At 35.1% G+C, this 144,179-nt stretch overlaps 2 protein-coding genes across 2 annotated transcripts; one reads left to right on the top strand and one right to left on the bottom strand.

Annotated features, from left to right (window-relative positions):
• Positions 1 to 33,105: 33,105 nt before the first annotated feature.
• On the top strand, positions 33,106 to 55,539 carry grin3a (glutamate receptor, ionotropic, N-methyl-D-aspartate 3A). Its single transcript, XM_088911723.1, has 9 exons — positions 33,106 to 33,837; positions 39,500 to 40,101; positions 44,787 to 45,837; positions 49,312 to 49,457; positions 50,532 to 50,647; positions 51,161 to 51,312; positions 52,352 to 52,516; positions 53,739 to 53,809; positions 55,206 to 55,539. The coding sequence occupies exons 1-9, from the start codon at positions 33,106 to 33,108 to the stop codon at positions 55,537 to 55,539; spliced, it is 3,369 nt and encodes a 1,122-aa protein (XP_088767849.1).
• Positions 55,540 to 63,855: 8,316 nt separating this feature from the next.
• plppr1 (phospholipid phosphatase related 1) lies at positions 63,856 to 137,017 on the bottom strand. The gene is made up of 8 exons (XM_088910418.1): positions 136,875 to 137,017; positions 105,842 to 105,938; positions 86,224 to 86,412; positions 78,834 to 78,966; positions 70,364 to 70,614; positions 67,678 to 67,854; positions 64,645 to 64,776; positions 63,856 to 64,528 (listed from the first exon to the last, which is right to left on the bottom strand). Exons 2-8 carry the CDS (start codon positions 105,899 to 105,901, stop codon positions 64,496 to 64,498), a joined length of 975 nt encoding a protein of 324 aa, XP_088766544.1. The 5' UTR covers positions 105,902 to 105,938; positions 136,875 to 137,017; the 3' UTR covers positions 63,856 to 64,495.
• Between the last annotated feature and the right edge of the window lie 7,162 nt (positions 137,018 to 144,179).

Genomic DNA, 144,179 nt, shown 5'->3' with positions numbered 1-144,179 from the left:
TGGAGCAAAGTGTTAAATTCAAGACTTTTTGAAACAGCTTTTGATTTTTTAAATTATTTAACAAAAAAGGCTATTAGACTGAACTCATCACTATTGATATATATTTAAAAGACACCGAGAATCAGACATCAACATTTTTCAGTATGAAATACTCTAAGTACATCATGGATCAACAGCTTGGAAGTTATAAATGTTCCTGGGGTGGGGAATACATCAGACAAAATTCACTGAAATGAAAAAAGAGTCCACATGAGATGACTAAAAATTGGGTCAGTGATAAAGCTTTCTAAGTTATTTTGTTTCTACTTTACTGAAGTTGTGGACTTATTCAGTCTTTTGAAAATGTTGTTTGTGCTTTGAGCACGGTATTCAGTCTTGTATAATGCTTTATATCTATTGATGTTAGTCAATATAAATGAGAAAACATCTAAATGTATACCTAACGTTAACTATGCAACTGACTTTAAAAGGTTTCTTAGAAACAGGCACAGATGGCTTAAAAATATACTGTTAAAGATGCAAAAATATTAATCAGTTTGGAAAACTAATAATAATAAGTATTGACTGTGACAGAGGTATCACAGTCATGTACCATATGAGGAAACTTGTAAACTGTCAGAGACCAATTACAGAACAAAACTTACAAATCTTTACTTATCTCTTATAAATTAATGTCATCATGCAGAAACAATAGAGTAATCATTTGGTATCTCTTTTCACAAGAGATAGATAGAATAATGAAAAGGGTCTTTCTAACTTGGAATGGCATAAAGTCAGAAACCAACAGTACCAAAGTCACAAATCCTCTATCATAATTTGCTAAAGCAAAATGTAGAGTGCATTTTTTTTCAATTCTGACTATGTGACAAAATAAAAAATACCACAATTCACTAGAGCAACAAAAGAAACTGTCAAAGAAAATCACTGAAGCAGAACATCAGGTCTCTCCTGCCAAACATCCAGTGAAGTTTGGAAACAATGATTAAAGTGTACTTGACAACAGTCAAGTTTAATTCAGTATGGGTCACATCACAGACTTAATACAACCAGTTAGTCAATATTGCTGCTGTTTCTACTATAGTACTTATAGATTGTTTTTATACTTTTGGTAAAATGTGTTATAAATATCAGAAAAGTAATGCAAAGTTTTTTAGTCTCTCAAAATGACCTAATTCCTTTAGTGTAATAATGTATAAAGAAACGTCTTAGATTTGCTTGACATCTCAACTGTGGAAAGAATATTAACCATGAAATTGTTATAAATCGATATATGACAGCAGCTATATAGAGTATATTTCTGTTCTTTAGTAACAACTTTTTTGATTTGTTATATTCTTTTCAGAGACAGATATGATGTCATGCATTGGCTGTGTATAACTAACCCAGTTTCTTATGTAGGAGTGTCTTGAATTGACTATTCAAGTATTTCATACTAGAGGCAAACTACAACCAGTTTTAACTGATTTCATTGGTACAAAACCAATTACCTAAAGAAGGTATTTATGGTAGTGCATTACCTGGATATATTTTACTGTGATTAATAATTATAATTTTTATCTTGAGAGGCTTATGTAATCAAATATAGACAGGAGACCAAGAAGGAAGGGACACAGGTGAAAAATCAAAAATATATTTATTAATTCTTGTACATATTTTTCCTGAAGCCATAAGTAGAGGAGGATGCATTTTTCAAGAATGAGAAATGCCAGATCTAACTACACAGCAATGTAAAATAACTAGATTACTTTTTTAATCACACACTGTTATGACCCCGAGTGTCTAGGGGAAAAGGGGTGTAACATTTAGGATAATTCTTTTGGAAGCAGGGGGGTTTTGGTGAGGGACTAGGAAATATGATAACAAGGGTAAGGAACTAGAGTGGTGCCAAAGGAAAGAAAATAAACAAAAATGGAGCTGGCTAGGACAGTGAGGGAAACATAATCTGACTACAAAAGAAAACCCGAAACACACGGTCTTCGGCGTCTTCAACACCCTAGCTAACCTGCACTGACTACCCAAAACCATACAAGACAAATGGCACTCACCCGTACTAAACTAGTGTACTAATACAAAATCAACTAAGTGTGTAAGTGTACCCAACAACCTAAACTAACCTTATATACAAAAGTTCACACAAAAACACAAGTGAACCAGGAATACAAATAAGGGAAAACAAGAGTAATCAACAGGAGCAGGGTACAAAAGAACACAAAAGTTGAACATGTAACACTGGGGCAAGGTAATGGCAAAACAAGGATGAACACATAAACAAACGAAAGTACAAAGAAACTAACAAAAAACCAACAAAACAACAAAGCCGAAGCTATACGTAAATACACACACACAAAGCAAAACAAACCAACAAACGAAGCCGAAGCAATAACCAGAAGCGAAGCGAAGCGAAGCGAAGCAATAACCAAAACCAAACAGGACCGAAGTCAAACGAAAGGCCTCTCCTTGCTGAAAACCTCCATGTTATATGCTGAATAAGATGTGTTCTGATTGGCTGAGGGCTGATTGATGATGACATCATATTGAAACAGTGGTGTGATGGTTGGCCAATGGGGAAGGGAGAACAATCAAGGGTCAGCAGTGTGGACATAACAGAAAAAACACACACAGAACACACACTGGGACGTAACACACACCATCCTGAAGTAAAACATTGGGATGGGTGATGGGGGCACTGCTATTCCTGATGACACTACTTATCACAAATACTAGGGTGATTATGATATACTGCATGTATATATTTATTATTTGTATTCCAAATCTTCAAAGGACAGTAAACATCTTCAGAAAGACCAATAAAACATGAACTGGAGGACACAAATGGAACCTATGTCAAAGTGCTGTTGAAATCTAGAACAATAGGTGCTTTTTTCTCCAAGTGATTGTGGAAGTATGGAACATAAAGATGCAGCCATTCAAAATGCACGGTACAACCCCGTACCGCACGCAGTTACCCACAGTTCACTGCATTGTACCACGGTACCTGATTTGGCTGGCCAAAATTACCGACAAGGGCACTCGTGGTGCATTGGTTGTTAGTGAAACGATTTAATCATTTAATCTCTTTACTGTGCATTTTTTAATCCGCTTAGTATTGAATATTTATATTGTATTTTACAACTAAAGGGAAATTGTAGTAGATAAGCGTAAAAAGAAGAGGAGCACGACGCGTCTGAAGGTCATAAACGATATTAATTTAGGAACACTAACATTATGTGAACTGTATATTGCCGGTATTGGAAGTTTAAATAAAAAATACACACAAGTATTCCACTTTCTTCCTAAACATTTTAAACATCAAAGTCTTGCATTAAGTTACATACTGTGGTTAGGTTGGAAAAGTGTTTACGTGCTCCTTCTGACTGTATTAAGTTTATATACTTTGTAAAAAGTTATCATGTTTTAACCTTTTCTGTGAATATGCTCGATATCGCAGTAAACAAAAGCATACTTCTTAGAATTTGATTAATATGGAATATTATATGGAATTGCGGTAACTAAAGAAATGAATAATGATATAATTATATTCATATAATGTAGCTCAAATCCTGCAAAAACTAAAAATTAGACACAAGAAAAGTATTATTTGACAATGTTTTGAGGCTCTGGTGGAATTTCTCTGTAAATTGAAGAGTTATAGAGGAGACATGTTATGCATCGCCTTTTGATTACACTTGTAAAAAAGAACATTCCAATGTTAATGTGACAATGCCCCTTATTTGATACAATCTAATTCCCTTTATATGATCATATGATCTATTAGGATCTTATTTCCATATATACTGATGGTAAAAAAGAAATGCAACACCTCCTCCACACTCTGGCCCTCCTGTCTGCGTGGAACAGGCTGAAGAGTGACTCATTCGTTGAAGAGGACCTGATGGCACTGCTGACGAGTCCATCGCAGCCTCTGTCTGGCCCAAGCCAGTCGGGTGTGATGTCTAGGAGGTGTGAGCAGAGGGCCTCTGACAGGTTACCTTGCTCTAAGGCCAGCAGCATGGAGCCTCACTGTCCTGTCACTGATGTGGGCATTGTGTCTGCCAGCAGTTTCAGCAGCAGTAAGGGTGGAAGATCTAAAACCATCTCTCAGATGCACCAGTCTGATGTGTTGATCCTGCTCTGGTATGGTCACTAGAGCATGACTGGATCTTTGACAGTCATCTGTCCTGACGGTCTGCTGAAACCTCCTCTGCAGTCAGGACACAGTGGAGTGGCTTACTCCATAGTGTCTGGCAACGCTGGCACATGACATGCCTGCCTGCAGCATGCCAGTGGCCCTCTCCCTTGCTTCTGGTGAGATTCGAGGCATTATGGAATGCACAGAAAACTGACTTAAGTGTGGCCTTTATCTTGCAGTGACCTAAGCTTTGAATTAAGGCCTTTTTAAAGGTGACCTGATCAGGCATTGCTCCACTTACCTTGTTGGGTAAAAGTGCATCTAACGAGCTTTCCTGTGATTGGCAAGCTGCAATGCCTCACTGCACAAGCTGTATTGCTGGTCAGAGGGCTTAAAACAAATGACAACGTTTTGTGAAAGCACATAAGCTATAACTATAGTATTCTCATTCCAGAAAATGTTGTTTCTTTTTTCCATCACTACAGGTAGTTTTCGCAGACTTACACGTACAGTATTAGTACTTGACTCAGTTTTATCGCCATTTTTATGGATGGTCATTACATAACGAATACGTCAACTAATTGGTGCTACCCCTGTTTTAAGCAACTGTTGGAAGAGTTATGTCACTGGTTTATGAATAACACCACTTGTTTACTTAAGTGCTTCTATTAAGAAAATACTATGCTAATCTTAATAAATTCAGAATAGAACACACCTGAGTACACCACTTATTTATTAAATCACCTTGTAATAGAGAACCTTTCATTATTTGATTTAGCCAACATTGCAGTATTGTTTTGTATCTACAGTATCTCTTGATCTTTACCTTAGCATAATTTTTCATTAACTAAATCCTGTTCTTTTTAACCATTTTATCTAAAGTACACTTGTACTTTATATATATTTTTTTTCTAATTACAGTATGTGTTAAATTATTTGGGATACAGCTTTTAAACCTTTGATTTACTTACTCTATAGAGATGTATATTCTGTTTCTGTGCTTTGAACAGTATTTTTTAAATGTTGCATTGACTGATTTAATTACTGTGTCTCATTCTAATTCTCAAGCTACAGTATGTCTTATTACTTCAAAGTCAATTTTCTTGACATTGAAAACTTCTGATCGAGTTTCAAAATATACTTCAAAGTGCACTGTATTTTAATCACAGGCCCCTAAAGGTCCTTTCAACTGTTTGTTTTTACTCCATCTTGAATGTTTGAAAAGACAAGATCAATACAAGTATTTATTCCTTAGTATTTCAGAGGTACTGAGTTAGAAACCAGTTATTAACAGTTATTTTGATTTCTAATGCTGCCCATTCTGCGTTTTTTCTTCAAACTATTTGGAGAAAATTGAAGTCTCCCATTAAAAAAACTTTTTTGCACAAAGCTATTCAATAAAGATTCAAAGATTTTTAATTTCATTTTGTAATGTTGAATTTGAATCAATATCCACTAATATCTACCATAATTCAATTTGAAATTAATATGTATTTCATATCTAATTAAGTTTTAGATAATATGATAATTATATATTTCTTGGTCTGTAGCATACTTCTAACATTAAACCTTTAGAATGTTTACAACAAAACTATATTTCTAACTAGAGCCTGACCTGTATAGTTTCTGATACCCTTGATTCTCTATGCTAATTTCCTGAGCCTGAATACTTTTTTTTGATATATTGTGCTACACCTACTCCTCATCTATGTTTCCTGTCTCACTGGAATACTGTATATACTGTAAACTAATCTTGTATTCAAAACCATTGCTTTCATTTATCTATATTTCTATTATTCCAACATCATTATCACCTGCTCATGTGGTAGTTTCTGTGTCATGCATTTTGTTTCTAAAACTCCTTATGTTTAAGCACATACAGTAATTACGAACATAATTACCTTGTCATTTGTCCGCTTCTCCCTTGGACGGCCTTCTTTCTTTACTCCCCCATGTATTTTAATACTAGATTTTCTTTCTCCATTATTCCATTTAAATTTGAATGCTTCTGAATTTCTTTGTGCAGTCTTAGTACGTGTTCTGTAGCTGAGTATTATCGCAGAATTGTCTAGTTTACAAGCAAAACATAATTATGTCTATAATGTTCCAAACCATTACAGGCATTGTTTTGATTAGAAGCTCTAAATCTGGACCATTACAAATTGCTAATACATATTATTGTTTGATGAACTCTGTAATTAAATTTGTTATGAAAGAACATATGTAGGTACTTCACAAAAAAGTGGCATGTAGTTTCAACATAGAGCACAATGGTAGAGAACAGAAGGGATTTTATTGAGTGGAGTAGGCAATCGGTTTGCCTTTTTTTGAAAAAATATCACTGCACCCCAAAGGAATGAATAGCATGAACATTCTTTCATATGGTCATTGCTATACAGTACATGGATATACATTCTCTATACTATTCATTCTCTTTTAGTATATTTTATCTGTAGAAATATGACTACTTTCTTTATATTACAATTATTGTGACTATCGATGTGTATTAAAGAATATAGATACAATACAATTGGTAACACCTCTCTTGTGTCAACATTTCAATTCCTTAGGAGCTTCAAAGCAAGGAGATGTTTGCTGAGAGGTAGGGTACAGAGATGCAGTGATCAGAGCAATCATAAGGTTTACCTTGGTTTATGTAATTAAATTCTTGGTAATTCATCCAGATTTGGAGCACACAGTAAAAACAAGTAAGCGCAGAAAGAGAAACAGTGACAACAGAAACACAGAGGAGGACAGGAGTGGAGGTCAAATGTGGAAAGCTACTTGTCCATATCATCCAGAGAGACCTGTTTTGAGTTAAGTATTTAATCTTGTAAAGAGCGCTTGCCTTTCATTTGTTTTCAGGAAATTTTCCTGCAGATTTCCTGTGTAAAGAATTCCTTGGTTAAACTTTTTTAGATTTTTTAGAATAGGAAGATAGGTTTCCATTCATTTTGTAACATTCAGGTTGGCACAGAGAGAGAGATTTAACTGTAGGTCATATTCTATTTAGGTTAGAATTGGGATTTATCTTTGTTTGGTCTTTATACACATTAAATAAGAGTTAAATAATTGTTAGCAGACTGGGGTTTTCCTGGGTGGTCAGGATGTAGGCCTGTGAAATGCATCTTTAGTACATTTGTACAAAGTGTAATTTGTAAAGTGTATGTTTAGGGTTGTGTATTATTTTGTGTGTCATTATTCCCTACTGTATTGTGCTTGAATTATTACGCTTTTCACCAAAGCTGTGCCTGTGAACAAAATAACCCACGTGCTTCTATTTATACCAACCGCTTGGGTATTCCACAATACAATTCCACATTATATTGTAACAAATAGAGTTATAAAACTAGACAAATGTTAGAAAATGAACAAGTGGATTAATCAAACAGATTAAATAATTATTAGCCCCTATTTTTAACAATATCATGTGGAATATGTAGTGCTAGTGTTGCACTTATATAAAGTATTGTTAATTTTACTTGCTCAGATTAAAAATTCAGATTCTAATAAAATAATTTTCTCTACTTACCATAGGGACACAACTCCATACAATAAGCATGTCAACAAAAACACTGACCAACAGGTGGTTCTGAATATGTTTAGCATTTCAACAAAGGATGAACGAAGGTGTCACAGTCTCCTCCTTGAAGAGTTTAGAGGTGTAGATAGAATATAACAATAACGATGGCACAGCCACAACTGCAAAGACGTGCAATGGTGTTTATTACGAGGAACTGTGTTCCCAAAGTCCACACCCAAAAAAACAAAGTGAAAACCACAAACTAACCAGGAAAAAATAAAACAACACAAAGCTATAGTACAATAATATATACATGAATTGCCATTAAAAAAAAAATAGATTGTTGTGGGCAGCTCCTATCCTACCCCAAAACCCACTTTCTCCTATCTCTCCCCTCCTATCTTGAAGAGCTCCTTTTCTAGGTTAAGCTCCTCCCCCTAGAATATTCCACTATAAAGCAAAAAATAATTTTACCAAATAATAATCAGAATTCTGATATACACATTTCTTCATTAAGTACACAATTAAACAATGAACATATTACCTAAATTAAAATATCTTACTCCTTTTATGTACATAACTGTTGAAAATACTACCCCCTTTTAATGGTATCTTCGTACAAATCAATCCACGCATGCGCAATCCTAAAACAGGCACTACTAAGTCAGCCCCTGTTGTCATGCCAAAGTTTGGGTCCTACAGGTTTGCGGCAGGAAATATTTTGCTGGTGAGATTTATTTGAAACACGTGAGTTGATCACCAATTTGGTTCATTTCACTTCTAAAACAAAAGAAAACAGGTGTTTGGTTTGAGTTAATGTTTGATTTTGATAGTACTGGAGCAACCTTACTTTCCTCTGTGTGTGCACCCACAGAGCAAGCATAGCTATCCCCTGAATTCCAGACTAGTTTACGTTGGAAACCAGCGTTATCGCCTTTGTTTAAATAGTGAAATGTTTAGGTATGCGTGTATGTGTTCGTGTGGATACCTCACGAGTGCCAGGTGATCTGGGAACAGAGTCTCCAGTCACAGAAGGAATAAGATATAAGAATAAGGAATAAGAAATAAGATAACACATTTAAACATTTTCATATTGAGTTGTCCATTATCTTTTCCTGTTTTTAAATCCCACATGCTCTGTAGCTGTGTTAAATAACCAAAAAATAAAATAAATAATGAGGGGGATCAATTGAATGGGCTTCCAGCAGAAATAAGAGAAATGTTTTCTTTTTTTATGATGGATGTTCAGTCTTTAACTTGTAGAACATCACCAAAACTTTAATAAGTAGAATTTTGGTTCATTAGAGCTTTTTCTTATTTATATATATAAAGAAAAAAAGCGCATCCCACAATGCACATAAACATTGCAATTTTTTTTTCTAAAGCGTCATAGGCAGCACTAAGACATATACTGTATGTGATTAGAAAGGGTAGGGGTGATACATATAAAAAATAATAAGCAAGGTCCAGAACTGTGGCAGCACATAATGTTTAGAATAAACAGCATGGATTAAAATGACAAATAAAAATCTAAGGGCTTAAAGTTGATGAACACTACACACAAATTTTCTTCGACCAGCTCCCCAATTATTTCATTAGAAATTAACTGGATCAATATACAGTAGCAATTAAGATGCTGGTTGGATACTGTATGTTGTAAGTATTGGAGCTGAGCTGACTTGAAGAGCCACATCTGTAGACCCTGTAATGCAGACAGGGGTGCAAATTGCTTCATATATAATGAGGTAGATGTATGGAATTTATGCAACAAGAGTTCATTTTTTCCACACATAGATTTTGGAAATTGCATTAGAAGCAGAAGCAGAAATTGGTTGGTTGATTCCAATATAAGATTTACAATATAGCTTATTATAGAATCACAATTATTAGCTGAGCTTCATTAAATTAATTGTTGAAAGTCTGCTGGTGACAGTAATATTGGATATTTTGTACAATCTGACTGTTAATTTAGTATCTGCTCTGCTGACCTACTTACTCCATCTTTGTTTTAAAATAGCTAATGTCCTATCTGATGGGACGTTCTGGGCATAGATATGTTACGTCTTGCAGTCTTAAAAATCCTCTTCAATATCATAAGGACTCTTGACAAGAATCAGACTTGTGGAATCATCTTTATAGATTTACCAAAGCTTCTGACTGTGTGGAACTTTCAGTTCTTTAGTCCAATTTGCATTGTATTGGTTTTGATGTGAACTTTTTTTGCAAGATTGTAGAATTACTAACAAAAACATATACAGCAGAGTGTGTAAAATAAGATAGACTATATTGTTTCACAACCTCCTCCAGTTACTAATCATTTTCCTTAAAAATCTATCGTGGACCTTATTCTTTTCTTCATATATATAAAACGTTGCTCAGGCAATATACAACTTTCATAACACTATCTTATACTGAATAAGACACACTTTATAATCAATAATAACTAATTTGTAGCTCAGCTTTAATAAAATTCAGCAGAGTTTCTGTCTACATTTTTTGCTAAACTCAGATAAAATTAAAGTTATTCTATTCAATAAAAAAATAATTTGAATTGCTCTTTTAGTAACAATAACAAGATGTACTACCTTTAGCAGTACTGGAAATCCCAAGAACAACTAACCGGTCTGGATGCAGCTTATTTCAATTTGCCACTGCCAATGACTGGCACAGTCTGCCGAAATATCTGCATGACTGGAATATCTGCAAAAAACAACTGAAAATATCTGAAGGCATTTTCAGCTGATTGAGTAAATTACTGTATGTTCTGCCAGACGCTTTCACTTGTTAACACTTTCACGTCCTCTTATGCCTAATGTCATTTACATTTTATTGATTGTTCACTGCTTATTTTCTGGGCAGCAATGGTCTAAGGCTTTTGCCTTGGCCATCATTGTGAATGTGAATTTGTTCCCCACTGATTTATCTGATTAAATAAATGTTTATTATTAATGTACCGCTAAGGGAAATTTTCAACCACAGAGGAATTGTGGACAGAGTACTAAACATCCCTTAAACATATCAGTCTAAGAAAATATGGCCTAGATGATTTCATCAGAAGTTGAGTAAAACAAAGAAAGAGAGGACTCTGTGAAACCTATGACTGATAAAGGAACTCAAGATGAAGATAGTATAATCTGCAAGAGAGGCAAAAATAACAGAAGCAATACCTCAGTACAGCAACTGTAAATTTTCAAATAATTTAAGAGACTAGGGAGTAACAGATTAAAAACCTATTGAAAATATTCTAAATATTTATTTATTTTTTCTTAGTTCCCCGTGTTATAGAAAAAGATGCTATTTTACAGATATACTGTACCAATTGCTCCAGTTTGGAAACAAGAAAAGTTCTTCATATTGTTAGACCTATGAATGAAATTGCTAAAATCAGTTTTAATACTGGTCATTGCTGCTGAAAATTGCTTAGAACCAAACAGCCTAACTTCTTTTTTAAATATAACATTACAACTTGATGGCTGACATGATGTTAAAATTACATTTAAACGGGAGTTACTAATATATTACCGAGTCCCAGTCACATTTGAGAATATTTCTTCATACTCTAAAATGCATTATACATAGTAGAAATTAACTATATTTGTATTAGATTTAGGACATCATCATCATTGCTATTATTATCATCAAAACACATATATAAAATGTGACCCAGTAATAGTATATATTTATCAAAAAAAACTTTGCAAAGAAATAAGAAATTAAATTGCATAGTCTCATGGTATAGCAATATAGTGGTTATATATAATGAAATCTGGAACATCTGTGTAAAGTAAGAATTTTTTATTGTGAACATTTTAACATTCTTCCCCTAGAGTTGGAAAGACCATCGCGGATGTCAGTTGCTGAAATTGAAATGATGGATGTACTGCAGCTAATGTCTGCTTTCTTACTCAGTTTGTCAAATTGTCTACCTAATGGATCCCCTGTATTTATCTAGGGTTTTCAAACAATCAAAGACAAAGTGAGGAAACCAGAGGTAAGATGATTATTAGGCAACTGTGATCATAATATTTTATGTATTTCTGAAAAGCAGACCATAAAGACATGTAACAAAATGTACAATTACAACAGTTTAAAGAGGTTCTGCTTGAACTGTATGACTGATTCATCTCAAGAGTAAATCAAAGGCTAGAAAGAACTTTCCCAAATTACTTCATAAATCAATATGGAAAAATAGGAGAAAGAAAGTATTATATTAAATTATTACAGAAGGACATGGTACAGTTTATAAAATAGAGTTTAATGACCTGCATGCACAAATAACAAAGCGTATTCGAAGGTTTGAGAGTATTAGAAAAGATTATAAGTACAATTAAAATCTATGTTATTACAACACATGGACAGTAAATGAGGAATTAAAGTGTCTCAGAAATAATAGTGGAAAAAATCTAGATGATGAAAAACAAATGACTAATACGGTGAGTGAGTATTTCACTTTGGTGTTTACCAGGGAATATGGTACATTGACAATATGGGCACAGTTCTGTAGCAGTCATTAGCTACAGTACATCCATCATTTAAATTTTTAGCTGCTGACATTCCTGATGGTCTTTCTAACTCTTTATGAAGAATGTTAAAATTGTTCACAATAACACATTCTTACTTTACACAGAAGTTCTTAATTTCATAATATCTGTTTAGAAGAGGCAGAACTGTTGCATGTGCTTAAGGCACTTAAGATAAACACCTCTTCAGGGGCTGAAGGTACTCTATTCCAGCCCCAGTCCAGTTCTCCTCACCAGTGATTACAGCAGAATTACTATGTTATTCTAAATGGTAGTCTTTTAACACTGCACACTAAAACACTGTGCTGGCCAACTTGCTTCAGTCTTTGAAGATATTTTCAATCAATCATTGTCCCAGTGCACAGTGCCAGACTGCTTCAAATCTTCTGTTATTGTTCCTGTTCCAAAAAAGGACAAAATAACCTGCCTTAATGACTATAGACCCATCACACTAATGTCAGTGATAATGAAAACATTTGAACATCTGATTCTCAACTACCTGAAGACTGTTACAGCTACACACCGTGATACCCCGCAGTTTGCATAGAAGGCCTATAGGTCAGTGGACAACGCTGTGAATATGGGTCTACACCTTGTCCTACAACATCTGGACCTTAGGGCCACGAATGCTAGAATCCTGTTTGTGGATGGATTTTAGCTCAGCATTTAGCACAATTATTCCTTATTTACTACTGAGCAAACTCCAAGATATGAATGTTCATCAGTCCATTTTTTAAAAGGATTCTCAATTTTTTTTCTAATCAGAAGCAGAATGTTTGAGTGGGCCCTGATCTTTCAGCCTGCCGAACTATTAGCACAGGCACACCCCGAGGTTGTGTGCTCTCTCCTCTACGTTATTCCTTGTACACCAATGACTGCACTTCTGCCGACTCCTCGGTTAAATTACTTAAGTTTGCAGACGATACCACTCTTATAGGCCTCATCACAAATGGCGATGAGAGTTGGTACAGAAAGGAAGTGGATTGACTTACAACATGGTGTACCACCAACAACTTGGTTCTCAACACCACTAAAACTGTAGAAATGATAATTGACCTCAGAAAGCATCCTCCAGCACCTTCCCCCTGGTAATCAAGGACACTGCTGTCAGTGTGGTGGAATCCTGCAAATTCTTGGGCACTATCATTTCAAACACTCCCTGGGATGGAAACATCGCTTCCATTATAAAGAAAGCACAGCAGTGCATGTACGTTTTGAGACATCTCAAGAAGCTTGGCTTTGCACAATGTGTTCTCATACGGTTCATACAGAGCCATTATTGAAAGTGTGATTACTTCTTCTATCATCGTCTAGTTTGGCTCCACTACTGCACAATCCAAAAACCAATTGCAGCCCATTACCAAGAGTGCTGAGAAAGTGATTGGCTGCAATCTTCCATCCCTCGTCGTGCTTTACTAAGTTAGAGCAGTGAATCGGGCCACCAAGATTGTTGCAGATCCCTCCGACCTTGGTCATCATTTATTTCAAAAGTTTCCCTCCGGAAAAGCAAATTTTAAAGCAATCAAAGCCAAAACCAACAGACACCTGGACAGTTTCTTTCCCAATGCCATATCCTTGCTTAACCAGCATCCTCCCCCAACAACTCCCCATTTCAGCTGAAAAAAAACATTGAACTATTATGTTCAGGTGGGTAGCTGTGTCAGCATGCGTAGGCTGCAAAGGAACAAGTAATAGGTTTATTCCATGCTGAAAAAAAGAAGAAAGAGAACACAACGTTTCGGCCGTGGAGCCTTCTTCAGGTGTGAAGGCTACACCTACACCTGAAGAAGGCTCCACGGCCGAAACGTTGTGTTCTCTTTCTTCTTTTTTTCAGCATGGAATAAACCTATTACTTGTTCCATTGAACTATTATTACTGCTTAGTTCATACATCTTGTATATCTTGCGCGTCTTCCCAACATGTTTTCATAGTTGCACGTAGACCATACTTTCACACATGGTCTGAACTTGCCTATAATGTCTGTTGTTCATATATTTGCACTGTACTGTAAAATGTAAATGTGCCTGCGTCTTATACTGTAAATACTGCAATGTCTACATGTTCCATACCGTGAGCACATATTGTAACTATGTTGTGACTCCCTCATCTTTTGTATATTGTCCAATGTAACTATGTCATTAATGCTCCTTTTGCACCTGTGTGGGTTTTGTGTTGAGCAGGTTCCAAATGTACCAAGGCAAATTCCTGTACCTGACACGTACTGGCAATTCTGATTCTGATATTATCTGATACAGTCCCAGCATCCCACCATCGGAGGGCACCCCAACCTCTAGTGCCTACTTCATCTGTGAAGCAGAGGCGCAGATCAAGCAGACAGCATTAGCCAATTCCTGCTTGCCCAGTGTCCATACATCACCATGCCTCCCCTCCCCAAACCTATTTAAACCCTACTGTTTGTTCAACCTGTGCTCAGTATTGTTTTCAACACCTTGAGCCTTTGCTGAATCCTCCCTGGACTCCTTGCCTGACTCCTAGATTTTGGTCTGTTTCCTGACCATGGTTTTTGGATCCTGTCTCTGTCGCTTGATACTGAATTTGTCTTCTGGCTTTGGACTTTCGCTTGCCTCTTCACCCTGGCCTTGGACTTCCCTAATTTACTGGTTTAGGATTTTTGTTTGATCTTGAAACCCACATAGGGTCCTTTCCTTGTTTTCTGAGCTGTGGACCAGCTTAACAAATAAGTTAGTTGGTATTAAACTTCTCCAATTCTGCACTTAAGATTACATCCTGAACCACTTGTCTCACATCCCATGATAAATACAGTATATGTACTTTTCTTCTTTGTAGGGTTGTCACCATAAAACCTACAGTTGAAAGTGCTATATTAAGCTTTTTGTGCACTCCCATCTTGAGGAACTAAATGATAATTTCCCCACAGTCTTTAGAGGGCTCTCTAACCTTAACCATGATGATGTATGTTAATGTCTTCTGTGTTACCAAATTTTTACCCCAGTGAAACTGAAACCTTCAGTTACCTCTGTGGTTCTATTCTGTTGCAATTCCAAAGAGAAGAATGTTACTATAGATGTTTTTTTTAGGATTTTGAACTTTTATCGTTAAGCATGAGACATTCTAATCTATAATTACTCTTAAATAATGTATTCTTTGTATTTTTTGGGGCCTTTGAATAGACACTGGTAGGCACTGTATTTATACTGGAAGTATATTGCTGTCAGCACCTACAACTAAAATTTAAAATTTCTTAAATATCATATTTAACAAGTTAATTATCTGATTAGATTTTTTTGGCATTTGAGATATAGCTGTCAACCAAAGTAAAATTGTTTTGTTGTTTTATCTTACTTTATCAAAACACCAAAGTGAGACATTTAACAAAGAACAAAGATCTCTGATGAGTCTATTCATGGCTGGGTTAAATAAAGCTTAGCCACTTTTTGAATTTGATTAAACCAGATTACCATATGTAAACAGTGTCCTAACTGATACTGTAAAATCATTTTAATTGATAAAATGTACTCAAGAATCGATTGTAATGCTACAACAGAACCACTTCAAGGTAAGTTGTGTTTGATGTTAAAGGTTATTATTAAATATTATTCAGAAATCACCTAAAACACAATAATAATTGATTTCCCATTTCAGGAATACCTGGGGTTTTAACTTGATTGACAAATTAGTCAATAAAGTAAATGCATAGAGAGATGAGACTGTTATACTGAACATCCTTTACTTTCCCCTCTGAATCCAATGTGAAATGATCATGCATGTATTTATGAATTTTCATGATTTATTTCTAGGGATCTTATCATTTTAATTAATGTAAATTATAGTCTTCTTTTCTCATATTTGCATCTCTCTTGTATACAACAGCTGCTCTACAGTATATGGGAAAGTAGATACATGGTGTATGTCAATACTCCTTTCTATTTTATGGCACTGGACCACAAAATTTCATACATTAGACATAACAAGCCAAATCTCTTAATACTGAATTGACTATTGACGTGGCTATCAATTATAAAGGTTGGCTTTAGAATGCAAACAATAACCCGATGCAGAAGGTCAAAGACCATAGATGATTAGCATTGCATTTTGCTAGTATAATTTGCATAATGATCAATATTGCTGAGTGACTGACAGTGCATTGAAACCCTGCTGCATGAAAAGCAGAAAGTGCAAACATTAGCTTTTCATTCTGTAAACTGCCTGTTAAAAGTGTTTAAGGAAAAATTAGTTTGTGCTGAGGCAACATAAACTACCCCTTCTTTGGTACATTTTAATTATTTTTGGAAAGTCTGTTGTATATTACAAATTTCTGAGACCACTGTAATGTTTCATAGCCGTTCAGGGACGCCAAATATGTAACGTTGTGGCTCTCTGAAGGCACCAGTTCTGTAGGGTTTGGGCATTTACTGAGACAATTATTAATTGTAGCAGTAAATCACAAAGTTGATTCTTTTGATGGCTTTAGAATCCAACCATGCGACATAACTCAAACAACGCACACACACAGGTACTAATACACGAGGATACATTTATTAATACATAGAATATGCATGTAAACCTAACAGATCTTATCGTGAGGGTTATCAGAATACAAAAGGTATATATTCAATCAGTTACGAAGTGTTACACATCAAGAGGACATACGTTCAGTATATCATTCATTAAGACCGTTTCGTAAAGTGAACTTGGTTACAACTTCTACATCAGATACTCAAAACAAGTACATAACTCTTAGGAATTAAATTGATATCAACTGGTTTGGATAACAATTGAATTCTCGAGCTGTAATGCAGTGAAGTTGAATACTCATCCAATCTCTGGGGATTCAGATCTCCTGCGGGCACAAAGAAACAGTTGCAGGCTGTTGCTGTCCAATCCGCGCTCTCTGGCTCGGTGCCAGGTTGTGCTGTGCGGCTTGCGACGGTGCGCTGCTGATGCTCACTGACCGGCTAGTTAGTGTTGGCTTTAACTAGCAAAGTTTGTGCACAGGAGAAAAGATGACTGTGGGTCCCAGCAAGTCAGGAAGAGGACCGGTTCGTTCCTGATGAAGAGATAGTTCTGAATAGTGATTCAGCTGTCCACAGTCCCGACCTGTTCACGAGGCTTGCTGCTGGTGCTAACCTCGGGTGGATCCTCTGGTTATTCTCTGGCAACCTCCACTCTAGACTCTTAGAACAAAGGAAAGTTCTGGCACTCAGACACACTGGCCGTTCCGTGGTTGTCCGGGCTGAGTCTCGGGATGGTCAGGAGGCACGCTGCGAGAATGTCCTGCCCTTGGGAGCCTTCTGCTCCTGGGCCGTCCTGCCCTGGAATTCTCCTTTGAATTCCCTTTAGAACAGTCCACAGAATCCTCTCCAGAATCTTACTGAATCTCCCGAATCTGAATCTCACTGAATCTCCCCTTCTCTGTGTTGCCTGTTTTTACCTGGAGGAACTTCAGCTCATTGATTGGCTGAAAGTTCCATGGGCATCAGAGTCCCACGTGGGTTACTCGGCCCTACCAGTCCCTGATTGGTTGATCACAGTGAGATATGAGTCACTTAGTCCTGACACTTAGTAATGCAGTCCAGATGTCCATCCGGCACTCCCTAGACTGATAGGCGCCAGTGGATGACCATTGATCATGATAGCCAGACTTAGCTAAGTGCATCCCCCTTTGGGAGCTGTCCTAGGAAACCTTAAATCACCCTGCACTAATGGTCTCTCTGTGGCTGCGCCACAGAGATGAACAGAGAAATGGGGCCTCATTTGGGAAGCTCAGAAACACTTAATTCTGCCTTATTATTAAGCCTCGCCGCTACACCACACATCTTTTCTGATATACTGTGTTAATACTATGAAGCACTTAAAATTTGAAATGTATATGCCTATAGTAACTGCAGCTGAATGACATTTTGTGCCTGATACTGGTAAGAAGAAATGAGTTACTTCTAAAATGTATACCACTGTATTATTATTTGTAAAACAAACACATGAGGAACATTCCTATTCACAATATCCTCCTGTGTTTAGTTTCTTTGTGAAATCTTTTGTCACCCAGAAATCTGGAAACTGGTGTGGCTGCTGTTCTCATTGCCTTCCACTCTACTGGGAACAGAAAATACACAATTATGTGGTTAGGGGTTACCACTTTCTAGACTGATCTTTTACTTGGGCCCAACAGGTGGAACTACTCCTTCAGGACCAGAATTTCCAAGCTAATTCTGACAAAGCAGGTTTCACCCCGCACTCAGCCCCATCTTACAAAAACCAGAACATTACAAAAAGATAGAAACATACTGTATATACAACTAAAAAATAAGTTGCATAATAAGTGCTTTGTGCCTGTATTGCATTGTGGGTACACATAGGAGAAGTATAAGACACTAGTTAAAATAGAACAGAGGTTCTAATGGTCTTTGTAGATATTAAAAACACATATAAAATAACTAATAACATTAATACCTCCTGCTTGAAGGAACCCAAAAAACAAAAACAATGCCTGATACTGTACTATACAGTAGGTCTCTTTATTGTGCTGGAAGGAAAACATTTTCAAAAACTGGGATAGACCAACTCATTCTAGGCAAGGTAAAGTATGGATACAATCCACATTGTTTAAAGTACTGTATAAATATAGTATATTAGGAATACAAATTATTATTTTTTTAAACATACAGTATTGTGAAATACTGTACACCACCCTGAATGATACCTAGTTTATGTAGGTGTGTTTTTGTTTTGTTTTTTTTCTGGTTTACAGTATATGTAGCACAAAAATAAATATTTTTACACTGAAGTGCTACTGCACACTTGCCTCCATTAGACCAATGTTCTTTTTTTTGCTGGAGGATTTTGGTCTATGATACCCTCACCAAAAAAGGGTGTGTCACAAGTATAGTATCTGCAGATATTATATTGTAGGAGGTGCCATCCTTCAGATGAGACATCTAACCAAAGTTCTCGCTACATAGTCATTACAGGTTCCAAGGCAGTGTTCAAAAGAAACTGGAGTATTAACCTCAGTGTTCTTTCTAAATTTCTGTCTGGGAATGCATTATCTAATGCAAATTATGCTGGTAAATAATGGCTGGTGTACATCACCCTGGTCAATACTTCACTTCAGTAGTGTTAGATAAATGCAATTAACTATTCTTAACCCCACGTAGAGGATAAGCCTTACAATTTGTTACACATCATGAGGACAAAAAAACAACTTGAATTTAAAATTTACAACGGCACATCCTTACATTTCTTAAAAGAATAAGAAATTTAAATTATCTGGAGCTACAGAAGATTGTGTGGGTACAATGTCTTGAAGATAAAAAAATAATTTACCCAAACCAACAAATATAAATCAGGGAGTGGTCATGTAAACTTCAAATACAGAGACGTTAACATTTTTCAGATTTTACTCAGAATATCTCCAGAAACTGGCCAGATGCTAATAAAATGATCATTTTTAAAATAACAAATACAACAATCAAAAAATTTTGTACAGTTTGAACCATTATTGAATGGTATTACAAAATATGACAGATCACGTACAAGGGTTTCTATCAGTGAAAACAAGATTAAGTACACAGTGCTTCTCCAGCAGGATTTACAAGTCATCCATCTTATTTAACGTTGCATTACTCTTCTGCAGAAAAAATGTCTATAAGAATTTAAAATCGTACAATCTTTACAATCGGAAAAACAAGAAATGTAAATACCATTTTATAGAAGAAGACATGTAAATAAAGGTTTAAATAAATCAGCTGTTTTAATGAGAACTAGAGTAAGACAAAATCCAGAAGACACAAGGACCACCAAGGAATTAAGTATAGTTTGGTACTGTATACTCCCAAAATGTGTTATCTCACCTACAGTACTGTAAAACATGGAAATGTCAGTACTAATACAAAATCATATTAGAATTTGGATAAGGATTTATGGTCAACAGTATGCAACTCTGGAGGGCTAAAGGTCTCTGATCAGTTAATTTATAACATTTGATAAGTTAATTAAGATTTAGGAACAAGATAATTGTAACGGAGAACTTTTACATATCTTAAGATGTTACACATACTGTGCAGTACTTTATACAGTATACTGTATGTTACATATACCTTTAGAAAACTTAAAAGCAGATAAATTCAAAAGTGTTTTGATTGTCTAACAATAATTTCTTTAACTAAGGATTGATTTTATGATGATGATAAAATCCTGGACAATTCACTCAATGCACTTTACAGATAATGGGGACTCCCCTCTATCACCACCAAAATGTAGCCCTACCTGGATGCAGGTACAGCAGCCATAGTACACCAGAACACTCACCACACATCAGCTATCAGTGGGGAGGAGAACAGAGTGATGAAGCCAATTCAAAGACAGGGATTATTAGGAGGCCGTGAATTGTAAAGGCCAATATGAAATCTAGGTGGGTAAAATCTAGGTAGGAAATTAGGTCACACCTGAAGAAGGCTCCACGGCTGAAACGTTGTGTTTTCTTTCCTCTCTTCTCAGCATGGAATTAAACCTATTACTTGTTCCAATATGAAATCTGCCCAGGATGCCAGGGTCTTTATGGTCCACTAAGGCTGTGCTGACATTCAACATTATGAAATCTACAATATACTGTTGATTTTTTAAGTTTTGATCCTTGTATGACCATAATTAAGTCAGTACAATTCAGTAAAGATTTTAGGGGCAGTTTTGGCATCCAGGAAACATCTGTATTTGGGAAAGTCCATATATACTGTATATAGTGTTTAATGCAGAATCATGAAAATTGTAGAAGAAAAGTAAAATTAATGATTGGTGCATTGACCATTGATTTGGAAAAATGTTCACTTTTAATGTACTGATAGAACATTTGAATAGGTTATATTTATTCATCTTTGACCATTAGGCACCAATCCGGATAGCACACACCACTTCTGATTTTGATAAAAGGCATCTTTGCCATTTGACATGGATGTACTGTATATAAATATTTTAGACAGAATATTTGTAACAGGAATGCCACACTTTCAAAAACTCAGTTTCTGCCAAGGTCACTGTGTAAAATAAACATTTGACAACTTTTTAACACTAGGCTGGAAAATACAAGAATTTGTGAATTTTAAATTGAGTCAACTGCCTTAAGCATTTCTGAAATTATTTTCCCACAAGTGTCCAATACATATTTAAAATATAGATTTTTTTGCCTTCATCTTGAAATATTTATTACCGGCTAATGACAGAACCTCCACACATTGGTGAAGAAGATTTTCTCTTGTGCCAGTGTTTGGATTCTTGGACAGGTATAGTAAAAATAACTGTACTTATTCCAGCTTGGGGTCTTTGAATGTCATTAACAAGGAATCTTTACAGCAACATAATTCTATTTTTTTTCTAACAATCTTTCTAAAAATCTGAAAAATGTCATATCTTTAAAGGGTCAAGTTTTATATAATTGCACTGCCTTAAAAATATGGTCAAGTTTAAAATCCACAGTAGGATGTTTTTCATTGTGTGTTTATTCCCACCATCATAAATTTATGATTCTTTTAAGAGTTTACATTTTGTTTTCTTTATATTTTTTTAATATATACAGTAAGAAAATCTTTCACCATTCTGTGTATACTGTTTTAATGCTGTTTTAGGTCAGCTGCTGTATTTCATTCTGTGATGATTATCAAGATTATTTTGTCTATTCATTAAATACTTTGATGCATGTTGAGGGATTTTGTGCTATTTAATCCATATTCCATATTCGTAGTTGTTTTTTTTCTTACCCTCCTAATGGATATATTCTTCTGGTTATATCTGCTTGTTGCATGTGTGGGATCCATCAGTACCCTCTGGGAGATTGCATGCATTCTGTACTGTGTATGTGGGTTGCCTGCCCTTCATTAGTGTGTGCAGCTCTTCCTATTCCATTGTTTCACAAAGAAAGCAGTTTCAACTTCAACTGAATATAGGACATAATTATAGCTTGCTAAACAGAGTCAATAGATTATTTCTAATAGATTAGTTGAGACATGGTGAATTCACTTCAAAATATTGTATTTTTCTCATTATTTATAAATGTATTTGCCACATACTATGGCACATACAGTACATTACACCTACTGTACATGTATCGCTATACTGTATATTACTCCTAGTCTGATGCAAGAAGCAAATGCATGCTTTTGTTTTTTTCCATTGTTGATTACCAAACAGTTTCTTAACATGTACAGAACTCAGATTCCACAGTAAGGAAACTTTGGATTTTAACTAAATTTATGTATGAGCATATACTGTATCACCACTTCTATTTTCCTTACACTGTGTGTTTCTGAGTAAGAATACTGCTGCTCATCAGCTTGAACAGTTTTGCCACTCAATTAGATCAATTGACTGTGAACTTAACTTAAATTAACTGTGAACTGTTAACCCCCATGATGTCTTGGATCGCATCTAATTATTTGTGTAAACAAAAATGATTTATTAATTCCATCAATGGATGGACAGCAGTAAATGTATAGTTAACTTTATAGTAGACCCGTTTCACTTTCACTTAACACAGAACTATTATATCCAGCATCATGAATGGATATCAGTAAGACTTTAGTGTAGAAGACTGTTAATGAGGTTTTAGACTAGATAACAAGCCAGGGAGAGTAGTACTGTAGTTTCAAGACACCTTAGTACAATGAATCTGATATTATAGAGTTGGGTTTTAAATGTAATTTTAAATACTTGCTCAACTGTTGTATACAGCTCATACCAAATGCATTTAGTGACCTCTGAGAGAGTCACACACTTTTTCTGCTGAAACTGCAATATTTTATGAGGTGGGCATGCCAAATGAGTTTGAACTGGATTGGAAGATGGCTAGACACAAGGACTACTATGTAATTCTATGTTGTGTTACATAAGAACACGTGCTATGAACCTAAGTAACCAGTTGTGTTAAAAGAAGTTATCTTAGGCAAACAGGGAAGAGGAAGATCTGTGTGATTTTGGAACGCGGTCAATCTGATAAGCACAGGCGAGCATGATAGATAACAGAAAAAAATATTTAAGGACTGTTGTGGTTTAATAACTTTGAGAAAAATGCACCAAGCATCTTGTGTGTTTTTCTGCCATGCGCATGTAATAAAAATGTATTTTAACTTCTGAGACGAACTCCTGACTTTTTTAAGGGGAAGCGGAAAAATTTCTCCATTAGACTCTTTAAATAAATCTGTATATTATGAGTAATGCCATATCACAGTAGAATTCTTAATTGTATTATATAAAATAACATGGATCCATGCATACGGTTTGGAAAATCTTAATCATTATATTAAAACTTGAAATATAGTAACTAGATATTGTGTCCATCCTGCAATTTCTACATTACAGACAGATCTCCACATTTTTAAAAAAAAATGTACAGCTCCATATTCCACCTAGTGGTACCCCTTCTCTATCACAAGTTTTAAAGTTTTTTTTAATGACATCTTCTTTCTATGAGCATTTAAATATTAAAAACCTATTTAAAATTATTTAGCTTCTCACCATCTTGTGATACACAAAAGCTCATTTAAAACAGAAATTGCAGAAAATCAGGGAAAAACATGAACATGAATAGTTTAGATTTTAAATAGTGTTGCAGACTTGATCTGAGAATTGAGTGGATGGATGAATCCTTGTTCATTTGAAGGGTACATTCTATGAAATCAATAAAATCAATAAAAGGTTTTAAAGAAAATTAGAGTATTTGTCAAAATGTATTTTTTGTGAAGAGAAAAGTCATTATAAATCTATTCAGTTTAGAGAGTAAATAGTAGTTTAGCAAATTTTACATTTTAATGTGAATTGGATTAATTTATTATTAAAATTTACACTGCAGTGGAAGATAGTATTTTTAAACAATAAAGCCATTACACTTAGGAAAACTGAATTTATTAAGAAATTTGTCAATGTTTAAAATCTTCCATGGCATCCCAAAGCGCTTCAATCTTAGAAATAGAAAACACCACACAGACAAACAAATGGATGCCCCAATTGAAAAGCAGGGATTCAAACCTAGCAAGCAGTCCATCAATACAAAAAGAAGAGCTAAACTAAGCATGAGGAAATAAGATGAAATGCTGGAGACTGCAAAAAAGACAGTCAGGTCATTGAACAGCGCTTCTATATCCTTGTGAGGAATAATGCCTTAAAAAAGGATGGTGCCAGCAGTGATATGGGATTTCATGGTTGAGTAATTCCAGGGATACACTCCTCTCTACTTTAGCTTTTTAGCTCTTACTGCTCTGCACAGCATCTTTTTAAAGACACTGCTCACATTGTTTTCAATGCACTCATAAGTGCCTTTGAAATGAAGTTTTGCAATATGTTACTCCTCTTTTGCTACCTCTGGGCATTAGTTAAAAAGCACAATGATTTTTTAAGAAAAAAATGATTCAATTGACTTCACCAATTGCACCCAAGCGTAATACAACCTACACCACAATTTCACATTTATTATTAAGTAATAACTTGATGCTTATTTTTATATTTTACTTTATTTTCTTGGAAACAGAATAAATAATACACGAGACAAGCACAAAAAAATCATCTGACAAATTAAAAAAAAAACAATATCAAAACTTTTTATAAAGACTATAACTTACACCTGTAATAAATGCCCAGCTCATCTCACAGATTTTCATTGGTGCTCAATCTGGCAAGTAGAGCATCCACAGCATAACTGTTACATGCTCATCGATGGAGACATCTAAGCGACATACCAGATCATTACATTGATCATTACATTGGAAACTATCCTTTAATCTTTGTGAGCACCTGTGATTTGGGGTTATACTGCTCTTGGCCTATCAGTGATGTACAGTATGCCATGTGGCTGAAATGTCTTGTGAAGATGTAAAACCGCATGTCGTTTAGTTAAAACTAACATTGACATACAGTACATATCTAATTGACATACAGATTCCATCATACCAATGCTCTCTTTATAGGTGGAAGAAAGATATTCCTTTAGATGGTTTCATTGTGGAGAGCAGGGGGAAACCTCTTTACAATTTCCCTCTCATATAAAACCAGAACTGGTGGATAGAATAATGATTAAATGCGATTAAAACCTACAGTACCTAAATGAAGGAAGATCCTGACTCCCACACTGTTTTAAGAAAGTCACAAATATTAATGGGAATCTGATCCAAGCTCGGTCAAAATTGGAAACCTAACAACACATGACTTTCTAAATCTATCATGAACGCCAAATAAATAAATGAGAAGAAGCAGCTCACTATTGCGTGTGTCCATGGGGACTGAAGGGACAATCCTACAACAAAATAAACGCTCAGCTTACTGTACATCATCAAAATTACAGTATACAGTTCAGGTGGAACTATTACTGCCTAAAATGCTCTGATTCTGATTGTCAGTTAACATGCCCCAGACAAAAGCTGTGTGCTCCCCTTCAGCCACGCCCAATCATTCAGTAATCCTTATGGGGTGGACATAATGGGAAAAATTCCAAAATCCTTCCATGGACACAAATATATCCTTATGAGTTTAGATTGGACCACTCGGTCCTTAGAAGGTGTAGTGGTCTAGAATAATTGTAGTAAAACTTTCTCAAAAGAACGTTTTTACTTTTCTTCAAGAGTTGGAATCAAGGTACTCCTTTTAAGTCATGACTAATGAAGGGTTTGGTGGAAATCATACAGATCAAATTGATCAACCTAAGAACTTCAATCTATCATCCCTCAACAATTAGTCTTGTAGAAAGATTCAACCATACCCTCAAACAGATATTATTGCAAACAGTAGAAAAAGAAAGCAGAGATTTGGACATGAGCCTTTCTCTGTTAATGTTTGCTAACCTGGAGTTACAGTACCACAGGCCTCTGTGAGCTTCTCCCTATTTGAATTTTTATATGTGAAATGCCCACGAGGCACTCTTGATATCACTAAGGAAATATGGAGAATGAAGACATTAGTGATGTATGCACCTCCTTACATGATTGTACTGTAAACCACTTAACAAACAGCTAAACCTATCCTATAAGTTACTGAATGCTTGAAGAAGGCTCAGTAGGGACAGAATCTCAAAATGATATGCAGGTTCAGACCTGACAGTTTCAACCCAGGGAGTCACATATCTTCGTCCAACACCAAATAGCAAATTGCTCAATGTCATAGTCACAACGAGGCAATAAAATTTCCTAGTTTTAGAAAATCGGCTTTGCAACCTGCATTATACTGTAGGTCTATGGCATATATATAATGACAAGCCTTTCAATTTTGCTTCAGGTACAGGTACTGTAATTTTACATATCAGACATAACCTGATTATATAACTTATTATTATAATCCTATAGGTTGTTTTTGATACATACTGTAGCCGTAACACCACATCTTCTGTCTTGGAGAAACAAGTAAAGGTTTATTCCATGCTGAAAAGAAACGTGACAATGTTTCAGTTGTAGAGCCTTCGTCAGGTGAAGATCAAATAGGTATCTGCATCAGCATGGAACTTTACTTGTTCCTTTGCTGCCTGCGCATGCTGATGCATCTACCTACTTGATCTTCTGTCTTGCCTGTCCTTCCATATGTGAACCTGTTCATTTTATGTTCAGTCTAACACATATTACTTGATACATCAAAGTGTAAGTGCAAACTTTAGAGCATCAAAATGCGAAAACTGTGTAAGAGTCTGAATACTTTTACAAGGCACTGTATGTGTCCACAAACCAATGTAATTTTAATCCTTTGCTTAAGTCAGTTGAGAGCAACCTCTCAATTAAAATGATGACCTGACCAAAGGGCTTATACTTTCTTACACAGAAGACAATGCAATGAAAGAAACAAAAGAACAATCAATAAAATGTAAATAAGGGAACATGAAGTGGCAGTATTAAGAAGTGCATGTGTCAGGCACAAATTATTGAATCATAACTGAAAATACCCTCAGGTACAAAGATAGATAGTTTCTGCTCACTCCACAGATTGTTTAAGTCATGGCAGGGGTAAATTTAAACACCTTTCACCGGCAATCTGTAGTTGCTCTAAGGAAGTCCTACATCTTAAACTGTAGGGTGGTACCGAGAATTGCTAAATTATTAATATACTGTAGGAAAGTATTTTCCAAATTAAACACCTGTCATTAAAGCCAGTGAAAAAGATTTGCCTAGTATGCATAGAAAACCAATGAATTAAAGAGTGTAGTAGGTCTTGTGATGACAGAATGGTTTAAGACGGTAATATTCACCTGTTATAATTAGTTATAATCCTCAGTGAATAAAGACCCAGAAACAGTGGTAATATAAATAGCATTAATACATACTAATTAAGTGAATAATTCTTTCAAATGAAGTCATTAAGTATCCAGAATGGAATAGAAATCAGAAGACACTGCAGTCTTCCAACAACAGAAGTAAATATTAGTGTTAAAGGCTGATTGCTTTAGAAACCATTCTATAAATAACATCACCATAGTCCAAAATACATAATACAGTTATTTGAATTGGTACAGAATATAACTAGAGAAAAGTGCAAAACAAAGTGTGGCAGACCAGGTTACTGAAAGGAACAGTTAAAGGCTTATTCCTAGTGTGGGTGATTGCTGTGGGCGGTCAGGGGAGCTGTGAAAAAGAAGGTACTGTAGGTCACGCAGATTAGGTGGTCGGAGATATGAGATGATGGGGCGGTCAGAAAAGAGGGTACCAGTGGAAGGATTTTTCAAAATAACTGAATGATGCACAGTATCAAAATATTCACCTACACTATATATAGAATGATACACACATGTGATTTTTATTGTAAAATGTGAGTTTTATTATAAAATTGAAAAGCTTTAAGGCTGCTATCATAAATCCATGCAAAGAACAAAAAATAGACTCCATATTAGATAAAATAATTGCTGTCGAGAAAGGGTCTAGCTGCTTGAAAGTATTTTTTTGATGATTTTAGAAAGGCAAGGCAAAATTGATATGGGTCTACAGCAATTAGGGTCTGACTTATTACAACTTTTGAAAAGACACAGATCGTAAGCTCACATACTGTAAGCTAGTAATTCTGATTAAGGGACTCCGGAACTTGACCACATCAAAATCAGCAAACAACATTTTTATTATGTGTCAACCTATCAAACACATATCCAGCATTAATGTTGAAATGTTCATTTAATACAGGAACCTTTTGTTTTTATCTGTCAGAACAGTATTTCATAAGTGAATGGAACTGGTAATTGGAACGATAATTATATGTTCTCTATAAATCTAATCGACTTCAGTATTTCCTAGTATTGTTTAAGAGGTTTGAGAATTGATGTTTCTAATAGCTCGTTTTAGAGCTTCTAATGGCCTGTGTGCATTTATTTCTAATTTTGTTTGAAGGAAAGCCAATTAGTGGGATTCTAAGAAGCCCTAGCAGTTTGCCAAGTTAGATTCTTTTACTTAATTAAAGTTGACAGCTCAGGGCTGAACTGAGAAATTGTGATTTTGAACTCTAAACCTTATAATTGGAATAAACTTATTGACAATATTGGTAAAACAATTGTAAAGATTTTACATTTTCAGACAATTGGCTTAGAGAATTTAGTTTATTGCAGTTAGATCATGTACAAAATCCTGTTCATTATAATTTTTTACATTTCTTTTAAGTAAAATGAGAGGAAGAAGATCTTTCAAGCTACCTCTAACATGTGATATGAAAGATCGCAAAGATCCTTACAAAACACAACTGACTGGTACTTGAAAGGACATTCTGTGAGTGTGATGGCAAGGTTTACTTACTTACTGACTTACAGTCAATCCTAATACGTTCAAGTGAAATCTGAAATAGGTTTAGTGAATTGAATTGGATTTTAACAATATCAGTAGGTTTTGATGTTTCCCAGTTTATTTCTAACAAACTCAGACCTGAAGGAGAAAGAGATTTACTAAATAGATGTAAGGAACAAAGCATGATCTATCTCTTATTTTGTAAAAGAGATTTTTAAAAGGACATATTTTATTATAAGTGTCTAGGCAAAACAATGGAGCATTGTAAATTATTGAATTTATATAGCTATTCCAAGCCTTTTAGAAGATTTGTTGACACAAAACACATACATGTTTAAGAGTAAAATGAACTCATATATGTACAATTCAATTGAAGAAAGATACTTCTTTAATGAGGTGGCATGGTTGCACAATTGTCCTGGGTCCAATTCTTGGGGTGATGTTCCTGGAGTGATACTTGGGATTTGCATGTTCCCTCTGTATTTGCATGGGTTTCCTCTGGGTGGTCCAGTTTCCTCCCACAGCCCAACTGGTACTGGCACTGTATGTTGGCCTCTGTGCGCCCTGCAATATCCTAGCTTGCACCCAATGCATAGTGGGATAGGCTCTAGGTCACTGTGTCCCTGAACTGGAGCGGTTATTGAAACGTATTTAACAAAGTCTCTCAAACAACTAACACATCTGGAAGAGAACTACAAGATCATACATTCAGATAATCAATTCTAGGAAGCATTCTGCATGTGATAGCCCAGAGAATCCAAATTAAAATGACTATTACCAGAGCATATCAAGAATTGCAAGTGTCTTACTGAAACAGCTAGTATGTTTTGTAGTGTCAATAAAAGCTTTTGAAAAATTGAGGTAATTTAACAGTGGCTTGGAAATGTTTCAACAGGAAAAATGAAGACAAAGTTGTGAAATCTTTCTTTCTGAACAGTAGATTGTTAAAGTAATCTACTTAAGTAGATTAAGCAAGAGCCTAAAATGAAGTAAGATTCAGTGCTACTTACAGTATCATTCAGATGACGTTGGTGGAAATAATATCAGAAGTATAACACTAGGAAATATGGTCTTTCTATTAAACCCAACACAGTGTGGAAAATAGATCAATGTATAGTACAGTATACTTCTGTGTATCAATGTTTCAGTATGTATCAGGTGGCCATGAAACAGCCAGACTCTTAGCAAAAATGAACATCTGTCTGATAATAGATGGTGTGAAGCCATTTGAGAGAATGGGAAAGAGAACTGTAAAATTAAAACAGCATGACAGTGAAAATGGTGCAAACCTTGTTACAAAACTCACCTGGCTGATATTTGTTCTTTTGAGCAAATTCTAATCTATTTTTTCTGTTCTTGGTTATGATCAGAGATTTTAACCTTGTAGTGAAGGCTTTGAAATGCTGTTGTTTTATGGGAAATTGTGGATTATCTTCAACCCTGCACTCAGGACGTTGTTGGTGATTTCACTGACATTACACAAAAAAGAAACTTCCTCTCCTAGAGGGAAGGCTTGTCAAACGATCATCGGTGCGAGAGGAATTGAGACCGATTGTAGAGTGATATTGTCTATCTTGATATCAAATGGTATGATATAAGGCCAATGTTGCTCATGACTCTGGAACAGCTCAACAAGGTGATACAGGACTTTACTACTCATGACCAGGCTATAATTACAATTTAAATAAAGATTTATACAGTGTAATGATTTTCATCCCAGAGGATCCTCTAATACTTTACTTACAGAAGGGGAACCAACTCATTCACCACTAAAGCATCCCTCCAAGACTGCAAACACTCACTATCTCCATCAGTGCTGGCTAGGGCTCTGTCAAATAATAAAGATTACAAACCACCACCCTCATCTTGTCAATAATTTCTAATATAACCTGAATTACCCAGAGGATAGGTAATGTCACTACAATATTTGTAAAGTCAACTTAATTGAAGGCACAGGGGTGCATTTTGATACCTTCAGGTATGCTTTCTATGCTCTCCACAAGTGAGTATCCAGGTCCAAAAACATAAGTTACATAAGTTAGCAAAATCAAGAATCCCTGAATCTAACTGAAAACATTCTAGAGGTAATTTAAAACTATTAATTTAAAACTATATAAGGAAATTAAGAATGTATGTGCTAAGGAAGAGGTCGTTTTTATAGGGGACTTTAGCCGTAACAACATAGACTGGGAAAAGCCTATAGGAATGGCAGCAACAGAAAGTATAATGGGGGACATTGTTAATGGTAGATTTCTCACCCAATTTGACAAAGCACCTACAAGGAAATGCTTGTATACTGTAGATCATGTCTTTTCAAATGAAAAGTTAGGGATGCAAACAGGTGAGAGAACAATTAGGGAACTATCATAATAAAATGCTGCTTTGAAGTATATTTTAAAATCGTTCAGGTTGATTTCATTCAGGTTCATTTCTATTAATTTTATCATCACAAATTCAATTTGCTTGACAGTAAAACAAAGATATGTTTTGAATTTTCTGCCCCGGTGCATTTACGCCACTTTATTTAATTGAATATACTGCCAAAATGACTAATGGTTTATTTTTTAGCATTAATTTTAAATATACTCCTCTTTGTTGTGTTTTTCATTGACATCACATACAGTATTTTATGTTTAAATATCCCATTTATTTGTGTTTTTCAGTGCAAACCATCTCTTGAATTCATTAATGACACTGTATATGTTTAATTCTTGTTATATTTAACATGTTGTCGTGTTTTTTTATTTCCTGGGTACTTGCTATGTGAGTGAGGATTAAGGCTTTAACATTTTTGTTATTTTTTTTAATGCTTTCCATTTTATGTGGTCTTGATCTATATCTACATCTTTATTTTCACTGTACATCTTAACAGTGTTACTGAATCTCTATACATCTACTGTATATTACATCTAAATGCTCATTAGTCTTATCTTTAGGAATTGCTCCAGGGGCAGATCTTTGCACAAGTAAATGTTAAGCCCTACTGTACCTGAATATGTCGTTACTTTTGTTTTCATATTTTAACAGAACACCAGAGCTTCTATGGTACAGTGTAAAAAGTCACCCTTTGTAATGGGGAACTCTTAAAAGTGTTTTTAAAAAAATCTTCAATGTTTTGCCATTTTGTATTGTCTTGCAACCACCTAATAAAATAATAAGTACGAGTTTTCGCTTTGTTATGATTACCGATGTCAGCTACTGTAATTAATGCAATTACAGCTATGCAAATGTTTTTTTTGTATGTGGGTGTATGCGTATTTGCTGTGATGGAATACTAAAAATACTTTCTAATTTTATTATTTTAATTGATTTTTATTAATGTGCCTTTCCAATTCCTCTTAGCTACATTGAGAGCATAGTGTGGTTATTTAACCTTTGTGTGTTTCTTGCGGTGTTTCACGGTGTCATTTTTACATAACGAGGGTGTCATTTTCCTCCTTCCATCCATACTGTAGATGTTATTCTGTGCAAATGAAAAGCAATGTATGTAACAACGAGGGTGATGTGGCGATGATGTGGTTAACGGCAAACTCCTTGGTACACAGATAGCGGTCCTCACAGTGCACCGTCAGGGATTTCCTCAGCGCGCACTTCTTAGTGGGAGTGGAGCGCAACCAAGCGACTGTATGAAGTTTCCTGATGTCAGACTGAAGGGAAAGCACGTTTTTGCTGTTTGCTGTTTGTTTTTCTTTTTAATACATAAGCTTATTTTTTATAGAAATGCAAATATAATCGTCGTTTGTAGCGGACGAAGATCAACACGACGTTAACAGAAATGGATCTACCTGGGTGTTGTACGTGCCTTTCTATTTACAGAATAATACAAAAAAGAAAAAAAAGATCAATAATGAAAAATAATAAAGCTTCTCTTCTTTGCACTTTGCCTCTGGATATTGCGTTGAAAGGGAAGCCAGAACTTTATTTATTTTGAGGATGCACGTTGCAGCGCTTAATTTCTACCTCATATTCCTGGGGAATTTTTATTTTTAACGTGTATTTTGAGCCAACGTGGAAGCAGAGACGGTAGTTTGAGATAAATATAAAATGATTAATTTCCCAGATGTTTTTTGCCGTTATTGTGCACCCCGAGGAGAGAGAAGTGCATAACTTTAGTGGATCTCAAATATTTAGAAAAGATCACGACGCTGCTCTGCAGGGGCCACGGAGAGTGGAGGGGGAAGAGGAAACCTACGTTTTTCATGTGAATCTGGATTTTTTTTGTTGTTGACAGTAATGAGGGGGTTATGTTTTGGGGGTGCGTTCGGCAGGTTTTGGCTGCTCCTTGTACTTGCTCCCAGCATCTTACTGTTCTTCTGGTTTCCCGGGTTTCGGTCACATCCACAACCGTGCCAGATTTTAAAGAGTATTGGGCACACGGTGCGGGTCGGGGCCGTGCACCTTCGGCCCCGTGTCTTTAACCTGAACGACATTGGGGTGGACGACGACACCGGGGAAAGATATCTTGAAGAGGGGACGCTGAGCGCAAAGGAGAAAGAGTTTGAAATGAACTGTAAAAGTGAGAACGTGTATGAGTCACGGAGCATGAAGACTAAAAGCCCACTAAACAACCAGCACAAGGGATCGAAAAGTCGATTTGGGAATAAAAGTGTTGACAGTGAAACCATCTTTTTTGAGCCCAAAGAATCTCTTTTAAATGCGGTTGAGAAACTCAGTCGAATGGTGGGTCTTTTACCATATAACTTGTCTTTGGAGGTGGTGATGGCCGTGGAAGCGGGTCTTGGGGAGTTACCCGCTTTTTCTTTCTCTTCCCCGTCTTCTTCAGTTTGTGCTGATCCGGTGTCTTTCCTGCAAAGTGTGTGCCACACTGTCGTAGTTCAAGGTGTATCTGCTATGCTTGCCTTTCCACAAAATAAGGGGGAGCTTTTGGAGTTGGAATTTATGTCATCCGCTCTAGAGATCCCCGTAATCAGCATTGTTAAAAGGATATATACAAGAAAAAGTGAGGTAAGGAAAGGTTTGTACGATGTTTGTTTCATACGTTAACTCATTTCCCAACAACCGTGTCCTAGTACAGTTATTTTGTCATTCCATGCATTTCTGCAGTCCAGTACTCAAGTTCAGCACCACGGACAGCGATCCAACAGGCTCTGCAGTTGCTGTTGGAGCCTTCAGAAACACGACTAAAGAAAACAAACATTTCCGCGAAGTCGAGTTTCTTGTTTCTTAGCGAACAATTTGTGATGTTCATGGTGCAAATAATTGTTCTAAAATATATTCGTTTAATACATGCTGTATGCGTATCTTGCCAATCACCAATGCTCTTTGTCTGATGCTTTATAGGTACGATGGTCTGTGTAACCTAGTGTAGTAGCAGCGTTTATATTGATTACCTTTGATCTCAAATAAAAATAAGAAATTTAAGACATTTTAAAATGCAATGCATATTGTTATACGTTGTCTATGGTAATACTGACAATAATTTGGAATCATTGTCTATCTTCTCTGGATGCATAAACTGTAATACTAATTAATACGTCATGTTTACTCTCAATTGGTTTTAAGGCGTCTTTTCTTATTTTGTAGAACGTTTATGGTTCCTTTGTAATGCAGAAAGATGGTTTCCGTCATCACAGACATCTGTCTCCGAGGGAACAGTGTTTTTTTTTTTATACACCGCAGCAGCAATCGCACACATCGAATGATTAAAACTCAGGTTCGCCCTCATTGTTATTTCCCCGGCTGAAATAATTTATGGCCACCACGTACTAGCAATCTATATTTTCTGTTATTTGAACTTTCAACAATTGAGTTCTAGCTTTTCTTTGTGATCAACAGGTGCATTTTTGTTGTACTTATTTGTTAATTTAATGCCATTACTGTATAATACATTCATACTGTATGTCGCTGTTATATGACTTTTGGCATTCACATTAATAACAAATTCAATTTAGAATTACATTTATGTTTATAAATATTATTTAAATATATGCTTGGTGCCATTAAAAAGCAAATAAGATCATAACAAGAGCCAATCATTTTTGCATTGTATGGCCATCAGTGAAAAATACACAAACAAGCGTTTAATGCTTACACTTACACAACCAAGCAACTGTATACAGACATTCTATATAAAAAATGATAAACTGTGATATATGTTACATTACATTTTATCCAAAGTACTTTATTATATTTATTCTTCAAGAAAATAAAATCTGTGAAAACATTTTTTTTTCTTTAGCACTGTTAACATCTTAAAACATATGATGCATAATGTTATTTTGTTATTTGGTTTAAGTGATCAACCATCTGGGAAATTATTTACAGGGAGCTATGATATGCCTAGTTCAAATTAAATGTAGAGGCAAAACACCACCAATTGCTTGTGCCTGTATGTAAATGTTGCATAACATGTACAAATACAGGAAAAAAATAGAACCCTTGCACATATTCCACAACCCTTTTTCAATAATGAATTAAATCTTAACATTTTGCAGTTATTGCTTCATACTTATTTTTCACAACTCAGTTTAAGACTTCCAATGACTCTTAATTGAAGACACTGAGGTGACTGTGGGTACATACAGTAGGCTATTGTTGTGATTTTCACAATTATCCCAGGAGTCACTTTAGATGGTAATGAATAATTCATGTATTACAGGATATTCACAACCACTCTTTGATAATTAATTGTGTGTTTTCATCCAGTTCTAGATGCTACACCACTCTTCTATTGAGATCCTGCATTATTTTACCTCTGAGGTTCAAAGACCTTTTATTTCTAAAATATTTCTGCTCAGCATTTATTAGAATATCTATATAATTATAATAAACCTATAGTAAAGTTCCTTACTAAGGACACAGCTACCCATTTTGACATCAAATTATGGTCTTTCTTAAGCTTTTCATTTTTCTTAGCTAAAGAAAATCTTGCTTTCAGGTGGATCCAATGCACAAGATGAAAAACGCATAATGGGTAGACAGCACATCAAATGCAGGAAATCGCAAGTAGCATAAAAGAACTGCTCTATGACTTCCCCGTGGCTAGAACTATTTTTAGTTAATATTTCCAAATTAACAAAAAAAATGCAGACGATTTCTTGCCATAGTGAATGTATGTTTTCTTTAGTTAATTGCTCTGTTAAAGAAAAGTTTATTTTTAATCAGGTTATTCTTTGACTCAGGTCATTCATTAATGAATTGTCAAAATACACCTAAGCCCTGTATGCAAAACACTTAGTTCCCTACTCCTTCATCGGAAGCAATTAGTAAATAAGCATCCGAATAGTCTGAAGGAAGGACCACTAAAGTTTTATTCTTTAGAATAATTCTATGGGCTACAAAGAAGAAAACAAATTGATTGAGCAACTTAAATCTCAATACTATGTCACATTTCTTTAAATCTTAGAGGTGAAGCAATGTTTTATCATAATAGCTACTGTGATTATAATAGAGTTGCCATGCAGGAAGAAAAACAAGGCAAAAAAAGAACAGGTGTATGGCGCCATCTTCTGGTCAGTCCATAAATGCGACTTCTGCATCTTTGTAATACTGTAGATGGATTTACGAATACTACTGAAAATCTAAATAGATTACACAAATAAATATTTTTTTTAATATTTAATGGAAAATAATGTCTCATATATTCCCATGTTTTGAACCAGTACTAATACTGATTTGTTTTAGATCGTTCAGCAACTTTTGTTTTTCTGTTGCCTGTGAAACAGAAAAGGTACAAAAACATAACACAGAAAAAAGAGAAAATAAAGACTATGCTTCAGATGAACAAATACTGTAGCAGTAATAAGATATACAATAGTCGATCTATACCCTGTTAATTGATATGTCATATGTACAAAAATGTTTAATTTACACTTACAGAGAACTTTAAATTTTACCATATCTATAGAATGTAAGCCTCTGGGCCACAACCTCGATACTTCATATCAAGACCTGGGCCAATAAAGGAGATCCTTTCAGAGATCCTGCGTCTGCACTGATGTAATCTTATTGCTGTACCCAGATGGATTGTCATTATATTTCCGTTTATCTGATTCTTTTTTTTGTGTAGAGAATAAAGCTTTTTCTACATGGGTGAAATGCAATATGGTCATATTGGGCATATTTATAAAAGCACTACTGACAAACCCTCCACAATTTTTTTTTCTTCTTCAAAGAGCTCAGAAACTAATCCCATATTTTACAATATTAATTGTGGCTCCATTGTGGTCCAAAGTAAAATTTAGACCGGAAAAGGAGTAGTACTGATGATACGCATAGTGTTACTATCATAAGACCTTGTCTTTTATGCAGTATAAATTTAGCATCTGCAGCCTGCTGTTACAGTCTGTTTCAAAATGTTGAACAAGAAGACAATTCTGTCTATTGCAGTGTTGTGATTGGATAAAGAGTTAATTACTATCCATACTGTACCCGTAATTTATATTTATCTATGTATTTAAACACCTGCTGAATAAAACACACAGTGGTGTTGTTTAGTTAGGATTATGTGCAACAGAGTGCTTGTAAATAGCATAAGTGTATAAAAAGATGAAGAAAGCCAGTTACTCTGTGTCCAAAACCACATGCAAAAACAATGGTTGTACACATAAATACTGTATACAATTTGTAGTTCCATACCATCAAAAAACAAAATACCTCCCTGAAACCTTATCTCCTCTGTTTGAACACAGAAACAAAGGAATGATTAGCGTAATTAATATTATGTTGTTTCTTTTACGAGAAAGCAGCAAGTTATTTAGGTTCACCGGCAAATATTAACTATCGGACTAGCTTTGTTTGAGCTATGCTTTTCTATTCAGAAGGAGACCTACATCAATATGATAACCTACAATTCTTTGAATACTCTTAATGAACTGTAACCAAATTTTTATTTAGCTTGAAAATCAAGTTACAAAAAGTAAAATCTTGTATAATATAATATATATATAAAAAATGTACCAACAAAATCTATGTACTTTATGTTTTTAAATGCACAATGTTCAAATATATTCATTCACTGAGATAATTAGATTAGGCAAACAGATTTTGTTTAATCATCCTTTGACTTTAATGACTGGTCACTTATATTATATATATATTATTGTTGTTATTAGTTTCATGTTTAACAGGGCAAGAAGGAAGCAGAGCACAAAGAATTATTTAGAACCAAACTCGCATTTGACTTTATATAGGTTATCCTCAACTTCTCATGAGATTTTAAAAACATCAGTTCTACACTCCTCTACATAGAACCAGTCCAACTCCTATGGACAGGATGGTGCGAACTTGTTATATACCTTTTCAGCTTATACCATAAATATTCTGCTTCAGACCATGGTCATCAATCATGGTGATCAATCAGATTTTTATGGTCTACTCCTACACTACTGTCCATTTTTTAAAAAGCTTGAGATTTTCTGACAGCAGGCACCAGTATTTAGCCAAAACAGTACATCTGTTCCTCATTTCTAACTAGGAGAGCAGGGACAGCAGGACCGGAGGATTCAAAATATTGCTAAAGCAGAGAACATGTCCTTTTTCACAGAAGGGAAAACAGTGTATGTTTAATTAAAGGTTTAATGCATACATCCAGTATTTGTCACTCATTTTAGTCTTCTTTCATTCCCCATGACATCCATTTGCATCAAAACTCTCATTTTTGCTATGTTTTTATTATATTTTTTTTCTAGACATACAGTAGTGACTAATACAGCTTGGCTACTGTTTAGTATGTAGTTCCTCAAGTATACGTTCTGACTTTTTATGATCGTTTATGCATTTGATTTCTTCTTATTCTTTTCTAAATTCTACTGTATGTAATCAAAAGTAAAAAATGTCAGTAAGCTGCACACAACCAAGCAGATTAGATGGGCCAAATAGCATCCTCCCATTTGTAAGCTTTCTTATATTCATGAAGGCTTGTTCTACTAGGGAACTATACGGCTAATGTACAGTACATTACAAAGCGTATTCATTAATAGTTCAATGAAGTAATAGTTAAGGGAAAAGAGTAGATGATTGTAATGAATTACTGGTTTGGTTATCACTGCTAAATCCACAATATTATTCCAATTGTAAACACCTGTAATGCATGCAAAATGAGATAATCTAATTTTAAGCATGTTATTTGATTTAACTTTTGATTCCTATGCTATGCCTCATATAAAGCCCTTGAGTTTCAGATCCACATTCCGACATGCACTGTAAATAAATATGGAGCATTGTACTATATGACTTTCTGTTGTAACCAGAGCAAGAATTCCGTACGTCTACAAGCATTAAATGTTTGTGGACTGATCAACAGGTGCAGTTTGTTTGTTCTCAAAGATTTTTTGTTTATGCCACTGCCATTTATGGGATATACATTCATGTACTGTTACATCAATGTGGCAAAGGCTGTCTTCTAGATGTTTCTTTAGATCCCTCAGGTGAAATACTGACTTCCCTTTTTTATTAGAGTGCATTATGACTTTTTGCAAATAATACAGGATATGTTTTGGTAGTTATAGATTCCCATCTGTTACTGGTAATTTATTTTAGGACAGTTTTGGTGTCTGATCTTTATCACTCTTTTATTTTAACCACAAACAGATTAATTGAAATATGACACAAGTACTTACTGAATATACAGTACTAGTTTCATTTTTTTATCTTTCTCTTCCCTTAGAATCCTCTTCATCTTCAGATGGCTTTGCAGAATCCTCCTGTTCCCCAGGCAGATATAGTTTTTTCCCTTCTTTCCATGAACAACTGGTATGATGTCAGCTTGGTTTTGTGCAAAGAGTGGAATATCTCTGACTTTATTTTCTTATTGCAAAACCATACCAAATTTCACATGGGATCTATAATCAATATCTCGTCAAATGGCACTTCGAAAAGTGATGTTCAGGCTTCTTTGCAGGGATACCTGGAGTCCCTCAAGGAATCAGCATCAACAGTGGTTACATTTGGATGTGATATCAGGGATATCAAGAGGATCTTTAATACTGTTACAAAATATGGGCTGGCACTTCCAGAATATCACTGGATTTTAGGGGACACACAGAATGTTGAAGAGCTCAGAACTGAGGGACTACCAATGGGTCTATTGGCACATGGCAAAACTACAGAGCCTGCTCTTGACCACTATGTGCAAGATGCTTTAGAGCTGGTAGCAAGAGCTGTGGGAACAGCTACTTACATAAAGCCAGAACTTGCTTTGATCCCCAGCACTACAAACTGCATGGATCTAGAGAGAAGAAACTTAACCTCAGGGAAATATCTCTCCAGGTAATACTTCAATTTTTCTTTGTTCTTTTAATCCTTGAAGAGGTGGGTGAGGATGAATTTTAAAAAGGTGCATTTTATGGAAATATTTTCATATAAAAACTTAACATCATCGAATTTAAATTTTTTGTAGAAGCCTTAAAATTCGGACACTGTACAGAATATACTTTAAACGACCTATTTCATGCAGTTATTAATGAGATTCCTTAAAAATGCAAGCCTTAAAGGCTTTTCACATTTATTATGTGAGATAAATGCAGAAAGGACATCTTTGAAGCCCCCAAAGCTATAGTTCTCGCTGTAAATCATTTGGAGTTTGCAATCTCTTATTTGAAATCCAGGTATGCCTTGAGGAGAATGACTGATTAGAGTTATGAAATACTTTTTGCAATCAAGATAAACACAAATGGAAGCTCTAGCCTTCTGCTTTACTGCATTCTAGAAGATTTTGTTTTGTGTTTTAATTTGGAATTTATGATGTCTTCTTGCTATATATTTTAGATTTTTTTTTTGTTCAGATTATTCAGTCTATTAATTAAGATAACATATTAAGAACATAATGTCAGAATTTATGAAGAATGGGTGTTACAAAAAAGGAACACTGAAACAGTCCATTTGAGCAGTCAACTGTTGTGGAAATTCTATACAGTATATACTGTGTATTGAGCTTTTGGGGGATTTAACAAAACCCTTGGTTAAATACTTTCCACATCTATGCAGTCTCTAGCATCCACTTACATCCATACATATTTTAGCAAATTAAGTTACGTTCCCAGTATTTATAAATTATTTTGTAATAAAAATAACATGGAAAAATAAAATTCACATTATTCATAATAATAAACATTATTTTCCATAATACAGTGTGGTTGACAGTAGTAATAGAAAAGTGCAACTTTTGAGCCTGCAATTACCTTCATCAGTTCCATACCTTTTCCATCATTGGCTTAAGCAACATTGACATTTTGACATTATTCATTTTGACTCCAACACTGAGGGTATGTCATACTGTACTTTGCAATAACATATAACAAGTGAAGCTCTTTTAAAGCTTTTTTACATCTATTTGATGTGTGATATTTGGAAATGACAATTTTTGAAGTGATTTTTTTTCACTTAATAATTGTCTGCCTCTCATCTAATGGATTATAGATAAAACCCACATAAATACAATATGAATGGATTGAGGTGCGGATGATGAAGCCAGACAATAAAAATATTTTTAACGTGGGTACAAATGTTTTTTTTAAATATATCTGACCTTTAAATATAAGCAACTATCGAGGCATATGATGCATATTAGTGGTTATGTATATTGTACACTGCATATGTTTGTTTTCAGGCAAAAGATCTTAGTAGAATTCCTGTAAACAGTTTGCTTTTTTTGTAGTAATGCCAAACTGTGAACTTATCATATTCCCCACCACGGGAACTTGTAAGAATGTTTAGTAAGATCTTGTAGAATGTGGAGGTTCTGGAATAGAATTATGTACAAGATTACAGTATGTTTAAACGTCCCAATCAGGAACTGAATAATCAATTACAGAATACTGTAACATCTCTAGAAAGTACTGTACCTCAATAATTAAAATTTTGCAGTATTTACAGTAGCTGGTTTCAGACTGTAGCAGAATTAACTGGTTTTATATTTGCATACTCTTTTACTGTACATATTACCCCTAGACTTTGAAATACCATAAACAATATAATGTGATAAACAATATAATATAATTGTATAAAGTGTACAAAAATACTGGGAGATTTATTGCAAGATCCTATTAAATTGGTATTTAATAATATTATTTGGAGGATCACAGCTTTATGTATCTTTATTAAATTTCACTGAATAGTTACCATCTAAGTGACTACAAAGACAGTCCTAGTGAAATGATTTGACATCTTAGGAAGCATTACTTGAAAGCTGTATAAATTCTAGAGCTGATAGACACCATATACAGTAGTTAGTAGAGCATGTGATTGAAGATATTTGCTGTGTGCAATTTTGAGAAATCAATACATTTTGGTAGAACATAAACATGAAAAAATGTGTTATCAGCAAAAGAAAGATCAAAGTTTTCAAGAAACTCAGTATGTATCAATATAAAGGGATTAGAATAATTTCCAGGGATATTAGCCTGACTTTGATTTAGAATGTGCTTTCTCCATGCCAGTTGCCACAAAACAACTCTTGACAGCTCAAATCTTATTTTAGCTGGATTAGATCTCCACCTCTGTATCATTTACTGGATTTTTTCAGAGAAATATGTAAATATATAATATGCATGACTTAAAGACTGTTAACCCTGGGACTGTGATGTATGTCCACATGATGTATGGGGACAAAGCACAAAGAGCATTACTTAAATAAGCATCAATAAGCAATGTATCTAACATATTTCTTAGTGAGATTTTAAATATGTGCTGGCTGAGCAGTTAAGACCCCAGTTCAGAATGAAAGTTGAAATCTAGAGTATGAACCAAGCTTTAAACCTGGGTTTTGTCTTTATCCTGGTGTATCCAGAATTCACCTAGAAACAGAATCCAATTGACAGAGCACTGCTTGTATTCTTGAGCAGGCTTCAGCTGAAACGAGTGTTTTTGGCAACATGTTACATGCAACAGTAACCAAAAAGATTTGCAAGGTGGCGTACTGTTTTTTACAAGTTTGTCAGTGATTGCAGCCTCCAGTTATTTTTTGTAAGAGAGAAGGAGGAAAGCTCATGGAAATGCATGCTACACTAACTTGCAAAGATTGTTGAAATATAGGTTATGTACAGTACTATATACATTGTTACAGTGAATATTTTTTAGTCAAAACTTGAGTTTTTAACAAAGCTTTTGCTTTAGTGCTTTTTGCTGACCTTTAACTTCTTCATAAAACTGTTCAATTTCAGCATCCATTAAAATATTCAATTAAATTTTTATTCACAAATTTGGAATTACATCAGTTGTAGTTCAACAAAATTGGACGTCACTGGAAGGGCATAAATACTTTTGCAAAACTCTCTAATGGAGATCACTGCATTTTCGTGAAAACAAAGGGATGCACAGTAAAAAAGTGTAAGATGGTATAGATTTATTTCCCTTTTACATCCATATCAAAACATAGCGACAACCCCCAATAATGCCATAAAGCAAAAGGATTCTACTTCAGCACTGCAGATGTTGATTAGGTTTAAATGCACTGATTTCTGCTAAATACATTTTAGTTTTTATATGCTGAATTAGTTGCAATGGGGTTTTTTCCCCCCATTGTTTATAAAATTGTTTACAAAATAGCTTTGGAAAACATTAAGCAACATTTTCTAATACAGCAATTAGAACTTAACAAAATGCGTACTGTAATACTATTTTCTTTTTAATTTCTTAAATATACAGTAGGAAGAAATGGAAATCTTTTCTCTGCATCTGAACTGGAATGTCATTCTCGACATGCAGTGCAAATCTCTTATTAGTATTTCTTATGACTTCCCTGATCATTAGCAGGCAGCATTTGTGCACAGACATAAAAATCAGCCTCTGGACAGGCTTTTAGCCACCCTTCCTGCACAGTTGCAGTCAGCTGGTGATGGAGGGCTAGTTTCAGTTGTCTCCTGTTGATGATATCAAAGAATCTGTCAGCCATTTTATTGTACATAAAATCCTGGTTATAGTATTCAGAGTATTCAGCAATTCTTTCTAGAACTCATGCCTTTGTAATCCTAGCACTGTGTGAACTTGCATTGTCATGCTCTGAAAACCAAATACTCTTGAAAGAAAGATAGTTGTCTCAAGCGCTTTATCAATGTTATCAATGTATCACTTAGAAGTAGATTGATGTGTTAAAGGAGATTATTGTATAAAAGTGTAAAATTATATCAGTATTATAGAGTAAATTTACCATTCAATATATAAATATTTGTCATGTAATCCCTAGCTACAGAAATTGCATCAACAACCTTCTCATAAAAGATGTATCAAAAATACACAGCCCTCAATTTAGAAAACACCTCCTAACATTCCATTCTGTTATAACTTTTGAAGATTATTCAGCATCCTGTCAAGACTATTTGTTTTAGCACTGCTGCAAAATATACTGTAGTTATTACAGTAATACAATTGCCATTAAATGTTTTTAAAGATGTGTAATATTTCTCAATCTATCATATAGCAATTTTAAAAATATACAGTAAATGGCAAGTAGTCCTACACAGTGAATTTAAGCAGAAGGAATACAAAGCATCTCTGTAAACAATGTCATGTCTGTAAGATCTCTTCATCTACAGTGATACAGTATGTAACAAAAAACAGGATTTTCAAACTTGACAATTAAAAGATTAAATTCTGAAATGTTCTACTTTTTCTAGTACACTTAATATCAACTTAATTTATAACTTATCATATCAACGTCCCATATGATAAGAAACTGTCTTATGATATTTTTATAATTGTATTTCTGGAACAACCATTACCTTAATGGTTTCATGATTTACAATACAGCAAGTGCACTCACTCTTAAGCCATCTGAGCCTGAATTCATATACAGCACAGTATATGCACATTACGATAACGTTTATTTTGCTGAAACCATTTTAACTGTGTACATACAGTATACAGTATAGACAGAAAATACTTATTACAGTATGTACTGTAAGTATATTTTTGTGTATCTGTTCATTTCAAGTGTACTTTATGCTTTCCTCCTCCAGATTTTTGACAAACACCACTTTTGATGGTCTAAGTGGCTACATCAAATTGCAGGAGGATTCAGTGATTATCTCTGAGAGCCACTACTTCATTTGGAACCTGCAGCATGATCCCATAGGAAACCCAATGTGGACACGACTGGGGAGCTGGAAGGATGGGAAAGTAGTGATGGACTATGGGATATGGCCAAATAAAAAGCATTTCCAACGAGGAGGGGAATGGAGGCACTCTTCCCGTCTTCACTTCAGGGTGGTTACACTCGTGGAGCACCCTTTCGTGTTCACCCGGGAAGTGGATGAAGATGGGAAGTGCCCAGCAGGACAACTGTGCCTGGATCCCCTCACCAATGATACAGCTGTACTGGAGAACCTTTTTGAGAGCCTTCAGGGTGCAAATGACACTGTTCCCATTGAGTTCAAAAAATGCTGCTACGGTTACTGTATTGATCTCCTTGAGAAGCTAGCAGAAGATGTGGGTTTTCATTTTGACCTCTACATTGTTGGTGATGGGAAATATGGTGCATATAAGAATGGCCGTTGGACGGGACTAGTGGGGGACCTGATTAGTGGGGCTGCAAATATGGCTGTCACTTCTTTTAGTATCAACTCTGCCCGTAGCCAAATAATAGATTTTACCAGCCCTTTCTTTTCCACCAGCTTGGGTATTCTGGTGAGGACAAGAGATACAGCAGCACCCATAGGGGCTTTTATGTGGCCTTTGCACTGGAGCATGTGGTTGGGGATATTTGTATCCCTGCATGTCACTGCCATATTTCTCACTCTTTATGAATGGAAGAGCCCCTTTGGCATGACGCCTAAAGGCCGGAACAGAAAGAAGGTATTTTCCTTCTCATCGGCACTTAATGTCTGTTATGCCATCTTGTTTGGAAGGACAGCTGCCATCAAGCCACCAAAGTGTTGGACGGGTAGATTCCTAATGAACCTCTGGGCGATATTTTGCTTGTTTTGTTTATCCACATACACAGCTAATCTAGCTGCTGTGATGGTGGGCGAGAAAACATATGAGGAACTCTCAGGAATACATGATCCCAAGGTGAGAAGAAATAAGTAAAGTATTTTTTGGTCGTATGGCTGATTTGCAATACCTACACCTACAAAATTAACTTAAAATACAATAATTTTTGCACAACTGCAGGAACTCCTGTTGTGTCTTTAGGCCCAGTTTCTCTTCCTTCCTCTGAATCCATTTCCTTCATAGATACATTTTCATCAATCTTTCAGTCTTCCATTTCTGCAACCCCTCTCAGCTCTCATGTCATCAGCTCAAGTTGTGAGCCTTTTCTGTGTCTGGCTTGTATCCTTACCTGCAGCTATTTCAATTCCAGTTAGTCATCTAGCAGTAATGTCTAGAAAGGTAGAGGGAATATGGTGTGAGGATTAAAAATCAGGTTGTCACCAAGAGAAGGAAATAGAAGTAGTCTTTTGCTGACATGTTTGATTTAACTTATTCCTTGGCACTTCCTGCTTACTGGGTTCCCATATATAATGTGCACATTATCATTAAAATATAGGTAAACTCTGATGAGTTTACCTACTATAACTCACTTCTTCACTGTGGAGTTTCTTCTCACTTTCACGGGCGAGGGCATGATCAGTGACTCTTTTCCCCAGCCACTACCATGAGTTGGATTACTATTGTTCTTGGTTCTCCAGCCCTTTACTTTGGGGATCCACAATTTAATAATACCATTTTGTTTCACTGAAGCAGCAGTTTTTAACAATGTAACCCGAATGCTGGGGTTTCTTTTTGTGACATCAAATTGCACTGCTATTCTTTTCATAATCTCTGAGGTCTCTTCCTCTTTCATCCATTGGCTGCCCCCAAGCTTCCTCTTCTTTCCAGTCCAATTTTCTATTCTTGTGACGCATTTTAGTTTTCCCCAAGAACTGCATCACATTACACAATATCTACAGATGCTCGCAGCTCCTACATTTTATGAGTTATGTGTTGGCAAGTCCAGAAATGTTTTTTGAAAAGGTACTTGCACACTTGTGTATTCTGTAGGGATTTTTTTCTGCACACCATGCTCTTCTTCATAAAGCTTTGCTGTGTGTATGGCAATTATACAGTAGTTCAAATTCTGTAAATGATTATGGAATCAGAGAAAAGTGGGCAGGCAAGCCATCAGAACATTGCTTACTGCCAAAAGGTCTATGTAAGTTTCCTCCTTTTTGTTTTCTGTTTTCTGTTTTCAGGATTGGTTCATGAGGAGCTACATGATATTGTGTGCAATCACACTTATTATCACCTGTGTTTCCAGAAAACATATTAGTAATATAATTTCCAGATTATCATCTGTTGCATACTGCACATAAAACTGAGTTGACAGTTACTGCATTGTCTGTTTTACACCCTTTTAATTAGGAATAACCATTTCCTCTTAAACTCAAACTATTATTACAAAACCTGTGCTACACATAGAAAATGTAAACACAGCCAACTGATGCCACAAATTGTCAGTTGTTTCCCACTTGAGATTCTGAGAGCTCTACTAAATATTATAAATTAGGCACCAAATGAATGAATCCTTTACATTTTTACAAATTCCCTGGTGCCCTGCAAGCCCCATGAGTTGTTGTTCCTTCGTAGTGCCTCAACTGAAATTGCCATTTCTAATATATGCAGCACTCTTTTCATATGGATTGTTGCCACCTAACCCCACTTTTCTCCATTGCTTGCCCCTTATTCAAATGTCCACATGACTGATATTTTCCAGTCTTCCTCCTTTACATTTAAGTAACCCTTTCATCTTCCTTTCTCCCAAAAGCTATGGATCAGCTGATCACTAAATTTATTATATTACATCGTATTCATCTCATTTCATTTTAGCTTCGTTCTTGTTTAAAAAATGTACACCAATGTTGTAAAGGTTGTGGCAAAAATGCAGCCAGTACTGACAGAAATAAACACAATACTGTTAGGTAGTCATCACTGGATCTTTAATCTGTAACTCTCAGCAACTGTGATTAAGAAAACAACGCCCAATTAGTGGCGGTAATTGAACTTGCCACAAAAGATACATAAAATATTTGCACACTGTCACATAAATATATACAATTTTTGTATATCAATATAAAATTGCCAATAATTCACCTCTGATTACATTAAAACCATGCCAAAAGATTTCTTATATTTTTTCTTATGCATACATAGAATTATTGCTATATCATGTTGCATATCTTCAAAATTCATAAAAAACAGACAGTCTTGATCTTATCTCATGTTATCATGTTCAAATTCTAAACATCCTGCAAATACCCTACCTAGTCAATGAAAACTATTGTATGAGCAAACATATACTGTAAGTCCCATATCAAGCAATCAACTAAACAATGCTGATTGTTGATTTGTTTTATTTTCAATATCATCCTGCTTTTTTAATGTGCATGTGTTTTGCATAAATATTTTTTGCTGAAAATATACAACAGTTTGGATGTCTTTTGATTTGTGAGAAACACTGAATTTACAATGCCTTTTGTCATTTTGGCCTTATTACTTATCATGGCGTGACATGACTGTGGCTTCATTGACACACAGATCAATATGCTTCAGATATTTATTTTATTCTCCTTTCATCTGTAATCCTTTAAGAATTGCTGTCTTCATTTTTGTGGTTGGGGATCTGTTTGAGTATCCCAACCAACTATCATTTTTTGGCTGATACCAGCACAGTGGTCACAGGTCAATGGTTATTAACCAATTGTGACACTTTTTAAAAAGACTAAATCTCCCCTACTAAAAATTACTCCAATCAGTGGAATAGAAAAGGTGCAGAAAACACAGTCTATTGTGTTACCATTTCTCATCACGTCATCAAACAACCTCACTGATGGTCTTCTCATACAGTACCTTCTTATTTTATGATCACTTTGGTATTCTATGTCTAAAGCGTTCCTTCTTTCTGCTTTATAAATAACTCCACTAACATGGAAAAATATTAAACAGCATGGAGTTCAAGAACCTTATCCTAAGAGCCAAAGAGTATTACACTTCTTAACAAATATAAGTATTTCATTGCACTTGTGCATCTAACAAATAAACTGAACTGAGATGAAATCTTGAGAAATCTACTCTATGTTGCTAATGTGATATTTCAGTCCTTAGACATAAATGTAGGTGTTCATAATCTTCTACTATATGATTCCTTCCTTATGTAGGAAGTGATAAAAAATAAATTAATATTTTCCACACTGAAATGATGTTTCTGTTTGGAAATCAGCTTATATTTCACCTTTTGTACTTCAGATACATACAGTATGAGATAAACCTGTACTATATCCCTCATTTAGGTACTGGATTTCAACAAGTAGCTTTATTTCAAGCTTTTCTTTTTCTTCCAAATGTGTTTGTGTATCACCACACATTTGAAAGTGCCAACTAAGTAAAAATTCTTCTAATTTCACATGGAATTCTCATAAACACATCTAAAATAATATTTTTAGACACATGAAATACTCCACCTGTGTAAAGTCTATTCAAAATAATTGGTTCTAATTTGTTTTCAAGCTTCACCATCCTTCCCAGGGCTTTCGTTTTGGAACTGTTCGCGAAAGCAGTGCTGAGGATTATGTTAAAAAAAGCTTTCCAGAGATGCATGAATACATGAGAAGATACAATGTACCAGCAACACCTGATGGAGTGGATCATTTAAAGTGAGTAGTAATGATCAATATGAAAAAGTATTCCTTTCACATTTTTCTATTGAAAGAAGAATTTTGAAAGGCTAATACTCATTGTAGTTTGTCCTTAAAAAGTATGAATGAAAAATTGCATACCCAATCTACATTCAATCATAGATTTATTTAGAATATTTAATCTAAATATGTTGAATGTCAATATGATCAATAAAAGCAAAGAAAGTAAAACACAGAAAGGAACCAATAGGCCCACTTATGAAGATAATGATTTTGGAGACTTTTCCAATTTGATGTGTAGACATCCAGAATAATATGTGAATTATTGTGTATAACAGAACAATTGTGATGGTTAGGGTAGTAGTATCTACTGCAACCTGAATGCAAGGTGCTTCTTTACTAAAGTCCCAGGGCTTTGCTTGCCGTTAAAAGAGGCTCAGGTTATCATGATAACATTCAGCAGGTCATGTACACACACTCGGCTATCTTGTATGTGAAATGAGAGTGTGTAATGCCTTGCGAAGTATTCATCCCTTTCCTCTGATATCACATTTTATTGAATTACAAAAGATCACATTTTTTTTATTGAGTATTTTAAAATCTAACTTGAATGCTATAAAGGACCACCTTTATGGGTAGAAGAAGTAAACTGTCATCAAGCACTGCGAAGAAACAATTAAAGCTTAACAATAAATGCATAAGCATTCACCCGTTCTTTGCTATGACAAATGGGCGCAAGGCAGGATACACACCGGACAAGACACAAATCTGTTAAAGACACAATCATTTGTTTACACTAAGGCCAAAGTTACAGAAGCCTGTAACCTACCAGCATATCTTCAGACAATGGGAGGAAACCAGAGCACCCAGCAGAAACCCACAAGTACACACAGATAACATTCAAACCCTTTGCAAATAGCACCCCAGAAATTCAACCCAGGACCCCAGCACTGCGAGGCAGCAATTCTAACCACTGCGCTGCCATGCTGCCTAAAAGATAAACATATTGCTCTATCAGTTAAATGTTGTTGATTTTATCTTCCTTCACAGTATTCCTTTGAAATTTTATGCTAAAGAATTATTTTTTTAAAGGAACGATCCACAAAAACTTGATGCTTTTATTATGGACAAAGCACTCTTAGATTATGAAGTTTCAATAGATGCGGACTGCAAGCTTCTTACAGTTGGAAAACCATTTGCCATTGAAGGTAAATTCTTGGATTCCTGGGTTAAATATTTTGTTTTTGTGTTTAAGATTACTTTGTGTAAACTACTGAAATCCCATGTTAAGGTTAATTATTTGAAAATTAGGAAACATTAAAAGGGAGTCTCAAACTTTCTTAAGAAAAACAGTAGACTTTAACAATAGTTGTATGCTCTTTATATCCTATTTTTATGTGTGTGATAAGATTCTATCTGAATTTGATTGTTGATTATTGATAATATGTGAAATAGAAGAGATGGTGTAAATAAATCTGTCAGAGAAAGTAGCAGTCCTCAATAACTTTTGTTGAAATAGTAAATTTAGTAGTTATACTGTAGTTTAATGTAAAACTATGCTTTTCCTGAAATTTTATCCTGTACATTTTTAAATTGATTGTCTGGTAAACAGAATATGTGGAGTATTATACTGTTTTTAGCTGTGTACTCTGCTTTTCTGGATTTGTCATACTAAAACTTTTTTTTTTGACCTTCAACTAACTGAGCAACTGTACCCTTAGGGTATGGAATTGGCCTACCGCAAAATTCGCCACTCACCTCAAATATTTCAGAATTGATCAGTCAGTACAAATCAGATGGCTTTATGGACATGCTACATGACAAATGGTACAAAGTTGTGCCTTGTGGCAAAAGAAGTTTCGCTGTCACAGAGGTAAGAAAAGTTAAATTTTGCTATCCTTATCACTGTTGTAATGTTAAAAATTTCTAACCTTAGTCCTGGCAATTTCTAATTCAGTGTATTTTATAAACCACTCTAAAGTCCATGTTTCTAAAGATTAGAAGTACTTGCAAGCTAATGATCAATTAAGAAAGCAATATACTCCATTAAAGGACACATTTTCAAATTATTTCTAATTTACTTAGAAAATCACCTGCAATTTATCACAATTAAATTGTTCCAAATTGTATTTAGAAATTGATGTGCTTTAATGGTTGTAATATAAAACCCTGCTGGATTGAGGTTTTTCAGTAATAGGATTAGAGAAACCTGCACTAAACTAACAATAAAGCTTCAGCATCATTTATGCAAAGCATAAATTAAAATTACTAAATTTTCCATTCACTCACTCCTTCAGTTTTGAAAAATGTATGCACACTGATGACACTTTTTTTATTTAAAAGGATAATGTAGAGGCCAGCTATGTAGCCAGGTGAACCACACTTTCTGTAAAAACATCTAATTACGGGCCTGGATGGGCAGATAGTCTGCAGATTTCCATTCTAACTCAACACTTTTTAAGCTAAATTAGATATATTTAACAGGGCGCATTTAACAACTTTTCCCAGAATTTCAGGTGCTGCTAGCATAAAGAGACCCAGAACAACACTACTCTAGGATCAATATTGGTCACTCTCACTGTAAATAGGTTTTTCAATTTCTTGGAACTATTATTAGATTTCTTTACCAATATCATAATCTCTTCTTTATGTTTTATTCTCTCTGTGTCCTTTTTTTCTTGTAACACAGCATTTGGATACATATATTATTATTATTATTATTATATTCTTTTAGGACTTTGGACTTGGAGAATGTTCTTAACTTCATATTGTTTACATAGAAAGGCTCTTTTTATTTATGAAAGTTCACCATAATTTCTGTTCTTTACTGTGGCTGATAGAAGGTTTTCTTTGCATGTGGGATATACAGTATATGGCAGGTGTAAAATGTTGTATATGTCTGTTTTCTCAAGACTTTACAGATGGGAATCAAGCACTTCTCAGGTTTATTTGTCATGCTATGTGTTGGAGTTGCTTTGTCTCTTCTAACAACAGTAGCTGAGCACATAGTCTACCGGCTGGCGATTCCAAGAATTAAAAAAACGTCAAAGTTGAAGTACTGGCTCCACACTAGTCAGGTATGTACTATAATATAATATGGATGTACAATATTCTATACATGGTATAGTAAATTATATAGGGGGAAATTGTTAGATTTTTTTTGTCATTTGTGTTCATATTTTGGAATTCTGTTGTATACAATAAGTATAAATTGAATCCAAATATTTATTTCAGGGTGATACATATAAAGTCTTACAAAACTATTCAGACCCTTGCACAGCTTTCACATGTTATTGCTTTGAGGCTTGCACTTAAAATGATTTGAAGAAGCAAGTAATTTGTGTTATTAATACAACAAACCATTGTTTGCACTCAAAGCAAAAAAACAAACAAAATGAAAGGTGTGAATAGATTGTTCGTATTGTATAAAAGAAAAAATTATGAAATTATGAAAAAACATTACAGAAGTATTGTAACCCTTTGCTGTGCAAACTTCAATTTATACAGTATGAACAAAATTACCTTAATGGGTTATACAATTAGTTGAGTGGGCTCTGTTTGTAATAACATGACATCTTAATAAATGCACTTGCTTCTGTAACCCCAGATAGTGAATTTCAAGCTAGGTTTTAACTTTGAACACCAAGGAGCACAAAATAATATGAGACAAAATAACATGGCAAAAAATTGCACCATGCCTGTGTGCAAATGTGGCTGAGATTACCCCAAAGATTTGAATAATAAAACATAAAATAACATAATAATACTAATAATAATCTCCTGCATTTATATAACACATTTATCCTGAAACAGTAATTTATACATGCAGTACTGTATATAGAAAGGGGCCAAATACTATACATTGTGCAAAAACCAAAAGTCATTCTCAATTATCTTGGCTTACTATGTGTGTATTTGATAAATCTGATAATTGCTGAGATTTGCAGAATATTTATAGTAAGTCATAAAAACTACAATAATGTCATACAGTATGGTGAATTGTGACCTTTGGTGCTGTAATGTACTGTTAATACTGCTTGCTCACAATCACCTGGTTTGTGTTATCAATGATGATCAATGATGAAAGTCAAGGATAGCCTAGCCAAAAGAAACCCATTGAACACCAGCAGTGGTTGTCAACTTGTGCATTTTAATTCTCTAGATCCTGCTCAGAATTGGATAATTACTTTACATAATATGTTTAACTTTTAACACTTAAGAAGACAAATTCAGAAACAAAGTTAAGATACCCAGTTCAGATAAAGTGAAGATTTCCATTTGCATGGTTTTCATTCCCAGAGATTACATCGTGCACTTAACTCATCCTTCAGCGAAGACAAATTCCAGATGGTGACTAAGCTGGAGAAAAGGTATGGACATGAGATATTTTAAAGTCATACAAAAACAAACAATTGATTATAAGATTGATTAAAAGAAAGCAAAGAATGTACATGTACAGTATATGCATGTAAGGATACAGTAAGAATGAGACTGGATAGTTTTTGTGTAACATACTGTATAAGGTCACCATTTGACATGCCATTTATTTTATTTACTTTTAAGGTGCATTTGACCTTTTAAGTTGGGTAGCAGCTACATTTAGCACAGAATTTGTTTCTGGACAACGGATAATATTTAAACAAAAAGAGCTAAACCAGTTGATATAATATGCATATTATTATCAGATGAAAAATACTGAGCTCATGGAGGGCTCATTAGGTCCTGTTTTTAGAATAAACAATAAATGGATGTGTAGGGTTTTATCATGTTTAAATACTGTACACTTTACTGTACGTGCATTGAGCTACTTTAGTTGTTTGGTTCTCAATGTGTGGTAAAAGTATTATGAAGAAATATTAAACAAATTGTGTTTCACCTATGCACAAAATTAACACATGACTCATAATGAATGCATCAGGCAGAACCCAAATAAGCTTCTCAGGGCTTTTGTATTAATCATCAGTGTGACTCAAACTCCCAGATTATGGGTGATTTAATGCAGAGGCGCATGGTTCTTAGATAATCAAAATTATTTTCTGACCTTGTACTGGATAAAGAAAGAGAAAACAAAAGACTTTTAGTTTCTGCATAGTTGACATCTAATCACAATCACATTTTTTGAAATGACAAAATACACCATTGTAGTTTCTACAGTATGTTTAAAGTGTCAATGTGTTTTTGAGCAACTTCTTTTTCATCCTATCCTGCGTACTGTAGGTCATTTCAGTTGATTTTGTTAGTCAACAAGGAGGCTGAAAGTATGGGAATGGTACTTTAAACTAAATTACAACATTATCTTATCCATCAGTCATAATTTTCCAACTCTTATTCTTTTGGACTTTGTAGGACCAAGCTCAAAATTAGTTCTGTATACCTGTTTGAGTACCTACTTCAAAGTGATCTTTGTCATGCAGAAATGAAGCCAGAATTCCATCTACATTCATTGGAGATCATTCCAGAAAGCCCTAAATTTATATCAATAACACAAAGTTGATAGAACACCTATACGCAGATAATTACTGTAGATGTATTGAACATGATGCATCATGCAGCTGGTTAATTAAAAAAAGTACCATTTTGGCTGTTTTTCTTATTGTTCTTTTATTCTCCTTTAAGCCTTAATAGGCATTCTCCATTGTATACCTACATTTCATTCTTCTTGTTAAATCCCAACCCAACATTCAAAACTCATATCTTGACTAATAATAATATCTCTTAAATAATAATATCTTAACTAATGTTTCTCTTATCTTTTTTTCCCACAAGATGCAATGTTGGAAATAACCAGCAAGCAGTGTGGAACACCTCTGGGAACTCAAGCTGCAACAAGAGAAAGTTCCCCATTCGAGAAAACAGGCAAAATGACCTGGAGTTCACACAGTGTAAAGACATTTCTCTCCCACAGGTTAGGAGAGAGATCCCAATGTCAGCCTCAAATGGCAAAACAGATTCATTGAGTCTTGTAAGGAACTCGGTGATTCAGGAATTGACTGAGCTGGAGAAGCAAATCCAGCTGATTAAACAAGAGTTGCAACTTGCCATGAAAAGGAAAAAAGAACTAGAGGAATACCAGCGAACACATAAGACTACAGAGTCATAGAGTAGCACATGATCTTGAAATGCACTTTAATGAGGATTCTCAGAAACACCTAGGCCCAGACAACATGTTTTGGCCATTGTGAAGCACCCTGCTGGCTAAGGTTAACAATCAAGGCATAAATGAAAGCCCACATGTTTCTCAACACATGCCATTTGGTTTTTATTTTCCTTTATTTTTTTGTTTTGAAGTAACAAAAATTGGCTAAAATTGGGAACCTGTGGGACTCAGTTTGTGCTTTATACATCAATGCATGGAGGACATGAGAGACTATTGATGGAGGACACTCTGCATAATAATGTATAGATGGAGATGTGGTACTGTATGAACAGAGCTAATAAAATAGGTCACATTTTGGGGAAATGCAACCTCAAAACTGATATAATGATTGCATCAGATGTACACTTTCTGTTTCCCTTCCACTGTTAAAATGGTTAGGTTGTGATGCGCTGTTGTTAAAGTGAAGATGCCAGTGTCACTTATTGATGCAAAAATGCTGAATCTCTTATTTGTAATGTATATTATTCAATCAGTATAAAACTCTCCCAAATATGACTGTCCCATGAGATTTCTATCCTGATGTCGTTTAATATGATGTACTGTATACTGCATTGGAACTACAGGTATCCAACATTTATTTTTCAGTTTATAAGAGGTAAAGAAAAAGGAGACATATCTCTTTGATATTAACTGCATTTTAAAATAGGGTAAACATCACCATATATTTTTGCTAATTATTAACTCAAGATTCTTAAAACATGCTTCACAAAGAAGAAATCAGTCATCAAAAATCAGTTATTCAAAAGATAATGAATTGCACTGCTCAGAGGCTTTTCCATTAATGGACTGAACTGCATGTTACAAATATACTGACAGTGATGTCCATCCCATCTGTAGGAGAATAATTATAAAATTCACCTGCTGAGTCTTGCACCTTTGGAAATTTCCTTTTCTTAAACAACTACTATGACTGCTCTGTCTGTCGTTTATATTACAGTAATTCTCAGGTACAGTACTTCACCATCCATTTACCTTGAAAAATACAAAAACAGTAACTATTTAATTGGATTTGATTCCTGTTTGAAGTCGGTACGCAAAAATTTATAACACTGCAAAAATATTTTTGGAGGAAGAAAGCAGCGTTTCTCTGAAACGTATGTCACACTTTTCTTCTGCCTTTTCATTTAGTTATTTTGGATTTTCCATGACACATACAGTAAATATTTATTATATTGTACCTTTTTTTAACCTAAGTTACAAGAATATTTTTTTAATTTAAATTAATTACTGCCAATACAGCAGGACATTAAGGAGTGGTGACATCAAAAATGTATATGTGTTCCCTTGGCATACAGCTAGGGGTGTATGATTCAATATCAGGGCAGTAATGAAAGAACAGTTCAATAGATAATGTGCACATCTATATTCATTCAGCATAAAACAATTAAAAAATGTTACATACTGCTCATTCCCTTTTCCATTACTGGACTGAACTGCATGTTACTTTTTAAGAGAATATAAAGCCTTCAATGTGTAAACATTTGGAATATTACGTCCTGTTTTCGGTTCCCAACTCCAAACAGGATATACATTCTGTATATAGTACCTTACAAAAGGCCAGCTGCACTCCTACCATGTTTAAAATGCGTTAGTCTTTGATTATGAAATCAGTACATTCTGTACTGAAAACATTCTTTAATCAAAAGACAAGCAGATTGGTTTTCCAGGATCCTATTGTCTGATTGCCTACCACAAAACACAAGGACAGATTTGGGATGAACACAAACATGTATAATCATCCAAGGTTTCATACCATGCAGACAGTCATGCAGAAGACTGCTATTCTGAGAAAACAGATAGCTAGTCTGAGAAAAATTTAATTTGTCCTATTTTTCGCAAATTTGATGTATGACAATTTTTACAAGTGCAATTAATATCACTTAATAGGTTTTCTAAATCCAAATTTTGTGTTATGTCCTAGTTACAATAATCTTTTTGTCAAAATCACCATGTGGCAACAGCCAAGGCTATTTGGGTAAATAATATTAGCATAAAGACTGACTCAACAAGAGAAGTTGACTCCTTTGTAAAACTCTCTGTTTACTGTGCAGCAAGACTCCTGTTGTACATCTTGGTGACTAAGGAGTGACACCAGTGATGTCTCATTCTCAAAATACAGTATGTGTCAGAATCCAGAATCTGGGTCAGAGCATCACCTTAGGGATGGGATTTGTTAAATTACGCACAATGGAAAATTTGCTTAGCTTCCAGCTGTAGTTTAACTCCATTGTTTCGATTTCAGGTGTGCCTATTTCTAAATCCCAGAGTTCAAAGAGTCAGCCTGCTCTATGGCACATCATTGAAGATTTATAAGAATATGCAAATGTATTCTATTTGGTTTATCACACGTATGTAAGGGTGAAAGGGGTTCAGTTCCATTAGGCAAAATGAGTGTGTTAATGGCTGATTCTAAATATACATATATTGAAAGGTGTTTTTTTTTATTTAATCATAAATCTTGATTATAGCATCCCTTAAATTTTATTCTTCATTGATCCACTTGTGCTATTCAAAATGATTTTTTAATTGCATGTATTCAAATTTTTGACACATTGGAGTCCCAGAACATAAATTAGCAAAGATTTACTTAGTCCAAATTATGAAAATCTTTTAGTGTGTCAAGGCTAAAAAAGATCCTCATCCTTTTTTGCTTTTAAAAAAATTAAATGCACTCTGTGTTGCTGGTACCGGTTTCTGATTTCTTATGGGATACCCTAAGATGGCCTTGTCGCTCAGAGACTATTGGTGACAAATCATTAACCACATTCAGATAAGCACAGATTGCACGACAGGCAGTAAATAACATATCAGCTAAATACTGAGATACATGTTTAGCCTTTAAGGTAAATGTCAAATTTTAAAATCAATTCAAAATGCTGTTGTTAGACGTTCAGGGGTCAAACTGTGATCTTGCACCTCTACTTTCTGACATGTAAATATTTAAATATACTGTATGGAGCCTGCGGAGCCTCCTTTTGTACACATCTTTTTTAGCACCCCTCCTTCTACCCCATTTTCACCCTCGCCGCATCCTCCCTAGGTAATTTTTGTGAGGAGGATTTTGGCAGACTTGACAATACATCCAGGGCTGTCATTTCCTCAGCAGGCGAGTTAGTGCCAGAAACTTAAAATCTTCCGTATGTTATCCCTTTATACTCATCAACTTGTCACATTAATTAGGATTTGATCAAACTACTGAAACATGAAAAGAAGTCACTACATGGACTCCAAGATAGAAGTGATGTGATCAATTGTGCGTAACTTAGTCAGCGTTCTAGCTGCCAGACTTTGAACATACTGCAAATTGAGACTCCTGCCAGAAGGGCATTACAATAATCGATCCTTGAAAAAACAAATGCATGAATCAGCTTTTTCACTACAGATATAGACAAGATAGATCAGAGCATAAGAATATTTCTAAGATGGATAAATGATGTCATTACAAAATTCTGCAAATGAGGTTCAACAGTGTCAAGCCTTAAAAAGGTAATACATATTTCACTGTTTTTGAGGAAATGTTAATACCTGTACTTGCAGGAAGGTAATTTGCAAGATCTCTACTGGATCATCACTTATCACTCAGAGAGTTCCCTTTAAGAAACCTTACATTAGGTTTAAATTATATGGGTTTTAACCAAATTTATTGGCAACATTACCAGTTCACAAACCCTGTCGCAAAGTCTTATATACAGCATTGGGATAAATATGGTGTTTTTGAAAAAAAAGTACTGGAATGTTTTTATTAGAGATAAGATTGACTTCTGCTCACCTACACATAAATATTTTGCCAGCAAGCACCCCCTTTGCACTGTTTCTTAGCATCCCTCCCCCCACCCCATCTTCACCCTTGCAGCCGCTCCCTGCTTCATTCCTCATGAAGGGAGGGGGGGGATCATGGCTCCTTTCTCCACGTGTAGACTACCATTGCTTCAGCCAGGCGAGTCAGACCAAATTTCACTTGTTTCATCCCAGTGTAGCATTAATTAAGATTTGCTTAAACTACTACTTGGGAAGTTCCTTTCCAGGAGTCATAGCTTTCATCATTTTTTTAAACTTCAAAACTCTCCATTGGTATCCATGCCTATGTAATAATTGATAGTCAAATATTCCCCCATTTTTACAGTGGGAGAGAAATGACTATTTTTCTATGACTACAATATAGTGCTATCTTTGGTAACACTACTTCATTGGTGCTATGAAGTTCCCTGTGATTATATTAGCTTGGATTGTTAAAGAACAATTGCATTAAATAATTACAGACTTTAAACATCTTTCAAAATCAGACTTACCTTATCCATCATAAATGCTGCGGATTATTTACATTTATTAATTCAAGAAGACCGAAGAACTATAAGATCAATTTGATACAAAAGGCTTCTTTAAAATTTGTCCACAAGAAGCACAATAGTTATGTGATTTTTATGGAATTTTAAACAAAGGAAGAGGTCAAACCCTAATCTCACCCACTACCAGCAACCTACTGCATGAACTGTGTCAATCTAATATTTTAAAGTTACAGTACTAGCTTGTGCATTTCATATCCCATGCCTCATCAAATGGAGGGTTCTGTCACCCTTGACCTCATGGACAGGTTTTTATTCCACTCACCAGCTGAGTTCTGTGAATAAACTAAACTAATTCAAATTATTTCAATTTACATCTCTATTCTGTTTTAAATTAGGGATTGGCCGAAATACCAAATTAAAGCTTCATAAGAGCAAACAAAATGAAAAGAAAAACAATTTTCAAAATAGCCCCATGCCAGATGCTACTGCTAAAGAAGAACAATTCCCTATTGCTTGTCTAGATTTAGTGCTCTGGCAGAAAAAAAAAGAAACAAGAAACCCATGATTTGTATAAAACAGAACTTGCTAATTAAATATCTTTCCTTTAGCTGAAAGAGAAAACATTTTTTTTTGCAGATTCATAGTTCCAGATAGTGAACAAAGTATGTCAGTATAATTTTATACTGTTAGTAGAATTTTTTATTCTTTGTGAATATTAAGGAAAGTATATTGGGAGCATGTCTTCTCTTCAAGATAGATGTGAAAAATATTATGAGCATGTCATAATGTCATAACATCCCAAATAGGTGTTCTGTGTTATATATATCATAAGTGCTCATTTTACGCTGTCAAGACACTGTATACCAGGCTTGGTATTATAATTTCCTTTCTTTACTACAATAAGGGAGAGCAAATGCTCACAATTATAATTTAAAAACTATTTAATTAAAAGGATATATCACCAATAAGCAGCACTCTGGAGCCTGTGATAAAATGTTGTAATAGTGTAAACCTACCTCTGTAGGAATTTTAATGTATTGTACATATTAAATAAAAACACAGGCAATTTGATAAAAATATTGTTTTTTGTGCGTAGGACATTTATTTCTTTACCATATACAATAGCTTCCTAAAATTTAAATGATGATTTCACATCTATGATCTACTGTATACACATGTTCAGTGTCCTGAAACTTGTTTTTGATGAGAAAAAACAAATTACATGTATAATACTTAAATTAAACTTCTTCTGTATTCTATAATTTGTATCTAAATAGTGTAAGCCCAGAGGAATCCTGTAATAGTTTCTGTAATTCCAATCAATTCTTATTATCCATTATCTGTAACTTAAAGAGATCGAAATCAGCATTGAAGAAGAATCTAACAATTTTAAGTTCTTGAGTAAACAGCAATTATTGTGATCAAAGATCGGACTGTTCTTAGCTCCTTGTTACTGTATACTGCTTAAACACAATCTATTTATCATTTAAAAAGTGAAATGAATTAAGAAATATTGTTAAGGATTTATTTTATAACTTCTAAAATGTCACAAAATGGTGATTTATGGTATTGGATTTTCACAATTACTGTACCGTGCTTTTTCTGCTTTGAGGGGACTAAAGCTTAAGAAACTCACAAAACTAGACTAAACTAGTGATAACGTTTTGTGATAGAATGCCTGGAGTCAATATACCTATGATTCTAAAGCAGTGAGGTATACGTCTGCATAACTGGATATTCTCAAGAGGAGCCATAACAAATCATATCTTTTCTTGTCTGATAAATCATAGAATGGGGTTATAATGCAATATATTTAAATTGAACATAGCTTCAATTTAATAGACTCATGGCAACCATGAATAATCTTGACAGACATGTTCTTGTAATCCAACTTTCACCCTCACCTTCGCAGTTTCTTTTTTTCTCCAAGACAGAGGAGAAACCATGGCAACAATCACCTCCTTGTGAACACACTTTTAACATGGACATACAGTAATATGACATGGCCTGTCACATTTTAATTATAATGTTCAGTTTAGAGAACAAAATATTAATTTAGTCAGGACAGGAGGGTTAACACCTCTACCCTTATGAACACTGCCATGGGATCTTTAAATGACAAAGTTTCAACGTGTCTATCGAAAGATGGTACAGGTATCTCCTTGAGCAATGGAATTTAGTCCAGATTCCAGAGTAAGAGTAAGAGTACCATCTACTGCTACACAAACACCACTTACAGGTACAGCAACCTGGTTATTCTTGGAGATCTCCCATTCCAGTACTGGCCAGCCCCATCTTTTCTCAATATCTGAGATATGGTAAGATCAGGCTAGAAGTGATACCACTGTTGTAAAAAAATCATAATTTAAGTACCTAGAATTTTTACATGTAGAACCTTCAGTGTTATATTTTTTAGCTTAATTTAAGTTTGAGCTTAATTTTTAGAAGTATTTCAATAAAAATAAGTATTGCTAGCTCAGTATTCTCAGTAATTTGGTATTAATTAGCCTGGCTGAGGGAATGACTGGGCTGATCAGAAATCAGTGCTGTCACATTCCCCCAATCGAATCCCCTATGCGGATTTTGAACACAGCAAGTTGGTTTAGCTCCAGTTTTGCAGGAACTGAGCCGATAGTGTGTGTGACGGACTAAAAACATGAATGACACAGGCAGTTGTGAACAACTGGTGTGGAACAGGTGAGTACTGGGAATCAGGTTCTGGGACATATGGTCTCCTCCCTGCTCTGAAATGCGACAGAATCCATTACAGAAGTACAGTATGGAGCATTTAACAGTGTAGCAGAAGAAGAACATGGGGGCCTGGTGGAGAGCAAAACAAAAACTCCCAGTGGGAAAAAATACATCTCTGAGGATCCTTGCCCAATGGTTGCCTCCCCCTCTTGGCATCTGGGTATATTACAGATAATAGACAGCGAATTGTGCTTGTTTGAGCAAGTAGATTTGGATCCAGTGTGTGAGAGGCACAAGCTGCAGGTGACAAAACACAAGGTGACAGAACTAGAAGCTAGAAGCAGCAGGACTGGCTAATGTGGATTGGAACTCTATAGTGGGCAGCAGAAGACACTGGGCAACCTGTATAGATGTTGGATGCAGAGGCAGGAAGAGACCTACTGATTACCAGGAAGCTGTGCAAGCTAGGTTGAAATTGGAACCCTGTGGAGGGCAGTAGAAGGTGCTAATTACCGGAAAAAAACTGCTGTGGTCTGGAAGAGCAGCCTGATGCAGAATGTGGAAGAGAGCTGCCACTTACTGAATTTAGCTAGACGACAAGCATGAATTTCAAGCTGGATCCTCGAAACAGGGAATGAATATCATCTACGCGTGCGGCTACAGCTTTGGCAGGGTGAAGAGTTGAAGACAGCTATCGATCAGCTGGACGCCAGCCAAAAACGAAGGCTCCCTGGAGAAGGAAACCTAGCACTGTGGCTGCCTAGACCCAAGTGCTAGAGATAACATGGGCTGAGCAAGAAAGCCCGGATCTGGTGCATACAGATACAGTGTGCTCTCACCCTTGAGGTGGAGCGGGAGTCAGTGATGGGGAGCTCCTGTGTTGGACAGCAAAAAGGACATAGTTTTTATAGAGAAAAAACAACATTCTGTATAGGCTGGGGTCATGGGTGCAGTGAGTTAGAAGTTCAACCATAAATGGAAAGAGAAGGGGGAAAGGAGTAAAATGGAGAAGGTGATAATAGGAAGAGAGAGAAGGAAGGACAGAAAACTGCCATGGCCATGAGTCAGCAGCCACAGTTAATACAGTAACGCTTTACAATTAAGTGGCTACTCAGCCTTTATTAATAGGGATTAACGTAAATTATACAAATAGCATATGTCGTAAATTAAAATTCACTTTAAAGTGTTCCCATTAATGCAAGTTACTATCTAATTTAATAATAAGCTCATTACTCTCGTTTCAGTTTGTGAGGTCCTGCAAAAAATCCACACAATTTGAGACTGAGCTACAGATTGCATTTATTTTTGTGGACAAATAAAAATTAGGAAAAAATATACAGCATTTCAGAGGAAATTCTAACTTTTAAGAAAACAATATACAAATATGTTATTCTGCTATTCAAACAGTTTTTACTTCCATGCTGAAGTTTAAAAAATCCAGAAGAAAAACAAAGAACAATAATGTGTCACAAAGTATTTTTGTTCTCTTAAACAAAACGTATGAATACCAAAAACATTCCTGAAAATCTTGCAGGCAAATGTAGCCAAAAAAATCAATTTTATACAGAGATAACAAAAGGATACAAAAGGTGACTTTTGCCAAAGATTTACAGAAAACAGAAAAAAGGATTTTCTTGTACAAATACCACATAACAACATCAATATTTCAATAAACTTATATATTTACTTTATAATGTAAAACATGACAAGGAATGCATAAACCTGACATAATTGTTCAAAGCAGACAAAATCAGGGTAAGCTACAGCACTCTCTTATACAAAATGTACAAAAAACATCTGCTTCTAACTAGGAACAACATAATACTGTTCTTTATTTCTTTTACATTTCGACACAGTACAAAACATTTGTGTGCCTAGAAGTGTTGAGGTGAAGAAAAAGTAACCTTATGCTCCCCTCTCAGTCATGTGACCTCTGTCATAGATGCTGAGTGATTCTATAAAAAAAAGTAGAAAATTTAAGCATGTTTGACACATACAGTACACATTCTACTGCTAAGAAGTCTATAGTCGAGCACGCTAAGGAATGGGTGAAAATATACTGTTTTCATACCTGGGCACTCAGTGTTTCCAGGGGACTCTCAACCCGAGGAAATGTCATCAGAGGGAGGCCACGGTAATCCTCTGTTTTCTGCTTTCTAGGTGTTGCATGTACTCCTTTGAAGTTGTGGACAACACAGATCCCCTGCAAGGAATCATTCTAATCTTTACCTTCAACATATAGCACACATTCAAGGTACTGTCACGATATTAAAAAAAAAATTAGTCATATGATACTATGAAAAACAGAGAAAATAAACAATCTCCTAGAAAAAAAGATTGTGTTTTTTATTACTCAATCACTCAGATACTCCTGGAGATTCTGAGAGAACACAAGTATTACAGGAAACAAAGATGGATAATGATGGCACATCAGCAGCCTGAGTTGCATAGCTACAGTGGTGTGAAAAAGTGTTTGCCCCCTTCCTGATTTCTTAGTTTTTTGCATGTTTGTCACACTGAAATGTTTCAGATCATCAAATTGAAATATTAGACAAAGATAACACAAGTAAACACATAATGCAGTTTTTAAATGAAGGTTTTTATTATTAAGGGGAAAAAAAAATCCAAACCTACTGTACATGGCCCTGTGTGAAAAAGTGATTGCCCACCCTGTTAAAACATAAATCAACTGTGGTTTATCACATCTTTGGAAAGCTGAGTTCAATTTCTCTAGCCACACCCAGGCCTGATTACTGCCACACCTGTTCTCAATCAAGAAATCACTTAAATAGGACCTGCCTGACAAAGTGAAGTAGACCAAAAGATCCTCAAAAGCTAGACATCATGCTGCGATCCAAAGAAATTCAGGAACAAATGAGAAACAGAGTAATTGAGATTTATCAGTCTGGAAAAGGTTATAAAACCATTTCTAAAGCTTTGGGACTCCAGCTAACCACAGTGAGAGCCATTATCCACAAATGGCGAAAGCATGGAACAGTGGTGAACCTTCCCAGGAGTGGCCGGCCGACCAAAATTACCCCCAAGAGCGCAGCCACGACTCATCCAAGAGGTCACAAAAAACCCCACAACAACATCCAAAGAACTGCAGGCTTCACTTGCCTCAGTTAAGGTCAGTGTTCATGACTCCACCATAAGAAAGAGACTGGGCAAAAATGGCCTGCATGGCAGAGTTCCAAGACGAAAACCACTGCTGAGCAAAAAGAACATAAAGGCTCGTCTCAGTTTTGCCAGAAAACATCTTGATGATCCCCAAGACTTTTGGGAAAATACTCTGTTGACTGACAAAAGTTGAACATTTTGGAAGGTGTGTGTCCCATTACATCTGGCGTAAAAGTAACACAGCATTTCAGAAAAGGAACATCATACCAACAGTAAAATATGGTGGTGGTAGTGTGATGGTCTGGGGCTGTTTTGCTGCTTCAGGACCTGGAAGACTTGCTGTGGTAAATGGAACCATGAATTCTGCTGTCTACCAAAAAATCCTGAAGGAGCATGTCTGGCCATCTGTTCGTGACCTCAAGCTGAAGCGCACTTGGATTCTGCAGCAGGACAATGATCCAAAACACACCAGCAAGTCCACCTCTGAATGGCTTAAGAAAAACAAAATGAAGACTTTGGAGTGGCCTAGTCAAAGTCCTGACCAGAATTCGATTGAGATGTTGTGGCATGACCTTAAAAAAGCGGTTAAGGCTCGAAAACCCTCCAATGTGGCTGAATTACAACAATTCTGCAAAGATGATGGGCCAAAATTGCTCCACAGCGCTGTAAAAGACTCATTGCCAGTTATCGCAAACGCTTGATTGCAGTTGTTGCTGCTAACGGTGGCCCAACCAGTTATTAGATTTAGGGGGCAATCACTTTTTCACACAGGGCCATGTACTGTAGGTTTGGATTTTTTTTTCCCTTAATAATAAAAACCTTCATTTAAAAACTGCATTTTGTGTTTACTTGTGTTATCTTTGTCTAATATTTCAATTTGTCTGATGATCTGAAACATTTCAGTGTGACAAAAATGCAAAAAAATAAGAAATCAGGAAGGGGGCAAACACTTTTTCACACCACTGTATATCAAGATATATCAAAGATCAAATGAGCAGAGCAACTGTATGTGATAGCAATCTAAATGTGTGCAATAATGAAAAAGATGTTTTCACGCAAGTAAATCTTCCTGAACAGTTTTCTGTTCCTACTGTGCCTTTTACAGACATTTTTCTTTTGTAATACAAAACATACAAACTGAAAAAAACTAGATACAGGCCTCTGACTTAAACTAATTACTTTAAAAAATGAGATGATTCTTCTTCATCATCATCCTTCCATTATCAGAAAGCTGCTTATTCCTGTTAAGGGTCATCGCAAGCAGTGGCCTATACCAGAAGCTTGGAGTGCAAAGGTAAGACTACACCCTAGACGGGATGTCATTCCATTGCAGGCCAAAAAATAGGAGCAATTTAAAAATAGGAGACCAATTAACCATACTAACAGGAAAAAGATGCAATCTCAAAAAAGAAGGCTTCCCAGTCAAGAATCAAACATGATCTAAGAGCTGTGAAGCAGCAGTGCTTAATAACATAATAACACATACTCCCCTCAAAATCATTCCTTTGCACAAGTCTAACTTCTAGAAAATAACTGCATAAATGCAGTTTATAACAGTAGGAGGTCAAACCCTAATCTCCTCCAGTTCCTTCTGCCTATGATTCTTACTCACTTGCTTGCACATTTAGTTTTTATATCCTTCTTTTCACCCTGGCATCCACTGCCTTGTTCATCATTAAAGATGAGGATTCCAACAGTCTCATCCTTACAGATACTGTAGGTTGTTGTTCTCCTCAGCTCTGTGCATTTCCCCAATCAAGCTCACTGTTCGAATTAGGCTTTGTCTACATCTTAATTAGGCTTTGACCAAATACTGTAATTTTAATGCTTAAATATTCAACAGAATTATTATAAAATGTAAATACCACTGTTATTGATTAAAAACACATGAAAAGGTTCTGGGAAAGAGAAATGAATAAAATTGGTGAGAGAAAATGGATATAAATGAATGTACTATATTAGTGTTAAGATATATGTTCCTTACCAAGAATAAAGCCACAGAACATCCTAAAAGAAATCCTGCAATAACATCTGAGCAGTGATTTCGATATTCAGACACTCTATTAAGCCCAGTAAGGAATGCAGTACAGAGGGTTCCAAGGCAGAGCACTGGCTTGGCTAGCCTGCTGCTTTTAGTTTTTATAGTGCTTGTAATGTACATCTGGAAAAACAAGAGAAAACAGAAAAGTGATTCAATGATAAATGGCACCTTTGTCCAAGTCCAAGTCCAAGAAAACAAAGTAATTAAAATAATTAGAGAAAGATCTGTAAAATTAAGCAGAAATCAATGTACAGTATTACAGAAGGTAGGAGGTAATTGTTTAACAATAACAAGTCATTGTTTCGAAAACTATATTCAAGTATTATTAAAATCTTTTGGAAAATTGCATAACTACACTACTAGATAAATAAATAAAATACTAGATAAATAAAAATAGTGTTTATGCTATTTTTCTTTTATGTTTTTTATGCTATTTTTCTTTTAGGTGGTTAAAATTCTTTTAAATCCATACACTTTTATATTTTAATTTAAGATTCCTAACAAATCAGCAGATAAGTAAATGCTAGAGGAGTGGTTATATATTTTTAAGTAAATGTACAATAAAAAGAAATAAAACTATTATTAAAATGTTGTCAGGTTCTAGTAGCACCATTAGGGAACTCTGTAGAACCGAGAAAACGTTTGATTATACAGGAAATCCCCGTAAACATGACTCTCTAGGTTGTAATATAGGTGCATTGGGCATAGTTTAAAAACACAGCAACAAGAATAAAGCAAAGTAAAAATAAAGCCCTAAACACAGACACAAAAATAATTTATTTACCCTGGAACAAAGTGGACAGTACTGAGATTTGTTTTGTAAATTCAAAAATCAGGACATCAACATCTTTGAAAAAACCCATTAGGCACTTACTCAGACTTGTGGCTGCTTAGAAAAAAAATCCTAAAATTGTCAACGGTGATCCTTCAAGAAACATACAGTACTAAGAACTAAACAAGACATATTAAAGAATGGCTACCCCTCTCATGTTGTTCTCACATTCTCAAAATCAGGAAGACAAGTGTTTGAACAGGGTTTGACTCATTTATAGCTTGAACAGTTTTGCCTGTGGCACTGAAGGTTTTGTGCCAAGTTCTACTTCTGTCTTCTTTTCAGGATATGGCTAATTAATTTATAGCAAATATAGCTGCAAAAGTAATTAAGTAGCATTTAAAAAAATGTATATACTTTGTGTATATATTTTTTTAATTGTGATACGGGCTATGGCAAATGTTTAATGCATACCATAAACCTTTCATAAACCTTTTTTTTCCAGTGGAACTTCATAACACATTATAACAGTTTATAGCTTGTTTTAATTAAAAACAGAAATGTATTTTATCATGGAAAAAAGCAACACAATTTTTCGAAGGATCAAATCATCCCTGTTAATTTTTTTTTCATTTTGTGCTTTCAGAACTTAAAGAACTTTCAGAACTTTTAAAATAAATTTCAACCTACAGCTTGACTGAATCAGGAAGCTCATATTGCATAGCAGAGGAAGTCATTTTGGTAGCATGAGAATTCACCTTTCATTCAAGTTATTTAGATTCATTCAAGTAGAAGTAAGGGAGTAAAGACTAAAAACGGAGCATTTATTCTTATATTAAATAACAGAACTCTCACATTCCATTATTGCACAATAGAGTTGTCTATTGCACTTAATTGCACTCAAAATCCCCTCTGACACAGAGACAGAAATGTTTGTTAAAGAAAATAATTTAATAATAATAAATAATAATAATTGCTTACACTTATATAGCGCTTTTCTGGACACTCCACTCAAAGCGCTTTACAGGTAATGGGGACTCCCCTCCACCACCACCAATCTGCAGCATCCACCTGGATGATGCGACAGCAGCCATAGTGCGGCAGAACACTCACCACACATCAGCTATTTAGTGGGGAGGAGAACAGAGTAAGCCAATTTATAGATGGGGATTATTAGGTGGCCGTGATTGGTAAGGACCAATGGGAAATTTGGCCAGGACGCTGGGGTTACACCCCTACTCTTTTTGAGAAACACCCTGGGATTTTTAATTACCACAGAGAGTCAGGACCTCAGTTTTATGTCTCATCCAAAGGACGGCACCATTTTACGGTATAGTGTCCCCGTCGCTATACTGGGGCATTAGGACCCACATAGACTGCAGGGTGAGCGCCCCCTGCTGGCCCCACTAACACCTCTTCCAGCAGCAAGCTCATACCTGCTTAGCTTCAGTGGGTTTCCACTTGTGAGTTGCAGGGTGATATGACTGCTGGTGTTTAGTTCCTACCACTTGTTTTAACCAACTACCATTGATTCAGACAAGACTAATATTAAAGGGCAAAAGAACCCAAAGACTTTGCCCCTCCTTGTGTGATCAGATTCTTTTTAATCTTGAAATAACTGCTGGACATTTCTGATAATTGATTTGGCTTTCATGTGCCACTTAAAAGTTTCCATAGCTTTTCAGATATGTAAAACCCAAACAGCTGAGTTTGAAGTTTCAATTGGAAATAAACCCTTTGTGCTGAGCTTCACTGAAATCATTAATTCATAAAAAAGTAATTACTATACCAGTGCCAGCTGTTACTGAGAATAAATTTGTATACAAATTAGTTGCAACAAGAAGACATTGGACTCACTGTCACATATACAGCAGAGTAAACACTTAAAGCCGCATCCTTTGATGGAAAAGATCTTCTGGCCCTTTCAACCACCATCTGGTCTCCTGTACAGATGTTTCCATTCGTGATGAATTGGTGGTTGAAGCGGCAATCTGTTCCAGTATAATTTGGCTTGCAAACAGTTAAAAAGTATGGTGTCAAATTCCCTGTTACAACCTGGCCAGCATTTACAAAGATATCAGTAGCAAACAATCCAAATGCGAATACACCTGCAAGGAAATAAGAAACATGTCAAATCCAAGAAAGCTATAGCTATGGAAATTATTGATCTAATCCAGTTTTTTAAAAAACAAAATTTTAAAGGACTGTAATTTAACACAAAAAAGGTTACAAAAGAAAGAAAGCTTTTTAAACAATTGTGCTTATTTGACTGTTTTGGTTGTACTGTACCTCATTATTCCAAGGATCATGGATCAATGAGGGCTTCTTAACAGAGGAAGGTCATCGAATCTGTCATTGACTAGTAGATCTCAGCACGAACACTATTAGTACCAGAAATGGCCATAGACTATAGTGCAAATGGTTAATGGAAATAATCTCCAGTCACTACACTGGAATGCCAATCTCAAATGAGGGAAGTACTGTACAACCAAAAGAAAATTGCCACGGTCTTCTGTATCATGAAAATGCCGAATCTTTAAAGAGACTCAAATCTTAACATCGGACTGAATACAGTACCACCAGCACTACAGTACATGTAGATACTCCCGACAGAATTTTGTGAATTAGAAAAGAAATTGCTGTGTCACATTAGGATTACAATTTACAATTCTAGGCAATAACAAAACACTTTTATTCCTTAACTGACAGAAACTGTTGTTGTTGAAAACATGCACTGTCATTATCCACTTTTTAGTAAGTACTATAAGTGTGCTTGGCTAAAAGGACCCTGATTTTTTAAATACAAATCATACAAATACAAATCATCATCAGTTGTGGTTTCATGTCCTGTGTATAGCGAGGAACCAAGTGCCTTTACAAAGGAGAAACTGAAGAAGTACAGGCAGATTCCTCCAATCCACCTCCTTTGGAGCCATTTGTCTTTAACACATCACTGACACCACAGCCCTGTAGTAGAGATTGAGCACCAGTTGGAGGAGAAGCACTGCCTCACTGACAGTAACACAAACCCGCAAGTGCCCAGGAAACTGCAGGACTCACCAGGTCTCCTGAGAGCCCTGGCCATCCTTAGGAGAATCCTGGTTTCAGTTAGTTAGTGATTTAAACCAGGCTCCAACCTGTGTTCTGCCTGTGTTTGGGTGGCACCCTTTAATGGTTGAGTTATGTGGGAGGACCCAAAAAAGCACTGTCTGCAGAATAATTGACCAACGCTCACGTTCTGTTAAATGCGGAATTCAGTTATAAAAACTGTCACCTGTTGTCTGATTGTCCCCCACCACATGCACAGCATTGCTGACATGTTTTGAAAGACCCCACAAAGCGGGAGAGTGAACTGTGATTGGTCATTTTGTCTATCATATATCCATCCACTATTTAACCGCTTCATCCAATAAAGGGGTGCTCACTCTGGTATACTATGGTCCAGCATGCCACTTTCAGCCCTATCGTTTATACTATCATATTATTTTCACTATAAAATACAATCTTCATGAAAAATAATAATGTGTATGGAAAATGAATGTAATTACTATAATGAAAATGTACTGCAAATATATAAATTCATATTTTTTAAACGGTTATGGCAAACGATACGTCTCCATAACCAACCTTCAAATTAATCCTGGAGTAAAACAGGTAAAATGGACAGTGAAAATGAGCCAATGAGAAAAATTAATTAGTCACGTGTATTCAGTAAGTGGCCACATTTTGAAAGATCAGTAATTGCTCTAAACTGATGCAAGTAATGAAAGATTGTGGTCTTGCTTGTTTATATATTGTTGCTTATTTCTTACTGATTTAGTGGCAACACCTGGTCTGTCTCTGCCTGCCAATGGGACGGAAAAGCAGAATTCTAGTAAATGCATGATAAGCAGCTTTTTTTTTCATAGTTCAGGTGAGTAGCTGCGTCAGCATGCGTAGGCTGAAGAAGGCTCCACAGCCGAAACATTGTTTTCTTTCTTCTCTTTTCGGCATGGACTAAACCTATTGTTCCTTTTTCGTTTCATATATGTTATGACACAATTTGCTCAGCCTGACAGCCACGTCTAAAGGCAGGCACGCAATCCAACTGCAGACGCTTGTCGATTTCCGTAAAAATTAAAAAAAGGAGAGAGAGAAAAAGTACTGAAAAAGCCAGGAGGCAGAGCTGAATCCATGCAGGGAAAAAGACTGGTTACACAGGCAGGTAAGTGAGCCACGGGTAAGTTTCAGGCAGAACAGGGTCACGGCAAGCTCAGGTAACAGGAGTTTGTGGTTGGAAGTCAGGAATGGGGTTTAGTCTAGGTATTGTTTGTAAGAACCGAGAGATGCGAGGACAGATCAAAGCGTAGTGGTCTCTGGGAGCTCAAATGACAGAGTGTCTTCCCTGTGGCAGTTCAGGTGTTTTATAGACAGTCGGGCTGATCATATAAGGAGCCGGCTTGGTAGAAGGAGGGGTGACCCAAGCGTGTAATAATTGGAGCCCTGTGAGGAATGTGTTCGTTCAGGGGAGAACTGCATTCCCCCATGGCTACCGTGGATTGTGAACCGCTGCCTGTCTTGTCTGCCTGTGACAATATATCTATAAAAATAGTCACTCTTAGAATAAAGAGATCCACGTGACATTGAATTAGAAATAAGTTAAAATGCAAATGAAAAAAAAAAAACATTAGACACTTACCCATATGCACAACTACAAATTATACTTCGGTTGTATCAAAGTATACTAAATACAGTAAACTTTATTTACTCAACAACGTTTTTTGTTCTTAGTAACAGAAAGAAAAGGGAATGCACTCAGTAATGTAAACTTATAAATACATATATATTTCTATATAATTTCAAAAGAAAGCACTTGAAGTTTAATACCATAATATACAGTAAGTATCTAAATTAGAATCTTCTGTCAATGTTTATAACAGAATTATGAATACAGAATCAGTTACAGGGCAGCAGGGTAACAAAGATCAAGTCAGGCAATATTGCTCTTTAGGTTTACAGGTCAGCATTTTGCAGCTCTTATGGATAGTAACAGAGGCCACGCTCATATGGACCCATAATTTGAATTTTGTATGATAACAGTTAACAACAAAGTTGACAACAAACACTACAGCAAACTGAAACTAACTGCATAGTACTGTTACTCCTAAAGTGCATTATCACTTGGCATCATAATTTAATGCATATATTAGAAATTAAACCTTGTTAAGTCTAGATCACTTACAAAGAGGTATTCAGTGCAATACCTTAAATGTGTTTTGTATTTCTTTTTTAATTGAATAAACACATTTTGCTTTGTCACTGCACATATTTGAGAACTTGCAAACTCCCAGCTTTCAGCTGATTTATATTTTGTCCATTCATTTGATGATTATAATGATGTAACTGGAATAAGTCCAGAGTCAGCTATATAAGATTTGTGTAAATGGGACTGATTTAATGAATATTAACTTTTTAAAAGTTTTTAAAATATTAAAACTCTTTTGTTTTGTAACAATAATTTTTGGATTTCTTTTACTTTTAGGCTTGAAACTAGTTCTGAATATATACATATGTCCATGTACTTTGTGTTGTACTCAAAGACTTGCTAAACAGGGTCAGATTATTTACGTCTGAATGAGTACTGATTAATTGAGCTAGTCTGGTGTGGGGAGGGCATTTTTATGGATATTTTAGAGTTTTAATGATACACATGTAAAAGTGCCTCAGGAGAAACAGCAAGGAAGTTAACTTGAATTGAAATAGACCTAAGGAGTTTATTCATGCATGTGACATTGCATTTGATATTTAATTTAACATGCCTGGCATCTGTTTAAAATTTAGTGAAAATAACTACTTAAAATGAATATTTATGCATACAGTGCCTTGCAAAATGTAGAAGAAAACACAGAACTTTCAAATGGTATGCCATTTTCTAAAGTTGCAAAACCACTGAACGTTGGTGGAAGCACTTTTGGCAGCCATTACAGACAAGTATTTTGGGTATGTCTCTACCACATTTGCAAACTGACTTGATGTGATCTTTTGTCTCATTTTTCTTGACAGATTTCTCACGTTGCTTGGAGAATGCTTGTGTGTAGTAATTTTCAAGTCTTTCCACAAATTCTCAACAGGATTTAAAACTTTGACTAAGCCACTTAAATAAGTTTACTTTTTTATTCTTAAGATATTTCAGTGTAGCTTTACCTACGTGCTTTTGATCACTCTCCTGCTGATATAAACCTTTTTGTCCTAATTAAAGGTCTGAAGGGTTTCTGCAGGTTTTCCTCTAAGATTTGACAGTACTCTTCTCTGATTGCATTCTCATCAGTCTTAACAAACTTCCCAGTCCCTGATGATGAGAAGCAGAGCTATTACTGAATGCTGCCACCACCACGCTTGAAGTAATGATGGTGTTGGGTTGCCTGACCATTTATCTTCAGTTTTATTTAAATGGTTTATTGCAAACTCCATGATGACATTAAGATGGATTTTCCACTCCAGTTCTTCCTTGTCAAGCTGCTCAGGCTTTTTCTTCAAGGAAACAACTCTTTCGCCACAACAACGCCACTATAATTACAACAAAATATTTTTGATTTATAATCAAGGTGTTTCTCAGAAATTTCATGCATCTTTTCTTTCAGCGATTTTCATCCATATTGCTTCAATTTGAAACACTTTAGAAGTTTCACTATTATGTTGCACTTGTTCTCCCTACCACCTACTTGCTGAGTGCATGTGTGCTGTCCCTCAAATCAGGACATTCTGATGGCTTTTTAAACCCAGTTCATTCCACACAATACATTGTAGATATCTGATTAATTTAAATAAAAAACATGTTCTTTTCAGTTTAATATTTGATTCAGTACATTCTCAGTTCAAATGGTGATACACAATCGTTTCACACAGTAGTGTGAAATGCTTCTGTGAGTTGGAAAGCCTAAGATAAGTCTTAACTAAGTTAAGTCTTTTTTGCTCAATTTTTTACTTTAAAAATGTTTGGTTAGATAGTTTATAGTCTTAATAAGTAACTTAAAATATGTAAGACAATTTATGCTATGAATAAATAAAAAATGTGTTTAAATGAATGTGAATGATTTAAAATAATGCATAAAACAAATAATTATGAGTCCCAAGAGGCGTTACACAGCAGGATTACTCAGTTAGATGGATACTTCAGATCTAATGGCCCATTGGCCAGCATTGACGAAGCTGTCAGCAGTCACGTAACTGGGATTTTATATTTGGGGTGGCAGGGACAAGTATAAAACAGCAATCCCGGGGTTGTTACAGGCCAAAAAAATTAATTTAGTGAAAGGCTGTGGCATATCGTATATCGACACATACTGTACACCTTTCAGTGGTCACAAAATGTTTCACTGCTGAAAATGAGGGTAACTAACTAAATACAGCAAACACATTTCTCAGAGATACACCACCTTATTTTGGTTTTGAGATAACTAACATGATAAAATGCATTTTAGGTACACTATGCTAAGCCGCGTGCATGACATTTTTAAATTGAAAATATCGATATTACAATTGTTAGGAACAGTAGCAAATATGTTTGTATGTAAAATATTTGGAAAGCACAGTAACATCTCATCACAACACCAATGGTTTCTGCTACTTACTAGGTTGGGCAAATTGTCCTGCTGTAAACACGTTAAATGTTAAATGTAGTAAATATTAAATATTTAGTATGTTAAATATTAAATGTCCTATGTAGGTGAAACACAATACAACTGCATGTAAGTTTTTTTTTGCTATTTTTTTTCGTCATGGCATCAGAATGATGTTATACGGAGCTAACAGTCTTGATATGTTTAAAGCATTTTTAGATTGCAACAATTGCTACAGTGAAAAGTAGATAGCAAACTTTGGCCTAGGACAAACCTCCATAGTTTACATTATTTTAGATTATAATTATAAAAATATATCATACATAATGGCTTCAGTGATTAGAATTTAAAAGCAAATATGCATGTAAAACCTCAATTGTAATTTCTGTAAGTGTGTGTTTAAATTCCCTTGCAGTAGAACTAGTTTTTACTCCCCCTATTGACAGGATTCACACCTTTGCTACCATTACAGAGGTTCATTCATGTTATACATTTATTATTATTTTAATATTTAACATACTTTTGTACATAAAAATAGTAAAAATGTCAGTGTAGTATTAAGTGCAGTATTATTAATTAGATTTTATTATTTATTATTCTTCATTATCACAGAAAAAGTTATTTGTTAAAAGTACATCTAATGCATTAGCCAGGAATCGAACCCAGACTCTCTACATGGCAGGCAGGAATTCCACCTCTGAACCACCAAAATGTCACTCTGCTTGGATGACTAAATTAAAAATTAAAAGCATTGCTTTTTCCATTTTCTACAAGAGTTTCAATCATGCTACAAGTGTTTCACTTTCCATTACAAAATTAATGATACAGGTGTTCATGGAAAAAGTAAAAAACCTTATATTTTTTATAAAGCATATACAGTTTATAGAGCTACAATGAACATTTCAAAACTTTTCCAAAATAAGTACAGCACGTGACTGAGTTAAAGAATTAAATGAAGAAAATGTTTATGAAGAAGATGGAATACTTTTGTCAGCCTTATTTTTTATCTTCAACTACCACTACGAGCTATTCAAATATATTATATTTATATTAAAAAATAAAATAACAATGTTAATGACATTCAAAAACAATATAACACTTCAGTTATTTTTAATTTCTGCTACCCAAATTTCCCTTTCCTTACATAATTCCATATATTCCATATTAAGTGGATTTGAAGATGTAGTACAACAAATTAAAATTAAGGTAATATTTCACTAACCTGTAACAAAGCATAAGTGCCACCTATTGATCTTCGTTGACCAGTAAAAAGCTAAATTCAACAAGCTGAATCAATCACAGAACAGTGCAACCAGTCTGCTGTGGACTAGAGTTTTGATGCACATTCTGAATGGCTGCATCTGTATTGGAACTCGCTGAGAAGAGTGTTAATGGAGAACATCGAGTAAGGAGTTGCAGAAATAAAGCCTTGATGTTATAAATCAAGCACACAGCATGGGACATTGATAGATATTGCCTAATGCAGGCAATATTTCTAAGGTTGAAAAAAGAAGTCAAAATCAAATTTTTCAGGTTGTTGACTTCTTGTTTGAAATTCACTACCTGATTGAGATAAATTACAGAGATAGGTACATTTATAGTGAAATCATATATATGATTTTTAACGTACACAGAGACCATTCAACTAATTGTGTGGCACATTAAGGTAATTTTGTGCATCTAAATTTAGGCTTGCCACAGCAATGGTTTTGAATACTTAAATTATGACTTTTCCATTTCTCTTCCATATTAATTATTTAATTTGCAGAGTAAGATGTGAATACCTGTAATATTAATTGATACTTAAATGTGCCATGACTGCAAACGTTCAAGCAATGAAATGCAATAATTCTCAATAATTTTGCAAAGTACTCTACATAAGCTGTTTTGAACTGGATTTTAATAATTTGATAGTCTTCCCAAACTTACTTCCATTTGGAAGTAAAATTTAACCATTTATTAAGTGTCAGATTTATAAGCATCTTCTGAAGAATTGTAGTTTATTTTGTGAATCCTGCGTCTTTTTTTAGTTTTACAAGTACTACAAGAATATTAAGACATGGTTAGGAAAGGTTATAGAGTTAGTGTTAACTTGAGCATTAAATGTAACTCATTCAACAACATAGCAGTAATGAAGATCTGCATGGCAGACTACCTTTTTTTCTCTCTCCGACATGAAATCACAGCTACTCTTAACAAAACAATAATCCCTCTAAGCTATGAGCATAAATAAACAAGAACTTAGGGTTTTTTGTCTCTATTTCTTTTCAATCTGTAAAATGTGTTCTCGGCTTTTGTAAAACTAAAATATTACAACGGGATTCTAGCATCTCCCAGGCTGTATTACCCCACCTTCAGCAATCCTCTGAATCAATTCAGAACACATGAAATGATACATAGATAGAGTACCCTCTAAATGTATTCAAACACATGATGAAATAAGAATAAAATCACATTACAGAAAGATTTTCAAACTGGATAACTGGCAGGGATAACTCTAACTAAACACCTCCTATCAAGTACTATGCGGTTCTGGCACTTCAGAGGGAGAATTTAGGAACATTCCTTCATATTTATGGAACAGAAGCCAAAGGGTTTGAAGAATATTTTTCCATGTATGAATACCCAAAACACATAAAGCCATGAACAATAGAATTTGAAAAGTTACCAAAAGACACTGTTTTCCACCCACGTGCTTTTGCAGTATCAGGTTATAAAACATCACTCACCTATGAATCTTATGATTCTACGAATAAGAGGATTCAAGTAACAGCACTCGCCAGTCACAATAGTCTTCTCTTGGGCAATAAGTGTATCCCTTGTAGATTTTATGAAGTACATTGAAATCTCTCCAGTAAATATCTGTGAAGAGAAAATGAGAATCAATGGTTAATATATTATTGTTGTCAAACCTTTTCCTGATTCTACAAACTGAATGTCACGGAATACAAATGAGAGCTAGTACACTTTTCACATTGTTAAGAAAAAAAGGGCTAAAGAAGATTTCCTGAATAAGAATTTAAGAAGCTGGCAAATAAAAAACAGACTTTCAGCCCATCTGTGTTGAAAGTGAGTATTTTACTAGTGCATTGGAACTTTTGCACAGCCACAACCATCTAGCTGAAAAGCCTGTTCCAGACTCCCACTACTTAACAGAGCAGTCAATGAAAATACTAAAAACTTTCAATTGAACAACTACTTTTAGCAAATATATCTTGCAGTTAACCTATGATCTTGACAAAAACACTGCTGGTTGCAGAATGTTGTTCATAACTGTGTATTTAAAAACATGTAAGAACAGATTCCATTTTATATTAAAATGTTTTGTATCAACCTTCCTTTAAATTTTAATTTGCAATAACAATCAGAAATGAAAGAACATTTTGCATTTCATTCAATTATCTCTGAAAAACATTAATATTTTTTCCACAACTATATATTTACTCTCCCTATATACTTTATTATATAAATATGTACATTATTAAAAATGTGCACAGTATAGGCTGGCTTTTGGCTTTTTATTTTGAAAGAAACAGATTTCTTTTTTACCCTTCATGGTATTTTTGCCTTGTTTTTAACTACTCTGTATTTCTGTAAAATATGGTTCTATTTCTTTGTCCACTGTGGGAGTCTGGAATAAGCTACCCAGCCATGCTGTTGAAGCCGATACCTTGGCATCGTTCAGGTAACAGGTAGATGACATCCTTGGATCACTTAGCTACAAGCTACCAAACAAGCTAGGCTCACCGAATGGCCTTATTTGTTAGATTTGTAACCTCTCTCATGCTACTATCCCACATCTATAAATGTGTAAGCAAAGTTATTTTTAAAGGGCAGTTGTAAATATATTTTACTACAATAAAGCTGTATGTAAATTAAAATATTCAGTTTTTAATAACCGATACCTACTTTTGTAACAATGAATTAAACTTACTGGAAGAATGTATACTGTTGTTAACTATTCTTTGTCTTGAAAAAAGCTTTAAACAACTAATTTTGTTGCTGTATCACCTTTGAAGATGAATAACAGAGGCGAACTGAAGTTTTGGATCTGGCATGCTTTGCTCTGATAGCCATCAGAGTTGCACAATCCATTATGTCAGCCTCTATAAGCCATGTCTGATGTGTGGGAGGTTTGTAGGACACAATGTAAGTGCTTTTTCAGCCTGAGGTCCATTTCATCAAGTACTGTATGTTTTATTTGTGGTCTTAACCTATTTATTATTCAGGTCAAAGAATGTGAAAAATGTGTGTTGTTACACATTGGGTCTTGTAAAGAAACTATTCTAGGTCACGTACACATGATTGAAGAAGCCACTTATATTTTCTTCTCTTATAGCCCAAGTTTCCTAGATTTCTGATTTAATGTTTTAATGTAAAATTCTTATCATTACATTTTACATGAGCTACAATAAGAGAGAATTGTTTGGAGGTGGTCTGTGTTTTATGCAGCTTTTATTTAATAATGACTAAGGTAATGGATATGTTTGATTATCCATCCATATTATATTACAGATGCTTACCTCAGTCTTACAATAAATCTACTCTTTTTTACATTGTTAACAGTTATTTAAAAATTACGGCATTAGACAAAGTCAAAACTAATGGAAAATCACATTTAAAAGTCTTCTATGATTTCAAACATTACCCAAACGTTAATGTACAGTCACTTTCTTTCTGATTTGTGACTGTGTGTCAGACAAATACTGTAGCAATGTAGTAGTGGACATGCCTTAATGATAAAGAGGGTTAAAGGAAATTACATGTCAGAGAGAGAAAAAAATATCTTATTCCTGAAAAATAAAATTGATGGTAGGTAAATGCTTTGGTGGATTTCTGCTTATTTATTTATCCTGAGCGTTTGTCAAAATGCATGTTTACAGCCTTTTGTAATGGAATGTTTGTATCTGATATTTGGAATTGCACTAGAAATGAGAGATTTCTTATTTCTAAGATCAAGCAATTTTTTGAGAAGCAAAAACCTATTAATTCTTCTAACTTGTTCCATTCACCTACAAATACAGTTTTACTTATAAAATTATACGATTCTCTAAGTACTGTATGTTAATTGGGTGTAATTGTGAATATGTTTGGTGTAAATAATATGTTGATAAACAAAACCAATGCAATGATTTCCTCTTACGGAAAATAATGCAATAAATCCTAAAGGCCATTTTTGTTGATAATATGAATTAAGACGTTTTTCCATTTCCTAAACATATCTCAGCAACTTTGTTTCTAAATTGGTGACAAGTGTGCAAGAAACATAACAGTGCATGAATTTAATGGTACTGTATGTGTCCTCGATGCAAGGACATCATGATGCATGGTCCATATCACACCACTATAAAAACAATATATTGTTGCATTATACCATTAATCTTCAGGATCCTGTGAATGATGAGCCAGAGAGAGCAACCAGGCACTTGGGACAGAGAATGCTGGAGTGTTAAAGCTATAACCACTTCTCATCTGGTAGGCCATTTAAGGACCAATCTTAACGTTAGTAATCATTTTAATACTGGTACCCTATGTCACCACAGTAAGAGAGGATAAGAGGTTTCATCTTCAACACCTTCATGACCAGTTTCAACCAGGCTGAGCTATAGCAAATGTTGTCAGTTGGATTTGAAAAAGGCCAAGTACTGACAGAACAATCTTAAGACTTTGAAAAGACATGTAGATCTTATTATGACCCTATGGCTATTACATCACATGTGGAGAGCACTTGCTTCCGCTGCTTACTGTATTGATAAACTGTACCAAGAAATTAATCATCCACATCAAACTTCATGGAGACATAAAATTATTTCACTCACAAAATTATATTTTTTATAGACTCTAAATATACGTAGGTAGGTAATGTAGGTATTAGAGGCAAATGTGTTTAGAATATGTCATAATATAATAATATAATAATTTGCAGTTCTTATGACATACTTTCAAACAGCCTCTCCCATCTTCATGTGCTAGTTTAATAATGAGTTTTTTTACCTTATTTTTAATTAATTACCTTAAACTTAAATGTGCTGACAGCTGCTGAGCTGAAATCTGCAATATAAACAAGTTTATAAATGACAGATTATTTATAAACTGTGTGACTGACAGGGTCTTGGATGGAAGAAGAGCAGAGCAGGATGATACTAACCAGAAGTGCTTTCAAATTAACACTGCCATAGACTAGGATGTGAAACAAATCTAGTTACTATGTGAGCCTCTCCCTGCCCCCTGCCCAAATACCCATGACTCACTTCTGTATTGTAATGAACACTCCTGGTTCTGTGTCAGAGACATGGGTAATGACAGGTTGGAGAGAACTTTACACTTCACTTACAGTTTAACTTCCTTTTTCATTACACATGGGCACACTAATCATGGAGGCAGAGAAAGTGCAGGCATCCGCTGGTTGCAGAGGAGAGATTCATGGTGTATATTTCAGCTGATTACTATACTGTAAGTCTGTGAAGACTTTGTTTTATTTGATCATTGATATTTTATTTAACTTAGAGCCAATGCATCAATACTTTTATTATCATGTAAAGGAGAGTTACTTTTGTCTTTTAACTATACATACTGTAGTATATACTGTAGTTGTCATACCTGGGCTAGGAGCAGCTTGCAGCCTGCAGTTGCCAAGGGTAATAGCAGCATTTCCACAAGAGCTGGCATTCCACCCAAGCCCATAGTACCAGGTCAGGCTGCCTTTCTGTGCATCCGCCTCCCTTTCAGTCAGGGAACCAATCTTCCAAACAAGCCTCCAATTAGGCACTGCATTTAAGTCCCAAAGCCCTAATTAATCAGTGTTCTGATATTGAGCTACCTTAAGTAGTGCAGTTCCTCGCCTCCTCTAGAAACCAGCCACTGCGAAGATTCCGAATCCCAGAAACGCTGCTTTCCTTCAGCTTCCTGATCTTTTTCCGCAGCCAGCACTGATTCCAGTTGCGTGCCCAGCTTCCCAGTCAGTCTAAGGAATACAGGCTTTCCTGTCGGTCTCACTACGTCAGGCTCCCCTGACAGCCTTAAATCTCCAAGCTTCCCAGTCAGCCTCGACTCGCCAGGCTCTTCTTGTCAACCTCGAACATCTCAGCCTGCTTTCCCTGTCAGTCTACCTTCACCTGCTGGCTTTGCTCCTGTCACCCTCTGCTCTTCCGAAACATCAGCGAGAAACCTTAAGTCCTGCAGTTAGATCTCAGCCTGTCAGTCCAACCGCGGCAGTGCATAGCAACTGGCTGGGTCATAATAGTAGTACATTATGTGATGGTATAGGAGTACACATGGTTATATGCACATTTGGCTATTTGGTTTCTTGCACTAAACATTCGCAAATGTTGAGACCTTACTGGATTGTGATATAGGTAAACTCTCTAAAGTCGTATTACTAAGGATTATTAGATTTCATAGAAGGCTGTCAAAATGCATAAAATGTAGTAGACGTTTTCCATGCAAGTATTTTCTGAAGCAACCTGGAGTGTATCCTAAAGCACAGACGTAAAGAAAGACCATACATTAGACTGGACTCTAGTTCATTGTAGAGCAGACCAACACACAGAGGCAATGTAGAGACACAATATGACCTAGCAACCATGTTTTTGGGAGGTGGGAGTAAATTTGAGCACCCAGAGAAAAACCCCAGAGAGAACATGCACTACAGATGATACCTCCTCCCTTTAAACTGATCTTTTTGCTTAAATGTCTATTATTACTATTTTTGTTATGCAAAACATAGAAAGAAAACATAAAAACTAGCACACTAGATGTCAGTAAGAATTCTCTTTCTTTCAAGAACTCAAAACACAGGAAATGCAATATTGAGAAAATCTTTATAACTATACTAGCTGCTCCCAGAAGGATTTCCTCTTAAAATAGAGCTTCCAAAAAGGCAAAGTGAAAGATATCACCATTATGTACCATTTTGTTGAATTACAAATGATGAGACACATTTTAATTGGAAAAGTTTAAACCTGAGCACTCAAACTGAATGCTTTTATACAGTAGGTGAAAGAAGTTTCATGCCTGACAAAACTGCAAAGAAAAATCAAAACCTACAGTATAATCATGATTGCTTACATATTCATCCTCTTTGCTATCTCAATCCTAAATGAGTAAATTTGAAATAAAACCCCTTTGACAAGTCACACATCAGTTGAATGCCATCTATCTATGTGCAATAATAGTGGCACATGTGATTTTGGAATACAGTAGTATCTGTAAAGGTCCCTTAGGCAGGTGATAAATTTCAAGAAAAGACTGAACCATGAAGACTAAAAAGTTTTCAAATCTTGAGGGACAAATATGTAGAAAAGCAGAGTAGAACAGAAGAATGAGTATTAAAAAATAGTTTAAAAAACGAATATGAAAAAACTTTTCATCATCATGGACTGAGAAACTTACCACAGATGAAGTGAAAATGGATAGAGCAAAGCAAATTGTTTCAGTCTGCCAAAAACCTAAAACTCAAATGACAATTCACCTATCAGCGGGACACGGACACAAAGTACAAGCCCAAAGTTACACTAGAGTGGTTTAACTAGAACAAAGTGAGTCATTAAGTGGCTTGTCTTGAATCCAATACAAAATCTGTGGTAAGTGAAATTTGCTCTCCATCACCTATTCCCAACTAACCTGACAGAACATAAGCAGGTTTGCAAAGAAAGGGTGAAATTTCCTCCATGCTGAAGTTTAATAGATGTAATCAAGAGCCTGCAGCTTTTTGCTTCAAAAATGTACCCAACATTTGCAATTCAACAAAATCGGAATGAATACTTTGCAAGGTAATGTACCTTTATCTATAATGTTTTCAAAAAAATTACATCATAGATTGCATCATGTGGTGTCACAAACTTTTGTGCATACAGTTCAATATAAACTTCAAATTTTGAAAATCAAATGTCAAGAAGTAGTAAAGTACTTTAAAAAATAATTTCAAACATGCTTAGCTCACAAATCTGAAATTATGGAAAACATGCATCATTCTTTCTAGAAAGAAATAAACATCCATCTAAAGTTATCTGAGGTGTACTGGTAAAATGAATGTCCACAAGCAATTTAATTTTAATGATGTAAGTTAACTTGTCACAATGGTACTGTGATGGTACTCATTTTGTGTACAATCATCTGTTTTCAGAATATTAATTCTCTGCTCTGGATTAATGATTTTTAGTAGTAATCTTTTTTAGTAGTTCCAAAGACAGAAACTTTTTAGTGTTACTCAATATTTCAAAACCTGCTGGTTTTTAGTATCTAAACTTTAAATAATATATATTAGAAATATGAAATTTTTTAATTTTGCTTTCCTATTCTCATTATTTGCAAAAAACCAAAAAGAGCTCACTAGTCTAAACACCTGGTACAGACTTACTAGCCTACAAATGAACCATTAGCAAGTTGGGAATGAAAGACAATACTCTTCTAATACATCTTGTCAAACTAACTTTTTGTCCTTAATTTTCAATTTATTTTGACATGTTCAATGTACTGTCTGTTTGCTGTATGTATATTCTGGGCTGCTCGTTCAGAATGAAATATGACTTCTGAGATACAGTTCAGCCTTAACTGTGATCGTAATGAGTGGGGGACTACTTTACACAAAGCAGGGCTAGCATTTTTTCTTACAAGTCTTGTTCTGATTGTGAGCAGCAACATTAAGAATACAATGTACTTGTAAATGTACCTCTGTATTACTTAAATTAATGTATTAAGTGAAAATTAATGTTAAATCTGAAGAAGCTTTTTCTTGATTTTTTTAAAATAATATTTATAAGACTTTTGCAATATTCAATATTCTGATAAAATATAAAATAATGATTCTGATAATAATGTAAAACAACAGTTAAAATTCATGACTGTATAAAAGTTTATTTAGATTGTTTCTGTGGCATTTTTTATGGACAAGATCTAATGATCTATAATCAAGGTCAGAGATCTTCTATTATGTTCATATTAGTGAAATGAACTTTAAGATACAACATATTTCTGAAATGTTCTGTATATGTCTACATTCTCTATTAATTTATATTCACTTCAAACTACACCAACTGACACATACTTTAAAACAAATCTAAACCCCTTAAGTACTACACTGATTAGTAAACAACAGAAAGATATCACAGTTGTACTTACGATAGCTGTGGGAGCAGCTGCTACTACACAATACAAGATGAGAGGAGGAACAAAACTCTCTTCTTCCACTCCAGGATAGGGCTTCATCAGGTCAGCATCATTGCAGAAAAAACCCTGCATATGCACCCCGAATGTGTCAGTGCACTCGAAGTAATAGGCCAGCAGCACAGTCCCAGCCATGATGACGAGCTGAAAGTACAGCATATTTGCACAGTTGCATTAGTCTCAATCACCAAGTGAACAGATGATCTTAAAGCTCTTGTAGCCCCCAATTATTATGTGCCTAAATCTCTCTGAATACTGCTGTTTTTTTTATTTTTTTACAAGACTCTCCCTCCCCATCTCCCTCTCTTTTGCTCTCTGTCACTGTTACAAGCTCCAAGCTCCCTCTCTACCTTGTAGCATCTGTTACATAAACCTTGTGGCAGAATGTGTTCATAAACAACAGAAATCGTAGAGAGACCACAAGCATGACTTGTAGAGGAATGATGCTTTCACCAACAACTTAATCAGAGGACACGTGAGTGTCTCTAACAATAGACAGATCAATTCCCGGCTGCAGCCGTGAACAGTGCATGACTCTGTTAGCTGGGACTCCATCAACAGATGGGCTGACAGACTCTTCTGGGACAAAACACTGAGAAGAATAATAGTATTTGCCTTGACATTTTGTATTCCACATGAGCTGTGTCATTCCAAATCAAGAAATACATCTAAAGTGAGAAATAAAAAAAAATGAACACATCCCATCCGTGAAATTAAGTGACTGTGATTTCCCATTAGCGGAACAGGAAAAGGATAAACACATGCTTGATATACTCTAGTTACTGTATGTCATTTACAAGGCATAAAGCTTCAGTTTTGATTATTTTAAAATAAAAAAAGAGATTAAATCACACAATAAATTTATAGACCAATGAAACATTAAAAAGTCACACAAAAAAAGCACGGGCAGAGGAGACATACAAACGAGTCATAGTGAGGAAACATCCATCTGTCTTTTTAGTACTCCATTATTATCTGGCTAATTTATCGTTTTTTTTTAGTAAGTTTGCAAATGCGTGTCATAAACAATTATGGAGATGCATCTCAATCCCATATTTAATAGTATGGAAACACTGAATGTAGCCAATTAAGTGTAGAATATTAAAGATAATTCTTAATTTAGATTTGCTTTTGTTAATATCTTTAATTTACAATAATTGTATAACTTTTAACTGAATAGACAATAAACCTTTGTTTCCTTGAGGTATCTCATCTACTTATTATAACGTTATTGTGACCTGCCCTAAGCACAGTGCTGTATGCATATCCTATAAACATCTATTAGATATTTCATTCTTACTTCAGCCAACGAAGTGTGATCAAGTTATGATGAGTTGGATTTCTTTCCTCTTTTCAGTCCTGTTATCAAGACACTCACAACTGTTCATAAAGCTCATGAACAGTTTGTAATAGTTGAGTAAGGAAGTAATAGTTTGCAAGGAGGAATTGAAGTCTAGAACATAAAGATGCTAAAGTGAACTCAACCATCACACTATTAAGAAATACCTTAATTCTGACATCAAAGAAGATGTTAAAAAGTAAGATAATGTTAAGTAATTTCTGCAGTCAATCTGCTATCAAGTGCAAAACCATTTATCTACAACATATTAACCTATATTCTTCATCTCAAATGTATCTAATTGGAGATACTGTATATTGTAATAAATCAGGAAAATCCATTTACAGTAAACATAAGTATTCTTAAGTCTGCACTACAAAATATGTAGTGTAATTGTTGAATATTGTGTAACTTTCATCTATGTAATTGCTTCTGGGGACATAAACTGTTTTTACTTTGTCAGAAATGCTCTCAGATGACTATTCTTTTCCTGTGCCTAATACTTTACTTTTTCTTTTGAAAGTAATGATCTCCCTTGCTTTTTAATACAGGAGTTTGAAAACTAGAAAGGTGCTTTACTTTCTGATTCTGACAGCTTTCAAGCCACCCATGGTTCCTAATATTACTTGGTGGTATTCAAATAAGTATGATTCCAGGGAAATTCTAAAGCTTTCATTGTTAACAATGATCCACAGGAGAATCAATTTATGAGCCATCATTACTCCCCGGTGTGAACAGAAACAATTAAAAGGCTAGAGGCATAAAAGACGACCCCATTTATTCATTTTAGTGCATGAACCTGATACATAAGGAAATATCAGAAGACTACAATTAAATGGCTTATTATTGAAAATATTGCTTTGAGCATATATTTCCTCTTTTCCCTCTACCAGATATTCAATATTAAAACAGAGTAATGAAAGAATGACTTACAAAGATGGAGCTATTTATTGTCCACAAGTAATTGATAAAATACCTGGTTCTTTATTTCTACACATTGTACATACTGTATATAGAAATATAAAATACAGCATTGGACAACAATCAACATAACCAGAGAGAGAGATGGAACAGCACCTACTATACAGTACATGATAATATAATTAAGAAATAAAACTTTATATTTAAAAAAGCTTAATTAAATACAATTGTGTTTAGTGTGTACAGATGAACATTATATATGAATCATTTTCCTACCCAGTTACCTGGTTGAAAACAAAAACGTCTTGTTTCTCTCTAACTTATTTATTAATGTATGATGTTCTATACGGATTCCTATACTGATATTATCCGACATTGAATAATTTATAAATATATACATTCTTCTTACAGAAGAATGTTCTTCAAGGTAACTTTCAGCACAGATCTGTAGATTTGATTAACCTTAATATATAACATTGTCTTAGAAGCAATTCATTCTCATGCTAGAAGTTTAAACTTTCTGCTTTTCAAGTAAGTATACGCAAACTTCTATTTACCACTGTGGGCTTCCCTAAGCAAAAATGTAATGTCCTTTAGTAGCCTTGTTTATGATGGAAAGCATTACATTAAAAATAATAAACTTTATTTTACATTGCAACTTTAAATATGGCTTTAAAGCTCAAAGCACTTTACAGAATGACAACAACAATAAATAAAAAGAGTACAGAAGATGCATTAGACCTGGTCAGGATTCTGGCTGTCGAATTTTGGACATACTGCAGTTTGTTCCATGTAGATTTAGAGACTCCAGCAAGTACAGCCTTAAAGTAGTCAATTCGGGAGAACACAAATGTGTTGATCAGCTTTTAAGCCATAGTTAGTGATAACATAGAGCGTAGTCTAGCAATATTTCTGAGGTGAAAAAAGATGTTTTGACAATATGCTGCACATGTGGGTTGAATGTTAAGCCAGAATCAATTATCACCCCAGGTTTTTTCAATTTAGACTGAAGCTCAAGTACAGAACCATCTACAGATAGGGTTACAGGACTGGCTTTACAAAGTCGATGGGGTGCCAATAAGCATGACTTCAGTCTTGTCACAGGTAAGATGAAGGAAATTTTGAGTCATCCAAGTTTTTATGTCAGAGATGCAATTAGAATAGAGACAGCCACATCAGTGTCAGGTTTGGTATGGATGTATATTTGAGTATCATAAGCATAGAAATGATAGCTGAGGCCATGTGATTTTAAAAGTGGAAACATGTAAATGCTGAAAAGCAAGGGGCCCCAGCATTGAGCCCTGACAAACACCAGACTTAACAAGACCAATTTCAGACCTATACCCATCTAGAGAGACAAAGTGACGGCGATCAGCAAGGTAAGACTTGAACCATTTGAGAGCAGTGTCAGAAACTCCAAACACAGTCTCAAGACGAGAAAGTAAGATGTTATGATCAACAGTGTCAAAAGCACAATTGTTTAGATTGTCCAGAGCAATAATAGGCTTTTTTTACTTCATGTTAGGGGTAATGGCAGCAGTTCTGAGGACTGTTGGTACAACGCCAGTGCTCAAGGATTCATTTATAATGTAGAAGACAATGGGACAGAGAGAAGAGAAACAAGACCGAAATAAAGTAGTGGGAATGGGATCTAAAATATATGTGGTGGGTTTCATGTGTGTAACTAGTTTATTGAAGGATGCCGAGTCAAGAAGAAAGAAGATGGAGAATAGGGAACCAGAAAAGTTGGATAAGGAGGGAGGAGGTAGGGAAATTATATACGTAGTAGAGAGAATGCTATGCCGGATGTTGTCGATCTTGGAGCTAAAGAAATCTAAGAATGTGTTGCAAAGTTGTAATGAGGCAGGTAATGTGGTGGGGCAGTTTGGCTTTAGCAAACTGTTGATGGTGGAGAAAAGATATCTAGGGTTGGTATGGTGATTTTCAATTATGTGAGAGAAGTAGGTGGATCTAGCAGACTCTATTGTAACCTTAAATTCAGACAAGCAATCTCTCCAAGCCAGATAATGTACATTTAGGCCAGAAATGATCGCCTTCCAACCATCTTGTTATTCAACTGTATTTTGAAGTCCTTTTTTTTCTTCATTTCTCAACTCCTAGTAAAAAAAAAAACGTTCTTTTACTAAACTGCAGCTTCTTGGAGAACAAATGCAAAAAAAGAACATGTGACTGAAGTCTAATTGCAAGTGGTAACAAACAAATCTAAATTATTTGGAAATCATCTCAAAGTTAGAAAAAACACCTTACAGTATATGAAATAAGAAGTCCAAGTTTTAAGCTATTTTCTTAGTAAGACTGGGAAACATACCAAATGTCAATAGGCAGATTCCAGATATCCACCAACTCCAAGTGAGATGTACATAAGTTATTTCTTGTTTATACCTTTGGAAGGTCAGGTTTCAACCTCTTCTATATTTCAGTTCTTGATGGGTTAGATGTATGCACTGATCTCATTAATGTAGTAATGCATTAAGACTTCAATTATTATATACAGGAAATACAATAAATTGATTTAATAATAATTTTCCCATTTATAAAAAAAAGTGAGATACCTAAAGCTCAGTGACAGCTTTATGTTTCAAGTGAGATTGCCAGTATTAGCAATAGTAGCATCAATAAGGTTACCTGTACTTGCTATCATACAGTAGATACATTATAGTACACATGGTAAAAGTATTTACACAACATGGGATCTAAAAACAAATGAAAAATGAAGTCTTGACTGTTTTTTGGGGGGCTAGGGGTGGAAATAAACTCTTCTAAAAGTAGCCTTGAGCGTCAATTCAATTGAAAGCTAAAAGTTGAAAAGACTTATTGTATTAGTTTTTGAAAACAGTCTTGGTACATCTAGAGGCTATTGTAAATATAGGCTGAGATGTCAGACATTAAGTGCACTACAGTCATCTTAACAAATTCATAACATAAACCCTGAGAGATAATGCAACTAATGAATGGAAGAGCATTAAGAAGTTCTTCTGATCATTCTACTGTAAAAAATTGCTACATAAAAACTGAAAAGTAAAAGACATTAGAATGTCCCCAAGGTAAGGCTAAAGTGACCCAAGAGGCCATGATAAAAATTACTACCGTCAGATACACTTCTGGAATGACGAGCAAAATAGCCACAACTTGATTATATAGGAAAGTTCTTAACAAACGTTCGGGAGGGATATCCATAGACAAGCCAATCTCACCCAGCTGTTTTAAATCACAATCATTACTACCTTTTGCTATATATAACTTTTTCCCACACCTTGAGTTTTTCTCACATTCATTTTATATGTGCACCATGCTCCAAACAACAAACAGGAAAGCAAACACAAGACAGATGAAAAGAGAAAAATATTCAGCTTAATTCACATTGTCAAATTTGTCACATTCATTTTAAACGTGGACCATGCTCCAAACAACAGGAAAGCAAAAATGAAAATGAAAGAGAAAAACATGTTAATTTTCCCTGGGTCTCACAAACCTCTTTTAAAGAAATGCACCAAAGAGAAATGTTTTTCTTCATATTTTTTAGACGTTCATAACAAGCAAACTGCTGTCACTCTGCCCATAGCAAGATACCATTTTACAGAAGGACCCCTGGGCCGCCGCTACTACCAGCAAAAGGACCAACCATTCAACTTTGTTCCCATGTTTTTGTTCTCAGTCTATATCTGTTTTTTTTATTTGCCTTCTTGTTTCTTCTGCATTTCCTGCCACCTCTTGTTTTCCTCATTATCCTGTCCCAAACACTTAGTCCTCAGAATTTCAAGCCACAAATCTGCTTCCTCTCTTCATGATAATTTAATCGCAACTCATTCTTCTGCTTCTATTCCCCAGTGTTAAACTAGGCCCCAGGTTCCCCCCTTGTGCCTCTTCTTCTCCTGCCACCAGCTCCTCAGCCCCTGATCTGTTCTACGTCTGACTGAGTCAGCAGGTTTCTTACAGGTTTTAATGTCTGCCTTCTTCTTTCACGTAATGTCCATATTTTCATGCTCTGCCTGTACATTTCTTCTGTCTCTGGTTCTACATTGGGGGTTTTGGGATTTACGCGTTTCATTTGAGCGACTCCGCCTTCCTCCGTCTTGGCCGCTGGTGTCCATGGAGCTATCTCCTTGGTCCTGGGTCTGTCCGGCATCCTACCTCCAGCTCTGTCAGCGGGCATCCTATAGCTTTTATAGCTTTCTTCTCTTTTATCATAAGGTACACATTTCCAGATTGTGCCAGTAAGTTCCTTACGTCTCTGTTTCTGCACTGGTGATTTTGGGCTTCACTTTTTTCTTGGGAGGGAGGGGACGGTCAATGCTCTTCTTATGCAAAGGAGGATACCTCATAACCAAGCCAGTTAAGCCATAACTAAAATACCCAGTAAACATTCACAAAGCATCTGATGCTTGGATGCTGTTATTTCTCATGAAATGGAAGTTCTTAACTGAAGTTAGGGAACGGTAACGACAGACAAAGCCAATCTCGCCCAGCTGTTGTAAATCACTATCTACACCGACTTTTGCTATATTTATATCTCTTGCACACACCTCTTCTCGCATTTTTGTCACATACTGTATATCCCACCACAGCTCCATCACATTTCCAGCTACCCCTTGGTTAACTCCCCTTTCAATAGGGTTTCAACCTCCTTATCCTATACTGTAGGTAGGGGGATACCCTGTGGGTAATACTTAATAACCATCCACATGATAAGATGACGTTTTGGTTGCTGCTGTTGCTGTGACTTTGATGACAAAAAAAGGTACTATGAAGAGATCATGTTTATAAATAGTATAAACTACAGTGTACATATCACATTTTTTCTACTTTTAACTATTGACATGTTATGATGGTTAAGAACCCCTAAAATAGCCCTGACTTGAAAATGGAACATTCTCATACCATGGAAGTCTATACCATGGAAACTTTAAAGGAATAGTTGGAGATCCTTGGATCAATTATTAACACATTTTCAAACAGGCTACATATACTGTAAATCCATGGATGGATAACATCACCTTATTTGTGAACTTTATTATGTTCTATGTAAGATTTTCGTATAAAAAAATATAGCATTCCCAGAGTGTTTTGCACATTAAAAACACCAAATAAATGCAAGGAAACCAACTTACATAAATGTGTGCAAACGTGTTTTACACTTCACCATTTAATTTTCAAAATTTTGACTTTTTCTGTGTCACACATAAATATAGTACAGATTCAGGCATTTAGAACGTACAAGGTGTCGGTCGGTGTACCATCCAATGTATATGATGATCCGAACAATCTGATGTAGGACTGTTAGGTGGAGCAGTGAATCCTTAAAGTACCACAGCTACGTGTAGTTGTCAGAAAAATTAGTATAGGATTGAATGCTTATTAACCCATTATTTCTGTGCTCTAACCATACTGTATGCATACTAGTGACAACTTCACTTCAAATACAATGATTACATTGTTGAGACAAGATGTTGTTACCACAACTCCAAATGAAATATATCACAATAATGTAAAACACTAAAATAATCATTTTTAATTGCATACAGTAAACAGAGTATATAGATTTAATAGTATTTCTGTATAAACTGTCATTAGAAAACAGATTTTTTAATTGTTTTTATTGTGCTCTGTAAATTGCATTGTAGCTAATACAAGTCTGCACTATGTTAAGATCAATATATTTAAATTGTTAATACTGCAATTTGCTGTTATTTTGTTGAGGTACAGTATGTACCACTCAAAGAATTTTAGCATTTTTGATTATTGCTTGCAAAACAGTGGTGTAATATGATGAAGGCAGTCTGTAGAAAATGATGTTAATATTATAGTTGATGAATAGAATGGATATCTCTGGGTATTACTTCATGGGATTCTTTAATGTTAGTGGCATGTCAGAAAATGCAGAATTTTTTGTATATTTTGGTTATTTTTATTTTCAGCTACCAAAACTTCAATCAGTTACATGATTCTGGTTCACTTAAACAAGTAGGTTTCCAATATATGAATGTACTGTACTTGGTACATGGTGGACTAAAGCAAGAGCTTTCAAAAATATAAAAATATAAGAAAGCCATCTAACCCTTTTGGTAGTCATTATTTCTTTGATCTCACCCTGCTCTTTCTTGAAAGAAGCTAGGTTATCAGCTCCAATAACAAACTGGGTGGCTTGTTCCATACTCCCACAAACCTTTGTTTTGAGAACAGCCTCTTGTTTTCATAACTTCCACATGCTGTAGTTTCCCCTTTTTGTCCTCTGGTTAGTATTTCACTGTTCATTCTGCATAAGTCTTCTGGGCTCACCTATCAATACGTTTGAGGACTTTGAGTACTAGTAATCAGTTCCCATTATAATCATCTACTGTATGTTCTAGACTACAAGGTTTTAGTTCCTTAAACAAGACACTTCCTTAAGTCACAGAATGTATTGGTTGCTCTTCTCTGGACTGATTCCAGAACATTATCTTTAAAAAAAATAGGAACCAAAATTGCACAAATGATACTATTATCCATAGAATACAACACTAAATTCCCATTAATATACATGTAAATTCCCTGACTTCTTTCAAGTGCATAAATGTGCATGATGTTTATCACCATAAACTTAAAAGTACTGTATATGTTTCAACAGGTAGAATTTACCAACACTTGTTTTTATATGTAGGCTCTTAATGTTTAAATGAATTATGAAGCAGATATGTGGTTATATAAAATTTGCATGAAATCAACAGTACACAAGAGCAATGTGAATTAAATATGACAGTCTGGAGCACCTATTAGGAAATACTAACACTTGTATTATATATAGAATATAACCAACTATTTCTTGGAAGCTTTTTGATGGTATTCACTAAAGTGTGGCCTGGAAATATTATGAATGCACACAAAACCTGTTTTAGTGTGAACAAAACGTAGTTGGGACAACTTTCCTTATTCTATTCTACTTTCCTTATGTCATTTTACTGAACATTTCGGAACACAGTCACGAGGAATCTCAGCATTATGAACAGAGTTGGAGTATCTATTAATGCTGAGCTATGTTCAGTAGTAGTAATAATGTATAGTCTTAATAGACAGTGAATGTAAAGTATAAGTGTCTGCTGAAACACTTTCAAATTTCAGTGAACTGTAATGGGTTTTGTTGATCTCAAAACATCCACTGGCTATTTCCAGTTATTGTACAATGGAACCCGGAAAATGCCTTTCCTTTGCTATTATAAAAACAAAGTGCTTGATACATAAATTCACAATGATCTTATGTTATTAATTGGTTAATCTGGCTAATAATAAATCGAAATAAATGAATAAATACTACAGTAAGTGTTTTTTAATGAATTAAGAAAATGTCACGTTCCTGATATCCAAGACAATTTCAAAGCATTTACAGTAAGGATACTTTTTATGTTATTCTGATGACTGTGGGGGAAAAAAATAGAAGCACTTTCCAAGAATTATTTTTAGCAGCAATGACCTGTTTTAAACAAAAGAGCTGACAACTAATAATCTGAGGTTACAATAATTAATTAAATAATCTTCAAAGTAGTCAGAACAACTTAGTTTTCTTTTTTGAATAGTGACAGAGAAAAAGCTAAAATATCAAAGGCTTTTTGCTAATAAAAAGTCTTTTTAGTGTAATTACCGCTGAAGCAGAAATTTTTTTGACCTCTTTGAAAAAAACTTCAGAGCTGGTTTTTAATATGAAAGTTTAGCTTTTCTGAGGAAAATATTAAAGTGATGCTGCCACAGCTCTAATAAGGTACAGAGAAGATGGCTTTGTTTTTTTAAAGAGAAAATGTTCTGTATATTCCTAAACTTTAATAAGCATTGCACATAGTTCAATTATTTGACAGAATTTCTTCCTTAGTACATGTTTTAAACATCATTTAAAAACCACAAACCTATTAAGAGATGCAGCCATATAGAATATCTTGAATGCATGTCAAAGCGCACCTCAGAGGAAAGCATACTGTGGTATACTACAGGCTGGTCAGCCATGCCACTTTCAGGCCTTCGCTGCTCAAAACAGATTGCTAGGTGCAACTTGTGCTGCGTTACTGAAATGGTCATTTACTCTAATAAGCATATTTCTTGAACACATAACATATTATATGTAATGATAACATATAAAAGACATAATATAGCTACCACTTTAAAATGTAACGTACAATAGCTGTTATACTTGCCCCACTATTCCACAGAGGGGTGTGACTATGCCCACCCTCGCTTTTCTGTCTGTGTTCATGTGGGTTTTCACCGGGTGGTCTGGTGTCCTCCCACAGTCCAAAAACATAGTGGTTGGTTAATTAGCATGTGGGAAAATTGGCCTTCGTGTGACAATGAGCGTGTCTGTGCTTGTGTCTGTGTGTGCTCTGGGATGGACTAATGACCCATCCCGGGTGTATCCAGCCTTGCACCTGTTCCTGGCAGGGATAGGCTCAGGATCCCCCGTGACTCTTAACTGGATGAAACGGTTCAAAAATGGAAGAATGAATTGAGAGGTTTTTTTCAAAATTAATTTGGCTCACAAAACAAAGAATATCTCAGACAGTTTACTACATGCAACAGTATATAATAATTCAGGATTGTTTAAAATTTACAAGTTTAAGAAATTGCTCAATTTTAAAGGACTGACTGGTGATCAAAGATAAAGGAATCTGTGAGTCTGAACAACTGGAAGTGTTTGCAAAGAATCTCAGTGGAGAAGAGAATGTTTTAAGAACTTTCAAAAGCCTTGTTTGAGAAGAGTCAGGGGAGATGTGTGTACTGTTTTAAGGCCGATAAGAAGCCTTTAGCTTCTCATCTCTCTCTAGACTCAAGAAGAAGTGTAGTCAGGAGCTTTGTTTTGGTTATAGTCTTTTAGTTTTTCCCCTGCAGTGTGAAATTGCCCTAGTGATTTTTAACCTAATAGCTGTGTTTGTTGTGTCTATTGGCCTGGGACCTGCCTATTTTAAAGATCCCATTACGACACGCCCATCAGCTTGTCACAATGTGTCGCTATCAATATGACTGGAGAAGATCCTCTGATCAGTTAGCTACTAACAATCAAACAGAGCTACATGGGTTTAATGGTTTCTTCTAGCTTGTGGCATAAGCCCTTTTATGTGAAAATAGAGTCCAGAATGACAGAGTAATTATACTTTTTAATAAAATAAAGGTGTGATTAAGTTCTAAGAAAGGTATAATTTTATACTTACTAGAAAACAACTACTGGCCACATTTATCATGAATTAATCTGTGATTTTTAGCTGCCACATTATGGACACTGAATTTGCATTTACAAGCTAACACTTAAATATTATGAAATAACATTATTCTATTATCCACTAGAGGGAGGCAAAGTTCCACCAATATAATTCATATAGTCTGCTAAAATGTTATGCATTCAGAGGTATTAGGCATGATAAATTTGATAAATTTATCATGATAAATTTGCATTTCTTTTAAAACTTAATAGATCTGACTTCTAAATAATTAAAAACATATTTATCAGAATCGAACATTGCTTTGCCATATACTGTATCAGTCTCAATCCCTGTCTGCTGTTTAAGCAGGTGGCAATACGAAAGCTACTGTAGATGCTGCACCTCAGTGGTGAATGCATTGTGTCCTTTCCCAGATATAAAGTGCATTGAGATCTTTTGGGATGAAAAGTGCTTAAAAGAGTTACTGATTATTATTGTAATACTAAATGATATGCTACCTGGAGAATGAAACATTCTACCTCCGTAGTCAGTTCACTGGTTTAGAGAAAAGAAGAACACATTTTGAAATACACACCAGGCCAGGAACTTCACATCCAACTGCTTCATGTTTTCAGACATGTTTTAAATTTCAGTTGCCATGTTAAGAAATCCAGGAAGAAATACTGCATGCATCAGCACGACTACCATGTCTCATCTATGTAAATATCTCAATATCTACCTGTAAATACGCTCAGCAGCCTTTATAGTTAACATGTCAATAGAAGAGAAAAATGGTTGCTCGCTATTGGCCAGAGAACATTTGGGGTAGCAGAGAAAGGTAGAGTGTTTCATTCACTAGCCAATGCTAGTGTCCACTAGCTGTCCGCAAGACAACAAGTGGAGATAGAAGGAATCTACTCCACAAAGGAATGCATTTGGTACTAGCTGAGGCAACCTTACTACTTAGTGAACAATGCTGAAGTTCTTGAGGCAACATTTTCTTTTCCACAATTCAGTCCAAAAGTGTTGATTTTCCAGCAGGACAACGTAAAACAATACAGTACTAAAAAGTACTAATGCATGTTCAAGAAAACTATGTCCAGGTCATTCCATGGCCTGCTGTTTGCACAGCTGGCTGTTTCCACGGCTGGCATGTTGCTTTCAATTTGTTAAATTCAGCAATAAATGAAAATAAATAATAATTTTAACATGGAGAAATAAGTTACGTTTGTACCCTGCAGAGGATTACTAACTTCATTTCACTTAGAGATTCTGTGAAACATGCAATTTGACCAAGGGTGCCCAAAATTTGCATACAGCTGTATATATAGTTTTTGCTTGCAGCTACCTAACAAAAGCCTAATTTCATTATCAGCGGTAACACTCCAAGAAATTAAGACATTTCACATTTTTGCCTTTGATTTAGTTACAGAATTTGTTTGCCTGCTAGGAAGTACAAGGAACACAGGTGGGTGGTACAAGCCTTTCTTTAGTACAATCATTCTCTGTTTTAAGTTTTAGCCATACTTAATCTATGCCATACAAATCCTACCTCTGCTAGATAGAGTAAAAAGCTGCCAAAAGCCATTCAGCTAATGGATGAATATACAACTCAAGTACCAAGTAACCTCTTTCACGATAGGAACACTTTCTTTTACTTGAACTACGAACAGATGCAACATATGTTGCGTAGATGAGCAAATAGCTCTGTCACATGCACAAAATGCAAATCAATCCCGACGGATGCTGTTAACCACCTGCTACAAATTTTCCGATTTGGTTCCGTCAATTGACAGATCTTACAATATATGACAATTATTGCAAAACAAAGAGCCATAGCTTAATGCAGCACAAATCCAGTCCTCAAAGGTTAGAGCCATGCAATTTTTTTTATTTAAAAATAACAGGTTTCCTATGGCCAGGGAAATGCTGCATCGTTCTATGAAAAAACGTAAAATTAGCTCAGTTATTTATTCTATTTAATAATACTAAATATATAGTATATTATTATGTATAATATTATATAATATTTATATTTATACTATGGGTAAAAATAAAAGGAACCTCAAATCCTGAAACATTAATTATGTCCTGCCATTACTGGTACAGGTTTCTAAAACCGGATAACTTCCCATGAGGAAACTGTCCAATTAGAAATAATAAATCTAATAAACTTCAAAATAAAAAGTGAGTGCTCATTAAAAAGTCAAGTTGAACTACACAGTATTTTCACGTCTTCCTACAGTGTGAAGGCTAAAACTTTCAATCTTATCTTTAATCATTTGGTTAACTCTTTTATCCAAAACAACCTTTATTTCCATTAATTTATATAATAGGATATTTTAAAGGAGTACATCACCTGGGATTTTAACACACAAGCTTGCAGGTACAAATCTAAAACCCTAACAACTACACTACATTACTGCTATGATCAAAGTCATGAGCACTTAAATTTAATTAGAGTAGCAACACCCAAGCAAGGTTTCTGCACAGCACAGTGTCATGTCATATGTAAGTATAAGAACATCAGAACAGTTGCCAACAAGAGGTGTCCATTTGGCCCATCTTGCGCTTTTGGTTGTTATTTGATAGAATCTATCTGAATTTAAAATTGTGTCCAATTGTTTCATGAAAGAGTCCAGGGTTTAAACTTCAACAAATTGGCTAGAAGTTTGCTCCAGATGGTAATGACTCTGTGTAAAAAAAAAATGTTTCCCATTTTCCATTCAAAATGAAATTACTTTTCTTGCTTTATCACGCAGCTATAGTCCAATGTACTTCATTGAGTCTGATGTTACTGAATCGTCTCGGTGGATCCTTACTAAACCCTTTTGAATTACTGATTACTTGTTGCTGAAATTTACTTTAAGACAAAATACAGATTTTCTCAATGTGAATGTAAAACTGAAAAAGGCGCATTCACAACAAGCTATAATAATAAACTATTTTTTATATACATAATATCTGGCTAGGTAAAAAAACAAAGCAATGGTCTGTCTGGAAATCGAAACGTTTACCTTCTGTGTAGCTGGCAGATGTACCACTGTACTAAACTGCCACTTAAGTACAATGCGCTACATTAGTCTATTACAGTCCATTACAACGACTGTACAAGGACATCAAAAGTAGTTAAAATGAACATCAAAATGTTTCCAAAATATCAACAAGTGATATGTTTAGCTCCCAAAATTTCTTTAGTTATATGATTCCATATTAATATTCCCTATCAAGTGGTATTAAGTCACTATTATTGATTATTGTTGTAAACTTTTTTACAACAATAACCACAGCAAGTACAGTGTTCTTATTATGCATTCTTAGAATAGGTTAAAACATTATAGCTTTTTATAAAGTATATAAACTATATATAGTTACAACAAGCATGGCACATCAAAACATTTCCAAAATAACCACTGTAAGTTACCAAGTTAAAGACTTTGATGCATAAAATGTTAATGAAGAAGGTAGAATACTGTTGTGCACGTTGTTTTTTTATATTTAGCTACCACTACCACCTACTGTATGTACATCAGGTATACTATATTACCACTACAGAAGAGTAGGTGTGAAATTAGTTAAATTAAGGTTAAATTGTTTCCTGATTACTCATTGCATTAAGACTAAATAGAGATTATCTCAATTCTGATGTAAACCAGTAAAAAGCAAATCGCATTCACAACTAGCTACAGTATATTAATAACTTTTTATATATCCACTGAGTAATTTTGTTTTTATAAAATAGACCCACTTTTTAATTAACTTAATATTTAACATACTGTAATACATGGTTTTAAATTAGTAAAAGTCTAAACAGTATACAACTTACATTCTATAATTGGAAAAAAATTATAGAATGGGGCTCAGCATTGACAGGGATTCTAAACCAGGGATTTTGTGACGATAGTCCACGTTTCCACACGCTGTGTGAAACATTCACTGCGCCACCTGGTGGTTTTACAAAATAGTACAGTCGGACAACAGAATATTTTTAAAAAGGTGCAGTGCAGTATGTAGTGTGTGCACTGCGAATTGCTACAGTACATTATCCAGTGTGTATTCTGAATACAGGTATGTGTACTTGTATGTTTACACATGTGAATATGTACTTACAGTATGTATACATATGTATAGGTGTACATATCTGCATATGTACACACATGTACGTATGCATATGTGTACATATTTGTATGTAAACATATTTGTGTGTAATTATGTGTACATATGCGTACTTACTGTATGTGTACATATGTGTGATTATGTGTACTGTACATATGCGTATGCTTATGAGTGATTCTCTTCCTGCCCCCTGCCCAAGTACCCACTACCCAGCATCCGCATCTGAACGTGGTCTTGTTTTAATGTACTGTAATACTCCTGATTCTGTGCCTGTGGGATGGGGAATGACTGGCTGAAGACAATCTTTTAAGTCTTACTGACAACCTAGTTTAATGCCCTTTTGATTACAGCGCGGTGACCAATCATGGAAGAAGAGAGAGTGAGTGCAGGTATCTGCAGGATGCAGAGGATGAATTTGTGTTATTTTAGCTTATAACTATAGGTTTCTTATTACTGTAAGATTAATTACTTATTATTATTATATTAATAATAATATATAATATATTTATAAGATATAATAATATATATTATTATATATTATAATATATAATATAATATAATATATATTATTATTATTATTATAATTACTGTAATTACTGGCTAATTGGTGTTATTTTAATTAACCTAAAGCCAATGCATTAGTAAATAAATTATTATATAAGGGATGGTTGCTTACATACAGTATGTTTTAACCATACATACTACTGAATGTACATTAGGCAACTGTATATGGTTAGACCTGGATTTAAGCCAATTTGACTATTTGTGACATTTATCTGCACCAAACCTTCAAAACATCAAAACCCTACAGTATTGAAAAAAGCAATATTTAAAAATATGAGGATGCACATCTATTTGATTTGGTGCTTTGGCTTTAAATGTCTTACATGCAGTAGCTTTACAGGATTTCTGAAGATGTACATTAACACTTTAAAAGACTTTCTATAGGCACTGTAATTGAACAGCATAAGAAAATAAGAAAGTTTATACTGTAAATTAAAGGATGCCATTTGCCCATCTAGCCCATTTGGGAGTTATTTGCTAATTGATCCAAGGATGTTATCCAGCCATTTCTTCAAAGAAGCTAGAGTATAGACTTCAACAACATGAGTGGGCAGCGTGTTCCATACTCCCACAACAGGGGAATAGTGCCTCCTATTCTGTAATCATGTAAATTATGCCAACATAAACACCTCAGCCTTTTTATACGACGCCTCTTCTCACTCAATGTTTCACATTGTATTGTTGCTTTCTCCATGCTGTAAACTTTGCACCAAGCCACAGTGAACAGAGACCAGCAGCCCACATGCAGAATCCTTCACTTGTCTACACTAAACATCATCTTCCAAGTGTTTGCCCAGTTTTGAATTTTATCTAAATGTTTCTGAATTTTATTTGCTGCTTCAACAGTGTCTGCTAATGCACCAACTTTTTGTATCATCTACAAACTTCAATATTCAAATTATACCAGAATCTAAATCATTGATATAAATTAGGAAGAATAGAGGTACTAGTATAGATCCCTGTGGTACCACACCAGTTAAAATACCTCAATTTGAGTATTAACCACTTATCCCTACTTTGTTTTCTGTTTATTAACCACTTCTCAAAACAAACACTCACATGTCCTTGCCGCTTGTTATTTAAGAATTAATAATTTCTGAGGAACTTCATCAAATGCCTTCTGAAAATCAAAATATACCTTATCACATACTCTGTGTGTATCCATTCCTGTTGATGCTTGTTCAAATAAATCTTCCAAGCTGATTAGGCAAGATCTACCTTTTGCCTGCTAATTTCCATACCAAATTTCTGTAAAGATGACTCTCTAGTTTAGCTCTAAAAATGATCCCATAAACGTACATGTAATAGAGGTTAGGCTTATTAGTATTATAATTAAACCGCACAGTACATTTCTCTTACCCTTCTTGTGGATGGGCAGAGGACATTTGCAATTCTCCAATCCATAGGGACTACCCCTTTTCTTAGAAAGGGTAGCAAATCATTAGGACTTATACTTTCTGTTGGATTCTTGATCTACCAACCACAACCTGTAGAACCTGAATACTGTCTGAACTACTGTCTCCTGCAACGCACGAGAGGCACATTTACCGAATATCATGCTTCAAGATATATGGTATGATTTTATATATCTTATATACTGTACAGTCATCTATCAGTTTTATTGTCCACATCACAGCCAGCAGGCATGGTCTGCTACTGCTTTAAAGTCATCAGGAATTCTAAAGTCATACGACATTCTGGGTTATTCCCACTGCATTGTTCAGAATGTGTCACTCCTACAGAGCATCCCATTCTCTAATAATGGGTAGGGTAGGGCTGTTTATATACTGTGCAGTGTTGTGAAAAAGTACTTCCTTCCTAATTTTCTCTATTATTATATATTTGACGCACTTGCTTTTTTCAGATCTTTAGACAAAATATAATATTAGATAAAGAACCTGAGTGAACAAAAACACTTTTTTATTACTATTTAATTTATTTAATACACAAAATTATTCAACACTCATATCCCCTGTGTGAAAAGTAATTGCCCCCAATAACACTTAATAACTGGTTGCGCCACCTTTAGCTACAATGACTGCAACCAAATGCTTTCTATAATTCAATACTGTATCAGTCTTTCACATCACTTTTAGCCTACTCCTTCCTCGCAGAACTGCTTTAATTTAGAAACATTGTCAGAAAGATTTCAAGCATGAACTGCTCATTTGAGGTCCTGCCACAGCATCTCTATTGGATTTAGGTCTAGACTTTAACTAGGCCACTCCAAAACTTTAATTTTGCTTCTTTTCAGCCATTCTGATGTGGACTTGCTTTTGAGCTTTGGATCACTGTCTTGCTGCATGACGCAACTACGCTTCGGCTACATCTCACAGACGGATGACCGGACATTCTCCTTAAGAATTTTCTGACAGAGCAGAATTCATGGTTCTTTCAATTATGGCAAGTCGTCCAGGTCCTGAGGCAGCAAAACATCCCCACACCACCATACTACCACCACCATGTTTGACTGTTTGTATGATATTCTTACTGTGGAACTCTGTGTTTGCTTTACGCCAGACATAAGGTCCACCTTTGACTCATCTATCCATAGAATATTCTCCCAAAAGGATTGGGGATCATCCAGGTGCTTCTTGGCAAATGAGAGATGAGCACTTATGTTCTTCTTGCTTAGCAGTAATTTCCGCCTTGCTACTCTCCCATGAAGCCCATTTTTGCCCAGTCTCTTTCTGATTGTGGAGTCATGAACAATCTTCCTTATCTGAGGCAAGAGAAGCCTGCAGTTCCTTGGATGTTTTTTTAGGATCCTTTGTGACATCCTGGATGATTTTACGTTGCGCCCTTGGAGAAATTATGGCAGGCCGGCCACTCCTGGGAAGATTCACTACTGTTCCAAGTGTTCTCCATTTGGAGATTATGGCTCTCACTGTGGTTCAGTGGAGTCCCAGAGCTTTAGAAATGGCTTTGTAACCTTTCCAGACTGATAGATATTAACAACTTTTGTTCTGATCTCTTCAGGAATTTCCTTTGATCATGGCATAATGTGATTGTTGAATCTTTTTGCTGGCAACTTGACTCTGATGGTAAGGGTCAAAATTAGTGAGGTTTATATTGAGCAGGGCTGGCTGTAATCAATCAGCTGACTCTAAATTATCCCTTTAATTGGGTTGATTTAACAATTAGTTTTTCACACAGTGCCAATTGGTGTTGGATAACTTTGTTCATTAAATAAATAAAATAAGTAAAAACAAAATGAGTTATTTATTCACTCTGGTTCCCATTGTCTAATATTAGATTTTAGTTGAAGACCTGAAAACATTCAGTGTCAAAAATGTGCAATACTAGAGGAAATCGGAATACTTTTTCACGGCACTGTATACATAAATGAATGTCCAATACAAGACATTTTATTCTTTAGCTTTATATATTTGTATAATGATTAAATTTAATAAATTAAAATAAGTATGCATTTCTACAGAAATCAATAAGTGCTTACTTCTACAAAGATGAAGCAAGGTATAATGGAGTAGCTTCGCTGTGTGTTGTCTGGAGCCATCTTCTGAGTCTCGGGTCTCTCTGCTACTTTTTACAATCTGCAAAAAAGCAGAGCAACTGTCATGTAATATAAGATATGAGTTATATGTATATGAAGTATGGTCTCGTTGTTTAACAGAAATAAGACACCTAAACATTTACTATAAATCAAGAAAAAAACATTATGACTCAATGATTAATTCTGGATGAAATGGTATTTCTCTATATTTCAGGAAGGCACTACAAGTTCATCTACTAAAAGGAACAGCCTACCAATATTCCTTGGACTATTCAGGTTATAATACAAATTTCAACATACAGTACTCAAAAAGAGTACAGGTAACGTATGTATATATGGGTAAAAAAATCACACAATATTCAAATTATTGTATGCGGATGTAGATAAAGTCTATAACAGAACCATAGCACTCATCAGGCTAGATCTTATCACTGTATCTAATTTATCACAAACCAAAATATAATCTGATAAAATTAACCCAGCAGCAGACTGAGGAAATAAAATGTGTAGTAATATAAAAACAATATTAAATAGCTGGTATCATATCTCCCTATGTCTATCTCCTCCCCCAGATGCCAATTCATATATTTATTTAAGGTTGGCACACTTTTAGGAAAAACAACCTTCCACAATTGGAGGAGGGAGATGACAAACATAACATCCAGGAGCAGTTGGTGTTGTTTATCAATTGTACTTCAGGAAACAAGAGGCCATTGGCCATTAGCCCTGCTATGAACAACAAAAATGGTGTTAATATTCGTAGACTGGAAATTGCTAATGTACTGTACAGGTATGTCATGTACTGCAACCATCTACAGTACCAAAGGGGTGCTTAAATTGAACCTCATAATGATAAACCTGTAAGCCTTCCTTCTATTGCATTAATAGACACAATTCTTAAAACTAAACTAGAGCATCATCTGTATGGTAATGGGATATTAGAGGAAAGTCAATTTGGATGTTATTAAACATTGGTGTTGCTTGTTCTTTAGTTATGCTGTAAAGGTCACAAACAAAGCATATTATATAGTATTTTTAGATTTTCAGAAGGCCAATACTCTGATATGAAGTTTTGATAAAATTCCTCATTAAAGATAAATTCTCAAAATACAGGAGGAAATCAGTGTCTGCTTTGCATGCATCATGATAGGAAATGTACAGTACCTGAATTAATGGATAGAAACAGAGAGAACAGGTCTGGGATGAATGTTCAAATTGGGATGATGTATTTAGGGTAGTACCACAAGGATCTGTTTTAGGACCATTACTCTTTCTGATTTATATTAAAGATCCAGAATCTGGTACAAAAAAGGTTAACTAGTCCCATTTGCAAACAATATCAAATTAAGAGGATTATCAGACATTGTAGAAATTGCAAATTAAATTCAAAAAAGAGATTTATAAAGGCAAACATCCATCAGGTGGCAATGTAGCTAAATGCAGTGCGTTACTCTCAAGAAATACTAAATGGGAAACATAGCTTGAAGAAGCAAGTTATGAGAAAGATGTAAGTGTTTATGTTGCTACATCATTTACAACTGTAAGAAAATGCTGGGTAGCAATAAAAAGGGCAAATAGTATTTTATTATGTAGACCAAATTGCAGATCCAAAATTACTGGATGTTCTATTAAATCAATACAATGCGCCCGTAAGACTTCATTAACATATTATTCACAATTTTGGTCACCACACCACAAAAAAAAAGATATTGCTTATGTGGAATCATTCTAAAGTTGTGCAACCAGGGACAATCCTGGTCTCAAGGGATTTGTCTAAAATAATTTAATTGTTTTAGGCTTGAACAGAGAGAGGACAGCGAATTTCATTGTAGGACTTCTTCAGCACCAACAGTGAAACACAAAGAAGAGGGCACAAATGAAAACAGGAAGTGTTAACAAAATAGAACAGCAGGCAAAGGGGAAAGGGAGTCTAAAACAAGCTACTCAGCTATGTCGATGATGTCATGAACTGTTAAAAAAATCATTTGAGATGAGAATGGATGTGATTCTCAGATCAATTATTCACAGAGCTTGATAGGTGAGCTTCAAACTAATGGCCTTTTCTTGTGTACAATTTTTCTTATGTTTGGCTTTCCCAATTAAATAGAGGTTCTTAGCTAAAGCTGTGAAACATCATGCCATTTGTAAAGGAAAATAACATTACCAACCAATATGAAGTAATGAGCATGTATTTCAGTCTCCTTAAAGCTCCACTCTGTAACCCTTTTTTTCCTGAATCCAGTGGAAGAGTTTAATAGTTTTGAAATAAAAACTCATATTAACCATGATTCATAATTCAATAATTAATTAATTCATAATTTTAATACGTCAGTTTTTAACACATCTTTCTCATACAAAGAGCAAAACGGCTGAACGACTTCAAGGATCAGTGAGTTTTTGACTCATTGTTAAACATGACATTCATGCCATGAAACAAATTCCCTCCTCATAAAAGTCATACACTTTCAATAAAACCTTCAATAAACCTTCAATAAGGTTCAAACCTTCAAATCTTCAATAAAATCTACAGGGGTCAAGTAGGCCTAGCAATATTTTTCTCACAATTACATTTACTTTTACTGTTCACATAACTGTCCTTTGATTTTTTTTTTCTTACTGTGCTGCCCTAAATGCATATACTGTATTTTGTATGTTTTCAAGCCGGTGAAGTCAATACATAAAACAATTGGAGAGGACTAAACGGGTCTTATATAGTAAGTGGTGAGGAGAAGTATGTGAGGATTTCATTCTACACACGCCATGTTCACATTTCTGTCACGTTTTGTTAATTCTGTAATGGCATTGTGCTCCAGTTAACCAAGAGGCATATGGCTTTTGCCATTGGAGCATTACGCTACATCAGTCAGGATGAAAGAAACCTTTTGGTGCTTGGAGCTGAGCGCTATACTGCCACCAAAAAGCACTAGAGCTTTTGCTGCAGGCATCTCACACCACCTGCTAGGGGTTGACTGGTTCCATATTCACTTTTATGCTAATGGGCCTAATAAGCTTCATGTGCCTATTGAGACTTTCATTTGTTTATGGGGTCCCAATGGATACTGGCACTCAGTTCTGAAGAGCTCAGCCTAAGGCAAGAAGCCTTTTCAGTGGCTTCCAAGAAGAAGCTCTCAATGAAAGAAGCAGCACACAAGCAAAAGGGCTGCACTTAAAAAACCTACTGTACAATGACTCACTGCCATCAAACCCAATGCTAAATCACTGTAACAGCTAGCAATACAGGTAAAGTAAACTAAAGATGGCATAAAGACAAACAATCATTTTATGAATTTATTTAGATTTAGACTATATAAATCAGTTTACTACTCTATGTTGATTTATACTTAAATTGTGAAAATACCAAGAGTTTAAAACAGCAGAAGTCTTCACACAATACAGAAACAATCATGACTACCTTTTACCATAAATATAAAAGATATTTAAAAAATAGTATAACTGACTTTTTATGGGGGGAGAGCAACAATACAGGGAATAGAATAAAACAAACATTAAGGAAAAATGTTGTTATTCTCTAGCATAAAAGCATAAATAATAAATAATGAGTAATAAATCAGGTAATAAGTTAAATATTTATTAACAAAATGACACAACTATACAACTCACAGCACTACACAACGTTCTGTACACCATTTGGACTATACCACATATTGTATGCCCAATCTGTGCATACCAGAGTCCTATTACCTTTAGGCCTACAAACCCAGTACTCTGCATCTGTAATCCAAATACACAATCACAACAATGTATACAGATAGAATTTGTGTTTCTTAATGAAAAAGAATGCCATCCAGACTTAAATCTCCCTTTCTAAACAGAAGGATGACCATAAGTAAATGGGAATTTCTCCCATTCTAACAATGCATCACTATCATAGGATAGAAGATTGTTAGCCTGAGGAATACGCAACATTAGATATGAGGATCTCCCAAAATAAATACAATGTCAAGCTCTCTTACAATAGTGCTCAGAATACTTAGTCTGAATGTGGTCTCCAAGACTGATCAGAGCAAATATTTCTTGCATGGCTAAATCTTTGGAGAAAGATGAAGACGAAGATGATGAATGATGATGATGTTCCTTCTTCCTGTCTTAATTTTCCTCCTATTCTTTGTCTTTCTTTGTCCTGTCTGCCTTATATTTATGCTGTCGTCCATTCGTATGGAGTCAGGGTAATGACCTATGAATTGCCAGACACTGATGACTATTTATTCTTTATCATGGCAGTCCTAATGATTTTACTGAGAAGTTAATTAACCAGAGGAATCATTAGGACCACAATAAACCATGGTTTCGAGCTCTCTGAGTATTTTGAATCTTGCTGTAAATTGCAAACATAGTTAAACTTCACTACTCCCCCACCCGTCATAATGCCATCCTATCTTTTCTTGCAACCTCCGAAGACAGATCTTCAACTTTAAATCAGTTATTACTTTTATCATCTTTGATATTTTTTAAAGCATAGTTTATATACAGTACTACCAGTTCATGTACAAAACAATGCTCACAAAAAACAATGCTGAATGCATTGAAAAATGAAAAAAAAAACATGCTGACATGTTTTTCATGCCATTATCACACATTATTGGTTTTCAAGAACGACACTGATCATTCCTTAATCTGTTCTTCCCGTATCACGATGTGAAAAATCTAATACAAAAATATCCGCAGCAAATAATATTGTAATGTATCAATAACGAAGTAAGCGTACACTTGGGAAATTACACCCACGTTTAAACAACAACAGCAACTTCAACAAAATTATTTTGCCTTTAGCTAGAGAGTAATTAAGCTCATGAAGTATCTGGGACTGCTTCCATGCTGCTTCAACTGAGAATAACATGGCAGAGAGTTCACACTTAATCATGATGCAATTGTTATAAAACTTCTGATTAGTTCATCCTGTGGAATCCATTGCTGAGTTGACTGCTGTACCATGCTGTTCGTTGACTACTGTCTTACAGAGGCTCCTCAGCAGTAACTCAAAAATGGTGGTAAACCTTTGATTTTATTTATTTTAGATTTTACTTCATGTTTAGCTGACTTTATCCTGAAATCATGTGACTCACTACAATTTAACAACCACTACTTGGGCTTTCAGCTGTCTCTGCAGGTTCCCTCTGCTTTGTACTGCATTTCAAAGCAAGGACTCAACTTTGAGCACCAAGGCACTTTCGAATGGACTCTGGGAAAAAGTTGTTGGAAAGGCACAGATCTGTTGATGGTATTAAATATTGTCAAAGGCCTTGAATAGCCCTTGGAGCACAGTCAGTATGATAGTAAGGTGGAATATGTATGACACCACTAAGACCCTGCCTTTTCTCCCTGCAAAGGAGAAAAAAGTCCTCATTTAAATGCATGAATCTCTGAGGCACAGACATAACAAAATGTGAAAAAAAGCTCCATGGAGTATAGCATTTCTATTGGAATTGCATTGTATATTGTATCAATCTGTATATAAGGCTGCATGAAAACAGTCATCTAACTTTGAAAAATCTGAATGTTTGTAATGCAAATTAAAACAAAAATCAAATTGAAAAACTATATTGTTTACAAAAATTAAGTATTCATAACTCTGCTTTTACTTTTTCTTTTAAATATTATTGTTAGGACAACTTAGCATTTTATCTCACTGTACAGTGAAGTGTAGTCTAAGTCCCTACTATATTTAATTGAACAGCAAGCAGATGTATTCCTACATATTGCCATGGTTAAGACAGTTAAAACCCCACAGCAATGTGACTTCTTTACTGTAAAGTAAATTTGGCTGCAATTCCATGTGATTCATGAACTGCAGAAAGGACCAGTTTCTACTGATTAAATTTCTACTGATATTTGCTGGCAGTTACAGTATGAGAGCAATATAAGCTAATACGGCATAAAGAGTAGTTTCACATTTCACTAAAACCTGGCAATAAAGCATGATCATGTTGTTAATGATGTAGATATTAAGTTAATTTCCAGTTAGGAATCAATAATTGCTCTGGAAGATACTTTTTGGATGTCTATGCAAATTACCATCCCCTTTAAAGCATGTTTGTCACTTCTGTGGCATTCACAGCCTTTGTGCTGTACTGTAGCCTCCATTTTTCCTCACTAATAATTGCCTTTTGTAATAATAATGTTTAAAAATATAACTAAGTGATGAAAAGGACGGCAGTTTCATCAAAGTATGTAAGCCAGATACTCTTAAATCCTAGTTGTAGCACTCGTTTGTATACATTAAGGCTATCTGAAGTACTTAATTGTCACTGTCTAGTACAGTACAAGAAGGAAGGGTCTTGTTCTATATAAAGTAAAACTTGTAACCAGGCAAAGGACACTGGAGTTATAAAAGTCAGAAGAGAGCACCCAGAATAGTATGTCACCATTCCAGTGGTACTCTATCAGCATTGTCCCAAAGAATCAGAGAAACCCTGGACAGATCAAACTGAAATTGGTCAACAAACCCAGCACTCTGGCATCTCATGACCATGTCCTTACAATACACACCACCCTTGACAGGGATTTGTTAACACATATTTAATTCAAACAACCTTATCTAAAATCAGTTAATTTAAAATAGATTATATAACACAGGCTAACAAATTACTTATACTGGTGGCAAAATAGAAGCATGTGTGAGAAAAGCATTTTCTGAGAAAAACAGGTCCATACCTCCAAACCTGGTACGTACTGTACAATACGGTTGAATGAACAACGGACAATTGAGCTCCCTCTTAAACTAAGATGGTTGCCTGACTGCCACTTCATTCTTCATTCATTCAGACTTCAAATTACTATTGTCTTTGGAACCACTATACCAAATGATCTGAAACTTGACATTAAAACCTGCTTCAGACTTGCACCTCATAAGTTGCAACAATAATGCAGCAGGGGCACTATTTGAAAATATGTTTTTAAGATGATAGCAGTAAAAAATATGCTATGGAGGTTAACAACTATAAATTTGAATCCATCAAGAAGGCTTCAGCTTTCCAAGCCATTGGAAACTCTTCTTTTGCAAGGCCTGTACACACAGGCATGACAGACTACAATTGAATAAGAAGGGCATCCATCATCTAGGGCTAAGGATACACAGAAATTCAAAAACTTTAAAGTTGAAAGGAAAGGGGAAAAATTTAATTGGTAAAGAGATCCATAAGATATTTAATCATAAAGATATCACCACAGTAGAATAAACATTGAAGAAGCAGGTGCTTAAAAGCATATACAGTACATGAAAAATAGCATTCTAGCACAAGAACTTACATAAATCAATTATCTCAGAATCTATATGCATCAAACCTATTCACAGGACAGTGTTAGCAATATGCTACAGACTGCCCAGTTTGGATATAACTTCTAATTCAGCATGACAGTATAAATAATTAAATCACAGTATAAATCATATTTATACTATGGAATTCTAGTTCACTTATGCAATTCATAGTATAAATCGCTATGAAATTCTACTTCTAGTTCACAATAAATTTAGAGATGTATGTGTAAAGGACACAGTAGGATGTATTCTCTCACATACAGTACAGTAGGATGGGAAACTCCGTCAACAATGACAGACTGAACTAAACTGTTACATACAGCTAATAACTGCCTTCTTATTCAGTTTGTCAAAGCACCTACTGTGATTGTAAGATGGTATGCTTTCAAACCTACTTTGATACAGTACATGTAGAGTACAAATTAAAAGTTTACAATACGAGGAAAGAAATAACTGAAGAGTACTAGAATGGGACAGGATAGATATAGAGTCATTGGAGGATGGATGACATCAGCTGTCAAGAGATTCTGCTTGAAGCACAAGAGAGACTTACAGTACTGATCCTATAAACAGCAACCAGTGGCTTAAATAGTTAAATACATATATTAAGAAGAATATAAGGAGATATACAGTAAAGCACTTCACAAAACAGAAAAAAACTGTTATGGTAAAGGTGTTTGATGAGCTGCAAACACAGGTTAAAAAAAGATTTTAGAAAGACATACTGTAGGGAGAGACAGAAACTGTTCAACAGCAGGAAAAGGAAACAGCATTGATAAATAACTATCAATGCTGCCCGCTCCCCTCTTTGCATCCATAAAAAGTGACAAACCTGAACTTAGTAATTACAGACTAATAAATCTTACTTCAATTAACTGCAAGATTATAAAAACAAATAGAACTAAACTACAGGATCATATACTGTATATGCCAATATAATTCTAAGGAGAACTGTATTATGTATATGGATTTAGGAAAGGTCTTACTTTACTAACTTGCTGTTCTTTAAACAAGAAACAGAAATATCTGATTCAAGCACAGTGTATAATGCATGTACTTTGATTAATCATTAGTTAATGAAAAGCACACAAAGGATACGGATAAGAGGCAAATGTTCCAATCAGGATGATATAAATTAGTGGAGTGCCACAGGGATCTGTATTAGGACCACTGTTCCGATGCTGTTTCAGGTGCAGGGTGTTGCGTACGGATAGTCGGAAAAAGACTGTATGTCTTTATATTAACATTATTTTCAACCTCCAGGCAATGTAAGGAACTAATAAAACAGACAAACAGAATATTAGACTATATAGCAAATATAGAAGTCAACCGAAAGGCTATGATAAAATTGCACAATGCACAGCTACAAATCCAGCTATTCTGAATGCACAACGAATTATGTGCTTTAATACAGCGTACATGGCATGTTGCAATGCGTTTTTTAAAAATATTCCGTTGCAAGATTTCAATCCTTTTTAAAACCACCAGGTGGAGCAATGAATGCTTAAGGTGGCATGTGGAAGTATTTGGGCTGTCACACAAAATTTGAAGCTCAGGGAAGGTGACTCTGATATCCTTAGGAAAACTAAGAGACTAAAGAAACCCAATATCAATAAAATACCTGCTAATACTGCTCCAAAGTTGGATGCAGATTAAAATCCTCTAACCTGTAATACAAAGGACCACTAAAAAATAAAAGTCTCTCAGAGACTTTTCTTATTTTTATTGTCATCTACAAAAAATTCCCTTTAGTTACCAAAGCAATGAAACAAATTAAATGAAACAATCCTTTCACTAACATCTACTGCACCAGTAAATGCCAGCTATAAATTGTCTTTGGCCAGTGAGTTATACACCATGCTGCGCCGCAGCGCTGGCAATGTGGTAATAAGAATTAAAGCATGTTCTGAGTGGCTGTATCTGTAATACATCAATCAGAATGTTAAAGGAATTTTGCTTATCAAGAAACAAAAGAAGAAACTGCTGCTGAGGAATAAGCCCAGAGTACAAGAACAACATATATTACTGGGTAAAGAAGTATACAAAAGTTTGAGACTAAGGAATAAGATGCCTTATCATGTTGCCTTAATAGATGTCCTTCAAAAATGGCTGGATGAGATTGATGGATCAATTATAGTTACTAAAAGAAGAATCTAGCTAGATGAGCCAAATGGTCTCATCTCAATTTTAACTGGTATTATGTACCTGTGATCTCATATTTGATTAATACAGGCTAGACACCTGCCATTCCAGAGCAATTTAAAAAAGATCTCTTCATAAATTGTTTACAGAGAACAAAAACATGTTTGTGAGAATATAAAAGATGCATTCGTGAGTCTTGAGTAAGATTGAGCAAACTTTTTAAGATTTAGTCATTTTTGATCGCACTCCCCAGCATCGCTGATAATCATGAATTAAAATTCACCCATTTACAGTATCTACTATAAATACATTCATGTAAAGTTTGCATTATACAGACATTTTACTGTTATTCTTATGTCTCCGACTGTTAAAGTAGCATAATACTAATTTCTTAAGGAACTCTTTACACAATGTTTGTAAACAGATGGGCTTTACTTGAAACTGGCACTGTCAAGCAGGCTGCGATGCTATCAGTCAAAAGAGTACAATACTCTGTATATTTTTTTTATATTGTACTAAATACTTGAAAAAATGTATTTGTGTTATGGAACACAAAGAAGGGAATATGTAACAAGGGCAGCTGAAAACTACCAAATGCACACACAATAAAATCAACAAGAAACATCACAGATATTGTTGTGACTGGGGTGGAGGTTTTCAGCTGAGTTTTAGCAAGGTTAGCAATGTTTGTGCTTCCTAGCTTGAACTCCCTACTTGAACTCCTGGGTATCGCTTGCTGGTATTTATGTCCTTGCGCCAGGAGTAATGTAAACATGGGGGATATTGCTAACGATCAAAAAAGAGTCTTAATATTTACTTGGGTTAATTAATTTCACTGTTAAATCATCATTAACACTATCCAATGAAAAAAATATATAATTCAACAGCGATTCACAATGTCAGATGATAAGACAGTCTGCATGGGACTGGACCATGGCATAAATACAGGAATACAGATAAAGAGCAGAGACGAAGAGATACAGAGACTTAAGAAGGAACGTCATCTTCTTCATCATCCTTCTCTTCCTCTGAAGTTACAGTATATCATATAAGATTTCCTCCTTCTAATTACACTTCCAATCTTTCCAATCGAAACCCCTCTTTCTCTCAAATCAGCGTATTTATTTTTTTTTAAAACTCAGTTGTTGGTTTAAAATCATAGCCTGACTGCAGGCTACCTAAAATAATCAAATCATTATTTGTATTGGTGGCATTCCAATGTTCAAAAAAGCACGCAAGTAAACTAGAACATTTAAGGTAAACATATCAGTAGTGGAAAATTAAGACAATACAGAAACACATTATGAAGGGCAATTTAAAATTTCAGTAAATATCTGTAGTCTCGTATTACTGGTAGGGAAGTTGAAGTATTATGGAGTTTATCCCAACAGTACAGGACACAAAGCTGGGCTGTACCCTGTATAGGACACCAGTCCATTGCAGGACATGCATTCAAGTCAAATTCAGAGCTACAAATTAACCTAGTCAGTGTTTTCTTGGATGAAAACCCACAGGGGACACAGGGAGAGCATGTGAACTCCACACCTTAGGTTCTCCAGGCTGGAATTAACCCAGAATCTAAGAGCTGTGAGGCCGCATCAACAACCAGCGATGACGATGTAATAATGACAAAGTAAGACAAAGGTTGGATTCTTAAGATATTTATAGACCACGATTGCAATTTTGCCTTTGGAATGAATATTAAACAAGTGTAGAGCAAAGAAAAAAAAATACCGTAGAAAATGAGTGAGAAAATCTGTCAGTACTACTCTGAACTCACTGCAGTCCAAAGGAGTATTTTGTGAGAAGACAAAAGAAAGGGATCTGGAAGACTGAAGTCAGGAACTAAAGATAGAATAAATTAAATTTTAGAGGAACGGGGGCATGAAGCATAACAAAGATGGAAAAAAAGCAGATTCACCACATGGTTACTCAGGTGAGAGCATAGTCTAGTATAAACCTTACGTTCCACACATTTGGATTAGCAATATTACCATGCCTATCATGCAGAAAAGATGTTGCAAGCAATACAGAAAGTTAAGACCAGAATCAGTATTTAATAAAAGGTAATAAAATCATTGCAATCTGTGCTATGGTTTTACCTCAAACGTGACAAGAATTCATTCAACAGATTACAGAAGTTCAAATGGTTCAGTAGCTGGACCTCAACTGTATCTTCAAGGATTTTGATAAGTGGAAAATTAAAATTGATGAGGTTTACAGTTTTGTTTGGGATTTTCTGTCATAGTAAGAGATTTAGGAACACAGCATCCAGATACAGACAAATTAGACAATTTATAGAGAAATTCAAAGTATTATCTTAAATAAGCCACAATTGAAGTACAAAAAAGGTCTTAAAATGCACTAAGTAGGCTAGGAGTAATAGAATAAATTAAGAATTGTAATAGGCATAAAATTCTGAAGTAAAGGAGGGTGAGGTGTAGCTGGGTATTTAATCTTTACAGAACTAAAAGTTACTGAAAACGTTCATTCAAATTATGTTCAATTTTTCCAGTACAGAAATCCAAAGAAGCTACGCAATTAGCTTTGGAAGTAGTGATAGACAGGTGCTTATAAAAGCTTTTTAGAAGAGCGCTTTAGATAAGTAGTGCTGCATGTTTTTTATTAGAATTTGTAAGACTCAAGAATGACTAACTTTCGTGTCATCCTTTGGCTTTCTTGTATGAATTAAGACTATTGGCCCAAAAATGACAATGGACAGCTAACTTAGAAGAGTGTCACCTCTGTTCCCTTCTATGAAAGAATTTTTAATTACCAGAATTCTGAGAAGCAGGGCAGATTTGTTAGCCGAGGAACCATTTTGAGTGCTCTGTAACAACAGCATCAATAATGCAACTGACTTCCTCATTATACAGAACAGACTCAGAGAATGTTGGAACTGAGTTGAAGTGATTAGTGCAAGGAAGGGAGAAATTAAACAGAATCAAAATGTTTTAGGGAATGGCACAGAATCTTTGAGGGTACAGTAAGAAGGGAAGCTATGATGAGGGTAAAAGAAATTAGAAAGTAGTCAGAGACAGGAAACGTGAGTAGTAAGAAATGTGTTTTAACAATTATTCCAGAGTAAGGAAATGTAAATATTTTGAGAAAGTAACTAAATGGGATAAAGAGAAAGATCCAGAAGAACTAATAACTCTCTAGTGAATGTCACAGTGGACCTGTCAACATTGATATTAGAATCACCCATCAGAATGAGACAGGCAGATTTCAGATAGTGGAAAGAAAATCAGCAAGACAAGAGAGAACAACATTTTGGAAAAAGTGTGAGACAATGTAACAAATTATACATGAAGATGAAAATAAAGAGTGCAAACACAGAACACACATACAACATAATGAGCTGGTCTATAGCTTAGATAGAATGGAAACATAAATAATTCTAATTATGTATTGAGTTATGTGTTATGTATTGTGTATTAATAGATTAACTATGAAATAAAGGTCTACAAGATGATAAAACATTAATCAACACATTGTTACCTAATTCTGTAAACACAATATTTTCTAAATTAACATCTCCCCTAATAGCGACTCTAGTTTGGAAAGCAGTCGGACAAAACTGAAAACAGAATCTAAAGGATGAAGATGCACATGTGTATGCAAACTACAGTATAAAATATAGTCAAGTTTCTCCAACACATATTCAGTCATCTCAACACTGTCAGTATACCACCTTATATCCTTAAATATACCTTAAAACAGTATACCAGTTTTTTGCACATTACATGGTCTGTCCAATTCATCATGGCCTCCTCTATAATCCTAGCTCTCAAACATAGGTTTCCCTTTGGGGAAGACTAAACAGTCTTCTTCCTTATTGGTCTTTGCTTAGCTTTACTTACTGTCTCTAGCCTACCTGGCTTACTGAGTCCCACAGACTTGTATGCCAGCCCAATCTCTCATGAGTAAAAGCCCTCACTGCTAACTGGTTTTATAAGCCTCTGCATTAGTCCAGAGGTGTGGCTTATTCCACATAGAGCCAGCTCCATTTCCTCACATATAATCTCATTTCCTTTGAGTGGCAATTACTCGTTCAGACCAGCTGTGTCCCACTCTGCATTTTCCAATTTGGAAGGCTTGATTTTGACCCAAGATGGTGGCTTTCACACAGAAGCTACCTTTCACTACCTCACAATAACATGTAAAAATGAATATAAGCATATTCAGATAAAAAAAATATCACTACTTCAAAAATATTCAGAGTTTCAGCCTACCTAATGTTTACATGAATGGAATTCCATAAAGTACATACAGTAACTACTAAACAAGCTAGATGGTTCAGGTACTTTCCCTTCTGTGTAACCTTCTCTTATCACAGTAAAAGTCTCAAACATCATCAGTTTTCATGTGTTATTTTAGCACAACCAGAGTGCCTGAGCTTGTAACCTTCAGAGTATGTGCTAGAGACATGGGATAATTACCTCCTGAAGATATAAAGGACCTTGATCATGAAGAACTTTGTACAGTATGTTAATATAGCCATTTTTAATTCAATTTCATTCCAGAGTTATGATTTTAAAACTGGTACAATATGATGAGAATGTCTATAGTCTGAAAGTACGGCTACATTTTCAACAAACCGAAGACTTCCGCAAAATAAAGATTAAAAAACATAAGCTGCAAAAACCAAACCACAAAGTTAGAAATCCATGTTTCAGAATACCTACATTCTTTCCTATATTATGTATATAGCACTATAAAGGCTTAGTGGTACCTTTTGTTTTATCGGGTCAATTACCTATCTGAGCAACTGTATAACTTTCAGCTCACCTATATTCTTTTTTGTAACATACTTAAAACACCCCCTGAGAAAAAACCTTGCACATGACTATTAAAAGCCTTATCAAAAATAACAGACAATATTTTTAAGTTCTCTGGTACTGTTTATTATTTTTAACTTTTAACTAAATATTTTTGTGACTCACTAACATTTGATCATTACTGTACTTGACCTCTATCGTTAACGACCCCTATATGTAAACGTATTCAATCTACATTCATATACTGTAAATTATTGCACAAACAATTGAATGCAATGAATGAAAACATTGTTTAACTGTTTCTACATCATTTACAAGTATTACAATTCTAAGAGTATAAGCAGTGTGTAATATAAACGTTAGTCAGATCCTTTTAAAACAGAATGTTTATCAGGTTTGTAACAGACTGTGCAAGGGCAGAAGTAATGTTCATAAGTAATGTAAAGTAATTTAAAATGTAACGTTTTCAAAACAGAACAGAAAACTGAGGTGGACTAATGTACTGCGGTTAAAGCAAGACAATTCAAAGCTAAAAATGTATCTGAACCATAGCACGATAAAGAATGTTTGTTTCTCAATTTAATTCCCTGTCCATCAATAGTAGATTCCTGTCTGAAAACATTATTATAATACCAACATACACTGGAGCCTGAATAAAGTGTAACCTAAATCCGTTATAAACAAGTTATATTTGATAGTCACAGTTTTTAAATGATTAAACTTGCATAATAGTATTTTTGTGCAAAAAAACTGTGAGGTATATTATGACAAGTAAATGGTATTGAAAACAACAATTACTCACTTTTATTATCAGGCTCTTTTTTTGTCACAAGTGATAATTGATCATGTAAATACATTTAAATTGAGACTTTTCTTAATAGTTGCACACAGCTCAAAAACTCACATATTATTTTTCTAAATAATATGTGTATAGGTTTTAATCTTAAAGTTTTAGTTGTTTGCTTAGAATTTTATTAATAATATATAGTCAAAATCAATTGTATCTACTCCACAGAATTGCCCATTCATTTTCCCATCTACAGTAAATATGGACTAGTGCTTTTGTATGCTTTATTCCCTTTATAGTTATTTACTTCCCTTTATAGTTTTGTGAATTTACTGGGACAATTTATTAATTGTAGCAGTAAACCACGAGGTGATTCTTTTATGGCTATTAGACAACCAATCATCAGGAACAGTCAGCAATGCACACTCGGATTCAAATACATGAGATACATTTATTAATACATAAATTGTGCATATAAAACATATAATGGTCTGCCTGAATACAGATCTTACTGTGAGGGTTATCAAAATGCAAAACAAAGAAATATACTTCAGTATAGTGTTTGGCTATACCATATCGTTATTCAGTCTCATGAATACAACTTCTACATTAGATACTCAAAAAGTAAATACATTTCTCATATGAATGAAACTGATATCAACTTATGTTGAGGTAACAATTGAATTCTTGAGATGCAATGTAGAAAGTTGGGTTACTTATCCAGATATTTATTCGTATTTCCCTGGGCACGGACACAAAAACCAGTTGTCGGGACAATTGTGGCGACATCCAATCGGCGCGATGCTGGCTCGGGGCCAGTCCAGATGCAGGTCCGAGTCACAAGAAGGGAGAAGGGAGAAATCTGTCAGCGGCGCACAGACAATGTTTCTCTCAGGGACCTACTAGTAGTCCAGCTGACTAGTAGAAAGTCTCCATACACAGAGATTGACTGCGGGTCCGAGCAGGTCACTCTTTTGTGGGATTAAACTTGGTTTGCTTCCAGCGTAGCGGCTATTTCTGGATAAGAGTATCCAGTTGTCGACAAGGGTCCGACTGTAGTGCTTCCATTGATAAGGCGGATGCAGCAGGCAGTGCTAGTGATTCACAAAGTCTTGTTGTGGACAAAAAAGTCACCAGATCTGTCTGTACGTACGGACATCCTCTGGCTCGCGGTTATTAATTGTCCCACACTCTGACAACAGTGCTAGCAGTCACGTGATTGAGTCTTAAAGGCCGCAAGAGTGGTCGCAGCAAAGTTCAGTGTCTTTTTATCTCGAACAAAAAGTGGTGATGATTGGTTGAGAGTTTGGCGGGCATTTGAGACCCACATGGCGTTACCACACCCTTCGGGTTCCTGATTGGTTGATCAAGGTGAGAGATGAGTAACAATGATCCCTGACATCTAGGACCGCAATCCAGAAGTTCCCAAGAATCTCATAGACAGATAGGCACCAGGAATGGTCACTGATCATGATAGCCAGGCATGGCTGAGTGCATCCCCATTTGGGAGCTGCTCCTCATCAGTAAAGAAATATTGCAGCATGAATGCCTCTCTGTGGCCAGCACCACAGAGATGAAGAAGAGAGATGGGGCCTCATTTAGGAAAGCACAGCAACACTTATTTTGGTCTTATGAATAAGCATTGCCGCTACACCTCCAAAAGAATTGCAAATTTAAGTTGAAAACATTCCAAACCAAAATGTCTATCTTACATATTTTATGCAATGCATACACTAAAAAATACAAAAAATTGAAAATGTAAACTTAAGAGCTATCAATATCAAATGTATCTACCCCTTCTTCAGCTAATCTGCAGCTAGGCACAATCAGAAGTCTCCCAGTGCATTTTTATAACAAAAATAGTAAATAGCTTGCAAGCCCAATCATGCTTTTCCCAATGAAATTAGGGTTTTTACTCCTATATTTAATATTTGTATGTAGTATCTTAAAAAATGCAGGCATTTTCATTGTAAGCATTACATTTATATACTTAGGTGTTAATACAACATCAAGATAAATACTAAAAAGCTACTGATTTTATTATTCTAATCAAGTATGATGTGACAGTTTTGTCTATTAATGGGCTAAATTGCCTCCTCTGTGAAGTTCTCAATGGGTGAATTATTACTGTACCACCTAGAAAATGAATCAAGAGTCTTGCAGGTTAAATATTACTAGAAAATGATAATTTTACATTGAATAATAATGTCTGTTTTGTGGAGCATTACGAAATATAAAAATTCAACTACAAGTGAAAAATTAAAAATCAGAAAAGAAAGTATAAATACCTAATCTGCAGAAACCTACTAACTTAAAGGAAAACAACAGTCTATAAAAGCATGTGTGCTTACATGGTGGTGTTGGTGCTTATAAAAGTATATCAAAGTGCATAACATGTTTCACTCTTCATCTCATTCTAAATACGTGGATCAGTAATTCAAGTAATGTAAAAATCTAAAAATAGTATTTGGCAAGAAATGCATGATTTATGATTAGCACATTCATCCAGGTGGATGCCTAAGTACCAACACAGAAACAAAATAATACAAATCAGAATATACAGTATTAATCTAAAGCACATGTGTTATGCAACTAGTGGTATAATGTTGATATAAGAACAACCAAATAATTAACAACCAAAATAGTGTCTAAAATATACTACTCTCAAGTTATTCCTTGTTATATGTGAATTTTATCTGCGAGGAAGTTTCTGAATGCCATTTAATCTTGTACCAGATTTTGAGTACCTGTGAGTTCAAGAGGCACGCATGAGCTGCAATGTGTGCTGACACAAGAGTTCTTTTAAGAGAAGAGGAGAGAGTAACCACAGGGTCTGATCTCTTCCTTTAGCAATCAGCCTACTTTGCAAGTAGAAGAATCCAAAATTTCTATTGATATGGTATATAAATAAGGGTGAAGAGTCTGATGATGTTAAGTGATCTAGAGATCCATGATGAGCTTACAAAAAAAATTAATGTAACTGATAAGTTGCTAAAAGGACTCAGTAATAGTGCTATTGGTTGGTTGTTTGGTGTAAACAAATCTACTTTTCATACAATAAAGAAAAGTGAGAAAGCAATCAGAGCAAATGTAAAAACTAGAACAGCAGTGTCACTTCAGGTCTCATACATGCTACAGTACGTGACACCATCTACAGTACATTGGCATCATCACAGCAATAAAGGTAAATATATTATGTCAGAAACTTATTTTAAATCTAAATAATGTTTTTCTTTTCTCTGATCCTATTGTTTTACTTTATTGTAGATGAACAAAATGTCTGAGGAATTGTAGTAGGTTGAATAGTGACTTCAGTTCCCCTAAACCTATTTTTCCCGTAATCTCTTAAGTGTACCCACCACAAATGTATGTACTTACAGATGGCAATGGATTGTTGTATTTAAATTTTGACTTTTTTATCTCTGCAAATATTTTGTGAATTTAAGGAGCTACTGATGATCATTCCTGAACTTCCCACTCACACCAAGAGTCATTCATTAAATGTATTTTAACCACTGATGAATACTGTATCAAGGCTTGGCTATGAAAAGGTAAGCTTCAAGTGGTATAGTACCGACCATCCAACACACAAAACAAACCTGTCCCCAGTGATATTAACATTAACTGGCCACTTACTACTGCTTGACCTCATCACCAAGTGGAATATATAACCACATATGTCAAAGTATATAATCTATCTTGCAACAGTAACATTATGGAACAGAATCTTGTTTTCAGTGCATCTGATGTGATTACTTCATAAAATTGACTGTTTTTCAGGCTGTAAGTGGCTGTTATGTACATACTGTATGACTGCAGAAAAAGAAATGACTACTCAAGCCTTTTAACCTGGGGTCTATCCACTGCAGCACTTGTGTTTTTAAGGCCATTATAACATGTGTTTAACAGGGGATAATACAGATCATTCAGTAAATTAGAAAAAGGAATGATATGGACATGGAATCAGGTCATTATAGCTTAACCTAAAAAAGCATGTTCAACAGTGAAATTACTCTTGGCATGAGAATATCAACAGTAACTTCACAGTTGAAACGTTTGCATTTTATACAACATTATGATTATGCTATTGCATTTTTCAAATGATTCTATAGTTAAGTTTGTCAAACATGATGACAGTTCATGAGTCAGTTTTGACCACAATACAATTAAAGTTATCAAATTCAGTTTAATACATTATGTACGTAGTATTTAGTATTGTAATTAAGTTTTTTTTAAGTAGCAATTTATTAGGTTTTAATAATTCAAAAGCATACATTTTTTAAATACTATACTTACTGTATGCACAGTGGAAAAAACAACATTCTGAATTTTACATCAAATGGTCATTGGGAACATGCCTTATGATATTTACAGTTATATAATAAGCAGATAGGTGTATTTATTGAGAGTTCAAGTTCAAGTTTATTGTCATTACACTCATATACATGGTATATGGTATAACGAAATGCTATTTACTGTAGTTATCTCTCGGACATAAGTAGTACAAAGAGAAAAAAACAACAACAACAATACAATTGTGTAACAAAAGAAAGACAGAGACAACAGGCAGTGTGCAAAAAAAAAAACAGACAATGTGCAAAAACAGCAGCAGGCAATGTGCAAAAAAAGGTACTGTTCTCTGGTAAAAATAAAATATTGTGCTCAATACTGTACACATGAATTCATGCCAAACGTACCACATACTGTACTCAGCATTTGGTATCTGGAGTTAAAATTAGGTGATTAAGAATCTGTTTAAGACATCCAATAAATATTTTTTATTAACACAACCACAGTGTACAATATGCCAATGTACCATTTCAGTAATGAAAATCAGCTGGTTTCCATCGGCATGACTGAAGTCAGCTATCTGTAAGAAGGGTTGCCTAGAGAGTGAGATGTTCTGCTTCAACAACCAGCTGCCTAATCTACAGTAGAAAAACCAAGAAACTGTCTCTGTGACAGACAGGCCATGTCCTGAGAGGCAGAGGGTCATCACACCAGCCCAGGAATGTCACATCCATCTACACAGTAATTTTCAGAGTGCAGTGGCTACAGTACAAGAATGTACGAGAAATAAGCTGTACGTTGCCAGAATGACACAATCTCTATCTCACCATTTGCATGAAAATGGTCTGAATACAAGGAGGATCAGGTGATTATGTTTGATATAATGTACATGTTTAAAATATTTGAATCTATCCTGCAATACACAAGTACCAGAGTATTTAATTCTTTACTACTGTACATCAATAAATGTATGAGGCAGAGTCCCAAGGAAGGTGAATTAGTATGCAAAAACTGCAAATGGATGACTCAAACAAATACATTGAAATTTATAACACCAGGAAATGGTGCCACATGATAAATAAGATATTCTGTCAACCAAGCTTTTGAGCTCATGTTGCCACACTTTAGTGCAGCCGAGCATGTTAAAACTAGCAATGTGTCTAAATATTGCAAAGATAAAACATCCAAATGCATACACATTTAATACTACTTATTTACAACGAAAAATAACACCCAAGAATTACATTAATTGAAAAAAATGTTTGATGAGTGTTTTGTGATAATGAATTAGGCTTAGCCCCACTGGCTGAAGCCCAGCTTCCTGACCATAGGGCGAGGAGGCTACAGAAGGACACCACATTCCAAGGGGCAGCTGCAAAGATGGAGATGGAGTGGGAAAAGGAATGCAAAAGGACAAATGAGGAGAAAAGAGACTTAAATATAGTATTTACATTTTTTGTGAATGTAAGAAATGGCTGTAGGAATGATCGTGATTTAGAAAAACTGAGAACTGCTGTCATCCCTCGCATATTTTGGTTATAAATTCCATTTATTTTATAAGCGTACTTTATTTCCTAAATCTGATATTGGTTATGTGGTAGGATGGCACGTTTCAGACAAGATGGCAGATCTGTCTAAACTACATTCCCCAGAAAACTGTTGGGAATGACCTACAGTACCATCCTCAGTTTCCTGACCAACTGATAGAAGAAAAGTGGTCAGGTGGCACTTAAGAAACAGGAAGTGGAGTCTTCCACTGTTATTTTGCTGGTTTGAAGGACAGCAGATCCTTTGCTATGCACCTACATAGGGAAAAGGAAACAACTGACCATGCAACTGTGGGGCTCAGAACTTGTGTGAAGTTTGATTTAGAAGTAAGGAAAGGTCTGCAAATGAGATGGGCTGTTTGGCCATCTTCCTTTTTGGTACTTTAACTGCTACATTAATCTAAAATTTCCACCAGCCATTTCTTAAAAGTTTTCCAGAGTTAGTTTTACTGCCAAGTGTGAAACAGTCACCCGTTTCAAATCTTTCTATACGCCCTATTCGTTTTTTAGACCTTGATCAAACCCCCTCTCAATCTCCTCTGTTCCAGACTGAAGAATGATAGCTCCCTTAAACTATCTGTACTGCAGACAACATTCCCCTAAGACCAGGAATAATGGCTGTTGATTTTCTTTGAACTCTCAGGCTAAAATATCTTTGCTGTAGTATTGTGCCTACCTGTAAGTCTGAACACACTATTGTAGATGAGGTCATACTACTGCATTTCGGAACTTATGCATAACTTGTTCGGATTTAAATTCCTCACTTTGCTGTGTACCCAAGCATTCTGTTTGCATTTCTATTGCTTTCCCACAGTGTTTAATGTGGACATTAGAAGAATATAGATTAACATCCAGATTTCTTTTATGTGTATCTTCCTGCAGCTCAGAAGCACCCATGTGGCATGGACAGCGTATGTTCCTAAAAGCAGTGTGGATCAATTTACACTCACATATTGAATTTCATTTGCCAAGTGTCAGCCCCTGATTCTGTAACTTTCCCGTCACTCTTCCTGTGTTTTCCACTTTTTTTATTTGAGTATCATCAGTAAATTTGATTAGTTGGGTGACTGTACTAGAGTCTAGATGATTGATAAAGATCAAGATGAGTATTGAGTCTAAAACGGATCCATGCGGCACACCACCACTCACACCTGCCCAGTTACAGGTTATGGCACTGAAGATAACACACCATTTCCTGTTTGATTGCAGTTCTCGATACAAGAACATACAGTACATGATCTTGGAAAAGTCCATTGACTTTTAATTAGAGAATTAACCATGTATGAGGGACCTTGTCAATCTATTTCTAGAATTGTAAATATGTAATGTCAAGGAAACAGTTAATACAGTAGGTTTATTCCATGCTGAAAAAAAGAAGAAAGAAAACACCATGTTTCGGCCGTGGAGCCCTCTTCAGGTGTGTGTAATGTCATATGCTTAGTGTTATCTAATGTCCTTATTGCAAATTTTTGCAAGTTAGAGAAGACATCCAGTTTCTAAACACATGTTGATTGTCTCTTAAAATGGCCTTGGTCGTATTCTTTTAAATTGGCTCTATCATTTCCATAGCATTACCTTGGGTTTACTGATTAAGGTCTATCCCCATTTTTGTGAATTGATATTACATCTACATATTTCCGATCTGTGGCTACTGCTCCCACACCTAGGGGATCTATGAACTACATCCCTAATTTACATAAATATGACAGAAAATACCATTAGGCCCCAGCGATACTTTTTATTTTTTGGTATCACCTATGAAAACATACCCATTACAATTGGAGCTTATTGACGACTTATAGAATAAACACCGATGTGATATATTCATTAAGTATGTTAACTATATCTTTATTTTACTCTAACCTTAATCAACTATAATCTTGCAAAGTATTCTCTCTTATACTGTTGTAGTACAAGAAAAAATACTTTGCATTTTCTTTGCCCATATTGCAATATTCTTTTCTGTTTCCTACTTAGCAATTCTATTTTTTTTCCAGCCTAGCCTGCAGCTCTGCTCTTTTTCTATCTTTTTCTGCTCTTTTTCTATCTCTGAGTCATACACACTCTTAAACAATCCATGGAATGCTCTCTAACTTCTGATTTTTTCCTTTATACCGTATCTGCATACAAATATTTAGGCCATATTTTCCTGGACTTCAACAAATGAATTTGTTTAAATACTTTAACTCTATGTTGCTGACGCTTAATGCTTCCATAAGTTCTCACTGCACACCTTTGCCTCATTCTTGCATAATCTGTTTTTCTAAAACTATAAACTTTAAAATTAACTTGCATTTTTTAGTTTCAATGTGCTCCAATGAAAATAAACCCTTTTATGGTCATTATTTCCCAAAGGTTCTATCATGTCTGTTTCCTTAATTATACCCTGGTTGTTTTTTAAATGTTTAAGTCAATAACAGTATTTTTCCTGCCTTTGCTGTGTATTTTCTGAGTATTTTTCCTTGCTCGGTAAAATAAAGAGCACTTGTTCTTTTTACCTTATAGCTGTGTTTTGCCCTAAGATCAGCTGATTTTAAAAATCCCAGTTTGGCACACCAAACTTGGGTGTGTCACAATAACATTACAAAGAACAAGAAGGTGTCTTTAGAGAAAATGTGGAAATAATTTGATTACCTGAATGAGAGCACTGTACAGTGCAATCTGTAAAAGCAATATCACCAATCACTAAACAACAAATTTGATGTTTAATCACTTTAAACAAGAAAGTTAAAAATACATTCGAGACTAAATTTAACTAAGTAAGATATTAAAGGAAACACTTTTATTGAAGCAACATATGGCTTCATTAGTGAAAACAGATATTAAAATACTAGCTTTGTTGCATTGAAAATGTGTAAATTGAACATTAATGTTTTATACAGTTGAACCATATACTGTATTTTTGCCAGCTGTACAACAAATTATTTTTCAACAAAAGAAAGATTGACAGTATGTACAATAATCAAAAGTAATATATTTTAAGAACAGTAATTACAGTAAATAATGCTAGATAAACATGCCATACTTAAAAAGTCAAACTGGGATCAAAGAAAGAACAATGACTGATAACTTCATTTTAAAGGGAGACATTTCATTGTAAAATACTCATCAAAATTGCAAAGGCTGTGGCTAGGGTTTAAATAATTTCTGGTACGTATGGACTGCTTGAAGTATATTTCAATTAAATCTAGTCCACCATAGCAAGTGCATTTGACACCCTTGTTCTACACTTAGTCTTGAACTAAGTGTAGAACACTTAGTGTCTTGAACAATATGAGTGGACTTGAATCAACTACTCAAAATCCTTGAGGCACTGACAAAGTCACCCCAATGCAAGACTGTATACTCAACAGTGAAACATGAAACAGGGGATACAAGTGAAAACAATGTGGAAGTACATTTAAAGCTGACAACAGAAAGCATCTCTTCCCACAAAAAGAATGGATGTACTGTAGTATGGGGTATGGAACCACCTATCCAGCCATGTTGTTGAACCTGATGCCCTGGCCTCCTTAAAAAAACAGCTGCATGAGATTCTTGGATTAATCAGAAACTGAAAAAGAAAATACTGTAAATCAAATAGAGAGACCAAACAGCCTCCTCTTATCTAGAACTATTCTAAACATTAAAGGCATAGGTTTGACTTAATCACTGTTGCCATCTCATGTCTCACAAGCTGTGCCAGCTGCTCCATTGATTACTGAAGCAGAAAGGATATCTTTGCTAGTTCAGTAGAATCAGATTCTTTCAGCTTCTTCATAACTAGGAAAACAACATCCTCACCATCTTGGATGAATTGCCAACATAAAACTAATTTGAAAAGTTGAAGAGATAACAAAATACTAATGAAAAGGGGTGGCAGACGGCATAACCTCTAATTACGGGTTACCATCTCAGCACATCAGTCATGTAACCCCCCCACAGAGGTAGATTAGTAGCACTAACATAGCAATCACCTAAACGGAGCTCTGAGGAAAATGGCTTTTTACACTGCCTGATAATTCAGTGTTGAAACTGAACATCACTCAGATGGATTACAACAGGATTGCACCACTGCCAGCTGACAGTGTTTGAGGTAGAAAGTACATGTTCTGATCCTGAACTATCAAATGAAGACACTGGTCTCTGTAAGATGATAAGTGGTAATTTTATTGTTTCAGGTAAACCTTGAAACACTGTGTTAGTTTGAGCTATCATACCACTGTAAACTGTAAGAATGATAAAAAAATACTATGATTAGTTTTATTTCTGTTGTTCACACCTGATCTGAATAAAATATCGCCACTGAGAATTCATCCAAAATTGTTAGATTGTTCTAAATGATTGTCTTTTCAACATTATTATTCTGCACACAAGCAAATGGAGATATTTAAATTAGATTCAAGATAATTGTTAAAACAGAGCAGTGTAAATGAACTCTGTCTTATAATGGGGTGACCAATAATGTTCCTCTTGACAAGCAATTCAATATGCCTGACTGCATAGAGTTCAATGAACCTCTGTGGAGCCTGGAAATCACTCACATCAATAAATCCACCACAAAATCATAATTAGAACATATTTCCCCTGTTATTTGGGTATCATTTTTACATAGCCTTCCTGATCTAAAGATAAAGAAGTGTTCTTGTGGATATAAGTTTAGGGGAATTCTTGGAGTGTAAAAAACACTATAATTATTGCTGAAAAGCATAAGTTTACAAATAGTTAAATGACGATGAATGATTACTTGAAAGGCATTTCCAGGATCCTATACAGAAAATCAGCAGTCTCATTGTATCTAATAACCTTACGCAGTGCACTTGCTTTCATTTTGTGATATGCAAAACAGACAAAGCCTAAACTAAATTCTACTTCAGGTTTTCAGATAAAGTCAGGATTTAAAGGGAACAGCTTCATAAACATAAATCTATACAAAAATCAGAGTACTTACCATCTTACTTTGGTAAGGCAGTTTTAGCAAGATAGGAATACATCATTTTTTAACCATGTGGTAACAAGATAAAAAATATTAACATTCTTACACAATTACTGTACATTGCATGCCAAAGGTGTTCAGGCCAGCATTCATGTAAATTTCTCCATACAGCGAGTTTATTATAATATTCCTAGTATTCCTACTGTATGTACTGTACAAGGCATATTCCACCAATTGCAAAACAAATATATTTTTGGTCCACAAATGTATGAATTTAACCACCTGTACCTATGAGACAGACCTGCTATCCTCCTAACTTGTTGTTAAAGTGTGTAGAATTTGATCTATCCAGACTACTAATGGAGCATGGCTCCTTTGGTTTAGCAGAGCAAATGGTTACATAAGAAGGCAGATATGCCAACAGTGTCCTAAATGAATCATGAAGTATCATTAACTTTGGCTCAACATTAAGTAACTTTGTACACTATTTGGCTTGTTCATTCTGTACTGTATATTGAGCAAACCAGTCTTTACAATGGAGCTCACAGCTGGTTTATCAACAAAACTGTCATTTTAAAGTGTGATTTTTTCCCTCACACATGCTGTCACACACTGAATAATGCTTACTTAAAACACTTTACAACATATAAATTATAAACTGATAGTTTTGTGAGAAAGCATAATTCCTTTCTCTAATAGGCTGAATCAGATCCTTAAGATAAAACAGGTGCCAAAGTGTGCTTAGTTCCTGTGGATGCTCCTTACCACTATTTTTAAGGTAATTACTGTAAAATAGAAGAACTAACAGAAAAACTGACATTCCGTTAAATCCAGAAGGAGGTGTCCTTGCACCTTCTCAATATTGCACAATTCAGGCTATTGACATTCTTGTTAATGTCGTACTTTAAATTGTATTCAAGTTATAGATTTTTCATTTAGCCAAAATGACAACTAGGCTGAGTTATTATTGAAAAATGTAGACTGTATATAAACATAACAATCCCACAAATCAGATCAAAGGAGGGTATTTTCATCACTTTCAGAGCTTGAAGAAATTACCTAAACAGGTTAAGGGGATTTGATATTCAGAAATATTAAAGGTATTGGTAGAGTCGATGAAAGGAATTTTTCTGGATCAACAGTAAGATACAGGGCTTATATTTAAGACCTAATTCAGGAGACACTGCTTTGGACATATACAGGTGTACAGTATATGTACAGTAGGTGTTATGGGAGTCTATAAATAGTTTCTCAACTACACTACTGAAGCAGATACTATGGCATCTTCAAGAACTAAGCGGATGGCATCCTCAGGACAAAAAGCTACTAACAACCAGGGCAGACAGATGAGACAAATATCCTCTCTCATTTGTAACCTTTATGTTCTAAATTTCTAAAAAATCCTACTTTTCTTGTGAATCATAAATGTGTTTGCAATATGATCATTTTTTCAAAAGCCTCAATAAGAATTTAATTGCTTTCATTAGCCATTATTTTCACATGCTATTTCAGAATCTTAGCTGGGGACATATGAGCAATGTCCCTGAGATGAATGATAACCAGACAAGTCAACCACAGACTTACAGCAGATGAGATTAAAAACATTGGCCCTATGGCTCTCACCTTATGGGCTGCATAGCCTCCTCTCGTTTGTATCCTTTCCTGATCCTTATCTTTAGCTACGCACTTTGACATCCCTTTAAATCACATAATCCCTGGATACCTTATTTTCATTACTGCAATTCCCTTTGTGCAAAACCATTCTGTGAAGAAATGTAAACTGCACACCATTATTCAAATTCAAAATCCACTCAGACCTTCTGCTCAATTATACAATTAAATATATTATAAAATGGAACAAAACATGCAAAATAAAGCTGAAATCTATTAAACACTCAAATTAAATTGTTTTATACAAGTTATGTATGTGGCAATTACAGGAGAAAAAGAAATCGATACTTGCTGTTGTCAGTATTAAATGTGCTTCCACACAGCATGTTACTCTCTTCAGGAAAAAATACAGAAGAGGAGATGGTTGTATTTGCCATGTATATATTTATTGTTAATGTTAGCACAGCTTTTTGGTTAAAGTATTAAAATAAGTCAGTCACAGTACTTATTAAAGAATCTGCACTTGCCAGTCAAAATCAATAATTTAATAAACTGACAAACTAAAATTTGTAAGGCCTTCAGCTGAGGAGGTGATGAAGTAAATGGTGTTATGTACTGAAATGCAAATTCTGCCAATTGCTATGATTAGTGGAAGGGTGTGCTAATCATTATTTTGACTCTTAATCAGATCTGGGATTGCCTTTAAAACTACATGTTGATAGCTTCCCAGCTTAATCACCCCACTCAGTTCTTATGCTAGAAACCAGATTCTTCAGATTTACCATTTCAGTTTGTGTGTAATCTATATACAGTACAGTATAAAATTCTTCCTAACAATAGGTGAAAAACAACACAACACATTTTAAAGGATGTTAACATTGTTTTCATTGCAACAGTTCAACTTCATTGTTTTTTTTAATATAAACTTCATTCAACATCAGTATTAATCACAGTGTTTGTGCACTTTAAGTCAGGTAGCTTTCTGCTGCTTTGTGAACAACAACATTCTGCTTCTCAGGGTCAAAGCAATTTTTCTATTAACAGATGCATCCTTCAGAGAACATGACGAATACCAACAATAAATACTAACTTCCCCAGATAAGACACTTATTTTAAAACACTACATTCTGCTAACTTCAGAACAATAGAACAATGGCTTTTCATGATATTGTGTTGCAAACATGTTTTTAATTCAAATTCTTATGTCTTCCAAGCTTACAACTGGCTTTGACAAAATGACAAATTACTAATTATTCTATTTACAAATCTGCTTTTATCTTTATCATTCAGTTTTTAATTTCAATTTTTTAAGATGAAGAAATAACTATTTTGGATGGGCCTCCCACGTAGTTCCACTGGTAAACTCAAGCTCAAGCACAGGCTCAAGCTTGGGTCATGCTGCTTGCTGGCTGAGACTGGGATTCCCCAAATGGCATTGCTCAATTACTGTAGCTCAGCACCACCAAGGAAAGGGTGAGATAAGCTGGCCAGGCCTGTCTTGGCTCTCAGCGGCACAGCAACTTCAGTGTGCTCCCAGGCTCTTGTACTGTAGGTTTGAGGTGCTGTTGATGAGGAACATGGCTCTCCCCTGATTGGTACAGAACCTCACGTAAAGGATGCTTGTGATGTGTTAAAAGATGAGTGGCTTGAAGGTGAAAGGGTCAAAGGAATCACTCTCCTGTGTGTGCTGTCGTAGCAACCAGCAGAGATGTGAAAAATTAGGGAATTGCCACAAAACTGATGGCTTAAAAATACAGCGAGTATAAAACAATTATTTCAAATAATTTCAAAATGATTTTTTTTGTATAATACATGGGCTGAATTTGTGCCAAGTTCTCTTAAATTAATATTGCATTGTACAACATTAACATTACTTCTGGTGATTCTATAGTTTTTACCTTTTCACTCCCAGAATCCTGTTGGGGTTTTCATTTCTCCTCTAGTTAAGGACAAAGACGACCCAACATAAACATAAAATATTGCTTTCACAGGTTAGTTACTTCTTCTCAGTATGTATCACGTACTGTAGAGTAAGTATAATCTGCAGTTGCCGTTCGGCACTGCTGCGACAATGTTTACAATCCCCCAATATATAAGCAACTGAGGGGAATGCGAACAGATTCATGAGTTTTCACAAATAAACTTTCGACTTCTGATGAGATGATTATTGTAAAATATGTTTTTGTTACGCACTCCTTACAGTTTTACAAGGAAAAATAACAAAAACTTCAAGGTACTTTATACAAGCTACAGTATATTAGAAGCCTTCTAATATCAAAATTGACAATGCATAAAGAACCCATGACGTAGTAATTACAAGTTAAATATGTCGTAAAATAAATACCCCGTTTTGATATGATTAACACTGTCCATACTCCAGATACTGACTAATTCTTTGCATCATCTCCAGTGATCCAATCACAAATAACCGACCTTCTTGTTTCATATCAAAAACGCTTGAGAGGATTCACTCATTTCTGCTTGGGAAAAAAAAAACACACCACCGAAAACCAATGCAATGGTGGTTTCCTGGCACGCAAAATTGGTACTTCAACTTTTTAAATAAAAAAACATAAATATCGGTCTTTCTACATTTTACGATTCTAATACGGATAAACCAATAGCTGGGAATAGAAATTCTTTCCAGAAATAATCCTCCATAGGTAAATGCTGTTAAACATTTTACTAATGTGCGTACTACAGTACATGGAAATGTTTGGCTGCACTCCAAACTAAATTCAGTTCGCTTAGAGCATTATTCTATCTGTAATAGAAAAAAAATATATTAAATAAAAGGAAAATACTACAATTAAACAGCAGCGCCTTTTGCGAGGTAATCACAAGGCGGCATTGAGGTAGCCCTAAAAAAATCCCCAAAACACCCAGAAAACCTGTGGTAAAAATGCGCAGAAAAAAAAAACATTCAGAATGAAAAACCTTTTACAAGAGGGCTCCATTCACACATTGAGCTCCATCCGTCTTCATTTAATTTCACGAATCAATACCTATTTCAATACCTTCCCTTTAAGTTATTCTAGAAAATATTGCACCAGTCATGACCAATTCACTTTATTTGAAGACAAAAGTGCTGAATACGGTTAATATTCGAATGCGCTACAATATGTTACCAAAGCAAAATGTGTCAAATAAAGTAATGAAAATAACTATTAGGTGTCTCCATTTGACAGTCAACTGCAGATTCCAGTTCTTGACAGCTAATGCGTTCCACACATCCACTATCATCAAATAAATGCAAGGTGCATCCAATCCAGTGTACAGCAAGAGTATTTATTGACATTTTTGGTCTTTTTTTCTCTTCTGGATCAAATCGTAAAACAAAATTGACAACACATTTCCCATGCTTAACGTGCATTTTCATTAATGTTAATGAAGTACTACTTGAAGGCTGATACTGAAACTGCACATCCTGGGGGATTTATCCCGACTGATTAGAAAACTGGATGCTGCAAATTCCCAATTTATCAACAAACTTTCATCGCTGAACAAGCAACATTGGGAAGCACAATCACTGAACGCAACAGCAGACAATAGCAATGCTACATGCCCATTTCCCCCCCACATGATTACATGTGCATCCACCCCCCCACCCCCCTTTCAGATGCCTACCTTTCTGTTTAACTTTCTCCTTACGAGGATGAAGACCCAACTAAGGAAGGAGCAAAAAAATCCCAGAGAGCGCACATTTTACTTCTTCATCCTCGTTTTCCACAGTACGTGCCTTACGGTACTCGGTGCTAGGGCTGTGATTAGGGGATGTCGTGTTTGTTTAAGAGGGTGAATAGCAGCTAGTAGGAGGAGGAGCGTAAGCGCGCAAGCACACAACAATCAGTCGGGCATGAAGAGAAAGAGACAAATGGCCAAGCTTCCGTGTAACGGGCAGCAGCAATGTGAGCCTAGATGCAATTGTAAAAAAAAGGGGGAGGCTTGCATAGTGACTCTCCTCTGGTGACCTCTTTCTACAACCACAGTGTCTCTTTGTATGCTGTTGATTTCACAGTTACATACACTGGACACCCATGCATCCATTTTCAGAGTCCTGTCCCCGGTGAGAGTCGCGGCTGCCCTGGACATAAAGAATACGATCAAAACCATCCCAAGCACTTATATACTGTACAGTACAGTCAATAGCAGAGTAAATGAGACATTTTCATGTATTACATTAAAAAGGGTGTCCAGGCTGCTGAAGCAAAGGCCTGATGACATGCAAATAATTATGTTCATAAAATATACTGTAGCGCTACAATACCTTGATTTATTTTAATTCTCAGCATTAAATGTTGTAGTATTATATTGTTCCAACAGTTAATTTCAAGACTTAATCATGCACCGTTTTACTGTAGAATGTCACATATTAAGGCTATCAAAAAGTTTCTCAGTTTTTTTGATGAACCCCTTTCTGTTCTGTTTCCATATTAAAATATGCAAAAACAACCTTAAGTACATCCTGAGATACACGCCACCTTACCAAAATAATACAACAAACGATTTGCTCCATTAGAGTGACACATCGTATTCAAATTAACAAGACTTGTCCATGGTATCATATGATACTGACTTACTTTCCTGAGAAATGTGAAGTAATAGCATACCAGACCTTCTCTTTAATGTTGTATCAAGAGAAAGAAAACAAATGCAAGGTTCTTAAAAGAGGCTTGACTGTTGGCAGATGCACAACCTTTTACTTCGGGCAGACTTAAGGGTTAAAGGAAGTAGTGGGCAACTACAGTATAAGAACTATTGTGAGAAATTGAAGCTGTTATCATTGGTAGATGTTAACCAACCTTATATTAAGGGTATTATACTTTTGTAGAGCTGTACATCATACAGGACATTGACATATCATAAAAATAAGTGAAAATGTATTAAGATCTATTTTTTTAAAATATTGAAATAGATTAAGTGGTATAAGCAGATATCTTCAGTTTTAAACAAAATATTTATCCAGACGTGGGTAGCATGGAGACGTTGCAACTGAAGTTGTTTCCTCCCAGCTCTTGGGACCCAGTTTGATTCCACATAAGGGAACTTTCTGTATAGCGTGTGTATGTTATCTCCAAATCTTTGAGTTTTCCCAGGAATCTGAGGATTTTTTCCACAAGGTCTTAAGTTTTAAGTTATTGGCTAGGATGCTGTGTCTGAACTGTCTTTTTATGCCTGCATGTGTCTGTGTGTACTGTAATGCAGTGTCCCATCCAGGGTGTAGTCACTCCTTGTGCCCTATGATTTCGAAATAGCCTCTGGACTGCTTCAACCAAACCATCATCTAATAGATGGACATTTAGGGTTCTCATACTCCAGGTTACACATTGTTCATTTGCAAAGCTGTCTTATTACATTGAAATTAAGACAATTAGTTTATTATGGTGCACATCACTGTATGCTGTAAAAATGAGTGTACTAATGAGAATGACATTCTCACTCTTTCACAAAATGTCCACTGCCTTCCTATGTACAATCATCTGTGATTATGCAGAGAGAGTTTTTATCAGTTGACTGAGGTTCTATTTAATTCTGATGCAGCTGGCTAATTGCTAGGCTTGTGCTTGAACTACACTATGTCAAAGACATATAGAAAACAATTATTTTCTCACAGACGTCCAGTGTCATATAAACACTTCTTTAAGAGGAAATACCCTAATAGAATTATTGAAATCTCATATAATGGTCTCTCTGTACAGCTTTATTTTCTGCACTATACTGTATTATGTCATGAAGGAGATGCTTTTTTAACTATACATTCTCATTAAAAAAAAGTACATTGTGCATTAGAAAGATGTACACTTACAATTTAGTTGTAATTGATTAAATTAGTGGGATAACTTATTAAGCATTATTTTCAAGAACATTGAACCTCTTCTGTAAGTTATTCAAAGCAGCTTCCAATCCCTTTATCACTGATTACAGGTACAGGTATATTCTGTTTTTGAAAATGAAATACTGTGTGGGTAATAAGATTTTTAACAGATTATCTATTAGCCCACATCAAAATGACCAGTTTGTGTTTATTATTGTTTATCTTTAGTACAACTACTAAACTTAAATGCTACCACTCCAAATATTACTGAGCATCAAAAAAAGCTTATCACAAGCTGCATAATTGCAACAAATTCAAAAATTCACAGTAGACCTGTAGAGCCTCGACAAGCATCTGCTTGTTCTTTGGTCACTGTGCTCTACATGCAATGTCAACCCAGTTCATCCCATAAATGTTCAAAGGGGCTCAAGTCTGTGGACATCTAGGGCATAACTGTCAGATTCACATCTTAAGAAAACTCCACTGTAACATGAGGAGCATGAGGATCTGTGCTCTCTTTTGGAATGCTATTACTGTACATCAAGATAAACTTGCAAGAACACCATCAAGTGAGGCTCCAGGACTTGATCAGTGATTGTGTCCAAGTGTGCCCTTCATCAAACTGCTGTCCCATTCACAGAGTATCTGGCCATGTGCCCAGTGCTTCCCGGGATAGGCTCCAGGCCACAGCAACCATGAATTGGATAAGCAGTTATTGAAAGTGAGTATGTTTTATTGTTTATAAAAAGCAGACTGTACATGAATAAATTAAGTGATATGTTTCTTTTGATGCTCATTATATTATTCTGGTTATGCAAAGACAGGGGTAACACCCATTGCCTGGCAAAGTTCTAATGTAGTGCCTATCTACAGTATAAAAGAGTAAACAAACTGAAACAAGTAATTATATTCCAATAAGTCTGTCTATTTTACATATAAGGATATAAAGACGATTATTAGACCTAAGCTAGAAGAGCACCAACAGCAATTGGAAAAAATATAAAAATAGAAGATAGTCAAAATGGATTTAAAAAAGATCTTAAGTAACTTGTTAGATTACTTTGAGTAAGTGGCAACAGAAATGGACTCAAACAGAGCATAAAATATTGTGAAATTACTGTACATTTCCACAAGGCTTTCGATGAAGCACCTCATAAAAGATTAATTTTCAAATTACTGTCAGTAGACATTCAAAGAAATGTGCATGTGTTTGGATTGAGAATTGTTTAACAGAAATCAGTGTACAGGTAAAAGGTGTTTAGAGTGATATACTGTAATTAGTCATCTGTACAAGGACCACTGCTCTTTCGTAATTTATGTCAATGATCTAGATTCTGGTATAATTAGGAAACTAGTCATGTTTGCAGATACCCAAATAGGAGAATTAGTAAAAAGTAGAAGAGGAACAAGTAAAGGTTTATTCCATGCTGAAAAGAAGACACAACATTTTGGCTGTGGAACCTTCTTCAGGTGTGAGGGAGAGACTGTGTCTATTTTATATTCTTTTCAGCATGGAATAAACCTTTACTTGTTCCTTTGCAGCCTATGCATGCTGACACAGCTACCTACTTGAAATTCGTAAACAGTAGAAGCTGCAAAAAAAAAGAGTGAAAAATATGGGTAGAAGTGAAGACTGGGCGAATGTCTGACAAATGACAATGTAGTCCAAAGTCAACTATACATACTGTACTTCTTCATAAACAATAATGAAACATCAACCAAACAACACAAATTAAGCTAGTGGGAGGTCCTTTTAAATCACCATTACTTGACTTTACAGGGGAAATGTAAAGAGTTTGCTGTACTGCAGTGATAATGAAAAAGAATGTATCAGGAAAACATAAGAAATGTAAATATTTAAAGAAGAATGTTTGAAGATTGTGATAAGAACGGAAACAACATTGATAAAAATATAGCTGTAGTTTTAAATATTCTTATACAATTAGTAGAATGTCAGAGCTAGATGAGTACAAATTACAGATGAGGAATTTATTTCCAGCTTCTTAGAAAAACTGCTGTTTTGTTTGTGTTTTGTGTTTGATATACTGTAAATTGTACGTGAAATGAAGATGCCTAAAGATGTGTTCTTTTAACTTGAATCTAACCATGAGAGTCTGAAAAACTGTTCTTTCTCAAAATACATTTGTAAAAAGCCTGCCAAAGATCTTTTTAAACTAATTAAAATAACTGGTTTCCCCATGTACTTACAATTTTAAGACCTTAAGTTTTGGGAACTTTAGAGATTGTGTTATTCTCTGTAAATGTTTTATTGAAGCTAACCTGTATCCTCATTTCTGTCTTCTGTTCTCTCTGCAAAAATACATATGGTTAGGAATGTTTATTACAGTCCATAAGAGCCAATAGATTAAAACACAGAAACATAGTTTTAACAAAAGGAGAAAATATTTATTTTATTGTAAATTATATACCACTTATTTTCTGAAGTTCCATTAGTTGCTTCCCTAACCCATTAATGGAACTTCAAAAAAAGTAATGGGTGTTAAGTAAAAGGGCATTAAAACATATAACTTATTTATTCCTTCATGCACACATTAACAATTTTATAAAATGTGTATAGTGAATTGGAAGTTGTAGCGATGCCACATTTTTAAATTATAGACTAAGAACTTGTTTCAATACAACATTCCAGTCCTGTGTGATTTTCTTTTCCCTTATCTCATGAAAAATTGAATATGTAAAGCTGTGGAATAATGTTCACATTGAAAACTGACTGTAGCAATCCTTGCAAAGATTTGCTCTCAAAGGATATGTTTTTAAATTTTCATAATACTTGACACAAATTAAAAGCGTCATCATGCGTGAATGCAAGCACTAACAATTAAAGTTTCCTATATCTGCTAGAGTTTAATATTGTTTTCAAAATGTAGTTGATAAGACACAATGTTAATTCAAGCAAATATTAAAAAAATGATTTATGCAATTTATAATTCACAAGTCATATTCTATAAAGAATGTTGAATGTTACAAAAAGGTCTTCTACATGTCTTTCTTGAAAGTTTGAAATAAAGGGTCTTGTAGGTTACTGTATATCTATCCCGTGACAAAGCAACCTGAAAGGTATTAATGCAATGATGTGTTCATTTCAGGATTAATGAGACCCTGCAACATGAGAGATGTATTTTTTACCTCTCTTTACTACTGCTTCTTTCACTTGCTTGTTGTTGTAAGACTGTCACTGAGTGATAGAAGTGAGAGTAGGACTCTTTGTGCTTTAGTTGTACCTAAAACCTAACTGAAATGTATTCAGGTTACAGGAAAATAAGTAATTCCGTATTACTGTATGTTTGAGGATCAGCAATGGGCTGAAAGTGAATAATATTGGTGTGGTCTACAGAGGGTTTAATAAGGATAAAGGAAGTCACTGTCTTTTAAAAAGATAAGCTGGCAGTGAACATAGTACAATCTTCAGTGCAATAAATCAAGGTAAAAAAGAAAAACAAACATTACATGTAAGCAAAATGAATGGATTTTAGTTTATTTTACATAAGATATGTTGATTACTTTATTCTATTTGTTGATTTGTACATGTTATGCTCAAAAACATATATTCCCACTGTATTTCCATATCTTCCTCAAGGAAGCACGTCTTTGCATCCCATGATTTTGAAATTCCTTCTGTAGTTTTATCTGTATTATTTTAAAGATTACATCATTGCAATATCAATTATGCAATGCTTCAAAATATTATAGTAAATACAGTATATGGAAATAAGTGAAGTTACATTTTATGTGTAATGGTAAAAAAAACATGTTTGAGCTGCAGAGTCTTCTGCAGGTGTGAAGAAGGCATAAAAGAAGAAGGCTCCTCACATACAGTAGCTGAAATGTTGATTTTTTCCCTTTTTTTTTACTTTCCAGGGTGCAATTAACCTCTACTTCATCCTCTGCAGCTGGCAAGCAGATGTAACTCCCCACTCTGACCTCTATAAGTAATGGATTTCTTAAGATATTCTATGTGCAAGGAAATTAATTCCTATCACAAACAGATAGTGAGTTATAGATAGTCAGTCACTTTCAGAAGTTTGCTAGAACTGGCTGTATGAATACAGATTCTAAATGGAACCACCACAACTAAGAGATATTTCTGATATTTTTGTGAGTAGAAGCTTGAGGAGGGGAAAGAGTTGGGATATCAACATCACACCAGTTGGATGCCAACTAATAGCTCATAAATAGTAAAGAAACCCATAGTTTTAGCTTCCTGGGCTACCACCAGGGCACAGACACCAGGTAAGGCAAGAAAAAGCAGGTCCAGTGCAGATCCAGACCCAAAGCTGACTGACCCAGTGCGTTCACATCCTCTGGACGGATTAAGCGTCAGACACTGGGAGGGCTTTTACTGGAAAAGCAAAAAGGAGAACTGGTGAAAGAGGAAAGACAAGCCACAGTAGGCCAGACTACAGAAGGATGGGGTGAGGGAATGACAGCAGATATTCTGGAGAGTTAATTCAGCAGAACTGTAACAAAAGAGCAGGCAGAATGGTAGATGCAGAGAGCCGGTTGATTTCCTTGGAGAATTTGGGGTTTCAGGGCTTCTTGTTTGAGAAGAGGCAAGAAAATGACTCTGGTCCTGGCTTTGAGGAAATTAAGGTTACAAAGGTAATGTGTTTGAAATGCTGAGTGAGAGTGACATCTATCACTAACAAGACCAAAATGTTAAGTATGGGAAAATATACAAGCAAAGTTATGCACAGCAAGCCCAGCGAGTATCTATTGTGATGCCTCTGAGGGTTTGTTCATCATACAGGACCATATGTAGGCAGGTTTTAAGACAAACCTCCTTGAGGGGAAAATATTTTTCAATGGGAGATTTATTTACACGTTATTAGTAAAACTTAAAAATTAGTAAAAGGAAACAAAAACCTATCTTGATATCTTGGCCACCTTGATACGGTCAAAAACATTAACAAACTCAACCACCCCCCTCGGAAAGTAGCGATCCTCCAGGATCACAACCCTAGAGGCATCACACTACATTGAACATTAGAAATCCAATAAAATGAAGTAAGTACAGGATTAAATAATTGACCTTTGAACTTCTGTTTAAAAACAACATTTATAGCTTTAGAAATATTCTGGTCAGTGCTATTATGCTA

Source organism: Atractosteus spatula, chromosome 3 (assembly GCF_055471065.1).
Source record: "Atractosteus spatula isolate fAtrSpa1 chromosome 3, fAtrSpa1.hap1, whole genome shotgun sequence".
NCBI lineage: Eukaryota > Metazoa > Chordata > Actinopteri > Semionotiformes > Lepisosteidae > Atractosteus > Atractosteus spatula.
The sequence above is the reverse complement of the archived record's forward strand: the minus strand, read 5'-3'. Positions and strand labels throughout refer to the sequence as shown.

Coding starts and splice junctions, on each gene's coding strand:
- plppr1 (XM_088910418.1), bottom strand. CDS start 105,901: ATGGCTCCAGACAACACACAGCGAAGCTACTCCATTATACCTTGCTTC. Junction 64,777..67,677: donor GTTCTGTGGCTTTATTCTTG/GTAAGGAACATA, acceptor GATTCCTTGCAG/GGGATCTGTGTTGTCCACAA. Junction 64,529..64,644: donor TGGAAACACTGAGTGCCCAG/GTATGAAAACAG, acceptor TTTTTTTTATAG/AATCACTCAGCATCTATGAC.
- grin3a (XM_088911723.1), top strand. CDS start 33,106: ATGAGGGGGTTATGTTTTGGGGGTGCGTTCGGCAGGTTTTGGCTGCTC. Junction 33,838..39,499: donor TATATACAAGAAAAAGTGAG/GTAAGGAAAGGT, acceptor CTCTTCCCTTAG/AATCCTCTTCATCTTCAGAT. Junction 53,810..55,205: donor GTGACTAAGCTGGAGAAAAG/GTATGGACATGA, acceptor TTTTCCCACAAG/ATGCAATGTTGGAAATAACC.